This window comes from Sceloporus undulatus, chromosome 1, assembly GCF_019175285.1.
Source record: "Sceloporus undulatus isolate JIND9_A2432 ecotype Alabama chromosome 1, SceUnd_v1.1, whole genome shotgun sequence".
In the NCBI taxonomy this organism is placed as follows: Eukaryota; Metazoa; Chordata; class Lepidosauria; order Squamata; family Phrynosomatidae; genus Sceloporus; species Sceloporus undulatus.
Genome location: NC_056522.1, coordinates 309,460,833 through 309,566,613, shown reverse-complemented (window position 1 = coordinate 309,566,613; position 105,781 = coordinate 309,460,833). Strand labels below are relative to the sequence as shown.

At 41.8% G+C, this 105,781-nt stretch overlaps 4 protein-coding genes across 14 annotated transcripts in view; 2 read left to right on the top strand and 2 right to left on the bottom strand.

The window, feature by feature from the left end:
- The window catches only part of NR1H3 (nuclear receptor subfamily 1 group H member 3), a 62,118-nt gene extending 52,825 nt beyond the window's left edge, over positions 1-9,293 (bottom strand). For all 4 annotated transcript variants that reach the window (XM_042452255.1, XM_042452308.1, XM_042452247.1 and 1 more), the window contains exon 1: positions 9,116-9,293. The gene's annotated coding sequence lies outside the window, so the exon portion shown is untranslated. The remainder of the gene's footprint in view (positions 1-9,115) is intronic.
- An 11,300-nt stretch (positions 9,294-20,593) lies between these two features.
- On the top strand, positions 20,594-33,831 carry ACP2 (acid phosphatase 2, lysosomal). Its single transcript, XM_042479890.1, has 11 exons — positions 20,594-20,854; positions 23,353-23,448; positions 24,134-24,220; positions 26,350-26,502; positions 26,925-27,023; positions 27,115-27,204; positions 30,098-30,230; positions 30,320-30,408; positions 31,138-31,244; positions 31,751-31,926; positions 32,018-33,831. Exons 1-11 carry the CDS (start codon positions 20,606-20,608, stop codon positions 32,152-32,154), a joined length of 1,416 nt encoding a protein of 471 aa, XP_042335824.1. The 5' UTR covers positions 20,594-20,605; the 3' UTR covers positions 32,155-33,831.
- A 2,568-nt stretch (positions 33,832-36,399) lies between these two features.
- On the bottom strand, positions 36,400-82,060 carry DDB2 (damage specific DNA binding protein 2). Of its 7 annotated transcripts, XM_042461403.1 has the most exons (14): positions 81,999-82,060; positions 80,031-80,137; positions 76,065-76,286; positions 68,179-68,243; positions 64,928-65,114; positions 57,076-57,206; positions 54,142-54,333; positions 52,268-52,413; positions 46,628-46,727; positions 45,255-45,432; positions 43,664-43,809; positions 42,962-43,126; positions 39,498-39,543; positions 37,040-37,709 (listed from the first exon to the last, which is right to left on the bottom strand). In XM_042461403.1, exons 5-14 carry the CDS (start codon positions 65,100-65,102, stop codon positions 37,456-37,458), a joined length of 1,533 nt encoding a protein of 510 aa, XP_042317337.1. In that variant the 5' UTR covers positions 65,103-65,114; positions 68,179-68,243; positions 76,065-76,286; positions 80,031-80,137; positions 81,999-82,060; the 3' UTR covers positions 37,040-37,455. The 7 variants fall into 7 exon arrangements, with proteins under 7 accessions (XP_042317308.1, XP_042317337.1, XP_042317353.1 ...); XM_042461374.1 differs by lacking the exons at positions 76,065-76,286; positions 80,031-80,137; positions 81,999-82,060 and adding exons at positions 36,400-36,724; positions 72,506-72,572 and having other exon boundaries at positions 37,452-37,709; XM_042461419.1 differs by lacking the exon at positions 81,999-82,060 and having other exon boundaries at positions 80,031-80,154.
- An 8,878-nt stretch (positions 82,061-90,938) lies between these two features.
- Positions 90,939-105,781, top strand: part of PACSIN3 (protein kinase C and casein kinase substrate in neurons 3) — a 47,207-nt gene continuing 32,364 nt past the window's right edge. Inside the window, exon 1 of one of the 2 annotated variants that reach the window (XM_042461454.1) lies at positions 90,939-91,335. The gene's annotated coding sequence lies outside the window, so the exon portion shown is untranslated. Of the gene's footprint in view, positions 91,336-96,445; positions 96,579-105,781 lie in introns of those variants that run through there. The other variant, XM_042461468.1, reaches the window with a different exon arrangement.

Sequence of the window (105,781 nt, the reverse complement as noted above, 5' to 3'; positions counted from 1 at the left end):
TATATAGTGCTGTAGATTTGCACACTGGCTTTTATTGCTATTTTGTCTGCATCATTCCCTTGCCTTATGTATTACCACATAGGAATGGATGAGAACAGCTAAAGAGGCAACTGCTGATCTCTTTGTTGTTGCAAAACAAGAATTCACTGTCTTATGCAACCTAAGTGGGCATGGATGCTATGAAAAGGTGGGTGGTGGGGTTTTTTTTGTTTTTGTTTTGTTTTTTGATAAGGAAAGATTTGTCCTTTCAAATTATTGAAAACTAAGAGATATTTGAATGTTGATGAACTGGAGGATCACAAGGAGTTCTCTGACCCTTAATGGCACGAGCAGAACGAGTAGTGTGACCTACATTGGTGTCACCTGGTGCGGGTCCTTGGAAGGGAATTTTAGGGTGACAGTGAAGGACTGCCATGACCCCTTCCCTCCCCTCCTGTTGTCCTGCTTGTGTGCCGCCACTTCATGGTCACCTACTTACCACCCATACAGATGCCCACCCCAGGGCTGCCAGGGACCAGGTGGGTAGTCAGGCAGGTGAGGCAGTGGGAGAGGATGAAAGGTGTGTTAGTTGCCCCAGCTTCTTCAGTGCATTGGCTATCTTGCCCAAATCAGCAATGGCACTGCAGAAGGTGGGATAGGTGGAAGGAGAGCCCGACCTGATGTCACCCATCCTCTGAGGTGTCATCTGGTGCAGTCCACTCTTCCCACACACTCCTAATGATGTCACTAAGCAGAATCAATAATAAAGAAGCTCCAGTGAGGATGCATCTGAAGGAGACCCCCACAGGGTGATAACAGTGAAAACAGTCAGTATACACAGAAGATGTTGGTGGCAAGTCCAAACAGTAAAAGAAATAGGTCCTGATGACTTCAGCAGGAAGTAGTAGATGGCATTTCCAACTAACAAGTTGTTGGGTTTTTTTAAAAAAAAATCTTAGAAGCAATTCCTGAAAAATACAACACAGCCACGAACTAAAGCCACAGCCAGTGGTGAGGAACTTCAAGGCCCTACTGAGTTCCGCATCCAGCTCTCTGAGATTTCACAGATGGCCACATCTCTTCTCTATGATAGGACAGGTTGCATACCTGTAACTCTAGTTCTTCAAGTGAACTCACACAACTGGGTTATCCTGTACCTATCCAGTGCCTCTTTCAGAGTGTTCTAAAGCCTTATAAAATGTTTAGGTGGCCCTATATAAGGGGCTCCCACCAAAACCAGCCAGTTCCATACGACGCCAATGCAATCCATGTGAACCAGCAGAAGCAGGAGTCAGGACACAATGAGGGGAGGACAGGCGGGATTATGTGAGTTCACAGATGATCACATGAAGAACTACAGCAACCTGTCCTCCTTAGTCGTGGTCTCTTATGACTCACACAACTGTGAGATTAGCAAGCTACAAAAAGTAGTAGGCAGGAGTGTCAGTGCAAACAATCAAGTTTTACTAAAAAAAATATGTATGCATTCAACAAGCATAAGCATGACAACCCCTGCTCCAAGGTGTCATACAACAAGAAGGATAGAATCAATGCAGTTTCAAAGGAAGACAGAATCCCTGAAAGATTAAAATACAATACCAAATCGAATCGAAACACCATCCAGAAAAGCACTGGAGGCAGCAACCACCTTGGTGAAGTGGACTCTTTACGAGCCAATTCTTTCAAGTGTCCTTTCGAGCCAGTTCATAAGACAATTGGATAGTCAATGCCACTCACTTTAAGAAGCATTGTGAGGAGATAGGCAGTCCTTTCCTCAACATCAAGTAGCAAACAGTCTATGAGAGGTACAGAAGCTGCAGTCCTGTCCACATAGAAGGCCAATGTCCTCCATACATCAAGGCAGTGTCAATCCCTCTCACAGTCCAAAGTGGGGTCCTGAACCAGGGAAGGCAACACAATGTCCTTGTTAAGATGGAATTATGACACCACCTTTGGCAAGAAGGTGATATTGGATCTCAACACAATTCTATCGGGATGAAGCCAAAGATGCAGGTCATCCACCCACAGGGGACAAAGCTCACCAGCTCTGCTAGCACTCACAACTGCAACCAAAAGTATAGTCTTCCAGAACCATAGCTCACAGATCACAAGTTGCCATCAGTTCAAAGGTTCTCCTATAATGCTGGTCAAGCACCAAGTCCAAATCTCACTTGGGTGTCCAGCCGAACATCAGAGATGAAGGTGCTTGTAGCCTTTCAAAAACCTTTTAACCAAAGGATGTTTAAAACAAGAAGGCTTGCCAACAAACTAAAAACGTGCTTAGAGATCTTGGAGATGAAAGCAGTGGAATAGTAGAATTTCCTCCCCATGGCATCAAGCTTCTTGCCCTCCTTGCAGGTGTAGAATGCAGATTGTATGAAGCTCTCAACTGGGCAGCATTGACAATAACGGAATTAAGTTTCGGATGCTGTTCTAGAGAAGGAATTGCTGAATCAACTTCCCTGTAGACAGTCTGTAACTTACTGAAAGTGGATGGAATGGGGGACAGTGCTGACCAAGACTTCTGAATGACTTGAGTGAGATATGGAAGCATTGGTAAACCTGCAGGAGTGGTTGCTTGCCACTGAATATGCTAGAAAACCCGATCCTCAATCAGAGTGAGTTGTTGCTGAACCTTAATGTCAACAGCCTTGACCATGTGGAGCATCTGAAAGACAAACATCAATTTGGGGGAAAGGGTCCATGGTGCTTAACTCAATTGGAGTAGACTTTCTAGTCAGCACAACAACATAATCAAAATCATATCCAGACCCGGACATACCAGACATTGAAGAAAGATGGATGGTCTGGCTAGAATGGCAATAGTGGAGGTAGGAGTGGATTTTCCCTTTATACCCAATGTAGTATCCTGGGGTTGAGTTAGCTGAGACACTTGTGTTTCAAGCCAGTCTGCACTTCAATCTCAAAACCCAGGGTTGATGGGCAATGAGACAACTCTAGTACTGTCTTGGCCCTTCTTAGCAGGCATGGAGATGGTTTCTACCAATGTACTTGGGGCCTTCTGTTAGAGATATCAACACTCAGCAGGACCAAGGTCACTTTCTCCATGCTCGACTTTGACTTCTTCAAAGCTGAGGGTTGATGCCAAGGGCCCACTTCATCTCTTAAAGTCAAAGGCTGCTGACAGTGCAAAGGCTCTTGCAGTTTCAAGGCTTGCTCATACAAAAGAGCCTTAACATGATGCTCTTTGCTGCATCTGGCCTGCAGTATAAACGCTGCACAGTATGCACACAAAGCAACAATATGGGATTCACCCAAACACTGTAGGCTTCTCATACACCCATCTTGGCCTAGAATCTTAATGCTACATTCTGCACAGTTCACAAAAGAAGCCAGCAGTACCAAGAAAGCCCTGAGGTCTAGTGCGGCTAGGGAGACCACACCAATGACTGATCCTCAGAAGATGTCTTCCAATTCGAGTGCACAAATGCTGTCCCTGAGGAGGCAGCTACAGTAGAGGTCAAAAAAGGTCTGGCAGGTTTCAGCAGGAGGTGGGTGGTGCTACAGCCAAAACTTTTAAAAACACCATAGAAAGCTCCCAAAAAGGCACCATGCAGGTTCACGATTGTGTGAATCACAGAGACCATGAAAAATTATTGTTTCATGCGTTCCCGTTTTTGTACACCCCCTTTCCCCATTCTAAAATCTTGAAATGCCTTTCTGAAGGCACAGTTTCCGGCAAAAAGTGCTTTAAGCTAAATTATGCTGGGGTTTTTTGGTCCCACACTTTTGTCTTTGCCAGAGTGAAAACTAGAGAGGAGTCTTGTACCTTTAATAGTTGTGCAGAAGAGGGAATTTCAGTGGGTGCTGCCTGTTAGTGGGCTGCATAACAAGCAACGCATGATGAAATTCCCCTTTCCACACAACCATTAAAGATACAGAAACCCTCTCCAGTTTTCAATGTGGCAATTCTACTCTGACCTCTGCAATAGCAAGTACATTTCTATACCACTTTCTGATGTACTAATTGGTTTACAAAGTATAAGTTTTGTAAGATGGGTGCTCATTTTAGCGAACTATGGAAGGAGGCCAGACTCAGTCGAACCAGAGCTGGTACAGAACTCACAATCTTGTGGTTTGTGAGTGAGTGGCTGCAGTACTGGCATGTAACCACTGTGCCGTGCCACCAGGACACCCAACCACTGGAATGCAATTCCTAAGAACTCTGAAATTGACTTTGGCATTCTCAGGTTGAAAAAGATTCTCTATTCCCACTGTAGGAAGCAGCAGATAAGAGTGAACTTAGGGCTGAGCTGACCATGGCTGGAACCCTGTTGGTTCCACTAACATACTTACAACTGCAGTTACTCCAGGGAAGTGGATCACTTGATCCCATGGGTTGTCCTTGCCTGATCCCACGCTATGGAGATAGCTCCTCAATGAGATATAAAAACAACATGGTGGCTCCCTCCTCAGAAAATGCTATTCAGGGGCAAACAATTTCTAAGTATAGTGGGCCTGCCACATTCGCTGGGATTAGGGGCACAAAACCCCCATGAAAGTGGGAAAACCGCAAATAAAAAACCACTTTTTTTTACCACAGAACACTTCTCTAGGCATTGGTAGGTGCTCCAGTCAACTCTATGATCAGCATGTACCAGATGCTGACCATAGAAATGTGCTGGAGGACCTACAAATGTCTAGAGAAGTGTTCTCTCTAGGAATCTCTAGGTCCTCCAGTGTGATTTCTGCAGACATTGCCCACAAAGTCAAGCTGGAGGGCTTAGAGATTTCTAGAGTGAACATATTAATCAAGTCCATGAATAATAAAATCTGTGAAGTTAAAGCTGCAAATGTGGAGGGCTGACTGCATAGAAATGTCATTTTGCCAAAGTAAAAAAAAAGTTAAATTTTTGACTACACCTTCTAGAGTCCCCCAGCCAGCATGGCCCAAAAGTTCAACTTTTCCAATTCTGCATTTCGTCTTTGTGTCTGATATGGAAATGTCATCATTTTTTTCTAATGTCCCTTTAAACCATCTAAGCCTTTTAGAGACAAGGACTAAGCCCCAGCTAGTATCTTCATTGTGATTACCCATTAATATCTTACTAACTGTTCCATACTAAACCTCTTGGCTTAAACATTAATTTCTTGAACCATATTTCTAAGTGACTAAAGTACACTATTGCTCTTGCTCTCAATGACAGAGACGGGAGATAATGATGACCACATCCAGCCAGTAAATTCAGCACAGAGTAGGGATTTGAACACTGAGCAAAGCCCAGAAGATCATTTGGCTGAATGAGTTCCAGGTTTGAGTAGGCCCTGGACAAATGGTAGAGAACTTTACAAAGTTAAGGTTTTTGTTTGTTTGTTTGTTTTTTGTACCAAAGCTCCCAGAATCCCCTGGCCACATTTTAATTTTAAAGGGAGCTGTAGTCCAATAAAATAACTTTGCCATCCACAGTCCCTGGGAATGATACTGGGAAAATCTTTCACACAAGTCTCCTAAAGTCACAGACTAAGAAGCAAACCTTCCCATGTTTTGGGAGCTCCCGCGCTGACAGTAAATACCACAATACACTGTTTATAGCATTATATTCCAGTTTCACTGCTATGGCTGCCTCCTGTGGAATCCTGGGATTTGCAGTTTAGGGGAGGGCTTTTAGAATTCTCAGCCAGAGACCGATTAGGCCTCACTAAACTACAAACCTCAGAATTCCACAGGTGGCAGCCATAGCAGTAAAAGTGGAATAATAGTGCTATAACAGTATAGTTACAGCATGGTGTAGTGGTTTGAGCATTAGACTATGAGTGTGGAGACCAAGGTTTGAATCCTGTCTCAGTCATGTAAATCCACTCTGAGCAAGTCACACTCTCTCAGCCTGAGAAGATGGAAATGGCAAACACCCTCTGAAGAAACTTGCCAAGAAAATCCCATGATAGATTTTCCTTAGGGTTGCGATAAGTTGGAAACAACTTGAAGACACACAACAACAACAACAACAACAACAATAACAATAGTATGGAATTGTATGCCAGTGGTCAACTGCAGATGCAGATTACTGTGGTACAGTACTAAAATTACATAGTACTTCACATGCACACACAAGCTTTCCCAGCCAGGTGTCCCCCAGTCACACTGGACTTCACTTTCCAAAATCCCCCACCTACCTAGAGGCAATTCTGGGAGTTGCAGTCCAGCATATCTGGAGGTCCAGGAAGACAAAGCTGCCCTCTTCTATTCCCTTTTTTTGAAAATCACAAGTGAATATACAGAAATAATCCTGCTGTTAGATAAATGTCCCTCGTGTTCACATTTCTCTGTCACCCATCCCATAACCTGAACAAGTACAACCTCTGATTAAGCATAGTGGTTTGAGTGTTGGACTATGACTCTGGAGACCATGGTTCAAATCCTTGCTCAACCATATAAACTCACTGGGTGATCATGGGCAAGTCACACTCTCTCAGTCCAAGAGGATGGCAATGGCAGTGGGAAAAAAATGATAGGTTCACCTTAGGGTTGCCATAAATTGGAAATGACTTGAAACAACTACTTTTGCTGGTAAGGATCCCTAATCTGGTTTTTAGTTCTCACACTTCCTAGCACCATCATACCTTGCACCTTCTCTCTCACACACACTCAGATATACACCACACACACCACCTTTTACTCTATGCAAGAAAACAATGGGGGCCAGGTAATGTTCACTTTATCTCTTTGAAGCAAGTTTTGCTCATGGCTTCTCTTCATTTGGGATTTGTGGTGGTGGTAGTGGTGGTGGTCGTGTGCCTTAAAGTCATTTCTGACTTATGGGGGCTCTGAGGGGACCCTATCATGGAGTTTTCTTTGCAAAGTTTCTTCATAAGGGATTTACCTTTGCCACTGCCATCCTCTGAGGCTGAGAGAGTGTGAGTCACCCAAGGTCATCCAGTGGGTTTCATGGCCAAGTGGGGATTCACACCCTGGTCTCCAGAATTGTAGTCCAGCGCTGAAACCACTATGAAATACTGTCTTCACTTGGGATGACTGCCATGTATCAGGATGCCAGGAGGGCAAGCTAGTCAAGGGGCATAGAAAGAAACCGTTCCCCCAAACCTTCCTTATTCCCATACACAGATGACATATGGACTTCACCTCAGGTCCAGCAGGATGTGTTGTTGACCCCAGTCCCTTGAAGCCTCCCTACTATCACGGGGACAGGGTGACCTCTTTTTCCAAGACACATGCTCCATTTCACCTTTCTCTCCAGGAGGAATTCCCAAACGCCCTCCATTTGAAGCAGGACTCAAAAGCATAAATTTATATTTGTATCAGTGGGTTTTTAGCTATAATTCTGTAATGTCCAGAGTGACCAAGTGTCCTCCTTTTTCCAGACCTGTCCTCCATTTCAATCTCTTCTCCAGGAGGAATTCCCAAATGCCCTCCATCTGGAGCATTCGCTAAGAAGCATGGATTTATATTCATATAAATAGAAATAAATATAATATGTAACAATAAATAAAGATGTATAATATGTATACATTTATATATTATGTAAATAAATATCATACATTTGATATAATAATATTATACATATATATATAAATTTACTTATGCATCTGAAGAAGTAGACTTTAGTCTAGGAAAGCTCCTACTGCCAACTTCTTTCCTTCAGTGAGTCTCAAAGGTGCTATATGTATGTATACTGTGTGTATATATATACTGTGTATATTTGTGTGTGTGTGTGTGTGTGTGTGTGTGTGTATATATATATATACACACACACACACTTATAGCACCTTTGAGACTCACTGAAAGAAAGAAGTGTGTGTGTGTATACACACACACACACAGAGATATATAGATATATCTGTCCCTAGTTTCCACTCCACTAAATACATCTGAGGAAGTAAACTTTAGTCTAGGAAAGCTCCTGCTGTCAACTTCTTTCTTCCAATTAGTCTCAAAGGTGCTCTATATATCTGTATTGTATATAGATATACAGTCTCTCCTTTTTTCTTGTGGACAAGGTCTGCGGTCTTGAGTATTCACTTATGGGCAACCTCTGTTATTTTCAATGGGGCACACCCTGTGGCACAGCCCCATTTCAAGTCTATAGGCCGGGGCTTGAATATAGGCAAAACCTTGTTTTTGTCGGGGGTGGGGGGGTGGGGTCTGGAACAGATCCCCTGCAAAAGTGGAGGGTCAACTGTATAGATACATCAGTCTCTGGTTTCCACTCCACTAAATGCATCTGAGGAAGTAGATTTTATGCCAACTTCTTTCTTTCAGTTAGTCTCAAAGGTGCTCTCTCTCTCTCTCTCTCTATCTATCTATCTACAGTTGTCCCTTCACATTTGCAGCTTTTACTTTTGCAGATTTGATTATCTAGGTCCTCCAGGGCAACTCTGTGGTCAACTTTAACCAAAAGTTGCACTGAAGGACGTAGAGATTCTTGGAGAGAACACTCTACTAGGCATTTGTAGCTCCTCCAGTGCAACTCTATGGTCAATGTCTGGCAGATGTTGACCACAGAGATGCACTGGAGGACCTAGAGATTCCTAGAGAGGTGTTCTCTCAGGCAAAAATATAGTTTTTGTTATTTGTCATTTTTCCACATTCATGGGGGTCCTGTGTCCTTAACCCCAGTCAATGTGGAGGAAGGAGTGTGTGTATTATCTGTCCCTGGTTTCCACTCCACTAAATGCATATGAGGAAGTAGAATTCTTTCTTTCAGTTAATCTCAAAGGTGATAGATAGATAGATAGATAGATAGATAGATAGATAGACAGACAGACAGACAGATCTGTCCCTGGTTTCCACTCCACTAAATGCATAGTCTAGGAAAGCTCCTGCTGCCAATTTCTTTTTCTCAGTGAGTCTCAAGGGTGCTGCAAGATTTCTCTACAGACTGATTCCACAGCTATACCGTTGAATTTTACTTTTATGGATTTCTTTTTGGTCTAGTCCTCCATTTCTTTCCTGGGGAGGCCCTCCATGTTGAGGGGCCTGGTCCTCTTTTGGGGGCCGAGAGGAGACCCCTGGCCACCCTGCCCTAGCCCCCACTCCCAGGGGAGATGCTGGGGGGAGAGGAGTGGACTGGGCCCCATGGAGAGCAGCAGCAGCAGCAGCAGCCCCAGCAGCAGAAGGGGAGGGAGCTGAGCCCAGCAGAGCCAGCAGCAGACCCACCTGGTCCAAGGGGGCAGCAGGGCAGAAGGGGATCCGCTGTGCCCCCCAAAGTCGGTGCCACACCACGAAGCCTCCTGGCCCTGGAAGGAAGGAAGGAAGGAAAGAAAGAAGGGGAAGAGAGAGAGAGAAAGAGAGAGTGGGAGACACTCTGCGCACAAGTTCCACACACAAGTGATGTAAGAGGAGCAGCTGGAGCAGCAGCAGCAGCCTTAGAGTCACATGCCTGAACTTTCCCCAACTCCACCTCCTCCTCCCCCCCCCCCGCCTTAGACTTGCCCTGTTTCCACATCCTGCAGCAGCAGGGCCAGCTTGGCAACCTGTAAACAAGAGCTATGCATGCACCACCTTCACAGGGAGACCTCGATGGGGCTCACCAAAATGCACAATAGAAGGACTTACTAAAGCAAATGACAGTACTTGCCCATAGGGACTCATTGGAAACTACCTTCCCATAAGGAATCACTGGGGAATACTTGCCCATAGGAAATACACTGGCCATGTACTGAATGTTTCCCTTCCCTAAGGGCATGTACTCAGTAATTATGCTCTGTGGGCAAGTACTGTCATTTGTTTTAGTGTGTCCCCACAATACACATGTTGCAGGCTTTCCAAGCTCCACGGGCTTCTTTATCAGGCATCACAAACTAAACAGGAGGAAAAAATGTTAGATGTTAGTCATAGGCCTCATTTTGCTCTTTCTCAGTGAAGATGGTATGGAGAGGGCATATCCCTCCTTCTTCTGACCATGTGGCAACTAGGAAATTTTCAAAGTCCAGGAAAGTTGACATCCATTTGCAACACACAAAAAAGATCCTTCCTTTGGAATCCAACATGTCTCCATCTTTAGTGATGTTAAATGACTAAATGACTAACATCTTCCCTTTCCCCCCCTCCTGTTTGGTTTCTAACACTTTGCCTGATGAAGAAGCCAGTGAAGCTTTGAAAGCTTGCAACATGTATATTGTGTATTTGGGTTGGCAAGTAAAGGTATCACTGTTTGGCGGATTTTTGTTGTTACTGGAATTGCTATATGACCAACAAGGCTACCCCTGGAGATTTTTATATAGATACATAGATATATATATATACACCACATAGGCACATAGACACACATTACTCTTGAGGGCCAATGCCTTTCTCATCATTATCATTAGGGGAGTCACTAAGGGGGTGCAAGGGGTGCAGACCAGACAGCATGACACCCTAAGACAGTGGTTCCCAAATTTTGGGAACCGCCAGGTGTTTTGGACTTCAACTCCCATAAGCCCCAACCAGGTTGGCCAACTGTCAGGAATTATGGGAGCTGGAGTTTGGGAAGCACTGCCCTGAGGGGTGGAGATGATTGCTCCCCAAACATCTGACTTTCGGTAGGAAGTGGCTGCAGTGTTTGTCCCTTTCAAATGCTGAAGAGATGGGATGAGGCTCAGTGGGAAGAGAAAACACAGGCACCAAGGTTTTTGGGTTTTTTTAATTAAAAATTTAAGTTTTAAAAATGAAAGTCTAATTTTTTTCAATTTTAAAAATTAATTTATTTTTAAAATATTAAATTGTAAAATTTTAAGTTTTAAAAAAGTTAAATGTTATTTTTTTAATTTTAAAAAATAATTTTAATTTTTTAAAAATGTATACAGTATTATTAAATTTTATTTGAAAACACCACATCTCACCAAATGTTCACGTTAACCACATGAAACAATGTACATGTAAATACATTTAGGCTGTGCATATGATATTGCAATTTAAAGGTATCATTTTAATTTTGCTAATATTTGTTTATGTCACAATTACTGCCATTATATTATGATATATACAATATCGTATGGGATGATATCATATGATGATAAATTATATGATATATGATCCCATATGATATCATAATACGACAGATGATACACAATATCATATGATGGTACAATATGACATGATATATGGTTTTTGTACTAATTATGATTACGATTTATGAGTAACATTAGAACAAAAAAAATACTAAGGATTCGGTATGGCGTAATATGGGGGAGGTCAATGGGGAGGGTGACACCATGGGTTACTGCACTGACTAATCCAACCAAAGTGACACCATTTATCATCATCATCATCAGGCATCCCTGAACCCTGTGGTTGCCATGCCACTTGCTTCTTTTGTCTAATGAAATCTGTCACATTCTGAACTGGTTTGGACCCAGTCACTCTCCCAAACTTCACTGGCCAGTAGGAGAAAAACATACAGTAGGTTGATCCACAAGATAGACATACAGGTGCATTTGCAAGCAGAGCTTTTTGTTGTTGTTGTTCCTTGATATCAGTGACTCAGGATCCATCTGGGTATATCAGGTGCTGTAGGCTATATTTCAGAGGAACGAACTTGCCAAACCACCCCTAAAGATTCCTTGCCTAAGAAAACCCTATGAAATCCATGGGGTCACCATAAGTCAACAAACAACTTGAAGGCACACGTGCACACGCACTCTACTGGCATCATAAAAGCATGTTACAAATGGGAACGTGTGAAGTAAAAAATCTCTATTGTACTCAGGTGTGTTTACATGCCACCTCTGCCAGGACCAGTCCTATCTTTAAGTAGTGCACAGGCATCTTGTAGTACCTTTGAGATTAACTGGAGAAAAGCAAAAGCAAAAACTTTCGTAGACTACATGGGGCAACCCTTATACCAAACTCGGAAGCTGCAAATGGTGCAGAATATGGCAGCCCGGCTGGTCACTGGTGTCCCCAGGACCAGCCATATAACCCCGGTGCTGAAAGATCTCCATTGGCTGCCCATCCGCTTCCGAGCTCAATATAAGGTGTTGGTAATTACCTATAAAGCCCTAAATGGCTTGGGCCCAGGATACCTAAAGGACCGCCTCTCCCCGTACATTCCGCCTCGCACCCTCAGAACGTCTGGGCAGCAGCTACTGAAGGTGCCTGGGGCTAGGTTAGCCTCCACGACACGGAGGGCATTTTCCACGGCTGCCCCAGCCCTTTGGAACGCGCTGCCCACCAAGCTCCGCTCGTCTACCACCCTGGCCCAATTCAGGAAGGATCTAAAAACCTTCCTGTTCCAACAGGCATTCCCCGAATAAAAATCCTGTGGGCCTCCCTCCTCTTCCGTGGCCAAGAGGTCGGGCTATGGGGCTTTTTTGCTTGTTTGCTAGGGCTTTTTACTGCTATGTATTTTAATTTCCTGTATCTGGTGTGTTGTGTTTTTAACTTGTTGTAAGCCGCCCTGATCATGGGAAGGGCGGGATATAAATAAAAATTTTATTTATTATTATTATTTGAGCCTACTTCCTTTTATGCATGTTGGTGCAAGGTGGTTGCCTGAAATGGAGGATGCTAAAGCAACTTCCACCTGATACAGAAGAGACAGTGAATTGGGGGGGGGGGGGGAATGCTGAGAGTACACAGCCATGAAGAATTCAAAGACCTAGCTGTGTTAGTCTGGAAAATCTGTATACAAAGGGATCTTGTAAGGCATTTGAGACTAACTAGCATGAGCTTTGTACACTGAAGTCTACATCCTCTGATCTGATGCATGATGTGAATGGTCCAAGGACAGACCTATATAAGCAGGCTTTTTGTGAGAATTACAAAAATTTTAATAGAATCATAGAATCATAGAATCATAGAGTTGGAAGAGACCACAAGGGCCATCCAGTCCAACCCCCTGCCATGCAGGAAATCTAAATCAAAGCATCCCTGATAGATGTCCATCCAGCCTCTGTTTAAAGACCTCCAAGGAGGGAGACTCCACTACACTCCGAGGAAGTGTGTTCCACTGTCGAACAGCCCTTACTGTCAGGAAGTTCTTCCTAATGTTGAGGTGGAATCTCTTTTCCTGTAGCTTGCATCCATTGTTCCGGGTCCTAGTCTCTGGAGCAGCAGAAAACAAGCTAGCTCCCTCCTCAATGTGACACCCCTTCAGGGCTATCATATCACCTCTTAATCTTCTTTTCTTCAGGCTAAACATCCCCAGCTCCCTAAGTCGTTCCTTATAGGACATGGTTTCCAGACCCTTCACCATTTTAGTTGCCCTCCTTTGGACACGCTCCAGTTTCTCAATGTTCTTTTTGAATTGTGGTGCCCAGAACTGGACACAATATTCTAGGTGGGGCCTGACCAAAGCAGAATACAGTGGCACTATTACTTCTCTTGATCTAGACATTGTACTTTTATTGATGTAGCCTAAAGTAGCGTTGGTCTTTTTAGCTGCCACATCGCACTGTTGACTCATGTTCAACTTGTGGTCTACTTGGACTCCCAGATCCCTTTCACACATATGAGTCTCTCGTTCAGCCAGGTGTCCCCCATCTTATATCTGTGCATTTCATTTTTCCGCTCTAAGTGCAGAACCTTACATTTCTCCATGTTGAATTTCATTTTGTCAGCTTTGGCCCAACTTTCTAGTCTATTCAAGTCATTTTCAGTTTTGAACCTTTCCTCTGGGGTAGTAGCTACTCCCCCTAATTTGGTGTCATCTGCATTTTGGTTATGTATCTGAGGTGACAAGTTCAGTTTTTATGGTCACAGGGGAGTTTATCACATGGGAGGAATGTCTCTTAATTTTGAATGAAAAGAAAGTGGGACCAGAACGCATTCGCGTGAATTTGCTAGTTCAACGAATTTATGTGAATTCAAATTGCGTTCGAACTTTCCATTGCCCAAAAATAGCTTGCCATTGCCCGAAATTGCATGTGATCACCTCTCACGCAATAATGTGAAACCCCATGATTGCATTCAGACTGACTTCCCATTGCCCGAAATTGCATGTGGTAGTCCATCATGCAATAACATTAAACCCCATGATTGCGTTCGGATTGCCTTTGGATTATACTTCCAATTTCCCTTGTCTGATAAACTCCTAGGGAAGAAGTCAGAAAGAACAATGTTGCCTGAAGCCAAGGTGAGTAGATAACCATCTAAATGGTGGGGGGAATATTAGAAGGCTATTGGAATTCAGGAAGGAGATGTGATGAACTGTTCAAGAGAGCCCTCATGAGGCTGAGCAGTTAGCTAATATTATAATGTGTGTAGTTTGCCAGGAAACCATTGTCTCTCTTCAATCCACTATTGATGAACTGGAGTCTGTGCATATGGGCTAATCTTCTGCCCTCAGGAGTGGCCAAGGAACATGTTCCGTCTCCAGTGCAGGATAAATTCATCTGTCCATCCAGTTGGGATCTGTGCTTGGAATGGAAAGGGGTGCCATCCTATACTTTGTCTCATATAGTAAAATATATTAGTTCAGTCCTGATTTCTATCATGATCTCAGGACACAAGTTGCCCTGTCTTTAAAAAAATGGCTGTTCTCCCATAAATCCTACCTTTCTCCCATAAATTTACTCCTTTTTCAGAGGAGTTAATACTGTAGATGTCTTCAGTTTGTATTCTTTACATGTTTCTATACTGGTTCTTCCCTCTTTTTTCCCTTACTGGAATAAATCTGTTAAGGAAGAAAAAATAAAAGAAGTGCCTAATTGTTAGCAATAGAAGCCTTCTGTCTGAAAGCCCCCTCTGTATATGATCTTTAACATGGTATCATTGATCTAATTTGTTCATTATACAAACATACACATTCAAACATTAAAAGGTCTAATTTTGCTGCTAGCTAAACATGCATTGGACTGCTCTTTATGAATTATCAATCTAATAGTGTTATTGTGTGGGCAAAACAGATTATGATAGTTGTAAAGGTTTCAGCAAGCCACGACCTCTTCAAAATAATGATATATAGAATGTATATAATTAAAATTGTGATATATAAATAATTGTATACCTTCATTTTTCAATTCCAATTGCAATTGCTTAAAAACACAAGATAATGTTGTATCAGCTATCTTAAAATAAGTGGAAAATAGCATTAGTTAAAATAACACAAACATCCAGCATTCATGCTATGCTAGTTAGGCAGCTGAGCATTTCAGTTCAGTCACATCTGGAGGGCCACATCATTCTCACCTTGATTTAAATCCTAGGAAGTGTGCTTAAGATTTGAGTCTTTGTTTCAGATTTCAGTGTGCAGGTAGCAGTGGAGGAAGATTCTGAGGAACACTTCAGGCTACTATTGGATGAAGTGTGCATTAAATCATAAAAATTGAGTCTTTGAAGAGTGTTCATTGTACAGTACTCACTTTTTAATTAACTTATATTACTAATGGAAATGTGATCATAGAATCATAGAGTTAGAAGAGACTTCAAGGGCCATCCTGTCCAACCCCCTGCCATGCAGGAAGACACAATCAAAACACCCCTGACAGATGGCTGTCTAGCCTCTCTTTAAAAACCTCCAAAGAAGGAGGCTCCACCACTCTCTTAGGCAACGTGTCCCACTGTCAAACAGCTCTTATCATTAGGAAGTTATTCTTAATGTTTATGTGGAATCTCTTTTCCTGTGGTTTGAATCCATTTCTCCATGTCCTTCATTTCTAGGGCACCAGAAACATGTTGCTGTGTCAGTCTGTGGTAAAGTCTTGTTGGATCAGACCAAAGGCATAAGCTAGTCCAGTAAAAAGCCCAGAAATAGAACATGAGATCGATAGCTAGCTCTCTCCTGCTATCATTTCCCTGCAACTGATCTTCAGCAGTATAATGCTGGCAATAGTGCAGAACATGCATCACTTGATGATACTCTTGTGCTCCACAAATTTATCTAATACCTGTGTCAAGGATGGGGGCCATTTCCTAAAGATCCCCAGTGTTGAATTCTGATGGCCGTTGTACACTGAATTGATGTTTTCATTAGACTGTACCCTATAACCCCAAGTTCTCTCTCTGATCAACCACAGTGATCTCAGACCTCATCAGTATATATATGAAGCTAGGAATTATCCCCCCTCCATCATATCTATCACTTTACACTTTTTCATTAACTATTGAATTTGAAGGGACTCTTTTAGAGTTCTTTGGAATGAGGTGGTGGTGTTTTTTTACCATCCTGAATACATTGCTGTTGTGTTGTCAGCAAACTTGGCCACCTCACTGCTCACTCCCAATTGCAGATCATTTGTGAATTTGTCCATTCACAAAAGCACCAGTCCCAAAAGGGATCCTTGAAGGTCTCCTATTTTTTGCATCCTCCCATCCTGAGAACTTCCCAGTTATTGTTAATATCTGCTTCCTGTTTTTCCAGCTCAGGGTCAGCATAAGAACCATCTCTTCTTTTGGGGAGGAGGGGGCTGCCTGACCTTGCCAAATCAAGGTGCATAGTATCCAGAAGCAGCCAATTGTTTTGGCACATGTGGCAGAAAGTCCCTCAAGCACCTGGCTATAAAAATATGATGACAGTAAATAATATACAATTTGCTGCCCTTTCATGACATCCAAAATCTACTACCTGGGCAGCTGCTTCTCTCTCTGCCTAATGGCCAGCCTAGTTCCAATTGCACAGACATATAAAAGAACTAGTCCTTTTATGCCATAACTCAGGAGCCTCTGATGAAAGTATTTGTCAAAAAGCTATTTGAAAATGCAGGAATATAATATTTACTGGATACATTTTCATCTGAAATATAACCTATAGCACCAGGTATTACTTGGTAGTTTCCCATCCAAGTACTAAGCAGAGCTGACCCTGCTTAGCTTGGTGCCGTTAGGGTATTTAGGGACAGTCAAAAACACTCCTCCATACTCCTGGCCTAAGAAAACCCTTTGAAGTTCAGGGGGTCTCTATAAGACTAGGGATGCCATATCCCACCTGCAGGCAGGGCAATCCCACTTTTGGCGGTCCTGGCCTGGTCCCGGTCCGGTTTCCCGCCAAAAGCGGGACTGCCCCGCCCGCGGCCACCCACCTCCTCCTCCTCTGCTTCCTCTGCCCCCGCGCGCGCCCTGCTTATGGGCACTTCTGTGCGACCGCACTGGGCGCTTGCCTTGGCCCCCGCTGGCAGGCAGCTCGGGCGGAGGCAGAGGAGGAGGAGGAGGAGGCGGAGGGCCCGCCTGAGCTGCCTCTATAGCCCTGCGTGCAGGTGCACAAGCAGGGGCGAGTGTGTGCTGTGCTGCCGCTGGCTGGGGCCAAGGCAAGCGCCCAGCGCGGTCGTGCAGAAGCACGCGAGGCGGAGGCAGAGGAGGAGGCGGAGGTGCCTGCCTGCCTTGGCGCACTCCCTGTCCACGTGCACCGGCAGCAGGCAGGCAGCCACCCACCTCCTCTTCCACCTCCGCCTCACGCACTTCTGCGCGACCGCGCTGGGCGCTTGCCTGGGCCCTGGCCAGCGGCAGCGCACACTTGCCCCTGCTTGCGCGCCTGCGCGCGGGGCTATACAGGCAGAGGAGGAGGAGAAGGAGGTGGCTACCTGCCTGTCACTGGGGTGCACGGAGGGGGAGCGCACCAAGGCGGAGGAGGAGGAGGAAGGAGGAGGGATGAAGGAGGAGGAAGAAGAGGAGGAGGAGGAAGGAGGAAGGGGGAAGGAGGAGGAAGAAGAGGAGGAGGAGGATTTCCATTTCATTTGTACAGGTTTGCTTTGTTTTAACAATTATACTGGTGATGATGATGGTGGTGGTGGTGGTGGTATTGATATCAGCAAGCCTCTGAGGTGATTTTTACAAACTCATGTGCAGTGAAGAAAAACCACAGTCCCTTGACCAAGTACACACTTCTGAGAAGTAGAGTTGAACCCAAGGGCAAATCACTTCTTGTGAAACCACCTTGACATGTTCAATATGCATAGCTATGTGAACCCATGTTCAGTGTGAAACCCAAAAAGTTTGGTTATGCAATAAGCCTCTGAAATATGCAAGAGATTGCCATGTTAAGTAAAGCCATGTTCAATGCCCAAATGTGCTGTCGTGTGTTTTGGAATGGGGAGGGGGATGGTTTGGCCAGAAAGGGAAGTACATTTCTGCCATCTGTCTAGGAATAATGCCAAAATGTCCTCCATTTTGATCATGCCTAAGAAACATGCATTTATATTAACATTTTTTTTAAAAAACCATCCATTTTTTGTGTGTCCTCCATTTTTAAAAAACTGTCCTCTATTTGGGGAATTGTCCTACATTTGTCCTACATTTGTCCTACATTTGTCCCGGTTTGGAGGTCCTGACTTATGGCAACCCTATATAAGACAGACAACTTGAACACTCACACCATCCACATGCTAATCAAAAATTTTACAAAATGAGTAAGATAGGATGTGCATTTTAATATTAGGCATTCTTCTGCTTAGTAATCTTCTCTTTAATAGTGTTTTCACCATTTTATCCAGAAAGCTATAAAACTAGTTGGTCTTTAATTTCCTGTGCTAACCCCATAAAATTTTATGAGCTGCTGTTCCAATCCTCTGGTACAGAGTCCAGTCTTAGGGGAAGGTTGAATATTTTTGTTAGAAGACCATCAGTTGCTAGCAGAACTATTCAAGAACGCAAAGGATCCACTCAGCCTTTCCATAATGTCTTAATACATATTTATTACACATCTAACTCCCTTCATATCAAATGGCCCAACTACCTCCTCAGCTGTTTTTTGTTTCTGGAGTATTTAAACATTGTCATTTCTTGCTGTCATTTTTAGTAATATGCTCTTCAGATGATGACATAGTCACCACCATCATCATTTCTGCTGCTGGGCTGCTGCTGCTATGCTTATATTATTTCTGCTTTCATTTTTGGTGCAAGCTTCTTCTCATCTGACCAAGACTTCAGCTGCCTTTTCATTAACCATGCCAGCATTTTCTGTGACCTTTTCCAGATTTGTATAGCATATATCCTTTGGCTATATAATAATGGCCATGGAAGAGCTACAAGAATTCATCCTAGATAACGAGAAAATTGAAATAATCAAAAAGTTCCGATACACTGGATCAAATATTGAGCAGAAGGTAGATTGCCATCTAGAAATGAGAGGCAGGTGAGAGAAATGGGAAGGGCAGCAATGAAAGAACTAGTCAAGATCATAAAGTGTAAAGATATAACTCTGAACACTAAAGTTCGATTCTCAGCTCAGTCATGGAACCACTGGCTGACCTTGGGCAAGTCACACTATCTCGGCTTCAGAGGATGGCAATGGCAGACCTCCTCTGAATAAATATTGCGGGGAAACCCCATGATAGGGTTGCTCTTAGGGTAACCAACTTGAAATCAATCTGACAGGGTTACTGCCTTCAAAAATGCATTGCAAGTGGTTATAGGAAATAGGCAGAATAGTCCAGGAAGTACAGCAGGCGTAATTCTGGCACAGATGCCATCACAGTTCATTCCTTCAATCATAGGGTTTTCTTGGCAAGACATGTTCAGAAGGGATTGCCATTGCCATCTTCTGAGGCTGAGACAGTATCACTTGCCCAAGGTCACTGTAGGTTTACACAGCGGAGGTTCTGCCGAGGTTCCACTACACCATGCTGACTCTGATTAATTTATCAATTTCAAGTCGAAGGCTTTCATGGCCAGCATCCATAGTTTGTTGTGGGTTTTTCAGGCTATGTGGCCATGTACTAGAAGAGTTTATTCCTGACGTTCAGAGAAGATGCCAGCCACAGATGCTGGTGAAATGTCAGGAATAAACTCTTCTAGAACATGGCCATATAGCCTGAAAACCCACAATAAACAATTTATCAATTATTTTTTTCATTTACATCCCACCATTCCTATGTAATTTTAGTTGCTGTATATACTCATGTATAAGTCTAGAAATTTAGGTCAAAAATTGACCCAAAAAACCTGAGTTGACTTATCCACAGGTCAATGTAAGTACTGCATTTTAACTCTTATTTAAAAGAAGGAACTATCCACTGGTGAAAAGCAAAAGTATAATATGAGAAGCACTGACCCCTTCCCCTCTACTCTTTCATCCATCCAAAGTTAAGAGTAAGCACAAAGAGTTATATCTGCTGGAGTTTTGTAAGCACTATTTTCCTCTGCTTCGTCCTTTAGATCCTTTGCTAGATGCCCCTAAGTTTTGCCCTTGACTTAGTCACGAGTCATAACAAAATTTATAATTTCGGCCCAAAAACTTGCCCTCGACTTATACATGAGGTCGACTTGTAGTCAAGTATCTACGGTATGTACGTATTGTGTATTTCACTTCTGTATTTTTATTGTAACCTGCCTAGACCCTTCCGGAGAGGCAGGATATAAATTATTATTATTATTATTATTATTATTATTATTATTATTATTATTATTATTATTATTATTATTATTATCATCATCATCATCATTATTTGGCTGTGGCACCAGAGCAGAGGCTTGAGCCGTGGCAATTCTTCAATGGGATGACTTCTGCAGTGGGTGGATGCAGCCATAGTTGCAGCAGGGGAAGATGCAGCTTCTCAGCCACCTGCTGGGGGTGCATTAATAGCATTTCCTCTGGTGCAATTTAGCAAATTTGCACACATTTCCCTGTTCCTGCTTAGTGGCTTTGCTGCTGCAACCATTTGGTGGGGGGCACAACTGTGTGGCAGGGAGGGTGCAGAAACCTTGATGCCCTCTTGCTCCAAATCCCAGGGAACAGGCCAAAGGGCGAGGAGGAGGGTGCCTTTGCCTCGTCAGCTGTGGCTACTACTGAGCATGCCCGGGTGCATGGAGCATGCTCACTGTTTGCAAAGCAGGGCTCTGCAACCAGGAACGCCTCTGGAGGGAGGCGCAGGAAGAAGAGAGACCATGGAGGAGAGGGGCTGCCCCAAGCACTGCAGCCGGAGAAGCCCCCCTCTTCCTCCTGCTTCTCCTCCTCCTCCTCTCCTTCTTCTGATGGGTCTTCTTCTGGGGCTCCTGGCCCTGCCACTTGCCCAGGGACGCAGCCTCCGCTTTGTGACCCTGGTGAGTCTCTCTTTCTTTGGGAGTCTGGGCAGGCTTTAGTAGGGGAAGGAAAAAGGGGGGCCCAGTAGGGGCCATGGGCTTGTTTTGGGGGGCTTCCAGGAACATCTCAGGACAGGCAGGGGTGTCCCCACATAGCCAAGGAGGACCCAGCACCACAAGGTGTAGGACAGCCCAGGGAAATGGAGGACACCACCGAAGACCAAGCTAGGAACACTCCTATAAAGGTCAGTTCGTGCATCCACAAACATGCTCTACATGGAAGACTTCTTTGGACCTAGACAGAAGGTTGGGATGAAGGACTTGTCCTGGGAAAAAGGAGGACCTCTGTGACCACAGGGTGATCAGGTGTCCTCATTGCAAAGGAGGGCAAGGCACCACGAAATGGAGGGCACTCAAGGAAAATGGAGGACCTGATCAAAGACAAAGCTAGAAACACTCCCTATAGAAATATAACCTGATGCTTCTACATAGAAGACTTTTGGGAATTTCCTCCTGGGTAGAAGGTTGGGATGGAGGACCTGTCCTGGGAAAAGGAGGACCTCTGGACACACTGTAACCACAGGGGACCAGATGTACTTATTGCAAAGGAGGACAAGGCACCACAAAAAACATTACTATAAATTGATCTTCTTAATCATGCTCAAAATGGAGGACCCTTTTGAATTCCTCCTGGATAGAGGGTTGGAATGGAGGACAGATCCTGGGAAAAGAGGATCAAGTCTGATCACCCTACTGCATACAAAAAACAAACATAGAGGGGGAGAAGAAACAAAAATCTTGTATTAGGCTGCATCTGCACTGCAGGAATAATCCGGTTTGACACCACTTTAGCTACCATGGCTCAATGCTGTGGAATCTCGGGAATTGTAGTTTGTTGTGGCACCAGAGTTCTTTGGCAGAGAAGGCTAAGTGTCTCACAAAACCGCAGTTCCCAGAATTCCAAAGGCAGTTAAAGTGGTGTCAAACTGGATTATTTCTGCAGTGAAGATGAAGCCTTAATCTCAAAATTGACAACATGCTATTTTAGCCAGCTTTGACATCATCTGGTTTTGTGAGGACAGCCTTCTGTGTCAGAGAGCTCTGGTGCCACAAGATACATTTCCCAGGATTCCATAGCACTGAGTCATGTTAGTTAAAGTGGTGTCAAACTGAATTATTTCTGTAGTGTAGTCTGCCATGTAAAAAACATTTTAAAAAGGGTCATCCCCCCCCTCAAAATCTGGCAGAAACCATTCTTTGCATTCACTTTCTCTTTTGAGATGTCCTGGGTGCATTTGGGTGAAGCCTTTTTGTTTCCCTTCCCTTTGTGGGTTGCTGGGATGAACTGAGCTGAGAGTGTGGCCACACTTTCTGTCCTGTCAAAAATACCAAAACACCAGAGGGTTTGGCTGGTCATTATAATGGTTATCCTGAGTGTATAACAGGAGTCAGAGATGAGCCAAGGAGAAATGACAAGAGTGTAGCAGGACCTTAAAAGCAAACAGGTTTCTTATGCTCCAGCTGGCTTGTAACGTTTAAACAGACCATTTATTCCAGACATCAGCCAAGATTTTTGCATCCTTTATTGTGCATAGCAGTGCTGCCAGCTCTTAGCGACACACTTTCCTAACCTCAGGGCAAGTGGAGGAAAATTAGACTCCAGTCATCAATGGAGGAAGAAGCCAAGTACACGTGTACAAAGTCCAACTTACGGCTACCTGTAGCATAGTGGTTCGAGTGTTGGACTATGACTCTGGAGACTAAGGTTTGATTCCCAGCTTGGCCATGAAACCCACTGGGTGACCTTGAGCAAGTCATACGCTCTCAGCTTCAAGAGAAGGCAATGTTAAGCCCCCTCTGAACGAATCTTGCCAAGATAATCCCTTGATAGGTTCACCTTAGGGTCGTCATAAGTCAGAAATGACTTGAACACACATCACAACAATGCAGAATCTGGATGTTTCCAAGGCTGCCTTTTCTTCTTCCAGCCAGAAAGAGAAGACTCTCCCACAAACACAACATAAACAATCAAATGAGACTAATATGCAGAACTTGGGAGCCAGTGTAACGTAGTGGTTGGAGTGTTGAAATGTGACTGGAGAGCAGGGTTCAATTCCATCTCAGCCATTAAGCCCACTGGGTGACCATGGGTAAGTCACATGCTCTCAGCCTCAGAGGATGGCAATGGCATGCGTGCACACACACACACACACCACTTTGAAGAAACCTGTCAAGAAAACCCTATGATAGTTTCACCTTGAGATTGCCATAAGTTGGAAACGACTTGAAGGCATGCAACAACAACAAAAGGCAAATCATGGGGTTTTCTTAGCAAGATTTGTTCAGAGGTTTGCCATTGCCTCCCCCTGAGGCTGCAAGAGTGTGACTTGCTCAAGGTCACCCAAAGGGTTTCCATCACCAAACTGGGTAGGAATTGACAAAACATACAGGGATGAGCTAAAAGGGCCAAATGGAGTATTTAGACCCCTTTGGTGATGGCACATTGTTCTGGTTTTCAGCTGTATCGTCATGGAGATCGCTCCCCAGTGAAGACATATCCCCGAGACCCTTATCAGGAAAATGCCTGGCCCCAGGGATTTGGACAGCTGTCTCAGGTGGGTATCCCATGAAGAACTCAGAGCTCCAGAGCAGCAATGTTCTGGTACAGAGTTTAGAAAAATCACTTTGAAGAAGAAGTATCAGACAAGGTGTTTGTTTCATATTCTCCACGGAGAGCCAGTCTGAGGCGTCCTCTTTTGTTGCTGATCTTTGAGAAGAGCTATTGTTGGTACTCCATTTCTTTTCTTGTTACTCTTCCAGGAAGCCACCGTCTTTTCAGATTAGAGCAAGTGGTTGTGTATTCCACATCTGTATTACATTTGATTTATTTTAAAAGTGAAATAAACATGTAGTAGATGGACAGACAGATAAGAGAGGTCAGGGTCCACCTGCCTCATCCATGTCAAGGATGTTTTTTGTTAACATTTCCTGCATCAACAGTATTAAAACTGTAACTTGCTGGAGAGATCTTGTAGCACCTTTGAGACTAACTGAAAGAAAGAAGTTGGCAGCTTGAACTTTTGTCGACTTCCTCAGATGCATTTGGATGCTCATGCTGCCAACTTCTTTCTTTCAATTAGTCTCAAAGGTGCTACAGGAGCTCTCTACATACTGATTCTACAGACTAACACCGCTTGAATTTGTAACTGTTGCTTTTACTGTAAGTCCTGTGTTGTTTTGCAAGATGGCAATAAAAACTGCTTGGTTGTTATGTTAATCTGTTGCTGTTGACATACATAGGAAGGGATGCGGCAACAGTGGGACTTGGGCCAAGCCCTTCGAAGGCGTTACAATGGATTTCTCAATGCCTCGTACAATAGACAAGAGGTTAGTGTATCATCTTAAATTATTAGCGGTATTATCAGCATGCTTTTTCTCCTGTTCCTTTTTGCAAATCTGCATGTTCTCATCCTTTTCCTAACTATATTGTGCCGAGGAAGATTACAAAAGGTAATGCATAATTTCATTAAAACTATTTGCCAAGTCCTTATGTCAGTTAAAATAGCAGAGGAACAACAAACACTTGCTAACTGGGGCAAGAGAATGACGTAAAAGAGAGCCAAAAGAAGGGCATATCTGGATCTGAATGAACATTATTTGGTAACATGAAACCACTGCAAGCAATCAAAGGGAAGGGTAAATAAAACTTTTTTTTTCTGGAGTGTAGATCAGATTGAGAGCCAGTGTGATGTAGTGGGTTGAACGTTGGAGTATGACCCTAGAGAACATAGTTCGAATCCTTGCTCAGCCATGAAACCTATTGTGTGATCCTGGGCAAGTCACATACACACAGCCTCAGAGGATGGCAATGGCAAATCCCCTCTGAAGAAACTTGCCAAGAAAACTCCCAATAGGTTTCCCTTGGAGTCACTATTGACCTGAAGGTACACAACAAAAACAACAATAGATTAGATTATTTGCTGCTGCTGCAAAGGAGAAAGGAAGGGACCCCATCTGAACATATCTTTTTAATCTTCCTCACAGGAAAAGCTCAAGAGCTCTCAGGTGATTTGGCCAGTAATTTTCCATTGCCTCAGCAATGAAGACAGATAATAAATCAGGCTCAATGAAGTGAATTAAGCAAAAGATAACAGCACTCTGCCCTTCTCAAAGGCTGTGTTGGAAATTAGAGATTTATGATGACAAGGTTGATTTACCACAGGATTAAAAAAAGAAGAAGACCCAGCCCAACTGGATTGTTAACTTTCTTCTGCCTGTTTTTCTTTTAACTCACTCTTAATACCAGTCAATGAACTGTTTAAAATTTGCATACATTTAAATAAATAGCATGAAAATAAACCGTGGTCTCATTTTAATCCCCCTGGAACATGGCTATACTACACCAAAAACATACAAAAATTGTATGTTTTTAAAAAGTGCCTTCCTTTTCCAGAGTTTCTGCAACAGCACTCTCAAGTGTGCGTAGTGATCATTTGCCCATACCCTTGAAGATAAGGCGAGATACCAATCCTAACTCATGTCTATTGCTTCTTTTAGGCATTCAGCCTGAACATATGTAGATGCAAAATGGCCAGGAATATATGTACCAACCTCACCCCAATATCCCTGGAAATTCATCTGAATATTCTTCAGACTTTTGGACATGAGAATATTAAGGGATATCATATGTGGGAGTATTGAGGATGGGGCTGGATGGCATGTGCTTTCCCATGAAGTTTGTGCCCTCTCACATTCTGGCTCAGCTACAATTACCTTCTAGTTTTACCACTGTCTAGTTCAGATTCCATGTGTAATAACTGAGACATCATGTTGTCTACCTCACTCACTACTACTACTTTAAGCCTTTAACAACATTCCTGTATTTCAGAGCTGTATTTCCCAGTTAAAACAGATATAGATTAAAAATTAAAACAGATACGGATAAAAGTTTGTATCATGAGTTAAAATATAAATAAAGTATCAATAGAATTCAAAGCAATTTAAAATCATCACCATTAAAAAGGGAAGAAGAAAAATGTAGGCAATACAGCATATTCTTAAAGGTCCTTTCTTTATGAGCAACCACTTCTTAGTTCTGTCAAAACAAAAAGAACAACAAAAATGTTCATGTAGATAGCAAAGAGGGTACCAGCAAAGGGATAGAGAGAAGAGCCTTCTTATAAGATGGTCTAAACATGGTCTGGCTCATTGGGACCCATACCATATTGAGCTTTATAGGAAATGACCAGCATTTTTAATTGCAAAATACACCAGTAGCCAGTGGTGCTGTTGTAACAAGGGAGTTATACGTAATAGAATTCCCATTTAATTTACAACTTTCTACAGAACAACAGATTCTCATGAAACTGCTTGCTCGAATCAGGTTATTGTGGGTTTATCCAGTGCATATCTTGTCTAGAGTAGAACCAGACCCACTTCTTGATCCTGGAAAAAGCTGAGAACATTAGTGACTGTAATGACACAAGCTCCTTGCATTTGTTTCTCTACTCTGACAGATCTTCATACGCAGCACGGATTTTGATCGGACCCTGATGAGTGCTGAGGCTAATCTGGCAGGACTGTACCCTCCAGAAGGGCAGCAGATTTTTAGATCTAATGTTTCTTGGCAGCCCATTCCTGTTCACACAGTACCCGATTCTATGGAGCGGGTGAGTTACTTTCAGACCAGGAATAATGGTCTGCTTGACTCAAGAAATATTTCCCTTGCATTCTTTCAATCCGTACCAAACTGTGCAATTCTGCTTAATCATCCTGATTTTGGGGGGGTGGGGTGTGTCTTTCCAGATATTGTTTGACTGCAACTATTAGATTTAGTCAGCATAGAGAGGACTGAAGGATGGGTACTGCAGTCTGAATTGTAGCTGGAGGGCTATACATTAACCATTGGTGCCCTAGAGATGTCTTATTTTGGAGCAAGATACAGTTCATGAAACCCAATACATAGATCCATCCTCAGATAGAAATAACTCCTTAGGGAAAGTAGCCCCTAAATAAAAAAAGATGCTCCAAAGTTAGTATTGATTATATGGATGAATTTGTGTTCAGACTCATCTGTTTTGCCTCTGTCCAGCTCCTGAAGTTTCCTTTATCTCACTGTCCTCGCTATGAACAACTGCAAAATGAAACCCGGCACACAGCAGAATATGTGAATAAAACCACTGAAAACATGGTATGAGGGGCTCCATTAAGCTTACTCATTTTTAAAAAACAATCTTCAGGGGTCACAAAAAATTGAATGATTCTATTTCTTTCTCCTGTAGCACTTCTTGGAAATGGTGGCAAATATGACAGGAATCCAGGATGTTTCCCTTGAATCTGTCTGGAGTGTATATGACACACTTTTCTGTGAGGTGAGTGGCCTGACCCCTGCTCATTTCCTTAAGAAAAACACAGGCACATCATTGCCTGTAACTGCCTGCGATTTTCTCTAGTCTTAAAGGGCTTCTTAAAATGACTATTGCAAGGTTGTTATGGAGCATTTTCAAAGCCTGTCTTGAGCTGAAGTGCTTTCTAGCATTGCTCAACTATTTTATACAATGTATTTGATATCTACCTGAGAAAGATATCGAATCTATAGCTTGGGTCCTGAATTCCCACAGGTGGAGCTCTACTCATGATGGAAGCAAAGGTGGGGGGTGCCTTTTCCTAATCTGCCCTTTTTATGCAGGGTCTGAATCTGCTGTAAAGGCTTAGGGAACCCTACAAAACAGTGTTTCTGTAGTGAACAAACCTCACTTTCTAGCAATGAACTGAAAGTTTTTCTGCAAATGAAAGACTATCTGTTCAGGGAAGAGGTATTTTGGATGAAAATAAATGCATAAATATCTTGTTCAAAGTATATCACTCTCTTGCATAACAAAACAAAACTGAATAGAATAGAATAGAATCCAGGGTTCGAATACGGTGGGAACAGACTTGACTTTCTATGATAGCCAGTTTCTGACTTTACCTGAATAGACTCTTAGGAGTATCCCTAAGTTTCTCTCATATGAGTAAATGGTTTCCCTTCCTGTGGGATAAAGCAGTCCGCTGGTGAATACAATTGCAGTTAGGGCTAAACCTGTACCTTCCTCCTACCTTATAGGTGGGAATACCTCATGGAAAGAGGTTTGCATCTATGAGTGCAAATAGATACATGACAGTCTTTCTCAGATCCTGCAAAATTGGTACCTTTCTTCCAGTAAAATGTCACTATCGTAACAGGCCTTTTCTATCATCACATTTTTCAAAAAGGTAGGTGGCAGTGCTGGCCTATGTAGGTTATTCCCTTGGGCTTTTCTTCTGCATTTTCCATTTCTTTTAAAGCATTCAGTTTTAGTGTTCTCTTCGGCAGAACATATACTAAAGCATTCATTTTTGTAAGTTTTCTATGGCTGCAACAACCTATGGCCACCACTCATGGGCATTAGGGGCAAATCATTTTGCCTAATAGCAAAAACAGTCATTTAAAGAATTTGCAGTTGTGCCTCTCCTCTTTAGGCATTTTCAAGGAATGACAACAATCCTTCCTTGTATATATCCTTCTTTGACTGTCCAGATTACAAGCTTAGAAAACTGTCAATAAATGCAGACTGAGCAATAAGTTGTGGGAAGGGTGCTGAAAACAGGCCCTGCAGGGTAGGCAAGTATAACCTGGCCTTCCACAACAGATGTTCTGCAATATAGCTCCCCATCATCCCAGATAACTGGCCTTGTTGGCTGGGGATGATGGTAACTGTAACCCCAAAACATCAGAAAGGACACCAGCTTGATGAGGGCTATCATAAGCCCTTGACAATTTTCAAGTTGTTTGTCCTTGAACTTCCCTCTTGCCTTTCCATCAGCTGACAGCTCTTACTAAACTAATTTTCCGTTGAATCATCAGCCCTATGCTGCTAGGTCAAACAAGCCAATAGTTTCAAGCTTTTGCCTTCCTGCCACCCACAAATTAGCAAGAAAATTTTCATAATCTTCCAGATTGCTGTAGCCTAATTGAGCCATGATTGGAAAACAGGGCTCTCCCATATGGCTCAAGTGTAAAATGATGTAACTGAAAGCAACCAGAATAGACCTAATATTTCTTTCTATTATTATAACATCTGTAAGTGAATTCCAAGATAAATGAGAAGACATTTCACCCATCACAAAAGCTATAACATTGAAGGACTTTTCCCTACATCTATTTAATTGTTAAGCCAGAGAGGTACCAAGAGATTTTCCATGTCAAACTAAAAAGCAGATATGAGTCCTGAAACTTTATCAGTATGAGTTACCAACATTATTGTTAAAGACAGCTTCAAACCCTAAAACCTAGAAGTCCATGCAAATATTATTCCATGTTTTTATCATTTAGATTTTGGGTGAATGGAAAAGATGGAAAAGGTGAGGCATGCTGCATATGCAGTGGAACTTTATGCTATTTGCTATCAAGTCAAATTTTACTTATGGAGACCCTATGAATAAGAAACCTCCAAGAGATGGCCCTGTTATTAACAGCTCTGTTGAGGTCTTGCAGACTCAGAGCCATAGCTTCCTTTATTGAGTCATTCCAGCTGAATGTGGTCCTGTTCTTTTCCTTCTGCCTTCAGCTTTCCCTAGCAATATAACTTTTTCCAGTGAATCAGGATATGTCCAAAGTACAATAGTCCCAGTTTACTCATTTTGACTTCTAGGGAGAATTCAGGCTTAATTTGCTCTCAGTGCATTTGCTTTGCTTTGCTTTGCTTTGCTTTGCTTTGGCAATCCATGGTATATCCATAGAATTTTCCTCCAGAATCACATTTCAAATGAACTGATGTTTGTTTGTTTTGACACCTTTCTTCACTGTTCAGCTTTCACATTCATAGACAGAAATACAAAGCACTGTGCATGGATGAAACTGATTATAGTATTAAATGACCTATCTTTACCCTTCAGGAACTTCTTCTGATTCCTTCATAGCTACCATTGCAAGTGTTGATTGTCTTCTGATTTCTACAGCCTCTATTTCAATTGATGACTGAGACAGGTTTTAAAAAATATTTTAACAGTTTTGATGTGTTCATCACAGCACAGTTTTATAAGTGCAGCCATGGTCCTGGTTAAGAAATGGAAGCTCACAAGGCAAAGGTTTACCGTGTACGGTGCAGCAAGCTTGTGAGATTCTAGACTAAATAGTTCCACCACATTGAATTTACACATGTATGTATTTACACATACATGTCTATATTCACATTATTTGTTGCACAGGGTGCCAATGACTTTTCCCTTGTTTTATTTTCGCAGAGAACACACAAAATGCATCTGCCAGCTTGGGTTACTCCTAATGTGATGACTCAGCTGAAGCAGTTGAAGGACTTTAGCTTTGATTTCCTTTTTGGGATTCACAGGCGGGTGGAGAAAGCTCGTCTTCAGGGTGGTAAGTGAAGAAGAAAGGGAAGTAGCTTCAAGAATAATTGGGGGAATATCTAAAGAATTGAAATCTAATAACTTCCTCTCTTTCTGCAGGAGTCCTTCTGGCTCAAATAAGAAAAAACCTGACTCTAGCTATGAATGCCTCTGCACCCTCCCACTTGAAAATGCTTATGTACTCAGCAGTAAGTTTGTCTGTGGGATCTGTATTTAACTTCTTCCTGATCTCACCTTCCCCTCTCCTATCTTTCCCCAGCTGATTAGGCAAATGTTGTACATAGTTTCTCTCCTATTATATATAAAAAAAGAATATGCAAACCAGCACTTCCATTTCTTTGCAATAAAACATTGCCTACCCTTTGCATTCTGTACATAAACACACATAGGCCCAAAACAGACGGGCAAAGTAAAGCACCTTCCGGGTGCTTTGGGGGCATGGTGTTCAAATGATGTATGCCTCCAAACCGCCCGGGAGCTGTGCTGAGGCCACCTAAGAGGCCTGAACCCAGCCAAAAAAGGAGTGGCAAAAAAACTGCTCCTGCAGCGGCCAGCCTTAGGACCACAGCATCCAGTCATTGCAGTCCCACAGTGATTGGGGTGGGGGTGGCCCCTAGCCACTCCTTTTGCCTTGTCTGCTTGATCCCATAGTTTCTGCACTTGCGTATGTTATGTGCAGGAAACAGAAGTCCCCTTAGCACCAGACAGTTCTGTCAATTCATATTTTCAAATGTTCTTCCCAGTTTATTTCTCTTTTCACAACTGAAATTGGATGTTAATTGTTCTACCATGGCTCTGGAACCTGCTTTTTCTTTTCTACTTCAGGAGTCTCTGCCAGTTTTTCTCTTTCAGAGTTGTTTTAGATCTCTTTCCATGCATGCAGAGGGGAACGAACCACACTTTTCTTCTTTTCTCAGCATGACACCACTCTTGTGGCACTACAGATGGCGCTAGATGTTTACAATGGGAAGCAAGCACCATATGCTTCATGTCATATATTTGAGCTATACCAAGAAGATGATGGGTGAGAGCTTTGTTAAGAGGATCAGATGAAACACTTGCATAAACCATCATATACAACTCATTTCTCAGCCTTCTGTATCTTCAGTTTTGCTCAGATTTTCACATTTTGTGTTAAAAGTATGGGTTGTAGTCTTAGGATGAAATAGTAATTAGGCTTTCTTTGCCTTTCGCTGTAGGAGTTACAGACACAAGTAAAGTTGCTTTCCACCATTTCCAATTATTTTGGGGCTGAATGGAAGGTAACAGTGGCAACAGAACTTTGATATAGTTAACATGAGTGGACTCTGATAAATATGAAAACATACCAACAGCTGTATCCTAAAGAAAAATCAATAAGTACCTTCCAGTTTAAAGGCAGTCTTTTCCCTTGTTCCCAAATAAAGGCATGTAACTAACCATCTCTTAATTGCTAGCATTACTTAGTTAGAAAAAGCTGGACAGAAAACATAATGGAAAACAGATGACAAATTATTAATCATTCCTTTCATGCTTCTCCTTTGTTCCTAGAAACTATTCAGTGGAGATGTTCTTTCGGAATGAGAGTGGAAAAAAGCCTTACCCACTGCTGCTACCTGGATGTGAACAGCGCTGCCCCCTGCCAAAATTCCTGCATCTCACAGACCCTGTTATTCCACAGGACTGGAAACAGGAATGTCAGATAGCAAACACTATGAAAGATACTGGTGAGTGGGTGCTGCTGTGCTGGATGAACCAAAGAACATATGAGAATTTGAATGTCATAGCCAAACTTATTATACATTTCTCTGTTTGCAGAACTTATCGTGGGTTTGGCTGTCTGTGGATCTATTCTTTTCCTGCTTATTATCCTGCTTCTGACAGTACTCTTCCGTGTGAAGTCACAACCTCCTGGCTACCGTCATATTTCCGATGAAGGAGAGGAACAGCCTTGACAATTGCTCCAGCCCCTTCTGGGGCAGCAAGAGGAAACAGCATTTCCCCCAGGAACAAGAGGGGATTCTTTCAGTGACTAAGGGGTGAAACAGACGGGCAGGAAGGAGCAGCCAGAACCTGCTCCTGTCCCGATTGCCCCGGGGCCATGGCAAACACATGCCACGACCTGAGTGTGCCTCCTAGTGGAGTCGCAAATGGACCATGGAAAGGAGTGGGAAAGATCCACTCTTTTTGAGCTGGTTTTGGGCCACCTTAGGCCATCCTGGCATAGCTTCCAGGGGTGTGCATCACCTAAACACTACGCCATCGGGGCAGCCAGAACTTGCCACCATCTGCCCGTCTGTTTCAGGTACAAGTGTAATTTTGGTTTGCCTTGATTGCTATTTTTAAGCCAAAAGGCCCAATACCTAATGGTGGAGCTCCTGTGTCCATCAGTTGTAGTCCGCCTACCAGCTGCATAATGCAGCAAGAGTTTGGGTTGCTATTTTGCAGTATGTCATAAGTTCAATCAAGGACACAATCTTACTTCCTTTGAGCCCAATATGCTGTTTATATTCTCCTCTACTGGTCCAGAAGGGGCAGGCTTTCCATTTGAATCATTTTGTGCAATCTACTACAGTGGGTTCTTTGTGTGCACGGGATCCATTCCAGACCCCCCATCTACCCACATATGGAAAAAAAATACGGGATCGCAAGTCCCATTGGTTTCAGTGGTCGCACACTCCTGTGCGCGGCATTGTAACATCTGAAACTTGCCTTCCACATAAGGTTAAGACTGCGGATGGCAAGCTCGCGGATGGGGCAGGTGCACTGTAGTTATAACTTGTACAGCTCTTCCTAATTGTGGGAAAGGAGCCTGATGCTAAACCAGTAATAACTGGCTTCTCCAGCTGAGTCAATAACTGGGAATCAAACCACTACCTCTCTTGAAGTACAGCGTCTGGCTGCAGTCCTAAACACTCTAGAGAGTAAACCTCAATGGACCAGGGATTTCCTTCCAAGTAAACATGCACTAGATTGTGCTGTTATCTGTTAGAACATTTTAAAGAGAAAGATAGGACTGGACCAAATCAGCCCTTTCTGTGATGGATACTGCTTGTGATGAGACTTCAATACAAGTGCAATATATCAGAGAGATAGCTTCTTTCACCCACTACATAATCCAGTTTCTTAATCATCATTGCATTAACTGATGCTGTCACTTGATACAGGCACTACTTTTGGCACTACAGGATCTTACGATGGTGAGAAACCTGAAAAGCTCTGTATCTTCACTAAATACCCTCCATATGTTATTCCCCCCCCCCCAAGACCCTGTATATGGAACTGTCACCAGGCTACAGATGTAATACAGATCTGCCAAGAAGTTGGGCAGCTTAGCTTGGAAGCTATCCCCATTTGTATTTTTCTTTGCTAATCACCTAAACTGCATGGCATGGCTCCTGCAGGTCGGGAAGCAAGCCTGGACTCAAAGGAAGCCCAGAAGAGTAGCTGCCACAAATGGGTCAACTACCTATACACTGATTTCCTACAGCCAAAGTAGCAAATCAAGAGGGCTTTGGTACATATGGGAGAAAATAGGTGTCTACAATGTATTCATTGACTTGCTGATTGATCTTTCTATATCGATCTATTGATCTTAGCCTTTTTGCATTAAAAATTAAGGTGGAACTGGATTCTTGTTCCTTCTTCCTGTGCTGGGGTGTTAAAGCTGAATTTCAATTTACTGCACTAGACGTCTTTTTGCATCATAGTTAAAAGTAATGAGGGTTCTACTTAGGAAACATTTTCTCCAGTGAAGAGTTCAGCTTCTAAGCAGACCTTGTTTATTTATACCACTGTTGGCTTTTTATGTTGTATGTCAATGAACTATTTATAGAAGGATCTCTAAAACATGGGGCACTCTGTTCTTCACATTTGCGAAAAAATTAATAGTGTGAACATCTTAAAATTCTTTAAAAAAAAAAAGAACCAAGCTTAAATAATGAGAGTAGAACTTGGCATGGAAGAGAAGAGGATGTGCTTAAGAGAGCAATTGAACCACACAGACAAGTCTCAATTCGTGTTGCCGCAATTTGCAGTACTTCAGATTTACAGTGTGTCTCCAGAAATAAATAAATAATGGTTTCTCCAAGCATTCTTGTGGTTGACTGAAATGAGAGAGGGGACAAGGAAGTGATGAGACTGAACCCAGAAAGTGAGGCTGTTTGGTGTTTTGATGTAGAATTTTTAGCAGAAAAGGTGACAGGACATTTTCTATTACACTTGTCCCTCCATATTCGCTAGGGTTAGGGGCACAAGACCCCTGTGAATATGGAAAAACTGCAAATAACAAAACACCTTGTTTTTACTTGAGGGGACACCTCTCTAGAAATCTCTGGGTCCTCCAATGCAACTCTGTAGTCAACATCCAACAGACATTAACCATAGAACCACTGGAGGAGCTATAAATGCCTAGTAGAGTATTTCTAAGAAACTCTAGGTCTTTCAGTGCAACTTTTAGTTAAAGTGGATCACAGAGTTGCACTGGAGGACCTAGATATTCTTAGAATATATTAATCAAATCTGAATAATCAAAGCCGCAAATATGGAGGGATGAGTGTACCGCCCAGACTGGGGGAATGGGAAGCAAGAACAGAGCAACTACAGTCTTGGCATTACTGGAAGGAAGGGGTTTTCTTTCCTTGCTTAGAGGGGGAAGCAGGGGTAAGGAAGAAACTGTAGTTTTGGTGTGTCTGAAGGCATTTCTTGTGCTTGCTTAGGTGGGAGCTTAGCAACTGAAGTCTGTTTTCTTCACCTGGCAAAGCTACTGGAAGGGTCAGCAGGAAATGTGCTGCTTTTCCTCCTGTTGTGTCCTCTGCACTGGATGCAAAAGACACAGGGGGACATGTGCTGCCTCTCTCCTGCTGTACTTTCTCCACCTGGGAAGCCTTCTGGAAAAGCAGAACAGTTCTTACTAGTTGCTTTCTGCCTATGTGCTCCTCTGAAGAGGAACTGTCATCCAATGGCAAGCCAGCTCACCCCAACCAAGCCCACTTGGGAACATCAGTTGCTGACTCATCTGGTGCCTCTGAAGAGCAGCTGCACCCTTCTCTGGAAAATGTAAGCTATGATTTTTATGCTTTAAACTGGTCGTGGGCTGAGAAAAATCTCTAACTCTATGGCTACTTTAGCCCTATCCAAATACATTCACTGACCTCCAGTTATTCCTTATGGAAGTGGCTTCCCTCATTTATGCCAATCTAAATTTACATTGCAAGCACAGGAACATAACTCTGACATAAATCAAGACCCTTGATTTCAGTAAGGCCTTTGAGAAGGTTCCCCATGACATTTTTGCAAACAAGCTAGTAAAATATGGGTTAGACAAGGCAACTGCTAAATGGATTTGAAATTGGTTGACCGGCTGAACCCAAAGGGTGCTCAGCAATGGCTCCTCTTTATCTTGGAGAGAAGTGATCAGTGGGGTCTCACAGGGTTCTGTCCTAGGCCCAGTGCTATTCAACTTCTTTAGCAATGACTTAGATGAAAGAATAGACGGCATGTTTATCAAATTTGCAGATGACACCAATTTAGGAGGAATAGCTAATACTCCAGAGGACAGGATCAAAATTCAAAATAACCTTAATAGATAAGAAATCTGGGCCAAAGCTAACAAAATGAATTTCAACACAAAGAAATGTAAGATACTGCACTTAGGACAAAAAAATTAAATGCATAGATATAGGATGAGGGACACCTGGGTGAACGAGACTACATGTGAAAGGGATCTAGGAGTCCTAGTAGACCACAAGTTGAACATGAGTCAACAGTGTAATGCGGCAGCTAAAAAGGCCAATGTGATTCTAGGCTGCATAAACAGAAGTATAGTGTCTAGATCACAGGAAGTAATAGTGCCACTCTGTTCTACCTTGGTCAGACCTCAACTAGAATACAGTACTGTCCAATTCTGGGCACCACAATTCAAAAAGTATGTTGTGACCAAAATGGTGAAGGGTCTGGAAACCATGCCTTATGAGGAAAGACTTAGGGTATGTTTAGCATGGAGAAGAGATGGTTAAGGGGTGATATGATAGCCCTCTTTAAGTATTTGAAGGGGTGTCATATTGAGGATGGAGCAAGCTTGTTTTCTGCTGCTCCAGAGACTAAACACTGAATAATGGATGCAAGCTCCAGGAACAGATTCCTGCTCAACATTAGGAGGAACTTTCTGACAGCAAGAGCTGTTCGACAGTGGAACACACTCCCATACAAAATATTTATTAAGCATTAGGATATAGTGAATAAGTGTTGAACAAAAGTACGTAGTAACAAAAACTAACTTAAGTTGCTGAAATATAAAACCCTTATTTGTCAGCTTTCTCAAAAAGGTCCTCCTCAATCTATAGCTAGATCCCAGACAATTTTGTAATACTGACTGACTTTCACACATTCACAAATATATCTAGATTAACTGTTGCCCCAAACAGCTCAGCAGGAAGAAGAGATGGTGGGAAACAATGCCCATATTTTTTTTTAACATTCATATTACAGGCCCAGCACAGGAGGACAAGCAGGATGCTCAATTTCCTGAAAGGAAAAATATGTTAAATAATGTTTAATAATATTTTAAAAAAATGTAAAATAAAAATAAAACCATCCAGCCTGGAGGGAGTGAAAAGGCAGGCTCAACTCCATCAGGCCTAGCCTGAAGAAGAAGAGCCCTCCCCCCATGGCATCTGACACCATCTGGCCTGGAGGGAGTGAAAAGGCAGGGCCAGCTCCATCAGGCCTGGCTTCAATTAAGAGCCGTCCCTCCAGTCCATTTGCCTTGGTCCAGATCTCACAGGGAGAGAAGAAATGCTGGACCTGATCCCCTTCCCCACCACCATTCCTTTCTCCTTTTGTGTCATGTCTTTTTAGATTGTAAGCCTGAGGGCAGGGAACCGTCTAATTAAAAAGACTGTATGTACAGCGCTGTGTAAATTTACAGCACTATATAAATAAAACTTAATAATAATAATGTTCTGAAAATACAATCTTAACTGCCAGGATACTCCAGATCGCTGCTCTGTACAATGTCCTAGGCAATTAAAAATCAGCAGCTATGCACAAATATGGTGCTTCTTTCAGCTCACTTAAATTCAAGTGAACATTTATCCATTATTGCCTTTAATAAAGGATGCCTTGTTTTGACAACTCAGTTTTTATGATCTGGAGAAGCTGGGTGAGAGTAATGGGCATGCCACCTCTGAAGCCATTTCAGCCCACTGTGTCTGCACCGGCTGTTTTTAACCAGCATTACAGAAAAGCTTGCCTGATTAGTCCTTTGGATGCTTTCTTTTCTTTTTCTCTTGCAATTTGTGTTCTTTGGCCTGAGTTTTAGAGCTCTCTAATTCAAGACTGAGTAGTTTAGCTTTAGATTTGCTTGTTCCTGGGTTTGACTGTCTCTGCCTTCTACCTCCTTGTCGAGATAAGCTCCTGTGTCCAATTCCCTCCTCTGTCATAGCTTGCATGAGATGCTCCTGCTTTTTGGTCACCATCTCCTCACGGCTCCAAATAAGAATATTAAAGCCTGCAAGAAAACAGCCATAGTTTTAGCAATTCTGTTTTGGATACAGTTCACATACAATGAGATAAGTAATCAACAGCTGTCTAGGTTCTGTAATACAGTACAGTGGACCCTTGTTATACGCTGGGGTTTGGTTCCAAGATCTCCCGTGTATAACAAAATCCGTGTATGCTCAAGTCCCATTACATATAATGACATAGCAAAATGGTGTCCCTTATAAAAAATGGAAAATCAAGGTAAATTTATACTTTTTTGGAACATTTTCAAACCGTGTATGCTTAAATCCGTGTATAAAAAATCCGTGTATAAGAAGGGCCGACTGTAGTTTCCACAGCACTGAATCACTGGCCATGCTGCTCTCCAGAAGTACTCCACCCTCAATGTATAGTACACTCGTCCCCCGGGTTACGAAATTAATTCGTTCCGGCGCCATTTTCGTAACCCGGAAGTTTTTCGTTAGCCGAATCCCCATAGGCGCTAATGGGGAAAAGCCGCGGCTCCGCCGCGGCTCCATTTTAAAAAGCGCCAGCGTTTTTTCGTAACCCGGGTAAACCTTCGTAACCCGGAAATAATTAATTAAATTTTTTTTTTTCGTAACCCGGAAATTTCGTATCGCGGCGCGTTCGTATCCCGGGGTACCAGTGTATGGCAAACATCACCTGCAAGATCTAGTTACTTTCCAAACACTCAGGTTTATGGAAAGATTGGCTTTTGACTCTACCAAGTCCATGTCCAAGTCTACAACACCCACTAAAGAATAAGTGTTCCAAATAGCAGGTAATGATTGGGTTATGTGAGTAATTCACATTGCCCATGAAAACACAGGCAGTATGGTAACTTCAACACAGTAACATATTCATGCCTGATTACTTGTTTCTTCTCTTTTTAAATTGTGTACTGTATTTTATTTTTGCATGATCATTTTACAATGCCCATTATATATAACTCTAAGGTCTATAATGATGAAAGGTACTTAAAATAAAATTTTAAATAACCCCATGTGCAGCTAATTTCCTGCATGAGTGAAAAGGCCTTCTAATAAGATATGAAGCAGACACAAGTATGGCAGCTGGCAAGCATGTGTCAATAATCTCCATAATTCTTAGCACAATGTAATGAATAGTCACAGTTGCTATTGTCTTGCTTCTACTAAAATGTTAACAGTCTCAGATATTAATTTAAATTAAAAATCTAAAAACAAACCCCCTACACACTATTAAACTCCAAACTGTATTACTTGTTGTTCTTCCTTCTTAACAACACAAATGTAGTGCAAAAAACAAAACAAAAAACTAACAGATGGTAGTTCTTTTTTTTCTATTATAAGTGAAAAAAAGTTATCAAGGGCCAAAGTAAATAGAAAGCAGCAACAGGCACTGTTAATTATCAGAAAGCTTCATAGGAGATAGATACTAAATCTGAGTTCAGGTTAAGAACCTGAGCAAAAGACTGTGGGAGAAAATGCATGGAAAGATTTAAGTTTCCTTTGCTCAATAAGCCTTCCTTCCTATAAATGTGAACATGTTGTAAACTGTATTCTTATATATACAATGTTCTTATTTTATTTCAACTGTTTGATATTAGCCACCTTTACATCTTTGGGAAAAGTCAGGTTAAAAGTGTCTTTAAATTATTAAAATGTATGTTATGTTTTGATATAAAATGTTGAAATATTAATGAGTAGAACCATAAACTCCAACTCATTCTTAACAAACTGTGGTTTGAATGGTACCTTTTTACTTTAATCTGGGATAAACACCCAGCTATTATCAAATTAAACCAATCACTTACCCATTCCAGAGGCCAGTGTGTCTCCCATAGGGTTAAACTTATTGAGCTGCAAATGTGAACACAATAATGTATTATAACCTTGTCAACTGCTCCCTTATCAAATCAGAAACTGGAACATTCTCGAGCAACAAAGAAAAGACTAGCATTGAATGTAGGAGAGCTCTGCACAAATCAACAGAGCTTTGAATGTCAAGCCAGCAGTACTACCAGTATCATGAGACACAGATATGGATCCTGTGAGGAAGGGTGGGATGCAACTCCAGCATCACTAGGAAAGGGAATAAAAATCCCTCCAAACAAAGATAACTGAGGAATCTTTCCAGGAAGCCCAGCACATGGCACTTAGGAAGCTTAAAAGAAAACTGTTTTGATAGCAAACAGCCTTGGAATTTGGTTTTTTTGTTGCTGCTGATGTTGTTGTTGTAGAAGACTAGAGATGAAGCTTTCCCTGAGAATCTGCCCACAGTGCACAATCAGATGGGTAATCAGAAAATTCCTCAGGTTCTGTTTTTGAGCCTGAATGTCCCTCAGAGAAATCAGCACTAAATGCTGGCTTGCCCATTTCAGGTATTCTTACCCACATTCTACACACAATGGTGAAGCTGAAGCAATTCAGTTCAGAGACGCACAGCTATCTCCTCATTTCTGAAGTTCAAAAAAAGTGCAGATAATATCTCTAAAGCAGAGGTGGGGGAAATGTAGCCCTCCTGTTTTACATCCTTCCCAAGAACTCCTCGCAGTCCCCTTCCACCCAGAAAAAAAAATTGCTGATTTTTTAATATTGAAATTGGCACAAAATTGCCCAAATTGCCACAAAAACATGCTGATTTGGTGTCCCTTGTGCTGAAAACTGAAGCTGAGAGTGATGTTACAACATTTCCCAGGAGCAACACCATGGTCCAACAGGAGTGTATGTGGGAGAGAATTTACTCTTGGCCCCTTGGGGTGGCTCACCCTCCCCTAATAGAAGGGTACAGGCCTGAAACATTACAGCAATGTGAAGTGACAATTAATAGAACTGTATACAACAGTGTATATGATATGACAATATCCACAACTCTGAAAAATGCAACTAAGTCAACATGGGTTTCAGAGAAACAAGTCATGCCAGACAAATCTAATCTCTTTTTTTTGATAAAATTACCAGCTTGGTATCTACCAAGGGAAAGCTGTGGATATAGTATATCTTGATTTCAGTAAGGCCTTTGACAGGTTTCCCCATGACATTCTTGCAAACAAGCTTGTAAAATGTGGCATACACAAGGTAACTGTTACATGGATTGTAATTGGTTGACCAGCTGAACCCAAAGGGTGCTCAACAATGGCTCCTTTTCATCCTGGAGAGAAGTAACCAGTGGGGTCCCACAGGGCTCTGTCCTGGGGCCAGTGCTATTCAACATCTTTATCAATGACTTGGATGACAGAATTGGGGGCATACTTATCAAATTTGCAGATGACACCAAACTAGGAGGAGTAGCTAATACCCCAGAGGACAGGATCAAAGTTCAAAATGACCTTAATAGATTAGAAAGCTGGGCCAAAGCTAACAAAATGCTTTTCAACACGAAGAAATGTAAGGTACAGTACTGCACTTAGGGAGGAAAAATGAAACAGATATAGGATGGGTGACACCTGGCTGAACGAGACTATGCATGAAAGGGATTTGGGAGTCCAAGTAGATCACAAATTGAACATGAGTCAACAGTGCAATGCGGCAGCTAACAAGGCCAATGCGATTTTAGGCTGCATCAATAGAAGTATAGTGTCTAGATCAAGGGAAGTAATAGTGCCACTCTATTCTGCTCTGGTCAGGCCCCACCTGGATTATTGTGTCCAGTTCTGGGCACCACTATTTAAAAAGGATGTTAAGAAACTGGAGCATGTCCAAAGGAAGGTGACCAAAATGGTGAAGGGTCTGGAAACCATGTCCTATGAGGAATGACTTAGGGAGCTGGGGATGTTTAGCCCGAAAAAGAGAAGGTTAAGAGGTGATATGATAGCTGTGTTTAAATATTTGAAGGGATGTCATATTGAGGAGGGAGCTAGCTTGTTCTCTGCTGCTCCAGAGACTAGGACCCGGAGCAATGGATGCAAGCTACAGGAAAAGAGATCCCACCTCAACATTAGGAAGAACTTCCTGACAGTAATTGCTGTTTGACAGTGGAACACACTCCCTTGGAGTGTAATGGAATCTCCTTCCTTGGAGGTCTTTAAACAGAGGCTGGATGACCATGTGTTGAGTATGCTGTGATTGAGAGTTCCTGCATGGCAGGGGGGTTGGACTGGATAGCCCTTGTGGTCTCTTCCAACTCTATTATTGTATGATTCTAACTAAGAAATACAAGAAAAATCAAGGAGTGAATCACACAAGTATAATCTACAGAACGTCATAAAGACATGCATCACGTGATCAGTAAGGACTACCTGTGACTAATCCAACTGAAGGTAAAAGATGTCTCTTCTTCCCTGAGATCTCCATATACTGCTGACAGTTCTGTAGGTTCTAGATGCTGGGCAAAGTTAAACACACCACAACCATATCCCAATTATCCAGGATGGATAGAGGACTCAAAGGGGTATGTATGCCACATTTCTGACATGTGAAATCTGGGCTTCAGGCATTTGGAAGCAGAATTTAAAAAGCCACCTTCATTACTTCCAAGCATATCTCAAGTATAGCATAAAAATCTGAGGGAGCATAAGGACACATTTTGGATCCGTTCCAAAAGATTCAGAGAGAACAGAGTAATAGAGACCATATGAAATAGTAGTTGTTACTTCAGAGAGAACAGCCCCCCCTCCACTTTCGCATGTTTAATACTGCAGATTTGATTATTTGCAAGTTTGTCCCTACCAGGGCCAGGAAGAGCATGCGTACAGTTCTCCTCCTCATCCCTCCTGGGCTTTTCCTCTGGGGGGGGGGGGGAAGCCCATGAGGGCACATAACACGCCCTTCCCACCCTCCCTTGTGCTTTGGCTGGCTTCCCTCAGCTGGTCAAAGCATGGGAGGGGGAAGAATAGCATGTGTGCATGCACAGGCAGGGGAGTGTGCACACATGCCTCCCACTTTTCCCCACATATTGAATTTTCCCACTTTAACAGGGATCTTGTGCTCTTAACCCCAGTGAATGTGGAGGGTAGATTATAATTTGTTTCTCCAGTAAGGCCTGGAGGTTCTTGCAAGATGAGATGCAGGTGGAAAGGGCATCCCTGTCCACATAAACCCCTTTTATGACTGTTATTTGTCTACGGAGACCTTTAAAGAATAGATTTGGAAGCCAGAAAACCTACGCGTAGTGGTTTGTGCTGAAAAGAAAGCCTGTATTAAACATACATTTTTGTCACAAGCAAATTAGTCAATGACACCATATTGGAAAGTTATTCTTGATCTCCTATTCTTGATCTTGAATCCATAAGCAATTGGGAGCATAGCAGCTGCTTGGAATATAAATTTCTGCACTTACCGAGATAATGCCCGATGCATTTGAATCATGTAACTGGCACACCATCTCCCCACTGTTTCCATCAAATATGTCGATTGTTCTCAGTTCATCTGCTGTGTATCCTGGGAAAAGAGGGTCTGGGTAACGACCAGCCACAATGAGATCATAACGAGGATGCCATGTTGCCTAAAATATAAAAATGGTTATTAAGAAAAACTACTGCTAAAGTTGAAATATATCACAGTAAACTAGGACTTCAACAACAAAAATGTACTCCTGTGAGGCTAGAGTCTATCCAGTCAAGTTCAGCTTCTAACCCTTCCATAAGATCAGACAAATCATATACTTTTAAAAACATCTTGAGGTAGCAACAGAATTTTCATAGCAATTGTTTAGTCTACAACATGACACTTGTAGACAACTACAATTAAGTGCCTCTTGCCCTATGATTCCTTTTGCTCAAGCCCACATCCAGTTCCCATCTACTACTCAATCTCTTTAGATATGAGCCTAATGTTGGCTTTATTTACACAGATTCATAACAATCAACAAGAGAATGACCCAATCCATATTCTGGCATTGGATCCATATAGGCAAATATCCCTATATTGCAGTCAGGATCCCAAAAAGTTTCCATACAATAGCTGTGGGATGGTTTTCTTATTAACTCATTATTACCATCAAATGGGCAATAACTGCTTGTTACTTTTTCAATTTTTTCACCTTGATAGGCGTAAGGTGCTGAAACTGGCGATGAGGATGTGAGATCAAATGCTGTGGTTTGGACCAATCAGAAGATGAATAAATCCGGATTTCACTGTGCTGATCAGTAGTCAGTAGCTTAGCACCATCGGTTGGGCTGAAATAAGCTGTGAACAGGAGAGAAAAATGCTCACAATAATATTTATTTATCTAGAACCACAGTGGTATAGACAATAAAAAACAAATTTCCAAAGAACTTATTACATTTATTGTGTTGTTTCCTAGACATTCTAGTTATGGACGTTCATCTCATTGTGCACAAGCATAATATGTATAATAGAGACCTGATTCCTCGCCACGTGTCAGGATCCTGATAAGTCAGTTCTATACTGCCTGTTTACAGAAGACGCCGTTGCTTAGGTCCAAAGCAGACCCCAAGATAGACTGAATTTCTGCTAAATGTTCTTTAGCTGAAGTCATTTCTCCACCTGGTTTCTTTACTGGCCAGTTATGTATGATCATTTGTCCTTTATCTGATAATCTCTTACTGCACAAGCCATGATTAGTAGTAGATTTTTTTGTTCACCAGTATTTGGGGTACATGAAATATTTCTCCACCAACCTCTGCCATATCGATCAATTGATGTTACAGTGCAGGGTAGGGAGCCTGCTAGAACCATCCAGAGTCTCATTTATAGATGCCATATCAGAACTTAGTAATGTGGTGTTTGATGGAATATTATTATCTTTTCCTTGTACAAAGGAAGGGACAGTGCCTAAGTTCTCATCTACCTACTCATCAATAGTCTGAAATCTTGGATCAGATGGTGTTAGGCTAAGAACAGAGGTTGCTTTTCCAGAACAAAAACCTTGTTCACTATTTCTAACTTGATAAGAGGTTTCACAGTTCAGTCCTTCATAATTTCATTTAGTTGTTTTGTTGCAGAGTTTAGGGGTGGATTGAATGCTTCAGGCATATCCTTCTCATGAGGCTCATCCAAACCTGCTCCACATTCTTTTTCTTCACTGGGGAAACAAGTCTGGGGGGCTACTATCCAAATCCCAAGCTCTGCAAGTCCTACTAATGTTTCAATAATAGCTTTAAGACTAGAAACTTCCTTTTGCAATACAGCCATTCTATTAAAGAATTTTACTGCTGTTACAAGCATAATAAATTGGCACACATCAGTTCATCTAGGTTTCTAATTCTGAAGGCTGAACACCAACATAAAAACTTAACTTGAAAGTCAAGCAAGCCTGCAGACTTATTTCAATATTGTTTTCTCCTGGGGTAAAGCAAATGAAAAGAATAAATATAGAACTAATCTTTATTTTCTTCCTTTTTTTTCCTTTTGTGCTTATACCAGTTTTCCATTATTTGCAATGTGTCCTTAATTCATTTTATTCAAACAACTGTGTTGAGCTAAACGGAGTGATAGGGAGCCACGCAAGGTCAAGCAGTAAATCTAGAAAACTGTCAGTACAGCAGATGTAAGACAAACAAAGACAGAGGCCACTGAACTGAAAGTCAGAGATGCAATTAAGGATTGAGCATAGGTAGGAGAATTCTGTAAGTGACCAACAAAAGAGAGATCTTATTTTTCCATTTTACCTGCATTGACAGGTTTGTCATGTGGAAGTATATGAAGACAGCTTGATTTGTCCTTTATGTTTCTTAGATCCCAGATTTTAACTGTCTGATCCACTGACGCTGTAGCCAGGAGCCAATCACAGTGAGAATTAAACTCCACGTGAGTAACTTTCTTTTTGTGCAGTTTCAGGTTCCATATCTATGGTGGATCAATATAAGATAAAAGACATGGCATTTAACAGAGCAAGAATTCTGGCCTGCAAGTTGTATATACTGGTATATAAAAGCCCTCCTCCCGACCACCATCTTGAGGGGAGAGAAGCAGGCAAGAAACAACAGGCCTCTGCCTGCCAAGGAGAAGAGCCCTCCTCCCGACCACCATCTTGAGGGGAGACAAGCAGAGTCATAATGTGTTATGTATTGTTAATCTGATATTGGAAACCACTTTGATCGTCCACGGAAAAGCAGTATACAAATAAAGCTTATTATTATTATTATTACTACTACCTTTCCTGATAGATAACAACAACAACAACAATAATAATATCTTTACTGTATTTATATTTCCCGCCTCTCCCCATGGATCACTTCAAAAAGGGCATAAAGGCAAGGACATGCACAGCCAACACCATAAACTCTACCAAAGAGCTACGGATAAATTGAATGAGTTGTTCCCAGGTTCTTCTCCTAGGATGTGACCTCCCTAGTACTAGAAAACACTTAAATTACAGTTTGTATTACTGTATTGGCACAAGGAATGATCAACTGTAGCCCAATATCACCACAAAGAGATAATATCCAATAAAGGAACCACACAAGTGAAGTGACTTCCCATACAGGTCCAAAAGCTGCCAGAACATGGTGGGACTAAATCAGCTGGAGTCTCTACACCACTACAACACAACATGAATGATGTTCATTAATGCAAAACTGTGTAAGAGCACTGTAGAGGGGGGAAACAGAAAGTGGGGAGCAGCCAATGGAATGCACAGAAGAAAAAAGAGTTGTCTCAAGATGTTCAAAAGATTATTGTTTTATTAATTTTTTAAAAGCCTGATGTACTCTTAAGGCCTTTTTCAAGGGGCTATATAAAATCATAAAAACACAATAAATAAACAGATAACATCACATTACATAAAATTATTATTACATTGGTACATGGCTGGTGGCTTGTAATACCTTTTTTAGAATCAAACTTCAGAAATTTCTGAACCAAGAATTCTCAAACCATTCACTGAATAAGAGTTCCTAGTTCAGAAATTTCTGCAGTCTGCTTCTAAGACTGTAGACCAGTTTCAGAAAATTCTGAAGTTTGACTCTAAGAACACTTTAGGCTAGTTTAAACAATGTCTTGTCAAAGAAGTATGTAGGACAAAGAGGATGGGCCCACTAACCTTTTTACCCTCAGTACTAAGCAGGATGACATTGCCCACATTATCACCTGTCACCACCGACTGACGTGTTGGAGATACATCAACACTGCAGTACCAGAAACTGAAAAAGAAAGAAGTTCAAATTCAGAACTGGCATCTTGTGCAACAAATATTAAGAGGGTGCTCTAAAAAACTGCAAAAGCAAAAATTGCCATCCTAGTATTAAAATAAGGAGTGGAATCCTAACTGAGCTGAGTCCTAGGAATTGCTCTGATGTGGGATCTGTTTGAGGTTAATTACCAAGTACTGAAATAAATCAATATGAAAGAAACCTAGTTCAAATCAAGAGGCCAATTATCTATGCCCACAATCATCACTTAGACTCAAAAAATACTAAACATGTTTTCTTTCTAAAATGTTTTAAAATAACTATTTTAAATGAATATTGACCCCAGGAAATTGACAAATTTTAAAGCCTTCAAAACATGAGACCAGATTAGCATTCTTCAAAAACCAAAAATAGACAAACAAACAAACAAACAAAAAACCCAGGTCTAAACACACTGGTAATAAACACTGCCTGTAGCCAACAACAGCTTCTGAGCATGAGATCCAACTTGTGTGTCTGTTAGTTTCCCTTTCAAATGCTGAAATGTTCTTACAATGCTAAAACATCAGTTATTTACTATGTGACTTGGTCTCTACATTCAATCACATCTTCTCTGTGCAGGGCTCTAAGGAGGGAAAAATTCCAAAAGCTGACTTAGTCACACTTTATCCATACTATGTGTTTCCATCACAAGGAAAACACTACTATTTTTACTGAAAAGTTTTTTGCCTTCCCTATAAATCAGCAGTACACAGTAAACACCAAAAACATGCAATTTCCAAGATTCTTATACTCTTTTCCCATTACAAAGTACTGTGCTGTTTCATTTGTCATAATGAACAACAGAACTATACACATACGGGCCACCACTTGAGCAGATTAGAACATCAAACAGAAATTTACTATTTCCTAAATGCTCAGGAAAACAGCACCAGCAACATTCCTACATGCTCAGGAAAACAGCACCAGCAACTTTCAAGAGTCTGTCCTGCAAGGAGGTTAAAGTGAACTTAGAAGCTAACCAATAGCCCTGCTTTTTGTGGGTTTTTCGGGCTATGTGGCCATGTTCTAGAAAATTTTCTTCCTGACGTTTTGCCAGCATCTGTGGCTGGCATCTTCAGAGAAACTGTAACAGATGCTGGTGAAACGTCAGGAAGAAAATTTTCTAGAACATGGCCACATAGCCCGAAAAACCCATAAAAAACCATGGATGCCAGCCATGAAAACCTTCGACTTCACAAAAGCCCTGCCTTTCTCACTAAACATCATGAAATTCATGGTCACAGGCTGGGGTACTGGAGATCACTTGTGCAGTTTGGCCCTCAAGACTGTGTAGTCAAAGGGTGCCATCCCCTGATGACACATAAAGTTTTTCCAATTCAAATGGGCTGAATTTCATGCTTCCAAGAGAATCCCCTGGGCCTTTCTGAACCACAGATGGGAAGAGGAGAGCAACACACCCATGTTAATGGGAAAAGATGGGAAAAGCAGGAGTGCACTGAGCTCATGGAGACTCTAGATCAGCCTTCCTACAGCCCTTTCACACTAGACAGTTATAACATTGTGATTCCACTTTAACTGTCATGGTTTCAATTTATGGAATTCTTGAATTAGCAGTTTAGGGACATACATTTGTAATTCATCAGCCATAGAGCTCCAGTGCCCACCAAATTACAAACCCCTAAGACTGCATAAGATATGATCATGGTAGTTAAAGTGGCGCAGTATTGCTGTAGTTGCACTGTGTGAATGGGACCCTCACACTCTCCAGATGTTCTGCTCCCAGGACTCTTGATTACTGACTAGTGCTGATGATGATTGAGCCATACATTTGAGGAATGGTGCTCTAGAGGAATTCATGTGTCAGGTTAAAACTGGACTTGTTAGCTCTGAACCAGGACTATACAATACTAGCTACTCAATTTTTCAGATAGCTACCTACAAATTATATTCAAAATTAAGTTAAAAAATGCTGAGAAGCTATTCAATGCCCTTTTGAAAAACTACTTATCCAGTGTCTTAAAGAGAAACACAAGATAATATTTGTACTGGTAGAATGATCTCACCAGTCCCCTCCTGCAAAATGGTTTGTATTGACTTTATGTTTCCCCCACTCCCCATCTTCTTCCCCGCAACAATGGAGTTTATCACACTGGGGGAGATCCCGCAGGAAAACAGGAGTTAAATGCGATTTAAAGTACATTTGAATTTAAACAAAACTTGCAATTCAGGGAGTTTATCATACTAGGGGACTGCCCAACTGAAATAACGTGAAGTTAAAAGGAAACTCGCATAAAAGGAATGGAATATAGAATTAGGGCGTATGCGGATGATATTGTGGTCATAACGGAAGACCTTGTCGCACACATTGAAAAGACACTGCAAATAATTGCGGAATTTGGAGAATGTGCAGGATTTAAAATAAACAAATTGAAATCTGCTTTAATCACCTGTAATATGAAAAAGATAGACCAGGAATTGCTTGAACAGATAACAGGTATTACAATAAAGAAAAAAGTAAACTATTTGAGTATACAAATTACAAAAAGAAATAGTGAATTATTTGATAATAATTATAAAACAATTTGGCAGGAAATTAAGAAAAAATTACAGATTTGGTTGAAATTACAACTATCATTATTTGGTAGAATTGCCTTATTGAAAATGTACATACTACCTAAAATAATTTATTTGTTCCAAAATCTCCCGATATTAACAAACAATTTGGTATTCAGCAATTGGAAGAGAGATATACTAAAATACGTATGGGAGGGCAAAAAAACCCGTATTAATTGGAAATCATTAACGGATAGTAAAGAGAGAGGAGGGTTTGCAGCTTCAGATCTTAGGCTGTACTATTATGCATGTGCACTGGAATGGGTGTTGGACTGGATTGATTTAAAAAATGCTAGATTGTTAAATTTAGAAGGCTTCAATATAATCTTTGGGTGGCATACATACGTATGGTATGGTAAAGTTAGGCAAAATAAGCAATATAACAATCATATAATTCGGAGAGCATTATTGAGAGTCTGGGCTAAATATAAAGACAAGATATATAAAAATATCCCAGATTGGGTTTCACCACAAGAAGCGTTTGCAATTAGGATAAATTTAAAAAATAAAGGTTGGTTAAGATACAAGGACATGCTGAAGAAAGACGCAAAAGGTACCTTAACAATTAAAACGAGGGAAGAATTGGAACAAAGTAAATTAAGTGTACAATGGTTCCCATATTATCAACTGGCAGAAAGATTTAAAGAGGGTAGAAAAATCTTTGTATTTGAAGGAGAGAAAACAGAATTCAAAGGAATAATTACTAAAAGTAAGAGATAGGGGCTAATTGCAAAATTTTATAAGATTTGTTTAAAACTAGAATTAGAAACAGAAATAGTTAAAAGCTGTATGATAAAATGGGCAAGAGATGTAGGTCGGATAATAGAGCTAGAGAAGTGGGAAAGAACATGGGGGAAAGACCTACGGTTTACACCATGCACAGATATAAAAGAAAACATCCTAAAAATGATGGATAGATGGTATCTCACCCCGGTCAGAATAAATAAAATGTATAGGAAAAAAATCAAATATCTGTTGGAAATGTAATGAAAAGATTGGAACATTCTATCACATGTGTTGGTCGTACCCCAAAGTAAAACAGTTTTGGAAAGAAGTACATAATACTACTCAAAAAAAATTTAATATTAAGATAAATCTGGAACCAGAATTATTTTTATTAAATATGATTATGGAAGAAAAGGCAAGGAAATTACTTAAACCAATACTATATTTGGTAAGCACGGCAAGAATTTGTTCGGCAAAATTATGGAGAAGCACAGAAGTACCCACATTAGATACCTGGCTAATAAAAACTTTGGATGTGGTTGAAATGGATAAGCTGATATCTTTACTACAGGATAAACATAATAGTGACATCAAAATATGGGATCCTCTTATAAAATTCTGTAAAGACAAATGGAAGCGGAAAGACTGATATCTGGAGGAATTAAATTGCTCCTCTCTATATGCCAGCTAGAAAAAAGCGATATATTTGAGGGACAGGCATGGAGATGGTTATGAGATACTAAAAGATGTGAGAAGTCGTTATATAGAACATGATTCTTCCATGTGTAAATGAGGAAAGCTATCAATGTAGAAGTTGGAGTTAAAAATTCAACTTTTTGCTTATTTAATCGGGGAAATCAGAGGCAAAGCTGTTAGTGGAATGTCTGTATAATTTGCAGGGGGGGGGGGTTGGGGAAGAGGATTGTTCAAAGATTAATGTATAAAGATGCCAAAAAAGAACTCTTTTGATTTTTTTTGTTCTGTAAATATTTGTAGAAGTTCAATAAAGACTATTTAAAAAAAATAAAGAAGGAAATAACGTGAAGTTAATCCGAACGCAAAGCAGAGAAAAACAGCAGCTTTTTTACTTTCAGGTTGTTCCGCGCAGCTTTAGCACAGCTTCCAGCCTCTTAGGACACAAGCATCATTTAAATAGCATACCTCCAAAGTGACCTGAAGCAGCTTTATTTTGACCTGTCTGTATGGGGCCTATGTGTTCAAATAGATTTCTTACTGTTATGGTGAATGTCACACAGAAAAAACCTCTAATCGTCATGTCCTTCTCTACTACTGAACTCAGTTCAAATATCACTCCTTGCTTACCAAAACACCATCGCAGGAATTATAGGACCATAGAGTTGGAAGAAACCAGAAGGGCTATCCAGTCCAACCCCCTGTCATGCAGGAATACACATATTAAAAGCCTGAGGGAACTTAAAATTTTGCAGAATCACAAAAACTTTTAAAAGAAGTCTTTTTTTCTAAGGGGGTAGAACAAACAAAGATACAGCCCGATGGAAGGCGGGCATACTGAATAGAGAAAGATGTCCATTGTGGATGGAAACCAAGAGGTGACGGAACAACATACCCCCAAATAAGATATGCCTGATTGGCCAGAATACTGAATAGAACTCTAATATTTTAATGCAAGTCCCAATTGTTCTGTCTGACACATTTTTGTAGTATAATGCATTCTGTTGTTTTATGATGATTTCTCGTTAATGTGTTTCTCAACCTGATTTAAATTGGAAATTGCTTTTCCATCTTGTTTTTAAACTATATAATCAACCTTAATGCCAATTTCTGTGGCTAAAACATGGGTGAGAAATTTCCCAGGGTAAGGGAAAGCAAAGTTTGACATGGACATCCCAGATATGGTGAATTTACCAGCACTGAATTTACCACCAGTTCTGTGGTTGCCTCAGTGATGAAGAAGGATGCTTATGCTATGCTCCTGAATTGGAGGGGAGCTGTGAAACATGAATGTAGGGTCTTCATGTAGTCTTCAGGTGGTGTGTTGCCCTGTGGGCCAAAAGGTGGAGCACTTTAAAACAAAATTTTCAGCAATAAGCACATCATCCAAGTTCTCAATGGGACAGCAGAAATAAGGAAACAACAACAAAACCCTAAAACTCCCCATATCTACACCACTTGTGTTGCCTTTCAATAACAAGGAGTCAAAAGTGGAAAGAACTGGATTGTAATCTTACTCCCAGTCGTTGGTACTGGTGAAGACCTGGACTGTATTTCCATTAAAATCCTGCAGGGCAGTAGTTCCAGCAATTGATGATGTGTACAGCTGACAAGGATTAAAAGGGTTAAACTTCATTCCTGTGATGGCCCCTCCAGCTCCCATCTACAATGAAGGGGGATGAACAAAACAGAAAATCACTCAGAGATGTGGAAGGAGGAAAGTCCCTCTTATTCTCTCATCAATCTGTACTACAGTACTACGCTTCCCAAAAGGCAATATTCATCCTTATGACACATCAGCTAGGCTGAGCAAGTACCATGACAAGAAAAAATTTTCAATCCCTGTGGCCAATACCAATTCTGCTAAATAACTGCTATGGTGCAGTGTGATCCTGCTCCCTCGCACAATAACCAGGCTTGGACCAGATTCTTATAAGGAAGGTCATCATTCTGTGGAGTGCTGAAATTCACTTGTTCATTCCCAATAAGCATGAGTTGCCCTGGGAGCACCCTGTAACAGAATGATTGTTAAGTGAGAATCCCTAAGGGTACCAACCATTCTAGTAACAATTTGGGGAAATTAAGTTGTGCTTATTAAAGGATCTTTATAAGTTATTGACACACATTTTGTTTTGCACATACGAACAGAAAGATAGATCAAGATGACAAAGGAGAATGCTGGAAGCAGGTAGGAGTGCAATATATGGACAGTGCTGGAGAGCCAGTTTAGGGGCTATGTTAATGGATGCCCTAACTATCACTCAGTTTTCATGTGTGTGCTATCCCTTTTTGTTTCCTTTCTTTTTTCTTTTACTACTAGGTTAATGCAAGCCTTACACCCTGTTTCTACCTAGAGTATTAGTCTTATACTTTTTGAGCTCTTAGCTCAAACGTCTAAGGCAATATTGTAATATTCTTTGCTTCAATAAAGAGAGAGAAAAATCCAAACAGCAACACAATATTTACAAAGGTGGTTAGGAAGCGTCAATGAAACTACTCTTTTTCTGCTTGTTAGTTCAGCCTCTAGAAAATATGAACTTCTGTCCACTGTGGAACACATGCATAATTTGCTAGAAGTCTATCAATACAACACAGTTACATAGCCAATGAAACATTTAACTTCATTTATAAGAACTTTCTTTCTTTTGCTCAGCAAAATGCTTTCTTATTTAAGAAAGTATGAAAAGTTAACTCCAAAACTCCTCTGTAGCCCTCTTTCCGATTTTCCAAGTACTGTATTTTCTGGCGTATAAGACTACTTTTTAACCCAGGAAAATCTTCTCAAAAGTCGGGGGTCGTCTTATACACTGGGTATCATCTTATAGGGCAGGTGCTGAAACTTCCGAGCCACCGCATATGGTGGGGGGAGCTCAAAAACAGCCATGGCCACATCCCCACCATATGCAACGATCGTATGAAAGCAGCTACCGCTCTGATAGTCTTGGAGACAGGGAGGGCTGGGCAGGCAGGGAGAGCTGACCAATCCAACAGGCTTTGTATATAACAAGGTTTCCTGCTAAGTACCTACATGTCATAAGCATTTGAATTAAAATTACCATATTGAAATCAAATCTGATTTTTTAAAATTTTTATTTGGTGTGCGTTGGAAGAGGGGTAGTCTTATATGGTGAGTATATTCCAAACTCTATATTTTAACTGGAAAAGTTGGGGGTCGCCTTATACGCCCAGTCGTCTTATATGCCGGAAAATGGTAGGTATAATAGTTATCCAATTTAAGTATATCCTTGCCTAGCTAATTATTTCACTTGCAGAGAAACTACAACACAAATTTCTCAAGTGCAATTTAATTCTAACTTGGAGCTTACACTGTTATCAACTGATGGACATGACAAACTGCTATAGCATAGTTATATGCTCTTGGTCTTCTTACTCCTTTTATGAAGCAGGTTTTGTTTAGCACTTCATAGTCCCACAGAATGATGTCTCCACCTTTGGAGCCCACAGCAACTGTGCTAGGGTATGTTGGATGCCATTCCAAGCATGTAATTCTTCTATCGAAAGGACTTGCTGTTCGGAAGAGGCGGTATGAATAGAGAGAACGTACAAAGGGCACCTGTAGACACTGTAACAAAAAACAATAAGAGACTGAGACCCAAGTTTTGCAGGTCACAGGTATATGCTGCTTTTGCACAAACTGATAACTAGACACAGGTTCATAATTTGCTAAATTTCCTCTGATATTCATTTAAATTTACTATTTTTTAATTTATACTTTAAAATTTGCTTCTCAAATTTACTTTAAATGTACACCTCTTGCTAACACTTATTACACAGCGAAACTAACTCCCCAGCAACAAACAAAACTGACACAAAAAGACCATTATGGCCTTTCTGTAGCTGATGGATTAAATTTGGTGTTCAATCAGATTCTGTTACATACTCAAATATTCCTCTAAATGCCATCTGTATTCTCCCACACACACACTTGAATGTGTTCTGCTCCCCACACACACTTGATTCCTTTTAACTTAATCTGCCATATCTATTAGATTCTAGAGCAGGGAAAGGGACTGTCTTATAATTGTCTCACAAAATGCACTGGCCAACTAAAATGGCTTCTGGCCACTTTGGCGACATGGAGTTTATACGATGCACACTGCCAAAGTGGCTGGAAGCTTTGTGGAGCCTGCACTCCAAAGGATCGAATTAAAAAGGAGTGAATTCGAAGAGCTTCCTGGCTGGTGCAGCTTGCTACTGCAGTCAACCTGCTTTGGGAGCGGGCCATATGGTCACCATGGTGTGGCCCAATCATGGCTGGACGCCACTCTTTACTGGACGTCTGCTTTGTCCAAGTGGCATTCTGAAAATTCAACGAAATAAATTTAATAATAATAATAATAATAGTTTTTATTTGTATCTTCCCGCCTCTCCCAATGGATCGAGGCGGGATCACAACAGAGTTAAAAATACTTGTAATATTACAACATTAATTACAATTAAAACCACAGCTAAAAACATAAAACATCACGGGGTCAGGTGCTCTCAGTCCATACCAATGGTCTTCATAAAAGGTCAGGAGGATATGCAAGGCGGAAGAGCTCTGTCTTTACCGCCTTCTTGAAAATCTCCAAGGATGTAACAAGGCGAGTCTCCTCTGGGAGCCCGTTCCATAATCTAGGAGCAGCTATACTGAAAGCTTTTTGGGAAGTGGAAACATGTTTGAATGATGGCACATCTAACAGGTTCTTCCCACTTGTTCTAAGAGTGCGGGGCGGATTGTTATGGGGAGATGCGTTCCCATAAGTAACCCGAGCCCGAGCCATGTAGGGCTTTAAAGGTAATAGCCAACACCTTGTACTGTGCCCGGAAGCTAATTGGGAGCCAGTGTAGCTCTTTTAAAATAGGTGTTATGCACAGTCTTTGATATGGGAATTCCAAAAAATGTGATTTTTTTTTTCATTGCCCTCACTGGAATATGATTGGTTTTTGCACATTTATTTGACTTACATTTAACAAATGACATTTTTTTAAATGTTCCCAAACCCATAAGTAACTGAACTGAAATATTTGATTAAAAAAATAAAGGACAGGTAATGTAGTTTAAATACAATATTTGAAATTTAAAGTTTTTAAAGAGAAAATTATTTTATCAAATAATTGTCTTTAAACATTTACAGTTATGTACCTCTCTTATATGGTCTTCCTAAATTTAAGGAGAAAAGGAACTGAAAACTGTTAAGACATTAATTTTAGCATATCTCAGGCATAGAAATAATACTGTTTGATGCCGCTTTAAGTGCTTTAGTTCCATCGCATAGAATCCTGGGGTCTTTAGCCTTCTTTATCAAAGAGTGCTTGTGTCTCACAAAACTACAAATCCTAGGATTTTGTAGGATGAAGCCATGGCAATTAAAGTAGTGTCAAACTGCATTATTATATAGATATACCCTAAGAGACTATGCATGGTATGTTATGGATGTCCACTCATTTACTTCTAATAGAGATAACTGGGGCAGTTGTCACAGTCCAACAAATCATCTGCACTACTTTGTTTAATTTCAGATTCAATTTGGCATCCATTGCCACTAATTAATTTTATGAAAAACTGATTACAATTTAAATTTTCTACTCCATCACTTTGCATAGTTGACAGGAGTAACTGTCAGCAAAATATATTACATGCACCTACAGGTATATTGTCTGACTTTCCTTCAAAATGAAAGTAGTCTTAGCTTGTTACAGGTTTAGCAGCAAAACAGAGGGATTAGCTTTTCTTTTGCTAATTTTCTGCCTCAGAGTTGCCACCTTCCCCAGCTGCTTCTTTCCTGGCAGAGTAAAAAATAAAGGCTCCTTATAGTTTAAAAAGATCAAAACACCAAACATACATCCAGCAACATATTTTGTGTACTTCCGTTATGTGGGGAAAGTATGATCAAACAGTAGCATTACCATGACAAGCAACAGGCACGGGAAATTTTGTAAGAAAATGAGAAACTTGACAATGAACACTGGTTTGTGATGTGGCATATACAAAAAACAGAACAGGGATGAGAGTGTGTAGAAATGACCCAATGCAAAACCAAAATTACAGGTTAATGTTAAACAGCGGAGCAAAGGAAAAATTCAAATTCATGTGAACACATGGACAAAAAAAGAAAAAATGTACAAGCCATTGCATTATGCATACTATGGACAATGGCACATAAGCACAAGTTGGACCATACATAATTCAAAAACCTTTCCATACACATTTTTTTCTATTTGATATGTGGCATACACACACATCCCAAATGTATACTTTGGACATGAATGGCAACTGTAAAGAAATGAGCTTTTTAGACAGTTAAAAAGCAGAAATTATCACCTTTCTGAGCTGTGTCTTGATTGTGCTTCCCAGCATGTTCTGATAAATGTAATGGACAATATTTTTCTGCATTTCCAGCTGATGGACGAATACCCCTCTGTTTCGGATCATGGAGCAATTGAAAGATTGCCCTGCCACACAACAACTTACTTAGAATGAAAGATGTCACATACATACAGTCTAAGTTTTACTACAACATCAATATTAACTACTGAAGACATGTGACAAAGAGTGATTACAAAAAAAGAATGGAGCTAGGGGAAAAAATGCAAACTGGGGGGGGGAGGAGGATTACCCTACATATTACTGTATATCAGAAAGTCTACATGTAAATTACTACATAACAGAGAAGCTTAGATAATATTTTAAGATTGGCCAATGCCACTGTGCAGAGACTATATGAAGTACAACTAATAAATATTCATATGTTATAGTTCAAGGAACACCAAAGTTGAGAAAACAATAACTGGCGTGAAATCAATAGCTGCAGTGAATTATAATGATCATGCACCATGAATACTCATAGTGTATTCTAACTTCACTTTAATATTTATTTATTGTTGCATTTATATGCCAGCTTTCTCCTGGGGTGGGGTCCAAGGAGGCATACAAGAATTTAGAACAAAATGAAATTAAAGACTTATTTTACAAAAGTTAAAAAAGGTTTATTTAATAATATTATTTTAAAATGCTGGTTAAAGCAACTTAAAACAGACCAACACAGAGATTAACATGTAAATCACTTCCTCCCAACCAAGGTACTGTATATATATACCCCACACACTTCCATGCCATCACCAACTGAAGATGCCAGCCACAGATGCAGGTGAAATGTCAGGAATAAATTCTTCCAGAAAGGGAAAACCCACAGAAAACTACAACTCAAAACAGACACATCTATAGAGTCTAGATACGATCATTATCATTCATCATCAGTATCAATCATCAACACACTCATCATCATTCATCATCATCATCAAATCATCATCATCATCTCATCCTCCATTATTGTTGATTATTACTACCCTGTATTTCCCACCAAAACTGGGACTCAAAATGGCTCCAATTTAAAAAACAATACAGTGGTGCCTCGGTTACGAAATTAATTCGTTCCGCGGCTAATTTCGTAACCCGAAAAACCTTCGTAACCCGAATTGCCATAGGCGCTAATGGGGAAAAAAGCCCGCGCGCCTGCCGCGCGCTCCATTTAACAGCGCCGGAGTTTTTTCGTAACCGAAAAAAAGTTCGTAACCCGAAACAATAAATCCCTATGGATTTTTCTTAATCCCGAAAAATTCGTAACCTGGTATTTCGTATCCCGAGGTCCAACGTTACAAAAGAAAATATTATCAAGTGGATATCAGTTACTAATTACTTAATTACTAACTACTAATTAAATTAAAGGGAGGCGAAAACTTGCATACTACTTCACACACACACCAAAGCCTGTCTGAATAAACAGTCTTCACTTGCCAATAGAGAGAAAGCGAGTGAGGCCAACCGACTTCTATGGAGGTTTCACACCCGGAACCAAACCACGAAAAGGCTCCTCTCTGTGTCCTTCTCAAGTGTGTCTGGTGACAGTAATGGGACGAGAGAACGCAGAGTTCAGAAAACTCCTTGAGTATGCAAGGATTTTAAGACCTACAGGAGAGGCTTTTTTTCCTGATCTTGCCTTTGAGGACAGAACGATGCCTTCTCAGTGGCTGCTACCAACTCTGGAATGCCCTCCCATGTGTAGGTTAGGCGCCCCCCCCCGCTGTTCTTCATCCACACAAAAGAATTTTTTTTTTCAAGTAGTTTATATAAATGTGGGTCAGGGAAGCTTTTATATGGTGTGTTGTGCATTAGATATTTTTTACCTTTATCTATTTATGTCATTATGTACTGTTTTTACCCGAGATTTTCATTGTTTTAGAACATTGTATTTTAAAATTATTTATTTATTTATTTTATGGTATTATACCCAGCCCTTCAGCCTAAAGGCTATCAGAGTGGCTTACAATTATATTTTAATTAGACGGGTTCCCTGCCCTCAGGCTTACATCTGTGAACTGCCTTGGATCACTTTCTGGGAGAAAGGCAGCATCAAAATAAATAAAGAATAAAATAAATAATCTTAAAGCTTGATCTGTCTTTTATGGAATCACATGGGTGCTGTATTGCAATTCGACACCACTGGCCATGCAGCCTGGACTCATTGGAGTGCAGTCCAGCAACATCTAGAGGTCCATATGTTCCCCATTTCTGTTAAGATGGAGTGAATGAGTTATCGGACTACCCTCTTATATGATTGTCTAGTTCCTACTTTCTGAGCCTAGCGCTTCTGGTCCTCCTGTGAGTCTGGTTTTGTAGTTCTTAGTAGTAGAGCCTGCTGCTGAGAATTCTAAATGCCCCTCCCTCAACTGCAATCCCAAAGCAACAGGAGAAGCTAGAGCAGTTAAAATGGAATAACAGCGCTATATGTGTTACTGTGTAATCTAGTCAGAGTAAATCCCCAGCCTTCCAATACTTTATAGAAAAAATGTTACACTAAAACTAAGGAAGGAAACAGATAACAGTGAGGAAAGCTGAATGGGCTTGGTGAAGCCATAGTTCTGCATTTGCAAGAAACAAGAGATACTACACAGAGATTAGGGCTCGAAGATAGTGCAGCTGAAAAAGCTGCTTCGCTGCACAGGCCTGGGATGTCGTGGTCATTAGATGACGCATGCCACACCAAGACAACAAATCCCATGCTGAAGTTCTGCTCCAGGCCGCCCAAACCCAGACCCAAAAGGACAGATCTTTTCCACTACATTTGGGCCAGGGCAGAGGCGTCTCGGGACGCACAACTAAGGTGTGCTTTCCTATGGTCTGTGATGACTTTCGGTTGGGTTGAGGCAGCTTCAAGCCAACCTTCTTGCTGTCTGTTTTGGCCCTTAGTTAGATTAGCCCACGTTGAATAACACAGACGTATCGCAAGATGCATCAAAGTGCAGCGGGCAAAGAATCAAGCAGCACCTCTTTCTAAAAATGGAAAAGTTCTCTTTCTATATTCAGATTGACCACTAAAATTAATAAAAATATACAGTCGCTCATAAGCATAGAGACCACTTGGTTCCGGTCGCGTGGAACACCGGTATCACGCACGACGCAAGACGTGTGTACTGAAAGAGCGGGCGCACGCGTGTGGTCCGACAGTGACATGGGGGCTTCGGAGCCTCGACGTACGTCTGCGTGGATCGAGCGGCGACCTGCATAGCCATGTGATATCAAAAGAACAAATAAACAAAAAAAAAATAATACACAAAGAAATAAAAAGAAAAATAAAGTGTGTGCTCTGTGACGACTGCACAATATTTTCAGTCGCGGGAGTGCTGTGCTGTACAGAGGCAAGGCAGGGGCGATTGTCGGTCGGGGGAGATGCCGAGGTGCCGAAGGAAGACGGACCAACCTGGTGTGCCGAATGGCGCCGAGCGGAAGGCAGCAGGGCCGGGCCAGCCCCCCGCGAAGAACGCCTGACGAGGCGGTAGATGACAACTACGACTGGGAAGCAGGCGCGCCCATTCAAGGACTGCAAGGCTGCGGGGGTATCGGAGGAAGGGGGCACGGGAGGCCACGGAGAGAGGGAACGCAGCGATAGCGCTCGAGAATTGGAGGGGTCCGAAGGAGGCTAACTATCCGTAGCAAATGGCCACACCGCGGGCTGGGAGAGATGCGGCAGTGCGGCTGGCGAGCGTCCGGGCTGCCGGGAGCCTACTCAGGCCAGAGCAGGTTACTGCGTCCGAGGAGCGACGCCCGACCAGCCAGGGGCGGAAAGACGGGCAAAAACAATGCCGAGACGCCAAGCAAGTCACAGCGCCATCCAATCCCAGCCCGCCCGCACTGGCGGAGTTCTTTAAGAAAGGCAGAAGGAAAGTCCCCAGGGGAGACGATATCTGTATGTCGATTGCCGAAACATCGTTGACGACAAGAAGGTTGTGCGGACCAGTAAGGGCATGGGAACGGAGCGAAGTCAGCAACTTAACTCTAGACAGAAGCAGTGTGGATTCAATAACGCTGACCTTCGGTAATGATCAGCAATAATAGCGAAAGACTCCAGTAACAAAATAAAGACATAGAATATCGCTACCTGTGGCTGGCTCCATAAGGGAATGGTTGAAAAACAAGAGGCGCGAGGAGTCCCGTGCGGGGCGGAGGCAGCCGACTGGCCCGAACGTGTTGAGACGGGATGTGAACTCAACTGCGCACAATGCATGGCGCGGACTGCTCCGTATGGAAAGAGTAGAAATATTGTGTTGCCCCAGATGTGGAACAAAAACCGCACACGAAACAATCACATCTACTACCGGACAGTTACAGAAGAGGGGAAGAGAATAGACAGTCCATTCAGCTAGAACCCGAATCTCACAAAAAGGACATGCAATCGGCTACGGACTAGATATCGGAGAATATGCCCTAAAGTGCCGTGAACGGCGAAGAGCCGGTTTACCGGAATAGGATAGATAACACACACATGGTGGGGGAGGCGGCGGACAAACACCGCCAGAACAAAAGACAACAGCTTGCTGACCGAATTTTTCATGGAAAAGAGTGGCAGAACACACTGTGTGTTACCAGTAAAATGTTGACTGAGTATTCCCAGTCTTGTGGAGGAGGGCTAGCTTTTGTGTGTGCTTAAGTGCACGGGCACTATATCCGTGGTGTTATGTTATGTAAGTACAAAACCAGCCACTGAAACTGCACACAAGTTAGGATCCGCCTCTATAGCTCACCCAACTCACTGTCAATCATCTCCAAAGCAATGTCAGATGAGGAAGAAACAATAAAAGCCTCAAAAACATTTCAAGAAGGTTATTAACAGAAATAAAGGAGTGTGTATGTGTTATTTTAAAAAAAAAATCAGATTTAGGGACAACTAAACAGAAAGGTATTAAAGATACTTTTGTTATTTAAGTAAAGTAGCCAAAGAAAATCACCAGTTAGAGCTGTTATACACATTGCATTTTTCCTATTAAAGCCATGGGGCATGGGGGGATCTCACATAGTAATTAATCTGAGATGCAATGAAAAACGTTCAAGATTTCTGTTAAAAAGGAGGAATTTTTAAAAAAAAATCAAGAGGGCAATTTACAACTCCTTACCTGGTACAGTATCGTGGAATTGGATGATACACAGTATACCAGCAATTCAAACTAGAGATATGAAGGCCCTGCGGAATGGGGATAAAATCACAGAGAAAATTAAAGTACTGTATTTTTTCTTCCCCCCCCCCCAAAGCCTCTTTTCTGGAAATTTAAAATAACATATAATCAAATAATTTCTTTTAGCATGATGTCTACAATATTCCATAGAATCATAGAGTTGGAAGAGACGGCAAGGGCCATCCAGTCCAACCCCCTGCCATGCAGGAAATTTCAAGCAAAACATCCCTGACAGATGGCCATCCAGCCTCTGTTTAAAGACCTCTGAGCAAGGAGATTCCACTACACTCCAAGGGAGCTTGTTCCACTGTCAAACAGCCCTTACTGTCAGGACATTCCTCTTAATGTTGAGGTGGAATCTCTTTTCCTGGAGCTTGTATCCATTGTTCCCGGTCCTGTTCTCTAGAGCAGCAGAAAACAAGCTTGCTCCCTCCTCAATATGACATCCCTTCAATTATTTAAACAGGGCTAGAATATCACCTCTTAACCTTCTCTTCTCTAGGCTAAACATTCCCAGCTCCCTAAGTCGTTCCTCATAGGGCATGGTTTCCAGACCCTTCACCATTTTGGTCGCCCTCCTTTGGACACGCTCCATTTTCTCAACTTCCTTTTTAAACTGTGGTGCCCAGAACTGAACACAATATTCCAGATGGGGCCTGACCAGAACAGAATAGAGTGGCACTATTGCTTCCCTTGATCTAGACACTATACAGTACTTCTATTCATGCAGCCTAAAATCGCATTGGCCTTGTTAGCTGCCACATCGCACTGTTGACTCGTGTTCAATTTGTGGTCTACTTGGACTCCTAGATCCCTTTCACATGTAGTCTTGTTCACCCAGGTGTCCCCCATCCTATACCTGTACATTTTATTTTTCCACCCTAAGTGCAGTACCTTACATTTTTCAGTGTTGAAATTCATTTTGTTAGCTTTGGCCCAGCTTTCTAATCTATTAAGGTCATTTTGAACTTTGATCCTGTCCTCTGGGGTATTAGCTACTCCTCTTAATTTGGTGTCATCTGCAAATCTGATAAGTATGCCCCCAATTCTGTCATCCAAGTCATTGATAAAGATGTTGAATAGCACTGGACCCAGGATAGAACCCTGTGGGACCCCACTGGTCACTTCTCTCCAGGATGAAAAGGAGCCATTATTGAGCACCCTTTTGGTTTGGCAGGTCAACCAATTACAAATCTATGTAATAGCAATCTTGTCTAGCCCACATTTTACAAGCTTGTTTGCAAGAATGTCATGGGGAAACCTGTCAAAGGCCTTACTGAAATCAAGATATACTATATCCACAGCATTCCCTTCATCTACTAAGCTGGTAATTTTATCAAAGTAAGATATCAGATTTGTTTGGCATGACTTGTTTCTCTGAAACCCATGTTGACTTTTTGTGATTATGGCATTGCCTTCTAGATGTTCACAGACTCTCTCCTTAATGATCTGCTCTAGAATCTTTCCTGGTATTGATATCAGACTAACTGGACAATAATTGTTGGGATCCTCTTTTTTTCCCTTTTTGAAGATGGGGACGTTTGCCCTCCTCCAGTCTGCTGGGACTTCTCCTGTTCTTCAGGAGTTTTCAAAGATTATTGCCAATGGCTCCGATATTACATTTGCCAGTTCTTTTAATACCCTTGGATGTAGCTCATCTGGTCCTGGAGACTTAAATTCATTTACATTAACAAGGTATTCCTCTACTATCTCATTACTTATTCTGTACTGAAATTCCCCTATTCTGTCCTCTGCTCCATTTTCCTCAGGTTGAGCACCCTTTTCCTTTTCTCAGAAGACTGAGGCAAAGAAGGCGTTGAGTATTTCTGCCTTTTCTCTGTCCCCTTTTAGCATTTTGCCATCTTCTGCACCGCACGCAGTGGCCCTACCGTTTCCTTCTTCTTCCTTTTGCTGCAGACATACCCAAAAAAGCCTTTTTTGTTGTTCTTAACCTCTCTTGCAAAAATGTTTACATATTCACTGCCCTAAAATCATTTCAAAAACTACCCTATGTAAAAACAGGACTTTTATGTAAGGCTATGCATAGTATCAGATTACTACAATTCCTGGTCCTTCAACTGGTAGGTTTTTTTTTAATGAAAATGAGTGTGTTATGTCTGCCTGACAGCAGAGAACTAGTGAAGACAAAATTATTTTTGCTGTTTTACTAATTTTGATGTTTTCTTTTTGTTTTTATTAGGGAGTTTTTTGTCTGCCCTTCAAACTAGCAAAGCCAAACAGGTTTGTTACAATTCAGGTGTTCCTAACCTTGTAGCTCTATTTGTAGCAATAATAATAATAATAATAATAATAATAAATTAAAACACAAGTTCAATTTGTAATTATATTCTGAATAAACTGCACTTAATATATCAAATAAATTAATCTGATACCACACAAACTTATATATAATGAGCATTAATGTTCCTAAAATAACAAAATGACTCAAGTGGGTTTAATATTTCATTTTTTTAAAAAATATCTGAACATTTCCATTTTGAAGGGAAAAATTCTTTCCCCCCTATGAGTTCAACATTTCTGGAAATTTTAAATCACTAATGAAAACTATTATCTGATTTTTCTATGATTAAACAACACAAACAGAATAAAATTGAATAACATTGCACTGTCTTTTTGAGAAAATTATAACAATCTGAGAAGATTACCGGTTTTGTCCAGACATTTGGGAGCTTTCCTCAGATGTATTTTTTTTGCTTGTGGCTCATTTTCTAGGTCTTCACAGTCTCGCTTTCTTTTTCCATTTGATTTTGCTTCTTTTTGTGATGCACTATCAGATATCCTCAGATGTTTCTTGTCCTTTGAATCCTTCCCAGGATGCATTATATTAAAACACTAAAAAAGACCATAGAGAAGGGAAGCCTCATTGCCACTGAACTTTTAACATTTTATTCAAGAACATGAGTTAATGCATGTTAATGAGTTAATGAGTTAATGCATGTTAATGCATGTTAATGAAAAGTACCACTAAAAGGGAGAGCAGTAGTATATATAACCCTTTTTAAAAACAAGTTTCAACTTTCCTGCTTCAAACTACATGCTTCTCTGAAACTCTAACATTTATTTCTTTTTATCTTTTTTTAATGTTAATATCACACCTCTCCATCACAATACTGATGATTTTTAAGAACTCTCCTATCCAGGCATGCTTAGCTTCTTCATGGCAGCTATATGTATGTGGCTTCAGACAAACCACAGGAGGTTTCCTGTTTTGTATTTTATCTGCATAGTGGTATCTTTTATACAAGACTAAAAAATACAATGCATTTCTACTACTATGAAGCATTTCTACCTAGACTCCCATTTTACATACATTACACTGGGAAATATTTTTAGTAAACAAGCCTTAGAATTTGGTCTAAATTAGAATATTAAACTTTTCCAAAGAAGTCATTCACAGAACAAATCTGTGAAAATTTATACTCAAAAGTGAACTCAAACTGTGTTCAAGGACCTTGTCCCATTAAGCACATATATTACTAAATATTATTGTTACTATATACATGAAGCTCGTATTAAACTTGGTTTCAGTAATCTGAAGAGCAAAGAATGTCAGGAATTTGCCACAAACTATATCTCATAGACATGTTTAAATATTTGTAGGGATGTCATATTGAGAATGGAGCAAGCTGGTTTTCTGCTGCTCCAGAGACTTGGACATGGAGCAATAGATTCCAATTACAGGAAAAGAGATTCCACCTCAACATTATAGGAAGAACTTCTTGACAGTAAGAGCTGTTCGACAGTGGAATATGCTGCCTTGGAGTGTGGTGTTGTCTCCATCTTTGGAGGTTTTTAAAAGAGGCTAGATGGCCAACTATAAGAAGTGATTTGGCCCATTTCCCTACTCAACAACGATTATAAATTGTTTACATCTATCTTAGCGGACAGATTGAAGAAAATCTTATCTTGTTGGATAGTAAGTGACCAGAGGGGATTCCTGCCAAATAGATAAATTAAAGACAATATTAGACATCTTCTAAATCTTATTGAAATACATAACAACAACGTTGATAAGAATTTGATTATGCTATTTATTGACTTTGAAATCGCCTTCAACAGTGTTAGCTGGCCCTTCATGATTGAAATACTGAAAAAAGTACAAGTGGGTGACAACTTTCTCAAGTGGATTCAGACTATTTATAGTCTTCAAAAAGCTAGAATTATAGTTAATGAAGAATTGTCAGATTCAGTTCCAATCCAGAAGGGGACTAGGCAAGGATGTCCCATTTCCCCCTTGTTATTTAATATGATTTAGGATGTATTTTAGTGAAACTCAAGAGAGAATAAATGGTCCAAAGTGTTAAAATAAAAGAGCAAGAACACAAAGTCAGAGCCTTTGATGACGATGTTCTCTTAACAATTTCTAACCCTTTAGACAGTATACAACCTTTATTTGAAGAGTTGGAGAAATATGCTGAAGCATCGGGCCTTAAAGTGAATAAGAACAAATAAGCTATTTTGACTATGAATTTATCTAAAGAAGATATTCAAAAAGTAGAAGGCCTAACTCAAATGAAGGTCAAGAAACAGGTGAAATATCTGGGTATAAATTTTATAACAAAAAATATAGAACTTTGTAAAAATAACTATGACAAAATATGGTCTGAGATCAACAAGGATTTAGTAAAATGGAATAATCTGAACCTTTCCCTAATCAGGTAGGATAGCCACTATCAAGATGAATATCTTACTCAAGCTTATTTATCTTTTCCAGAATATTCCGATATTGACCAATCTTAAAATATTCAAAACTTGGCATGGTGACCTATCAAAATTCCTTTGACAAGGAAGAAAGCCAAGAATAAAAATGAAGGATTTATTTGACAAGAAACTAAGGGATGGTTGGGGGTTACTCAATCTGAGGATATATTATGACGCACCTTGTTTTGACTGGCTTTGGGTCTGGTTCAGATTAAAAGATCACAATCTGTTAAACATTGAGGGATATGGGTTTCGTTATGGATGGCATGCTTAACTTTTTTATGGTAAGCACCAAGTTAATAAGGATTTTCTTAACCATTATGTTAGGAATTCAATTTTTAGAATTTGGCTAAAATATAAAAATCCCACTGCCCAGCTATCCCACTTTGGGCTTCACCTAACGAAAGTCTCGTTTAGAGATAATAAATTACCAAATGGATCTTGGCTTTCTTACAAAGATTTGGTCATAGAGGAAGGAAACTCAGCTAAAGTTAGATTTGTCACTCAACAAGAATTGGAGAGCAAAGGTGGTTATAAAACGTGGGTTTTTTATAGACAACTCCAAGGATGGTTCAATACCGACAGCAAAAATCCAGGCATTGGTAACGGGAATCAAGAATTTGAGAAACTTTTACAATCTGAGAGAACCCACAGAATTTGTAAGTTGTATGGTTTATTTTTGACCTGGGATTTGGAGCAGGAGTCTGTGAAAGAATGTATGGTCAAATGGGCACAGGACCTAGGTCAAAATAGGAAATGAATTGGGTCAAGAGAAGTAAATATACACTGAGTAGCAATATCAGGGAAAATATGCTCAAAATGCAATACAGATGGCATTTTACCCCAGCCAAGCTAGCAAAAATTTATAAGACATCAAATAAATGTTGGAAGTGCGGTGAATCTATAGGTTCGTATATTCATCTATGGTGGAATTGTAGAATTACAAAAAGATATTGGCAGGGAATCTATGATCTGATAAAAAAGATATTAAAATGTAAGTTGAACTTTGATCCTAAATACTTCCAATTAAGCATGGTCTCAGATGAAAACATGGAAAGAAAATTTGGCAAACTCTTACTTTACATGTCAGCTATGGTTAGAATTGTTTTTGCGAGAACTTGGGGGAAAAAGACTGTCCTAATATTAATGAATGGTTAGTTAAATTGATTGAATTTATTGAGATGGATAAACTTACCTGTATCTTGAACAATGGCGATTGGAATGAAAACCAAAAATGACTGGCTTCAGCTGGTAGATTATCTAAAAGAAAAAGGAGAAACACTTATACAGTCATCCCTCCATATTTGCAGCTTTGATATTTGCGGATTTGATTATTCACGGATTTCATTAATATGTTCTCTCTAGGACTGTCTAGGTCCTCCAGTGCAACTCTGTGGTCAACTTTAACTAAAAGTTGCACTGAAAGACCATTTGTAGCTACTCCAGTGCCATTCTATGGTCAGTGTATGTTGGACATTGACCACAGAGTTGCACTGGAGGACCTAGAGATTCCTAGAGAGGTGTCATCTCAGGTAAAAACAGTGTTTTTGTTATTTGCGGTTTTCCCATATTCACGGGGGTCTTGCTCCCCTAACCCTAGCGAATATAGAGGGACAACCGTAATAGACAAACAGATAAAATATTGGATTTCTTAAAATGGACACAGGAGTTATTAACCTTCACCTTCAGCAAATATTTTATTTTTTATACAGCTGATGAAAGAAAATAGAAAGGCAAATTTATTTACTGGAATTACCATTATTTAGATTAAGCAGTTTCTCGAATGTATATCCCAAATGGCTCCCTTTGTTTTAAGATGATATTTGAAGACTTCAAGATAACTGAGTAAGACTACTGTAGATCAGAACAAACTCCAGGAATTCAATCTGATTGTTCTTTGTTGTTGTATTTCTGTTTGTTGTTACCTTTGTAATGTTTAAATGTTAATTTATGTTAATTGATGTCATATATGTGTATTTTTAAACTTAATAAAATTTATTTTAAAAAAAGAAGTGATTTGACTGTGTATTTCTGCAAAGGAGGATGTTGGACTGGATGAGCCTTGAGGTCTCTTCTAAATCTATGGTTCTCTTACGTCTGTGCTACTAAACTATTCTTATTTTTATATGACTAGATAGCATCTAACATTGCATAAAGTCCAATTCTAGACACAAATACACACAAAAATTACACACATTTTTGGCAGTTATCACCCATTACACAACTGTCCACTAATAACTCTGGCCATCCAGGCGTTTTGGAGTATATTGCATTCACACATCAAAAAGTAGGCCCATCTGCTGGGAAAAGGCAGATAGCATAGCGAATGTAGTACAGGTACAGAAAAACATCTGCTTCCTGCTTTTTAACATAATACCTTCACTGATTAAAGTGATTTATATGGCCCTCAATATACAATATACAACACTGGCCCGTTCCGCACGGGCATAAAGTATGCGCTCCACACGTACTAGGGTTAGAAAGGGGCATCACTTCCTGACGCCCCTAACCCTAATACGTACCGAGTCTGTACAAAATGGCGGCGCCCGTTCCACACAGGCGCCGCCATCTTGACATAGCGGATGTGTTGCATCCACACATTGCACAGCACATATGACATCGCGAGTGTGCCATTGGCGCTTCACGAGTCATAAGCCCGCCGCAAAGAGAAGTGCCATTTTGGGGCTTTTTGCTCTGTGAGGGAGTCGCACAGTTTGGCTGCTGCGGCTCCCTCGCGGAGCAACCGGCAGCACCAGCAGACCGCCGCTTTTAGTCTGTAACGCTCCATTGATACATATATAGTGGGGCAAAAAAGTATTTAGTCAGCCAATTGTGCAAGTTCTTCCACTTAAAAAGATGAGAGAGGCCTGTAATTGACATCATAGGTAGACCTCAACTATGACAAAGTGAGAAAACAAATCCAGACAATCACACTGGCGGATTTGGAAAGAATTTATTTGCAAATTATGGTGGAAAATAAGTATTTGGTCAATATCAAAAGTTCATCTCAATACTTTGTTATATATCCTTTGTTGGCCATGACAGAGGTCAAATGTTTCCTGTAAGTCTTCACAAGGTTGGCACACACTGTTGCTAGTATGTTGGCCCATTCCTCCATGCAGATTTTTAAGTGGGAGAACTTGCTCAATTGGTGGCTGACTAAATACTTTTTTGCCCCACTGTATATAAGAAAAGAAGCCATTAGGGTTGGTGGTGTGCCTAGAAATTTGAGTTTTAATGTGGGGCCATATCCCTCCTGTTATCTTTTATAAGTACAGATTTTATAAGAGTTAATAATAATAATAATACACCATGTACCTGTTTAGCCTTTTAAGACCTTTCTAGGACAAACATACACAAAAGGATTTTTGTTGGGGGGGCAAAACACAGTGCTGCACTCCTACAAAGGAGAAATAAATGTGTATCACAAATATGGAAAGCAGCATGTTGTAATGGTTTGAGTGATGGACTACATATAGTATGACTCTAGAGAACATGAATGTGTTCAGGATGCCACTGAATTATACTTCCAATTTCAGTCGTGTGATATTATCGTCCTATGACTCTGGAGATCTGGAATTGATTCCACGCTAGGCCATGAAAACCTACTGCGTTAACTTGGGAAGCCGCAGGTGAAGGCAAACGTCCTCTTAACAAATCTTGCTAATAAAACCCCATGATAAGATTATCGTAAGTCAGAAAGGAAGTGATGGTAACCAACAAGAATAGCGTGACTATGATCTCCCAAAGGAAATAACAAAACAAAAATAAGTACTGCAAAGCAGCTCCAGACTGTTGGGAAGCCCAATTTCTCCGTTCATTTAATTCTTTTCACATGTGAAAGAGTCCTTTTCCAGGACTTGTCCTCTATCTCAACCTTTTGTCCAGGAGGAAATCCAAAATGTCCTCCATTATGAGCAGGACTAAGAAGCACGTATTTACATTTCTATGAGTGTTTTTTAGTTTTTATTTGGACATGCCCTCCAGTTTTCAGGGATTTTCTACATTCTCTGGTGCCTTGTCCTCCTTTGCAGTGAGCACATCTGGTCAGCCAGTCTCCTTTTCCGGGAGTGCTTTCAGCTTTCATTTAATTTCTTCATTTAATCCTCCCATTTTTCTTGAAGTTTTAACATCAGTAATTCTGGTCCTGCTGGGTTTTGGACTCCACTTCCCAGAAGCCACAGGCATCTAGACCAATAGTCTGGGTATTCTGGGAACTGAACTCCAAAACACCTGGAAGGCCTGAATTTGGAAACCACTTTCCTCCATTTTGCGGTGCCTCTTCCTCCTTCTAGTGATTCCCAAACTCTGGCCATCCAGGCGTTTTGGAGTTCACCTCCCAGAATCTCAAGCTATTGGCCAAGATAGCTGAGGGTTCTGGGGGTTGAAGTACAAAATGAAACAAAACAAAAATCTGAAAGACCAGAGTTTGGGTATTCACTTACTGGGTGCATCTGAACTGCACAAATAATCCGCTTTGACCACGTTTTAACTGCTGTGGATCCATGCTGTGGAAATTAGGGGACTGTCTTTTTGTTGTAGCACCAGAGATTTTTGCTCAAGCTCTCACAAAACTAATATTTACTTATTTATTGCTTCAAAATGCTTCTTTCTTCTTAGGCTGCCTCTGCACTGCGTAAATAATCTGGTTTGGTCCTGCTTTAATCTCATGCTGTGGAATTTCGGGGTTTAGAATCCATTGGCTGCATCCTCATGGCAAGAAATACAGTGCGGCCATGTTATACGCGGGCGCGCTATATGCAGCTTTGAGCATATGCTCAAAGCCGTGTGGGAGCACACAGAGCACAAGGGGTGGCGCGTCCCATTCACGAGTGGGGAGCACTCCTGTGGCGTGCGCCCTGTGCGCCACTACCATGCCGCTGCAGGCACGAGCCCCATTTGTTTGAATGGGGCTTGAGCATCTGAGTATTTTCTCTTATGTGGGGGGAGGGGTCCGGAACAGATCCCCCATGTAAGAGAAGGGCGGACTGTATGACACCACTTTAACTGCCCTGGCTCAAGGCTATGGAATTCTGGGAGTTGGAGTTTGTTGTGGATGCAGCCCAGGATACCATAGCACTGGGCCAGCAGATGGATTCTACATCATGGGATCTCACAGCATGGAGTTAAAGCAGGGCCAAACTGGATTATTTATGCAATGCAGACGTAGCCTAAGAAGAAAGAGAAGCATTTTGAAGCTCTGTGTGTGTGTGTGTCTGTCTGTCTGTCTATATATATATATATATATATGTATAAAGTTTTGTGAGAGCTTGAACAAAAAGTTCTGGTGCTACAACAAAAATACAACCTCGCAACTTCATGGATCCACAGCTGTTAAAATGGGGTCAAAGCGGATTATTTGTGCAGTTCAGACTCTAAACCCCAGAATCCCCACAGCTTGGAGTTAAAGCGTGGCCAAACTGAATTATTTATGCAGTGCCAAACCAGATTATTTCTCCTGCTTGCATAATGACTGAACACGCCCCTCGCTCAGTTATTATACAACGCCATGCGGGACTCACAGTGACTGCTATGAGGGACATATACTTCCGATCCCATCATCCCCATGCCACTTTCTCTGATCTCTCCTCATTAGAAGCCCCTCAGACCACCTCTGAGGCTCCAGACGAAGGGATACAGTGAAACAAATGGCAATAATAGAGAAACCATACTTGCCTATAGGGAAACATTGGGAAGTACTTGCCTATAGGGAAACATGGGGGGAATACCTGCCCATAGGGAAACATAAAGGAATACTTGTCCATAGGAAAACATTGGGGAAAACTTGCCCATAGGGAAACACTGGAAATTACCTGTCTATAGGGAAACATAAGGGGATACTTGTCCATAGAAAAACATTAGGGAATCATTGGGGAAACATAGGGGCACATTTGCCCATGGGGAATGATTGGGGAATACTTGCCTATAGGGAAACATAGGTTAACACGGTGCCACCTATGTTTCTCTAACGGGCGAGTATGGTTTCCCTATGGGCAAGTCGTACTGTCATTTCTGTTAACACGGCGAGACAATGAAGAAGAAGAAGAAGAAGGCGTGAGGCGGAGGTCTCAAAGAGCCAGAGAGACGCCACAAGCAGCGGAGGAAGAGAGGGGATAAGATGGGGGAGGAGAAGAGCCTCCTTGTGTCCTGAGGGGGCGGCGGCGGAGGAGGAGAAGCGCCAAGCGAGAGAGAAGCCTGAGGGGAGGCCTGCCTCACCTGAACCCCGGAGGAGGGCTAAAATGGGGGGAAGGAAGGGGGCACTCTTCTTCTCTTAACGGCGCCTTGGGCTTGAAGGTGGCAAAAGGCGCGGGAAGGAAGGAGGATGAGGAGGAGCTCCAGTCAGAGTGTTTCATAAGAACTTGGCTTTAATGGGGGCAGAGGAGGAGCGAGGGCGGGGAAGAGGTCTAGGCCTGGGTGGGTAGCATCCTCATGAGAGAAAACATTCGGTTCGATACCGGTTTAACGGGCACGGCGCCGTGCTATGGGAGCCTGGGAAGTGTAGTTTATTGTGGTACCACTAGTACCATAACAAACTACACTTCCCAGGCTCCCATAGCACGGCGCCGTGCCCGTTAAACCGGTATCGAACCGAATGTTCCCCCCCGTGTGTACACCGTGTGTGATTTTAACCACTTTCGCCTCTCTTCACTCGCCTGAGGCGCGATACAAAATGGCGGCCGCTCTGAGGGGAATCCTGGGGGGAAACGGCAGCGCTCTCTCTCTCTCTCCCCACGAGTTTTTTGTTTTTGAACCACTCAAGAAGAAGAAGAAGAAGACCCTCCTCTCTCAGGTCCAAAACACACTGCAGAAATAATCCAATTTGAGGCCGCTTCAACCGCCCTATGGCTCAATGCTAAGGGAATTGTGGGAACTGTAGTTTTGTGAGACATTGAGCCTTCCCTGTCAGACTGCTCTGGTGCCACCAACAAAGCTGCAAAAATCCCTCAGTACTGAGCCAGGGCAGTTAAAGTGGCCTCAAGGTGGGATATGTCTGCAGTCTGTTTTGGCCCTCAGTTAGGAGAATCTGATTATTATTATTATCACAGAGGACATGTTGGGATGCCTCTGTCAGAGGTGCCACTACAGACTAGAAATCCCAGAAGGTAAATTAATGGCAATATACAAACAAGCCAATTGCATCTGAGGCAGCTCATGCTGCCAACTTCTTCCTTTCAATGTGAGGTCAAAGGTTTTCATGGCCAGCACCCATAGTTTTTTTGGGGGGGGGATCTTTCAGGCTATGTGGCCATGTTCTAGAAGAGTTTGTGCCTGATGTTTTTGGGCTATGTTTTTGACATTTCGCCAGCATCTGTGGTTGGCATCTTCAGAGAATGCATTCTCTTGAAGATGCCACCAGCCACAGATGCTGGCGAAACATCAGGCACAAACTGTTCCAGAACATGGCCACATAGCCCAAAAACCTCGGGAACAATCTCTTCTAGAACATGGCCACATAGCAACATCTAGAGGTCCATATGTTCCCCATTTCTGTTGCAGATGGATGTGAGATGAGTTTATGACACACCACATTATCGGACTATCCTCTTATAGTGATGCTATTCCACTTTGACTGCTCTGGCTGCCTCCTGCTGAATTCTGGGGTTTGTAGTTCAGTGAGGCCTAAGAGCTCTCTGGCTGAGAATTCTAAATGCCCCTCCCGCAACTGCAAATCCCAGAAGGCAGCAGAAGGCAGCCAGAGGAGTTAGAGCACTATAAGAGGGTAGTGCAGTAATCTAGCTAACTCTTGCAGCAGCGTTGCCACGGTACAGTAGTGAATAGAATAATAGAATCACAGAGTTAGAATAGACCTCAAGGGTCATTTAGTCCAACCCCCCTGCCATGCAGGAACTCACAATCATAGCACTTCTGACAGATGGCCATCAAGCGTGTTTAAAAACCTCCAAAGGAGGAGTCTCCACCACTCTTCAAGGGAGTGTGTTCAACTGTCAAACATTAGGAAGTTCCTCCTAATGTTTAGGTGGAATCTCTTCTACTGTAATTTGAATCCATTGCTCCAGATCCTATTCTCCGGAGCAGCAGAAAACAAGCGTGCTCCATCTTCAATATGACAGCCCCTCAAATACTTAACGAGGGCTATCATATCTCCTCTTAACCTTCTCTTCCCCAGGCTAAACATCCCCAGCTCCCTAAGTCTCTCCTTATCATAGGGCATGGTTTCCAGACCCTTCGCCATCTTTGTCACCCTCCTTTAGACATGCTCCAGCTTCTCAACATCCCTTTCAAATTGTGGTGCCCAGAACTGGACACAGTATTCCAGGTGGGACCTGACCAAAGCAGAATACAGTGCCACTATTACTTCCTTTGATCTAGACACTATATTTCTATAGTGTGCTGAAGAGTACTGAAAAGTACATTTAAAAAAATGAGGAGATAAGCTCCAGTTGCTCTAGGATGGTCAAATGTTTATTCAGTGTTTAAAAAAAAGACCAATGTGTTTCAGCCACAATTAGAAAGGCCTTCTTCAGAGAATGGAAACAAATAGAAATACACATACAATTATTGAAAAGACGGGACAACACTCAACTACAGCATTAAAAGATCCATATTATTCATATTGAAGCTGTACATACCCTTCAAAAGAAATCAAAGAGAACAGAATCTGCAGCATTTCTTTATATATAGTACATAGTAAAGGTAAAGGTAGTCCCTTGACGTGAATGTCTAGCTGTAACTGATTATAGGGGGCAGTGCTCATCTCCATTTCTAAGCTGAAGAGCCAGCGTTGTCTGAGGACTGCTCTGGTGGTCATGTGGCCAGCAGGACTGCACCAAACACTGTCACCTTCCCATCAAAGTGCTTTCAAACTGCTAGGCTGGCAGAAGCTGGGACTAGTGACAGGAGCTCACCCCATCCCCATCATGCAGCACTTGAGCCTCAAACTGCCAAACTTGCAATCTTCCGATTGTCAGAATTGGAATCTTATCCACTAGACCACTGCAGCATATTCCAAATGATTATTCAGGCCTTTTCAAGATCTATCTAGAATATGTATATATAAAGAAATGCTGTAGATTCTGTTCTTTTTCATCTCTATGGTCCTGTAATTTGGAGAGTGTTTACCATCCTAGAGCATGTGGAGCTTGTCTTCGTTGTTTTTTACACACTTAACAGGACACAACACAAACTCTTGGCCAAGTCTCTGTCTTTCGTTTTCCTTCCTGTCTTCTGGGCTCTGGATCTGGTATGCCTGCACAGCACCACCCAGAGCCTCAAGGGTGCTATGATGAGTCTTCTTGCGAGGTTTCACGCCTGCCTTTAGGAATCCGGGTTCATCTGCTTCAACTGGTAAATGCAAATGTGAGTGTGTTTATGTAAGGCACGCTGCTTACAATCATAAGTGATGGAACAGACCACAAAGACCATCCAGTTTAACCTCCTGCCATGCAGAATCTCACATTCAAAGCACCCCTGACAGATGGCCATCCAGGCTCTGTTTAAAATCCTGCAAAGAAGGAGATTTCACCACACTCCAAGGGACTGTAGTGTGTTCCACTGTCGAACAGCAATTGCTGTCCTAACGTTGAGCTGGAATCTTTTCCTGTAGTTTGAATCCATTGCTATGGGTCCTATTCTCTGGATCAGTAGAAAACAAGATTGCTCCAGCCACAGCATGATACTCCTTCAAATTCTTAAAACAGGGCTAACATATCACCTCTTAACCTTCTCCATACTCAACTCCCTAAGTCTCTCCTCATTGGGCATGGTTTCCAAACCCTTCACCGTTTTAAGTGTCCTTCTCTGGACACGCTCCAGCTTCTCAACAGCCTTTTTGAATTGTGGTTAGGTTGGATAACAGGCTCAATTAGCATGTTTGTTGTTACGTGCCTTCAAGGTGTTTTCGACTTATGAAAGTGAATCTATCATGAGGTTTTCTTGGCAATTTTCTTCACATGTGGGTTATTATTATTAAATTTTATTTATATAGCGCTGTATATATAAGGGTTGCCGTTGTCATTGCCATCTTCTGAGGCTGAGAATATGTGACTTGCCCAAGGTTATTCAGTGAGTTTCGTGGCCAAGCAAGGAATTGAACCTTGGTCTCCAGAGTTGTAGTTCAACACTCAGACCACTGCACCATTATTAATAATAATAATAATAATAATAATAATCAATCCCCACCAACGAAGTATTAAATCCCAGACATAGCTAAAGTAAAGCAAAGCATCTCTCTTTGCCTTCCTAATGGAACTTAATTTTTAAAAAATATCCTGGAGTATGTATATAGTCGAAAAGAGGAGGGGTCTGCCTGCATGAATGTCCCTCCAAAACCACCTAAACTGAGAACTGCCACATCTTAACAAAATGCAGCTTTGGGACCAACATCGTCTTAATTTTTTACCCCTCCTGTATGATTTTTAACATCTTTGCTGATGAAGAAGCCAGTGCAGCTTTTAAAGCTTGCAACATGTATATTGTGCATTTTGCTTGGCCCAATAAAGTATATCACTGTTTTGTGAATTTTGGATGTTATTGTGCATAGCTAAAGTAAGATATTTTAATGTAATGGCAAAAGAAAAAAGAAAGAAAGAAATATTTATTATTATTATTATTATTATTATTATTATTATTATTATTATTAACCTTTATTTATAAAGCACTGTAAATTTATACAGCGCTGTACATACAATCTTTTTAATTGGACAGTTCCCTGCCCTCAGGCTTACAATCTAAAAAGACACGACACAAAAGGAGAAGGGAGTGGTGTAGAGGAAGGGGATGAGGGCCAGCAGTTCTCTGTGTCACACTGTTTGGCCAAACCCCTGCTCCTGTCAGCCTCGGAAGATGGCAATTGCAATTGCCTCAGAAGAACCCTTAGCAAGAAACCCTGAGGTAGGTTAGCCTTGGGGGAGTCACACTCTCTCAGCCATATAATAATGTAAGCTCTCAGCAATATAATATGTGTGTGAGAGCTTTAGTTTGCACCAACTTGGGGGCAGCGTCTGTTGTGGTTTTATATCTTGAGAAAGAGGAAAAAATGACCCCTAACCCACAGCCCCATTGATAGATTGTTGATTTTTAAACGTCAAGCATATCGTGCACTTTTGTCATACTGACAATGTGAGTATTTAAAGGTGCTGTCTACTGTAGCCTTGCCATAACAAATATGTGCATAAGCTGTCTAATTTTCTTTTAAAAATAAAAAAACAGTCTAAAGATGTTCCCAGGAGAACCCTCTCCCTGGCTTTGGTGAGCTCTGGGAATCAGACATCAGTGCAGATAAGGCAACTTCCACAACCGAGTGCCGAGAGGGAAAAACAATGGCGCTTGGCTGGTAGGAAGAAGGCAAAGGGGTGGGCATGATCAGCCGCCTGCATATTAAATCCTCCACTGGGATCAGGAGCAAGTTCTCATTGGCAGCACCCTGATAAAATCTGGTGTTTTGGGAAAGAAACAGGGCAAAACTTGATCTTGGAAAAACTGGATTATGGGAGATTTGCACTCCCTCCTCCTGAATTTGGGTCGGGAAAAACCGGCACAAGTGTGAATGACCCCCTTTTAAACCGGTTTGCAAACCAGTTTATAATGTAGTGTGAACAACCCCATAGAAAATCTTCTTAAAAAATGATTGCACTGGAAAGGGTAAGGATGGGAAATTGTGATTAAGGAAGTGGAAGGTAAAATGGGGTATGAAGAAGTAAAAAATATAATTAATGATATTTTCCACATCTCCAAAATGATTGTTAATTCAATTGAAATGTATTTCCCCCAAATGCAGTTTGTTGGAGGGGGGAGAGGGAAGAAAAGCACATTATGAAATATGGATTGTATAATTTTCACTATGTACTGTGTTATAAAAAAAATTTTTAAAAAGGAAAGGGTAAGTGAGAAAGTCAGTGAGTATGGGTGGAGAGTAAGAAAGTAAAAGGAAGTGTTGAGCAGGTATGTGTATATGAGAAGACGTGTTAGATGGGTGTTTTAAATAATAGGTTCTGGTAGTAGATGGGAAGAAGAATGAGGAATGCGGAGTGTGAAAGTGAGTTACAATCAATGGCCTTCAAATTTTATGATTCTGCTGTCTCTCAGCCTCAGGGGAAGGCAATAGCAAATCTCCTCTGAATAAATCTTGCCAAGTAAACCCCATGATCTTAGGATCGCTATAAGTCAGAAATTACTTGAAGGCACACAACAGCACACCATCTCTATATACAAATTACATGTGTTCAGGCTTTGTACATGTCTCCCCAAAACAAACCCTGGTTGTACCTATTTAGACAAATCATTAAAATTGTGTCATTACTTACATTATGCATGTTAAAGCACACAAAAGCTATTTAGGATTCTTTGAGACATTTATATAACATTCTTAAATTATCAGAATTTTTATGTATTCCATCTATAGAAACACTGTTGAAATGAAAAGGGAATAGGAATCTTAGAAACACAAAACTATGGGCATAAAAATAATTATTTTCTTTTTCTCAGAACAATCAATAGTCTCTGTTAAGTCAGTGACATGCCAGGATGACAGTGAGAGAAAACAATCAAGTTCAAACATAGTTCTTGTAGTAAAAAAAATGCAGCAAGCATATTTTAATCTATGATTGATGCTGTACTTGATTAGTTTGGCTTTTTAATCAATTCATTATTTCAGCTCTAATTCTTTATGATTTATTTTAAATAGATAGGCCTGCAGTCAGAGCTTATGTGCGTAAATTAAAAAGAACAAACACATTGGCTGTACAGGCTGCTTAGTTACTCCACTGTCTTCAAAAGGCCATGAAAGCAGCACCCAAAGGGAATGTTTTACACAGGGATAATTAATTTTTGTCCCAGTCAGACTGCATTTTGTACTTGCTTTGTCTTTGAAAACCCAATATGCAGAAGAAATACTCTTCTGAATTTGTAGTCCAAGTCAATTCATATTTACTCAAAATTAGGTTCCACATTGTTCAGTGAGACTTGATTCCAAAGAAGTGTGCATAATGGTACTGCAGCTTTAAAACTGTCATGGACAAGAGGGAGGACAAATGTTAGTAATCTAGGGAACAGAATAAGAAAAAAGATTTCAAGATTCAGAAATGTTACCTTTTTTTTAACTGAGGAGGAGTGGTGCTGTACTTTTCATCTTATCTATTACGTTTTAAAACCTTTCAAACGGTTTTCAATTCAGTGCTATTTCCAGGGCCCTGATTCTGCAAGACCAGAGCAGAAGGGTTGAGGATACGTTGACTGGAAGTCTCTCATTCATAGGGTCGCCATAAGTAGAAATCAACTTGACAGCAGTTAACAACAAATTTTAAATATGGCATTTATTTAACTGTTTTTACTGTTATAATTTATTTTAACTTCACTTGATTTTAGTGTAGGTCAATAACATCCAAAATTGACCAAACAGTGACATCTTTACTGGTAGGGTTGCCATAAGTGAGGACCTCCAAACTGGGACAAATGTAGGACAAATGCAGGACAACATTTTAAAATGGAGGACACATTTTAAAATGGCGGACACGCAAAAAAATTGAGGCTTTTTTAGAAATGTTAATATAAATTCATGTTTCTTAGGCATGATCAAAATGGAGGACATTTTGACATTATTCATAGACAGATCACGGAAATGTACTTCCCTTTCTGGCCACCCCCCTCTCCCCATTCCAAACAGCACATTTGAGCATTGAACATGGCTTTATTTTAACATTGCCTCTTGCCTATTTCAGAGGCTTATTCCACAACCAAACCCTTTGGTCAAGGGACTTTGGTTTTTCTTCATTTTGACTTGTTTTGTCTGTATTCCTCCCCACTAAATAAAGGAGACATGAAATGGAGTTAATGGGTACAAGTTGTTAAACAAAAAAGTCTTGTGAGACTCTGTAGGCAAGAGGTGCACCATCTTAAGAACTGCATTAAGCACACTTAGGCTGCTGCCACACTGCTTTCACTCTCATCACTCCATCCTATGGAATCCTGGGATTTGTAGTTTGTTGTGGTGCCAAGGCTGGGCTTTGAAATCTCAGGCATAAGAGATGCAAAAGGCTTGGGCTGCATCTACACTGGAGAAATAATCTGGTTTGAGACCACTTTAACTGTCTTGGCTGAATGCTATGGAATTCTGGGAATGGTGGTTTGTTCCAGCACCACAGCAGAATGGCAGTTAACCCCTGGAAAGCTCTCTGACCAAGGTGAACAATGCCCTCACCCCAAAATGTAGGGCACTCAAGCAAAAAAAGTAGGACATGACCAAAAATAAAAGCTAAAAACACCCATGTAATTATAAATCCATGCTTCTTAGCCATGATCCAAATGGAGGACATTTTGAAATTTGACAGAAGAGGACATGTCCTGGAAAAGGAGGAGGATGCCTGGTCACCTTGTCTCTAATCCAAAATGCACTGCAGAAATAAAACAATGCTGGACTGAAATGCCCAGAGTCCCTCACCAAAGCTGCATCCACACTGAGGAAATAATCCAGTTTGAGAGTGACTTAACTGTCCTGGGTTAGTGCTGGGTAATGCTGGGAATTGTAGTACATTGTGGCCCCAGAGCTATCTCTGACAGGGAGTCCCATAACCCTCCAAACGTAGTTGAACTGCAGTGCCCAGAATTCCTCCCCAGGTGCATCCACACTGAGGAAATGGTCCAGTTTGAGACTGCTCAGTGCTGGGGAATCCTGGGAATTGTAGTCTATTGTGGCCTCAGAGCCATGACTGACAGAGAAGTCTCCCAAACACTAGCATTCCCAGGATTCCCTAGCACTGAGTTAAAGCAGTCTCAAAGTGGGTTATTATTCCTGCAGTGTGTGTGAGAGATATAAAAGCTAGGGACTGGATTCATTTGGAGGATCTCTGTGTCCAAAACACACTGCTTGGACTGCCAGGGCTCAGTGCTATGGAATCCTGGGAATTGTAGTTTATTGTGGCACCAGAGCTCTCTGACAGAGAAGGCCAAATGCCTCACAGACACCAGAATTCCAGAGCATTGAGCTTTGGCAGTTAAAGGGGTCTCAAAGTGCAGAGTGGGGGAGAGAGAAAAGCCAGGGAGAGTGAATGAGAAGCTCACCTCGGCTGGAGGAGGAGGAGGAGGGAGGGAGCCAAGGGTAGTGGCCAGGACCATCAGCCTCCTCTCTTCCACTGAAGACTGCTGGCAAGAGGCTCTGCCCCCGCCTCCTCTGTGGACCATTCAGCTTCCTTTTGTCAAAAGAGCTCTGGTGCCTCAAGAAACTACAATTCCCAGAATCCCATAGCACTGAGCCATGGATGTTTAAGGGGGGGTCAAACTATTTCTGCAGCCTTTTGCTACCCCAAAGCCCTTCCTATTTACAAGCAAGGCAAAATCTCTTCCTTCCAAGCCATTGAAAACCAACCCAAGGGGAGGAGGGCTGATTGCTTCTTTCCCATTGGTCAGCTTCGGGAGAAATTTGCATATTACAAGTAAAGGTGTTTAGGGCCTCAAAAACGATCCTGTGATAAAGAATTACAACAATACTGAGTGCTATACATTTAAAAGATGAGGCATTTAGACTCCCAGGGAAACAGGAACGATTGATGGCCTTTTTTCCCCCTCACTGTAACCTGGAAAGTAATGCCTTTTGCAAGACATATATACCAAGTGGGCTGGCAATAGCTCTGAGTGGCAGGTGTCCTGAAGACCTGCTCTCTAGGCTGAGTCAGGCAGGGAGGTAGGGAGGGTGGGACACAGCCATGGGGAGGGGTGGAGCTGCCTCCAGGGCCTTGCTGGGGGGGAGGTCCTGGGGGAGGGGCCAAACTGGGGTGGGACTGTGTGGCCCTGCCCCAAACTGGGAAAGTCCCGCCCCCAGGTGGGATATGGCAACCCTATTTACTGGGCCAACCAAAATGCTAATATGCATGTTACAAGCTTTCAAAGGCCCACTGGCTTCTTCATCAAGCAAAAGGTATTACAAATCATACAGGAGAAAGAAAAAAAAGTGATAGTCACAGGAGTGCATTTTGTCAAGATGTTGTGCTCAGTTCAGATGGTAGATGGAAGAGTATTCATACAGGAGGGCCCTCCACCTTCTGACCATGCGGATATTGGTTACCTTGGATCCTGTACCTGATAGAAAGGTGGAAGAGAAATTGAATAAATAAATAAATAAATAACAATATTCTAGAAAACAGGATACATACCTTACTCAGTTCATGCCCATATGTTATTTATTTATTTTATATGCTAAGTTTATACCAATATGGGACCCAAGGATGCTAGCAAAGTAGGTTAAAAGAAAATATTAAAAACCATTAAATAAACTATTCTATTGAAAACAACACTGATTTAAAACCATTTTAAAGCATATAAACATAACAATGTAGATAAAAGTACAACACTCTCCACTAAAAGATGCTTCTGCAATAACCAGTTAATAGCCAAAGGTTTGTTGAAATAATAATAATAATAATAATAATAATAATAATTTGTATTTTCCTGCCTCTCCCAGGTGGATCAAGGCGGGATTACAACCCAACAGTAACAATAAAATACAAGAATAAAACATATAATTTCAATCATTAAAACAGTTAAAACCAGTACAGTCAACATTTATAAGATAAAATGTTCTGATCCTGGATAGAAGAGTGAATGATGTCATTACAGAAGAATGGGTGGATAGGCTTGCCGGAAGAGATCTGTCTTAACTGCCCTCTTGAAACCCTCCAAGGAGGTAATAAGACGGATCTCTTCCGGGAGGTTGTTCCATAGTTTAGGAGCCACTGAGGTAAAGGTTCTTTGGGAAGTTGAGACCAGTCAGGTTGGATGTAAAATGGCCTTTGCTTAGTGGCAAAAGGTAAGTGGCAGAGCAGCCTATCTTTCCCAGGGAGGAAATTCCACAGCCCAGAGGCAGCCACCAAGAAAGTACTCTGGTGTGGCCTAACCAAACATTTTTTATTTTGTTTATTTTGCATTTTAGTTTTATTCCACCTTTCTCCCAAAGTGGGATCCAAGGCAGCTAACATATATAAAACACTACAATTAAAATTGTACAATTAAAATCATAAAAATATAAAATTACAAATACAAAATTTAAAATATAAAATGTTAAAATAATCTAAACCAACCCCCACATTCCCCAATAAAACCAGCCCTGCATGATTTTAAAAAGCTTGTAGGAACAAAAACGTCTTTGCTTGCTGATGAAAGACCACCAGGGAGAGAGCCAGCCTCGCCTCCCATGGAAGGGAGTTTCACAGGGTGGGAGTAGCCACTGAGAAGGCTCTCTCTCGTGTCCTCATCAGGCAAACCTGGGATGGTAGTGGGACTGAGAGAAAGCCTTCTCCTGAGGATCTTAGGGCTCTAGGTGGTTCATATGGGGAGATGCGGTCTCTCAAACAGTTTGGACCGAAGCTGTGTAGGGCTTTATAGGTCATGACCAGCATTTTGAATTAAGCTCGGAAACGAACCGATAGCCAGTGAAGCTGTTTCAATACAGAAGTTGTACGCTCCCTGTAACTGGCTCCTGTCAGCATTCTAGCCGCAGTATTTTGGACCCGCTGAAGTTTCCAAACAGTTTCCAAAGGCAGCCCCACATAGAGCGCATTACAGTAGTCCAAACGGGTTGTAACCAAAGCATGTGTCACTGTAGACTGACATTGCAAGAAAAGGGCGCAGCTGGCGCACAAGTTTTTATTGTGCAAATGCATTCCTGGCCACTGCTGAGACCTGGGCATCCAGGCTCAGACTGGATTCCAGGAGCACACCCAAGCTGCGAGCCTGAAATTTCAGGGGGATCTGTGACGTTGTGGAACTGGGAGAAACCCTTTCCTTGAGGACCACAAAACTTAGGGCCCGAACAGATAGACCAAAATAAAGCTGTTTAAATCCTTATACAGTGGTACCCTGGGTTACGAATTTAATTCGTTCCGCCGCCGCGTTCGTAACCCGAAATCCTTCGTAAGCCGAAAAAGCCATAGGCGCTAATAGCGAAAGCCGCGATTTCCTGCGAAAAAGCGCCGAAAAGCACCAAAAATTTTTTCGTAACCCGAAATAACCTTCGTAACCCGGAACAGTTTTTTTCTATGGATTTTTTTCGTAACCCGGAAATTTCGTAAGGCGGCACATTCGTATCCCGGGGTACCACTGTATTGTAGAGATCTTGTTGCACCTCTGAGACTAAATGCATTTGAGGAAGCAGACTTTAGGAAAGCTCATGCTGCCAACTTCTTTCTTTCAGTCAGTAATAATAATAGAATTCAAAGACATAGAGATTTTGGAGCACCTCTGAGACTAAACACATCTGAGGAAGCACAGCAGGAAGCAGCGTTGGAGGAGCACCAGGGTTCAATCCCTTCCTTGGGCATTAATAAAACGCACTGGGCTAGTCACACTCTCACAGCCTCAAGGGAAGGCGAAGGCAAACTCTGAACAAACCTAAGAAAATGCCTTGCCACCCCTCAGAATGGCGGTGGCAGCGGGCCATTCCTCCCCCCACCCACCCACAGAGGCCTACCAGGACTGCTGGACCTCCTTGCCGCCCACCATGGCGCCCAAAGGGAAGCGGTGGCAGTAGGCACAGCCCCAATCCCCACGCGCAGGCCCAGCAAGACCTACAGGCACTGGTACTCTCTCAGCCTGCCTTCACTCTCTTTCTCTCTCTCGTCCTTCTCACCTGCTCTCTCTCACGTGCATGCACATGCATGCACAAGTTTGAATGGAAAAGCTCCTCTTCTTCTGAGCCTGTCCAATGGAGACGGAGGAGATGGAATAGCCAGCCCCCCTGGCTGCAGTCTCAGGCCCTCACAAACATGGCTGCTTCCCCTGTTGTTGGGAAAGAGAGGCCGGGCCTGGGGGAGATTGGAGACATGGCGATGGGCATCAGGGAGGCTTAGGAGCCAGGACATGTGTCTAAATGAGACGGGACATTCCCAAATGCTAAAAAACCAGGAACGTTCTGCCAGAATCCGTGATAGGGCAACCCTATTTCCAGTAATAGTAATACAGTGCACCCGTGTCATACGAAGGTGCATTATACGCTGCTTTCAGCATACGCTGAAAGCATCGGTGCTTCTTCCAGTGCTGTGTGCTGGAAGAAACAATGCTGTGTGCCTCTGGCGCAACACGCCGCCGCAAGCACAAGCCCCATTACTTGCAATGGGGTTCAAGCATACGCGGATCCTCCGCGTAAAACAAGGGTGCACTGTAATAAGAAAGGCTTCTTCTGCTGGAAGCCTTGAAGAGCCACAGAACACTAAGCTGACATAGAATCATAGAATCATAAGGTTGGAAGAGACCACAAGGGCCATCCAGTCCAACCCCCTGCCATGCAGGAATTCTCAATCAAGGCATACCCGACAGATGGCCATCCAGCCTGTTTAAAGATTTCCAAGGAGGGAGATTCCCCCACTCTCTGAGGGAGTGTGTTTCACTGTCAATGGTAGTTTGCATGTTCAAAAGAAGTTCAGCCAAAGAACAAAGGAAGCCAGGAAGTTTAAAGAAGTTGAGCAGCCATCTGTCAGAGATGTTAACAGTATATCCTCTCAGAGTATATGCCTGGGTGAATAGGATAAACAGATCAACCACGAAGTCAGAGTCCAAGGTTAACTTGGGGTATTCCCTCTGAGTCTGCTTGTGCTGTGAAATTTTGGTGGGAGCATTTGTTCCTTTTTGGAGTTCTGGAATTTAAACTGTTGAGTTTGGAATCCAATGTTTTCTGTTTTGATTTGTCAAGGTCATTTCACTGCAAGCCTGCTGCTAAGTAAATCAATTACCATTCATTACCACCTGCAGCAAACTCACAGCATAAAGAGAAATCTATGAAAAAGCATGCCAAGAATCTGGAAACAAAATGAAAAGTCACATTTGTATAGTTTGAATGTATTGTTTTCAGTGTCTTAAGACCCTACTTAAACTTCTAAATTAAACTATAGTATACAGCAGACTTAGGAATTTGCATGGGAGTAATCATGCTAAATAGAATGGATTGTGCTTTGGTTACAATCTCTTGTCCGAAAGAATCTGGAGAATGCCAGCTTTTATATACAAAAAACCATGATCCTATCCTTCTTTGCTCTCTCTGTGTATAGAGGGAGGGGAGGAAATGGAAGAGCACATGATGTGGATGCAGAAGATTGAATAATCCCTGGCATCTTCAGTTAAAAATGAGGAAACAGGTGTTGGGACTTGGGAGGGATCTGCCTGAGATCCCAGAGAGCTATAACCAGAGAGGGTTGTACTGAGCTACACAGACACTGATACACCCATGTTTCTATTTTGCTAAAGTTAGAAACTAACTAGATCTGAACAAATTTTCCAGTGATATACCAGAATGGTATGTCTTAGTCTGCATGGTTTCCAGTTAAAATAGCCACCTTGACCGGATGGCAAAAGACCTCAGCCTGGTCTGATCCTATGCTTTCAAGAACAGAATGAACTGAAAAAATCAACTGTCAAGGTTTCATAGCATAACTATATAAATGGAGAAGACCCATTTGATCAACAGCAATTTTATAAATCAACATTTATGTTAGCCCCATGGAATCAATGGGTCTATTTTATTTGGGATTAACAGTAAGATTCAAGTCATAATCATAATCACATGCCTATGTCTCCTCTTCAAACTAAAGGCTACACATGCTGATTGAATAGCTGGCAAACCCAATCCTTCTTTATGAACAGCGTACTGTACTTAAATACAGTTTGATACAGCTCTTAATAACGATTTGGTTAACTGGTTTCAAGAGGATATGCAGTTCAGATTTTATGTTTATCTGTTTAGAAGTAAATCCCATCAAGTTCACTGGGACTTATTCTGAAACACATGTGCATAGGACTCTAACTGTGCAATCCAGACCCATGCATATATGCCAAAAAGGAAATCTTGTTGTATTCAAATACACAGATTCTCAGGTAAGTATCTAAGATACTATCGTTAGAAATCAGGTTAGATAGGCTGTGAGCCAGCAGTGGTGTAGTGATTTGAACACTATGACTCAGGAGATCAGAGTTCGAATCCTGGTTCAGCCAAGTAAAAATCAACTGGGTGATCTTGGACAAGTCACATTTTCCTTCCTAAGAGGATGACAATGGCAAACCCACTCTGAACAAATCTAGCCAAGAAAACCCCATTATAGGTTTGCTTTAGGATCACCATTAGTCAGAAACAACTTGAAAACACACAAAAAACAACAGTTGTAAGGCTATTATCTCCAGTTGCTTTTTGACTCCCAATTGCCACTCCCAATATCTGTCCCTGTGTCTTGGAATTCAGCTATGACTGTCACCCTAATTTTGCAATCAGGACAAAATCATACAAATTAAATATATGTATAGGTAATCCATTTTTGTTTAAAAAGACTAAATAGTTGAGATGGTTAAGCACTTTGTAGTGACCAAAAGTGTCCTCATCTCTTATCCACATATCCTAACCTCTCCTGTTACTCCTAGGAATCATTCCAACTTTTCTCTTCCTGCCCCCCATATTATCTCCTACTTGTACCACTAGCTTAGTTCATTGTTTACTTAGGCAGAATACAGACTGCTCAAAAAGGGCGGTCTCCCGCTGCCCTGGTTTGCTGTGCGAGGGAGCCGCAGTGGACAAACTGTGTGGCTCACTCACACAGCAAAAAGAACCCACAAAAAGCGGGTTCTTTCTGTGGCACTGTTGTGATGCCGCAAGGTGCCAAGGCTAGGTGTCTGTCATGTCAAAATGGCAATACAGGGCGCCGCCATTTTGACACCCTTGTCACGTGCAAGGGGTGAGGGGCATCTGAAAGCGCCGCCCCTCGCACGTCACGATGGCGCCCCATAGCCAGCGCCTTAGATCCCTAAAATAGCTTTCCTACCTTTAATGGTGTCCTTACCATAAGGTCTTACTTTTTTTTTTCTTTAGTGGTTGGTGTCTTTGCTCTTTGATCAGAGAAAGCCAGCATGGTGAAGTGGTTTGAACATTGGATTGTGACTCTGGAGGACAGAGTTCGAATCCGCATTTGGCCATGAAACTCACTGGGTGCCCTTGGGCAAGTCACATTCTCTCAGCCTCAGAGGATGGCAATGGCAACCCCCCCCCCCAAGAAACTTGCCAAGATAACCCTCTGATAGGTCTGCCTAATGGGTCACCACAAGTTGGAAATGATTTGAAGGCACACAACAACGATAGACAACAAGTAAACACACATTCCATCAGGTTTACCTCAGAAAACCAAAAACTGATCTATGTAAGAAAACTTTCTCCCATTTACTACAAGATCCCACAAAGTTACTCTTTTCCCATTAGGGTGCTTGTAGCTACACAGTAGGACAATGTTCCAAAACAAATTGCAGAAATAATCCAGTTTGAGGCCGCTTTAACTGCCCTGGCTTAATTCTAGGGAATTCTGAGAAGTGAGACATTTAGCCTTTCTCTGTCGGAGAGCTCTGGTGCCAGAACAAACTAACATTCCCAGAATTCCATAGCCTTAAGCCAGGGCAGTTAAAGCAGTGTCAAACTGGATTATTTCTGCAGTGTGGATGCAGCCCACATGATCCTTTGCTCTTAGACACCAACCAATTGGTTTGTAGCCAATGGAGAAGTCAATGAATGGGCACAAAAAGTGTTCTGGCTTTCCAAGTGCACAGTGCCAGCAGCCTCAAAGGAGAGGGCCTGGATGAATCACTGCTTTCACCTCCTTTTGGCAAGGAAGGAGCTCCTTAAGGCTGAGCCAAGGCTCTCCCCCTCTGCATTAGAGAGAAGGCTTGGGAAAAACCTAAAACCCTGCACCGACCCCCTCCATGCTGTCTTGCTTGTTGCTTCATAGATCCCACCCTTGGTGCAGAACTAAGGATTCAGAAGGCCTGGCAAGATAGTTGTGGTTAGCTGTGCATTTTCTATTTCCCACCTTTTCTCATTTGTTCAGGGAACAGGAGCTGAGCATTAAACCGGCCACAACAGGCTGACCAGATACAGTATGTCCCCACTACAAAGGAAGGCAAGGAGACTGCAAAATGGAGGCAATGCAAGGGAACACAACCAAAGAAAAGCTAAAAACGCTCCTAGAAATGTAAAGTCATGCTGCTTAGTCCTGCTCCACATGGAGGACATTCCTCCTGGACAGAAGGTGGAAAGGGAGGAAAATATCCCTCATAAAAAGGATGTCTGGTCATCCTGGGCCAGAAACCCACACTAGTTTGGGGGTGTGAGAGCCCCCTTGTCCAGGCCAGAGCCCAGCTGGGTGACTACTAGTCAGTGCCATTCATTCGTAGCCACACACTCTCCACATGTACAGAGGCACCCTTGCTTTCCCTGAGGCCCGGACGTTTGAGACCATGTCCCCTCCAGTTACAGTATAATATCCCACCCTGTTTCTTCTTCTTTATCCCCCGTGGGCACAGGGTGGCCCAATGTGTCCTCACCACAAAGGAGGACAAAGCACTGCAAAATATAGGCCCTTCAAGAAAAATGAAGGACATGGCCAAAGAACATATACTCCTCGAATCAGTCTGTAGAGAGCTCTTGTAGCACCTTTGAGACTAATTGAAAGAAAGAATTCTAAAGATACAGCCGTATTAGTCTGTAGAATCAGTACGTAGAGAGACTTGTGGCACCTTTGAGACTTTCCTAACTAAAGTCTACTTCCTCAGATGCATTTGGCACACTCCTTTAAATATAAACCCATGCTTCTTAGTCCTACTCCAAATGGAGGCCGTTTTGGGAATTCCTCCTGGACAGAGGCTGAAATGGAGGGTCTGCCCTGGCAAAGGAGGGCCAAGTCTGGTCTGGCTGGCTGGGCAGGGCCTCTGCTCATCCCCAGAGGGACAGAAGGGCTAAAGGGATCAGCAGCAGCTCCCGCCTCCTTCCCTCGCTGCTAGAAGGAAGACGAAGGAGGAGGAGAGGAAGAGAAGGGGAGGAGGATAAGGAAACGAGGAGGAAGAGGAGAAGGAGAGAAAGAGGAGGGAGAGGAGAAGGAGGAAAGAAGGAAACGAGAAGGAGGATAAGAAGAAAAAAAGGAGGAGAGAAAGAGAAGGGGAGGAGGATAAGAAGGAAAAGAGGAGGAACAAGAGTAGGAGAGGAAGAAAAGGAGAGGAGGAAGAGAAGAAAAAGGGGAGGAGAAAAGGAGGAAAAGAGGAGGAGGAGGAGACCAGGGCTCTCCTGCCTCCTTCCTGGGGCTGGCTTTCCTCCCTGGCCCCCTCCTCCTGGCTCTTTGGGGAGTGGGCTGGGCCAGACCCCTTCCTCCCTCCCTGCCTCCTTTCTCTTTCTGTGTGCCTCTGTCCTGCTAAAGAGGCGGAGAGGATTGTGGAGGAGCGCCGAAGTTGGAGCAAGAGAAGGAGGGCAGGGCAGGGGGCTTTATTGCGGGGAAAGTGGCCCTGCCTCCTGGGCCCCCTCCCCCCCAGACCCTCCCACCGCTCGGCCTGCTGCTGCTGAGCCTCCAGAGAGAGAGAGAGAGAGAGAGAGAGAGAGCAGCTGCTGAGAGAGGTGAGTTTCCAGGGAACCTGCCCTTGGGCTGCATTCACACTGGAGAAATGACCCGGTTTGGCCCCGCTTTAACTCTTTGCCTGGCTCTTTGCTATGGAATTCTGGGAGTTGGAGTTTGTTGTGGGTTCAGCTCCGCTCTGGACCCCACAACAAACTCCAACTCCCAGAATTCCATAGCAAACAGCCAGGCAAAGAGCTCCTAGGAGGAGGAGAAAAGAGACTGAAGGGGCTTCTCCTCTTCTCTGGGATGGGGCTTGGAGGTCACTTTCTGCTTCTCTCACTCCCCAAAAAGAGCCCTCCAAGGATCCTCAGGCGGCAGAGGGAGGTGGGACGGCATCTGTGGGGCAGGTAGGGAGCCCCTCTTTGCTTGGCTTGAAACCCCCCCCCCCCAGCCATCTCTTTCAGGGCCAGGGGGGAGGCATGGGCTTCTATTGCAGGAGGAAGGGGACGGAGAGAAGCACCCATTTTTAGAGTTAGAATTCAGAAACCTAGCCTTATTGGTCTGGAAAATCAGCCTGCAGAGGGGTCTTGGAGACCTAGGCTGCGTCCACACTGCAGAAACAATCCGGTTTGACACCACTTGAACTGCTAGGGCTCCACGCTGTGGCTTTCTGGGAATGGTAGACCTCTGTTCTGGTGCCACAACTAGCCACCATTCCCAGAATGCCATAGCATGGAGCCCTGGCAGTTCCAGTGGATTGTGAAGGCGAAGGCTTTCATGGCCGGCATCCATAGTTTTTTGTGGGTTTTTCGGGCTGTGTGGCCATGTTCTAGTTTATTCCTGATGTTTGGCCAGCATCTGTGGCTGGCATATGCAGAGAAAGATGCCAGCCACAGCTGCTGGTGAAACGTCAGGAATAAACTCTTCTAGAACACGGCCTCATAGCCCAAAAAGCCCACCAAAAAAAAAAACAAACTATCAAACTGGATTGTTTCTGCAGTGTGGATGCTCTCTTTAAGTGAAAGAAGCTGGTAGCATAAGCTTTGGTAGACTTGAGCCTACTTCCTGAGATGCATCTTTGGAGTGGAGAATCCAGAGACGTTTCTGTTTTGCAAAAGAGTGCTGTCTCTGTGCCTAACACCTTAGCTGCAACATATGGCAACTATATACATGGCAACTTAGCTGCAACACATGGCACAGTACATCTTGCTTCCTACAAAGGGCTAGAATAAAGTGAAGTGAAACAAAAGGTCTGGTTCTGAATTCTTCACTCCAAACATGCATCTGAGGAAGTTGGCTCAGGTCTGCCAAAGCTCATGCCACCAGCTGTTTTTTCCCCCTCAGCTGTGTGCCTTCAGGTCATTTACGACTTAGGGCAACCTCACAGGGTTTTCTTGGCAGGTTTCTTTGGGGGGGGGGGGTTGCCATTACCATCCCCTGAGGCCTAGAGAGTGTGACTTGCCCAGGATCAGCCAGTGGGTTTCATGACCAAGCCAGGACTCAAACTCTGGTCTTCAGAGTCATAGGTCCAAAATGTACTGCCGAAATAATCCAGTCTGAGACAGCGTTAACTGCCCTGGCTCAGTGCTAGGGAATCCTGGGGATTGTAGTTCACTGTGGCACCAGAGCTCTCTGACAGAGCAGGCTAAATGTCTCACACGGCTACACTTCCCAGAAGTCCCTAGTATTGAGACAGGGCTGTTAAGGCGGTCTCAAAGTGGATTATTTCTGCAGTGTGTTTTGGACTATAGTCCAGCACTCTAAACTCCTGTGCCGCACTGGCTCTCTTCCTTTCACTTAGGTGTGGCAAGATCCTTTTGCCTACCCATTTTGGAGTTGTTAGGGACAAATGAATCAGCAGCTGAGCCCATGAATGCATCCTCATTCAATTTGGTTTCCAAGAGGACTTTGGGGTAGGAAGCTCCCCCCCTCTCTGTTGGGGAGCAGGCGCTTTTGATTAATGTGGAATGAGGCAGGCGACAGAGCTTCTTTGTGAAGCTTCTCTGGCCAGCGCCTTCCCACATGGAAAATCGAAGCTGCAGGCCTGCAGGGGAGTTTGGCAGAACCTCTTGTTAAGGAGAATAAGTTGTTTTTTGGCCATTGCAGAACCCCTTTTCTTCGTCCTACTTCTACCTATCAGAGGCTTCATTTTTGATGCTTATGGGAATGATGAACTGCAATCAGAAGAAAATCCGCTACGCCAACACAAAATTTACTCACACAGGAGCAGATTCTGTTTTGGGGAAGGGTGGTTTGATTTGCCTGCTTTATAGGAACTCCAGGCACAACAGCATCTTGCATCCCCACAAGTTGTGGAGAGGCAGAGGCAGTCTAGAAGAAGTGTTTGGTTCTCTTATTCTTGCTTCAGCCCGATTTCGGACATGTGCTTAGTGCCAAACTCTTTCAGTGTCCTGAGGTGGGTAGTAATAATGAGAAGAAGCTTTCCATGTAAAGGAAGAAATCTTGGAAAGATAGTCTAAAGCAGTGGTTCCCAAACCACCCTTTAACAGATTTTGGACTTCAGCTTCCAGAAGCCTCAGCTATGTTGACCTATAGTCTGGGATTCTGGGAACTAAAGTCCAAAATCCCTTAAAGAGCACAGTTTGGGGACCACTGGTCTAAAGGGTTGGGCAGGCAGGAAAGAAAGGTAGATGATTCCAAGCTATACTTTTTACAGGTATAAATACAATGTAACAAATATCTTGCTTTTTGGCACAAGAGGGCATGATGCAGAACTATGCTGTTGGTGACAGAGACTATCCCTTATTAAGGAAGCTCATACTATAACTTCTACATAGCTAGTTCCAAAGGTGCTACAAGATCCCTTTGCCATACCCCTTATGATGTTGAGGAGTCTGCCTCTGTAAGTACAGGCATTGTAATTTGTAACTTATCTGTGTGAATTGACTAGCATTTAGTTGTAGATTGAAATGTGGACATACAGGTGGCAGGGTTTCCTCTCTCAACCCATGTGGCTGTGTTGTTGAGCTTTAGAAATGTTGGATTACTCTTGACCGTGAAGGAAAGATGCTAATATGCTGCCATAGTCTTCTTGCACTGGGGAACTTAATACTGCTTTGGCAAAGGGGAAAGACCATCTGTGGTTTGTCCTTTCTTGGCTACAGAAAGAGGTCAGAAGCTCCTCAAAAGAAATGTCAGAGGAGCTTTACAAACTGCACAAGCCATGAACCAGTTTGACAGCTTACTGTGCCAGCTACATTTTTCCTTGCCTCTTGCCCTTAACTGGATCTATTTCTTTGAAGGGCTGGTCAAAGGGAGAAGGGTAAAAGCCACAAGTTACTTCATATGTGCCTATTTGCATTTTTCATGTCTTCCAGAGATGACATAACAGAGATACTGAAGTCAGTCCAAGTCTTTTGCACTTCTTTTGAAATATTTGATGTTCTGAATATGGATAAAATGAATCTCTCAGAGTAGCTCTTCCATCTTCTTAATTAAAAAGCAGATGCTCTCTTGATTAGACTTACCTTGAAGATATTAAAAGGATTTGGAGTTATGATACAGAGAGGTAAAAATGAAAACTTCTAGTTGTGTGTGGGCTGATACCTGGAAAGAGCAAAAATGGAATTCATAGTATCATAGAGTTGGAAGAGACCCCAAGGACATCCAGCCCAACTCCCTGCCATGCAAGAAGACACAGTCAAAGCATCCCTGACAGATGGCCATCCAGCCTCTGCATTAAAACTTTCAGAGGAGGAGACTCTACCACTCTCTGAGGCAGCATATTCCACTGTTAATGAGGACGTTTCTCCTAATGTTTAAGTGGAACCTCTTTTCCTCTAGTTTGAACCTGTTACTTCATGGTCTAGTCTCTGGAGCAGCAGAAAACAAGTTTGTTCCTTCACTATGACATTTTTTCAAATGTTTAAACATTGCTATCATGTCACCTCTTAACCTTCTCTTCTCCAGGCTAAAAATACCCAGCTCCCTAAGCCGTTCTTCATAGGGCATGGCTTCCAGATCTCTCAGCACTTTGCACAATTAGAAGCATTATGGCTCAGTGGAGATCTCTTTTTACCCTAGTCTTCTAACTAATGACTATTTAAATGTTGTTTACCACATCACAGTTGGCATTTAGGAAGCAGAAGTATGGGCTTTTTCTCCTTTCAGTGTCTATCTGGATCATCCACCAGTCTGAGCTATGTTTTTGCTTTCTTTTTTGGCAATAATTTAAGTTTAAAATGCACCACATCTACATGCCTCCAGTACCTCAAGTCTTGCAGCTCCTCAGATTAACACTCACTAGCTGCTACTTGTCCTTTCCTAGGTGTTGAACCCCAGCAGCTCTGAGATGCAAGCTAATTTGGGTTCCCTGGAGAACCACAGATGTGTCCACCCCAACCTTAAACATACTATTTTGTGAAATATGGAATATCACTGCCTATGGACATCACACTTTAACTGCAACATGACAACAATAACTTTTATAGTAGGAAAAAGGGTTTACTGAAAATGGCTAGAATAAAGTGAAATGAAACAAATACTAAAGAAAAAAAAATGAAGGCAAACCTAAACTTACCTAAAGGTACAAGAGAATTTGTGGCATACTAGACTTTAAGAAGCCTACTTCTTGGTCACTCTCCTTACTTGTCCAGACTTAGAACTTCTGGAGGAGCTCCAAAGACTGGTTTTATAATGCAACTTTGCACCAAATTATTCCAAAGGTCTGAAAACTGTGGGCCCCACAGGCAGACAGAATACACACACATAGAGGAATTAAATAATATTTTAGCTTCCTTTTCCAGTTGTAATGGAAATAATTCCTTTTGTTTTATATGATACCTTAAAATACAGCTTGATTATCTGGGGAAATGTGCTTGAGGGTAGACAGGTTTCCCTTTGGTTATATACAGGGAGATGAGAGTTCTTGACTTTTTGGGATAATTTAGAGGCAATGCATCAGGTCAGACCTGTGTTCTTAATTATAAAGCTTGGGGGCTAAAGGAGCCAGTCATTCCTGCCTCTCTTTTTTATGTCTCTAGCCTTGCTTTGTTGTTTGCATTAGTGATGAGTTTGCCCCTGTGTTCTGGGTTTCTAGAGGAAGCTTCATGGTTTGGGAATCATGAGGTTGGTGGCCCAATTGCACCTGCATTCTTCTCCCCTATGCAGCTGCCTTAGAGCCATCAGCTGTGATGAGAGGGAAGCCTGAGAAGCAGAGAGTAACATGACTGAATAGTTACACTGGCATACTGCACAGGTGCTGGAAGCTGGAGAGTGAGAAAGTGCACAAGCTGGGTCTCTGCTTTGGGATTTTACAGTGCTGAAGAGAGCTGTTTCAGTGGTGAGAAAAATACCTTTCGAATTAATTCTTATAAAGGCTTAGTGTTAGGTATTTGCATTGCATTTTGCTCATAAAATCACTCACATTAATTTCAGCTTGGAATCCAGTATTTTATTGGAGTCAAAGATGGACGGAGGCAGAATTTGGGCTGATTCAATTGTATTGTAGACTTATGCAATTGGAAGATCTGAACAGGTTTCTTGGAGATTGACATCTACTGCAGATCCTTTAGATAATAAAATTTAGGCTGATTTTGTGGAGCTCAACAAGTGATGAACACTTCCTTGAGAGGAGGAATAGTTCCACTTATATTCAAAAGTAGTGAATATTGCTAATGGAGGAATTCTAACTTGGATCTTATAATCTTGAACTACTACTCTTCTGCATCTAAGATTCCATTCTTTAACCAGATGTAGGAGAAATGAACTGCTTGCAATCTAGTACCTGCCTGTAGTACTTGCTTGCACTTGCTCAAGCATTAAGATCTGCAACAGGGGCCCTATTGATTTAATCATTATTTGCAGCATCTATCGGAACAAATATGAGTGAGAGATAGGACATTTTCAGCAGTGGCCTCATATTTATGAAATGAGTCCCTGAAGATATAACTATGGATCCCTCTGACTTTTCTTGACAGGCCTCTTAAGTCTTATTTCAGTCCACTCCTGGCTGAGGAAGGCTTTTAATCAGTTCATTTTAGTTGGCTGGCTTTTTGAATCTGTGCATGTTCTATAGACGTTGATTTTTTGTTTTGATTGTTCTTAAACCTTGTACACTTCTTTGGAAAGCTTTATTTGGAAAGTGGTGTGTTAGTAACAATAAAGGGCATCACAAGTGCAGGGAATGATTTATGAATGGTGTGTGTATATATAGTGTGTTTATAGATTCAAGTTGTTCAATAAAAGACTCCAGGTCCCCCCATAGATGGCCAGAATTGAAATTTGAACTCTTAGTGTGTTTATATATAGTGACATGGCCATAAGTCTCATGCTCTAGGTCAGGACATTGTCCAGAGTCCCATTGTGTTGCAGAATCCATATAGAAGTAGATCTACAGTGTAGCTATTCTGTAATACTGTCCTCGAAGAGTTGTAAACAGTATCTTAAATCAAAGCCACTTGCCATATACAGGTTTTTGTTTCCAGATCAAGGTACTGGCAATTGTACTGCTTTTAATTATTGGTATGCTTTTTGTACCAGTCAGTGTAATGTAATCAATGTAATGTACCAGGACAACAAAAATCCCATGCTATTTTTCTGCACACCATGATGTCAAGAGCCTAGAAGCTACATATTCTGGTTGTCAGTGGGTGCTCCTTTGGGAATGGGAACAATATTAGAATTCTCCATGGATTCAGGAAGACCATCCTGTAGGAAAACTCAGACATGCTGTCTCCCCATGTGCAACACAATTGCAACATAGCAGCATGTGTTAATGTGTTTTTTGTTAACCTGCTTGTAACCTCTCATAGTTCGAGGTTATAATGATTTTCAAAAGTTGTGAGACTCTGATTAGTTGTGAGTCTTTGATTGTGTATTCCTTCATGGGTCAATGGTTGCTCTGGATGGCCCTTGTGGTCTCTTCCAACTATATGATTCACTTTGTTACATTTTAAAAAAAGCCAAAGAGAAAATTCTGAGCCTTGTCTTCAAAACATTGATGCTGTTATTGCCTGGAGCTACAAGCTATATTATGGGGACCTGGTCAACAATAAGTTTGGGTTGATTGCCAAATAAATTTCTGGCCTGACCCACCATCTGGAGAATAGGAGAACTCAAAAAGTTGTTGCTGCTGTTTTTTTTTTACTGCAGCTTCCAAACTCCCCCTGCCAGCATGGTCAGTTGGGAGCAGTATTTTTAAAATAGTACTTTTGGGGGCTTAAATACCCTAAAGGCACCAGACCCCATCTGATCTTGGAAGCTAAGCAGGATGAACCTTGATTAGTACATGGATGGGAGACTGCCAACAAATAGCAGGTGCTATTTGCTTTATATAAGAGGAAGGAAGTGGCAAAACCACCTCTTCAGTATTCCTTGCCTATGTAATTAATAGCGTTGCCATAAGTCGACGAGCAACTTGAAGTTTGCACACATGCCTTTTTCAAGCACTGAAGTAATTGCCCCTGAGAATGTAAAAACTGGCCTTCCTGGCTTTAACTTTTTGCATTGACATATTACATGGGCATTGGGCATTTGCCATTTCTGGTGGAAAGAAGGGAGAGGTGTATTTGCAGGCTGTTTGCCCTGCGCTCTAGTCAGTTTTGCTAAAGGCTTGCCTTGATCCACAGTCTGTAGAGGAGAAGTAGCTGAACCCAGTACGGACCATATAATGCCTCCTAAACAACTGTTTTTAGTCAATTACAGGCCCAGTACTGACCTGTAATATCAAGCTGCCATGTCAACAGACCAACAGAGAGATAATGTAGCTTGGTGGGAACAAAACTGTACTAGAAAATGTCTAAGAGTTGCATACTTGAAAGATAAAGCATTGCCTTAAAAATGAGCGTCTTTTATGTTTTACAGTACAGTATTACAGTATTGGCATTTCCTTCTCTAGCTCACCATGATGGTTCAAATGAGTTTTTCTTATAGGTTGGCATACCTTAACGTCATTACAAGTTAAGACAAGATCTGTGTTCTACAGCTTTTGTATTAACAGTGCTTGGGAACAGGCTCGTTAAAAGTTTTTATGCAGGTCATGAAAATGGGAATTTAAGAATGGTCAGAAATCTGTGTGGTGCTATGTTCTCAGAATTAATCTATTAGACTATAAACCTAAGACATAAAACTTCTTTATTGAAATGACAGGCATAGTAGATAGGAGCTCTTATATACAGTATTCATCCATTTAGAATTTTCCCTGTCAAGCTCTTTATCTCAGTAATTCCAAATTGGTACATTCCAGTCTTTACAGTCATTTATTTACAAGTGAAAGTTGAAATAATTCTCATTTACAGGCTTAGATTAGTATTAAGTATACTCTCATGAGGTATGGAAGAGTGTAGGTGTATTTGCTAAAATGTCTCAAATATTAATATAAATGGTTAGGCTGTATCCAATTCTCCTTAAATACTTACTTGGTTGCACAATCTTTTGAAAGTAATTGTCCTGCTGTTCTGGTTTGTGTGAGAAGACTGGAATGCTGCAAAAATAAATCAAAATTGGTGAATGTACACTCCACCAAACGTTAACTGAATGCTTAGGATGCAGCATAACCTCTGGCTAGTAAAAAGGTTTCTTTAAACATGGTTCTTATCCAGCTCAGCATTTTGAAATATTTAACTACCAAGTGGACTTTGCTTGAGGAAAGCAGCAGCTCAAAAACAAAATAATTTCTTTTGTGACAGTCTCCCTGTTCTGTTTGTTGCTTGCTTTGTTTTGGGATTGTTTTAAATTAACCCTCTGTATGTGGGAATGGATATTATTTTTTAAAAAATATTACCCCTAGATTTTTATAGTGTGGCTTCTCTGTTGTTAAGGATCCAACAGATGCTAATTTTTCCAGGCCTATGCCTGGCTATGGCAATTGCTGCAACTTCTATTCTAGTAAATCTTAGACCCTGCTAGAGAACTTTACACAGAGTGTGCTCTCAGCTTGCTCTGTGCTGCCAACATCTAAATGGAGGTGGTTGCACTCATGAACAGATTTATTGATCCAAAACTAGAAGCATCTTGAGAAGCAGTGCCTCCATATGGCTGTCTGACAGAAGGTTACAGAAATGGTAACTGAAATAGAAAACCTGTGAATTGGACAGCACACAGATAAATGCTGTGTGCTTCTGGAATGAGATAATGATTCCCCATTTGTAAGTGGCCTGTGTTGGGTGAGGTGGAATGGGGAGAGGGAACAATGTGCTGGCAATGCTAAGTGGCTGAAATTTCTTCCCAAAGTGGGAATTGATGACTCTGGGTTGCAGGGACTATAGCACCACCACAACCTAGCTTGGGGTTTTGGCTCAGTTGGTGCCACTGCTGGAATCGAAATGGCAACTGCAGGAGCTATATGATGCCAGGGGAGACAAAGGGCCTATAGAGTGTGTCTGTCAAATGTAGTAATTACGTTATCAGAACCAAGAGTATCACCTTGAAAGGTTTTGGTGTGCATTTGATTAATACTGGTGATGCCCTTCCTCTTGAGTCTACTTCTTAGTATCGCTCTTCTTCCTCTAGCAAGTGCACCTTCTGCATGTGCTTGATCAATATGGTGATTTTAAAGTACTATATATACTCATGTATAAGTCTAGAAATTTTAGTCAGAAAATTAACCCCAAAAAACTGGGTTGACTTATCCACAGGTCAGTGTAAGTACTGTACTTTAACTCTTATAGGAGTCATCCTTTCTCTGAACAGTGTGGTAAAAGGTGAGAGCTTAGTCCATCCTGGAAGCACCAAAAAGAAGCATGGGTCCCCTCTATTCTCTCATCCATCCAGGCTTTAGGATGAACAGAAACAGTTATGCCTGCCACAATTTTATAAGTTCGTTGGCATCATTTTCCTTTGCATCAACCTTTACATCCTTTGTTGCATGCCCCTAAGTTTTACCCTCGACTTATCCACGGGTCATATCAAAATTCATAATTTTGGCCCCAAATCCTGCCCTCGACTTATACATCAGGTCAACTTATAGTCAAGTATATACAGTACATACACTTTGTTTTCCAGTTGTAGGACATGTGACTAAAGCCACATTGCCAAGAAAAGGATATGCTGGGCCTGACTTTCTGTGCCAAGATCCTGTTTTCTTCTAAGTCAATGTAAATATTAATAGTGAAATAAACTCCTTAAGAGAAACCTTTATATTACATAGTTGTGCCTGATTGTGGGAATACTTTTTTGTTAAAAGTGAATAAAGTTCAGCAATAAAACAGTTTTAGACTCACTGCTTGTCTTTCTGTTAAAATGGAATACTGTATTCTACAAGTTGTTCCTCATGTCCCTTGTATTAAGAAGGATAGTACTGGGCAGAAATAACATAACAAATACAGGCCAGTCTCTCTTCTTCTGTTCCTGGGCAAGCTGATCGAGAAGGCCGTTGCAAATCAACTCCAAGCAGTCTTGGATGACACCGATTATCTCGATCCATTTCAAACTGGGTTCAGGTCAGGATACGAAGTGGAGACTGCCTTGGTTGAGGATCTCCATCTGGGCATCAACAGGGGAAGTGTGACCCTGCTGGTACTCTTGGACCTCTCAGTGGCCTTCAATACCATCGACCATGGTATCCTTCTGGAATGCCTGAGAGAGTTGGAAATCCATGGCTCTGTATTGCAGTGGCTCCATTCCTACCTCTTGGTAGATTCCAGATGGTGATGCTGGGAGAGAGTTGCTCTTCTAAAAGAGAGCTTGTATCTGGTGTCCCTCAGGGCACCATACTGTCTCCCATGCTGTTTAACATTTACATGAAGCCGCTGGGTGAGATCATCCAGAGACATGGGGCAGGGTGTTATCAGTACGCTAAGGACGCCCAAATATGCTTCTCCATGTCTCGGACTGTTTCAGTGACCAAGGAAGGCATCTCCCCTCTGAATGATTGTCTGAGGCCAGTAATGGATTGGATGAGGGAAAGACTTAAGCTGAATCCAAACAAAACTGAGGTACTCGCTATATGTAAACCTGAACCGGGTATGGAGATATGCTCACCAGTCCTGGATGGGGTCACACTTCCCCTAAAGGACTGTGTTCGCAGTCTGGGGGTACTTCTGGATTCGTCGCTTCAGCTGACTTCTCAGATTGACGCGATGGCCAGGAGTGCCAGTTACCAGCTTCAGCTGATACACCAACTGCAACCCTACCTGGAACAGGCAGACCTAGAAACGGTTGTACACTCACTGGTAACCTCTTGTCTTGATTTCTATAATGCGCTCTACATAGGGCAGCCCTTGTGCCATGTTCAGAAGCTGCAATTCATTCAAAATATGGCAGCCAGGCTGGTTGTAGGTAAATCTAAATACAACTCTGTTACACCTATCTTAAAATCTCTACATTGGTTGCCTATTAGCTGCCGGGCTCAGTACAAGGTGTTGGGTATTACCTATAAAGCCCTACATGGCCTGGGTCCAGATTACATGAGGGAACGCCTCCCCCGCTACAATCCTTCCCGCACACTCAGGTCCTTTGGGAGGAACCTACTACAGCTGAAGAAAACCAGGCTGGTGGCAACTTCACAGAGGACCTTTTCAGCCGCTGCTCCGAAAATGTGGAACGACTTGCTGGAGAAGATCCACCAAATTACATCTTTAGGGGCCTTTAAAAAGGTGATAAAGACGGATCTCTTCCAGCAAGCCTTCCCAGACTAACCTCCAAAATGAGAACCTGAACTGCTCACCTACCCACTGTCTCTCCCTATGACGACTCCTGTAGACATTTTTCCGTGCTCCTAATTTTAGTTGCATTCTCTATGCAACTGGGTGTAATGTGTGATACTGCTATTGTTATTATATACAGTAGTATGATGTTTCATTTGTATTTTAGCAGAAGGAGGGAGGGCTAGGGGATTGGGATCATGTTACTACTGTTTTTAAATGTTATATTGGACTGTTGTTACCCGCCTAGATCCTCAAAAAGGATAGGCGGGATAAAAATAAAATTATTATTATTATTATTATTATTATTATTATTTAGTTATTTTTATGCATCTTGAATCCCTGTCCTTTAGAGGAGTCCCCAAGGTTTTATTAGAATGTGGCATGGTATATAATTTTGTTAAAAGGTTAGGCTGTTTCTCTTCGCTGTTGTCTGTGCTTAAACAGCCTGTTTTCTGTAAACATAACATAATAAAAAGGATGTCAGGGGGAAAAAGGATTAGCTTAGCTTCCTTCATGGTGTGAACTGTTTTGTGCACACTTAAAAAAAAAATTCAGCATGGCTACCCCTGGATGTTTACCCAATAGGTCTGTTGTTGCTGTTGTTGTGTGGCTTCAAGTTGTTTCTGACTTATGATGATCCTAAATCAATCCTATCATGGGATTTTCTTGGCAAGATTTGTTCAGACAAGGTTTGTCTTTTTCTTTGCATTCCTCTGAGGCTGAGAAAGTGTGACTTGCCCAAGGTCACCCAGTGGGTTTCCATGGCTGAGCAGAATTTGAACCCTGGACTCTAGAGTCATAGTCCAACACTCAAACCACTACATCACACGGGCTAATAGAAACATCATCATGCTAAGGGAAACATCATCAGCACAGTTTCTCATAGGTGATCTCACCCTGCACCTTTCCCATCTGTTATTTCCAGACGTCGTCTTTCCCATCCCCCAGTCCCCAAAATTGTACAAAACAGACTGGTGTACATCTGGTGGCCTCTGGAGCTGCCACTTCTAGATAGCTCTGAACTTTGCCTTTCATGTTGTTTGGATTTTTTTTTTCCTTCAAGGAAGCAATTTAATAAACTAGGTACAGTGGCAGACATGGGAACTATGAATCTCTTCCCATCATCAAAGTGGAGGAACTGATCACAATGAATAACAGAAGTGTGGAATTGGGATAAAGACCTCCCCTCCTTCCTTTTCTCTAGGATCTGTTGTATAACAGTGAAATACTCCTCCAGATTCAGAAATCCACAAAGAAATCTGTCTCTTTGTTTTCGAAATGGTTCTCCTGTGAACTAGATGTCAAAAGTAAATCATAAAAAAATCCATTTGTTTATTCTTTAATTTTCTTTAGATTCCTGTTTTTGTTAGGTAGCAGTTTAGGCGATGTTTTGCAATGGCTTATTAAATGTAATGTAATGTAACAAGCAGTTAGTTTCATGGACACAGTTGCCAATACTTTCCTGAATATATTAACCTTAACTGCCAGTATCAACAGTACTTCTGTATGCTAAAAATAATAATAAATCAAGCATCGAAAAGGGAATTAATAAAAATAGTGCCAACATGGCAGGAGTGCTGGAAATTCTGCATGGCTAAGATGGCTGATGCCAAAGCTGAGTGGGACTATAAAAGCAGAGCGATTTCTAAGCCATGGAGAAGGGCAGAGAGACCTAAGGCATTGCAGATAGTCATGATCTTCCCAGTAAATGAAGTTATGTACAGGATTTATTGATTGGTATGTGTCCTCTTTTTACCAATGAAGAGTGCTTGCTGAAATTATTTTACGTTTATGCTGAAATGAAATACTCATTTTGGTCCAGGGTTTGGTGGTCCTGGGGGGGAGGGGGATGGCTTTTGGTTTTGTTAATGCACATTTTTCTGCTCTACTTGCTCAGCTTGTTCCTTGGCTGGGGTACAGTGCTCAGTTTGTGGCATCATTTTTCCCAAAAGTACTTGCAAACATGGAGGATATCCAGGCAAGAAACAGACATTCTAGAAGAGGAGCACAAGAATACAGTTTTTAAAACATATCAAATTAAGTGTCTGATTCAGTTTCTTTTGAGAGAGAGAGAGAGAGAGAGAGAGAGAGGAGTATGAATCAATTCCTATTAATGATCAAGAACTGAAAAGCTTTGCAGCTTTGTGCTGAATGAAAAAAATGTAGGTTAAATATTAGGAAAATTCTCTGGCACTGGTATAAGATGCCAAATAATAGGACAGCGGCACAGGGTAGCTTTCCAAAGCTTGTCCACAGTTAACTAGATGGTTTGGGGGTGAAGTAATTCCTGTCACAACACAGAGATGGAGGGGCAGATGGGCTAAACTTCTTGAGTTGTAAGGGACCTTGAACAAAGTATCTGATTCAGCTTTCAGAGGCCAAATTTTGTGTTCAGTAAAGATTAGAAATGTACACAGCACAAATCACAAAGGAAGGCATATAGTCACACAGTGGAGTTGAGTCAATATAAACCATATCATTATATATAAATGTTAAAGATACAATAAAGTTCAGCTGAATTGGGTGACACCTAGCAACTATTAAACTATATTTGTTCTAAATGGTGGTTCAGGCCTTACTCTCTAGACTGCAGCAGCAGCAGAAGTTGCAACCAGATAACAGTGCTTCAAGTACTTGAATATAGCTATCATATTTCATGTACAGTATAGTGATTCATCCAGCTATAACTCCACCTAACAGTATCACCAACAAGTCCAGTATCATTTTACAAGCATATATAGAAGAATATTGCAGGGGAATTTTTGAAAGCTTTGCTGGAATCAAAACATAAGGCAACCATACCATTATCTACCAAGGTAGCAACTCTTGGCATTATTTTCCAAGCTAGTAAGGAGGAAGGTTAGTCTCACATCTGTTGGTTCTTGAGAAACTTATATTA

Coding starts and splice junctions, on each gene's coding strand:
- ACP2 (XM_042479890.1), top strand. CDS start 20,606: ATGCCCGGGTGCATGGAGCATGCTCACTGTTTGCAAAGCAGGGCTCTG. Junction 26,503..26,924: donor TACCCGATTCTATGGAGCGG/GTGAGTTACTTT, acceptor GCCTCTGTCCAG/CTCCTGAAGTTTCCTTTATC. Junction 31,245..31,750: donor CTATACCAAGAAGATGATGG/GTGAGAGCTTTG, acceptor CTTTGTTCCTAG/AAACTATTCAGTGGAGATGT.
- DDB2 (XM_042461374.1), bottom strand. CDS start 72,551: ATGGGGATGATGGGATCGGAAGTATATGTCCCTCATAGCAGTCACT. Junction 65,115..68,178: donor CGCCATTGTTCAAGATACAG/GTAAGTTTATCC, acceptor GGTCTTTTTTAG/TGTTTTAATATAATGCATCC. Junction 43,127..43,663: donor AGCACCTTACGCCTATCAAG/GTGAAAAAATTG, acceptor TTTATATTTTAG/GCAACATGGCATCCTCGTTA.